General features: G+C 39.3%; 2 protein-coding genes across 2 annotated transcripts; both read left to right on the top strand.

Annotated features, from left to right (window-relative positions):
- Positions 1–31,470: 31,470 nt before the first annotated feature.
- Positions 31,471–41,701, top strand: LOC149844928 (cell division cycle protein 48 homolog). Its single transcript, XM_089986539.1, has 9 exons — positions 31,471–31,499; positions 32,210–32,381; positions 34,196–34,424; positions 35,358–36,127; positions 37,157–37,378; positions 38,211–38,282; positions 38,937–39,218; positions 39,364–39,723; positions 41,405–41,701. Exons 1-9 carry the CDS (start codon positions 31,471–31,473, stop codon positions 41,699–41,701), a joined length of 2,433 nt encoding a protein of 810 aa, XP_089842665.1.
- Positions 41,702–69,750: 28,049 nt separating this feature from the next.
- LOC149844927 (uncharacterized) lies at positions 69,751–139,740 on the top strand. Its single transcript, XM_089986538.1, has 3 exons — positions 69,751–69,848; positions 130,667–134,806; positions 136,294–139,740. Exons 2-3 carry the CDS (start codon positions 132,001–132,003, stop codon positions 139,650–139,652), a joined length of 6,165 nt encoding a protein of 2,054 aa, XP_089842664.1. The 5' UTR covers positions 69,751–69,848; positions 130,667–132,000; the 3' UTR covers positions 139,653–139,740.
- Positions 139,741–144,179: the final 4,439 nt, after the last annotated feature.

Below are 144,179 nucleotides of genomic sequence, written 5' to 3'. Positions count from 1 at the left end.
ATTATAAAACCTCATCGAGTACACGTGGGCATAACATGAAACAGTCCAGACCACTCGGGTGTTTATTATGATATGTATTTTAATTCTACCTTAATGACTGACTAAGTTGAATCCATCAAAAGTGATCCTAGACTGATAGAGACTCTCCTAGTTGGCTGTGACCTCAAAAAACGATTGATCATATACTTCTGCAGAAGGTTGGACATACCGCCTAGGACTTAAGATTGGTAGTCCAGGCCCCCTAACTGCCCTGGTCCTGAAGACCAATTGAGTTATTGCCACTCGCATCATATTTGACAAATTCACGGTTCCAAAAAGTTTATATTGTTCACCTTTTTTAAAGTAAACATAGGTCTTCTAGTTCAGCATACCCAAAATTCAAAAAAGGTTATCTTTATTAGGCTATGGGTCAATGCAGCTATTACACATGAATAACCCATTATATTAATTTCATCTTGGTTCTCATTTGAAACCTCAAGTCATGTGTGCAATATAATATGCATGCATAACCCTATATTCATCTCATACACACATTGCATGCCATCCAGTTATATGCATCATGGCATTGCATACACATCATAAACATGCTATTTATCATAAATACATGCAGTATAACATAATATATGCTAAACATTAAATAAGTATGCATGCATAATCACGTGTAATATAACATCGTCACATGCTAAACAATATAACATAAAAGCATGCATAATCTTCACATTGCAGTACATAAATATTATTAAAATCACACAATGATCTCTAATAATTAATGTGTTCAGTGTGTTCACTGAAACCAAACTATGATCCATTAGTCAACTTTCAGAACCAGGACACTAAAATCACAAGAGTTTCAACTCAAAACAACAAAAATTAAATTTTATCAGTCGGTATAAATTTTATCCCAATCAGATTATAGTGAGAAAAAATATAAAAATGTAATAGTAGATGTAGGATGTGTTAGTTAAACATAGCCATAAACCTTGCCTCGTTCGGAGTTCGAAACAGGGAAAAATAAATATTTTACCAAAATTGTTTTTTCTATTCTATGACTAATTTGTTTGATTTATTCTCTTTGAAGAAGCATCAATTTAGTAACTTTACATAATGAAAAAAATATATATAATTTATTATAGATAGATGAACATGTCTAGAACAATCTAAGAGATCAGGTCCAAACTTCATCCAAGCTATGGACAAAAATTTGCGGACTGCATTCTGTTCAACTTTTTAGACAAGCAGTACTCTAAAATTTTTTAGGTTTTGGAGATAACTTACGTGATTTTTAACTTATAAACCATAATGAATTTGTGCATCAAATTTTTGCTAGAGGTTCATCAATATGTAAGCTAACATATATAAAATTTTCAATCATAAACATGAAATAGAATAAGAGAAATAAAATCTATAAGACAATGCAGTCAAATACAAAATTTCTATCATGATAGAAATTCTATTTTGACTTTTAGAGGTCATATTTTCTCATCTGAACCTTAAACAAAGCCTAAATTTTTTCTAAAACTTTCTCAATAAGTTTGGAACGTTTATCTAAAAGTTAATTTTTTTTGGCTAAACTGTTTGGGTGTATAATAAAGTTCTTGAAAAGTGTTCAAGATGGTAAACTCATGACAATATGCTATTTTTATTGACAACAATATATATTTCATATTTTCATAAAATAAACTACATAAACATTATTTTCATGATTAGATTAATCATAATATGATCAATATCAATTTAAACATGCATCAATATAATTTTATACTGCATACAGAATAATTCTACATATGAACTCAAATATGAAACATACAAGAAATAGTTTATTTCCAAAGTAGGTACTCGTATACCAAAATATGTATTGAAAAAAAGAAATTAAGTCTGAATCAAATATGAATCGTGCACATGTATAGCAAATCTATCATAATAAACAAAACATAGGCTGATCATGAGTTAATCAAATATAAATCACAAATAAACTCATATAGAACATATTTTTTTTAAAATGCTCCCATAAATCCTAATTGGTACGATCTACATGTACAACCCATACATAAAATCATGCATATAACATGAATATCATTAAGATCATACAATACATAAATCATAATAGAAACACAATGACAAACAACCCTTAACACCCGATTTTCTAAAAAAGAAACCCTAAATCCACAAAACAATGTTGCAACACCACTGAATGTTCAGTCACACTAGCTACAAACCTCCAAGCTCTTTTAATAGAGGTCTGAACCTATGAAAACTTAAGGTAGGAAGAGGCAAAAGCTAGATTATCAAATTCATTTGATCAGAGGGGTCTTCTTCCTTCTATTTATAATGTTTATAAAAGAATATTGTTTCATATAGGTCTTGTCCGTCACCCCAAACTTTATCTTTTCAGCTTCATGGGTTTTTCAATTAGATATACACGATACCTTATAATTAAGTATTTAATTAATAAAATAAAAGAAGAGTGTCACTTGATATCCTCACATGAAGTCCTACGTAGGGTTTGGTGACTAGGTGACCTTCTGAGAAGCCTACAGATAAGAAGACTCAATTGAATTTGATGTTTAAAAGGTCAATTCAATATCAATTGAAATGTAGATCATCGTGATGGTCTTAGATTTAATCGTAAGTGCACAGATCAATAAAAAAAATAGATGTTGTAAAATGCTAATTTTTGGTCTATAATTAGGCATGAACTTCGATCGATGATAAAATGCTCAAATCAACACCAATTTGGGCATGTAGATAGTCAGTTTTGATGCTCTTAAAATGAGAAACGTCAAGGTCAACTCTGATTTAATCGATAATTCACCACTTAGCCCAAATGTTTACTATTATAGTAATGATGATGTTCAGAGTGTCTCATACTTGGGTCCCTATAGGGTTCAAATACCATATTAGACCCAATTAAGTTCCAGATGAGTATTTAATCTTAAATTAAAATTAAATACCTAATATAATTTTAAATCATTATTAAGATCAAATTTTATTTTTATTTATTTAACAATCATGGAAAATTCATAAAAAAATCTTGAGTATTACATGTTTAGGTCAGATGACTTTAAGCAGGAGAGGCCAGTGACTACTTCACGTATCTCATATAGTTGGAAGTGGTAATCCAACATAGAGGCTTGTATCAAGTCGAGTCGATGATAATTGAGGTTTGAGATGGACCCTTCCTATGAGGTGGGCAAAGTGAACAAGTAGTTAAAACACATGGAGATAGCTGTCAGCATGTGATCCCCTCTATGATTTTATTCTCAATCTGAATGGATTCATGGTGATTCAATCGCCTCTGGTCATACACATACTGTAAAAGAGACATGAGTTTGTCACCTTCCTTGAGCCATATTACACGTGATTGTTGACACCACTTTAGCTATTCTTTGTTGATTCATCATTCTTTATACAGGTATTGAGTTCCTTGGTCTGGTCTAAAACTGAAGACAAATTTGATACAACACCATGGCTCTCGCTCATCATAGAGATGGTAGACCACAAAGATTTTAGCTCATCTTCCTAGGCATCAATCAAATGCAATCTTGTGGGAATGCACCCACTATTTTATGTTGCCCCTAAGACAAGAGAACTTCTAGTGCAGATGATTGGTGGCCCATGTCCCTTGCAGCAGCGTGAGCCACGAGCGGCTTAAGAATGCGAGGAATCATGGTTCTCGCATACAACATCTCTCAAAACAAAAGTGGCTCTCATGCATGAAACCGATCCCCCAAGAAAAGGTTAGGTGCCCATGGTTTGAGATAGATCTTGAATGAATGCTTTCCTTAAAATCGTGAATCTGCTCAAGGATCCCACTAGGGAGGAGAACAAGGTCAAGTTACAAAGACATGAGGTTAGACCTCTTATTTGACCATGAAAAATGTCACCTTCGAGAGGAAGGTTGACAAGGGCATTTCTATCGATGAAGGTTCTGAAGGTGATTACACCTCTTTTGTCGACCGACTTGTTCAAATCAGACTAGTAAAGCATCAAGTTGAAGTCACAGACGAGGATGCATGGGGTTGATGAGGTTCAAATAGTCTCCTCTAATTCTAACTAAAACATTGCTTTTTGGGCGCTGGTAACAAAGCCAAAAACAACCATGAATACTCCTAATCTCCTAAGAAGTTTTGGAAAGAGCATTGCAATATGAGAATTACCTCCAAACAAGATTGTGGATTGACCCATTTTTTGCCACATGACAAGAATCTCGCCTGACCTCCCATTGGATGGCAGGAAGTGAAATCCTTTGTTGGCACATCATAAACTGTGAACCTGCTGTAAGACAACTTGTTGTTTTTTTTACAATACCAAGTAAATCAAAATCCCCTTCCCTGATCAAATTTACTAGAAACAACTATTTTTTGTGCCCATTGAGGCCACAAATATTCCAAATAAGAGTTTTCATTCTTGCTTGAAAACATACCTAGTCTGCCTGGAAGAGTGCCTTAGATCAATATGGGACGCGGATGCGGCTGCCAAGGATGAACCCATGGAGCGAAGAATTTGTTTGACTTGCCTAAGAGAAGATGGCATGGAGGAAGCCTTCTAGTGATTAAAATTTTTTCATCTGGTCTTGGGGAAGTCTGCACTTAAGAGAGGAGATGATATGTTTTAGGGGTGAGTCCAAGAAGCTGATGACGGGGTCGACAAGGCAGACATTAAAGAGGTCACAATTGGGTCCATGTTAGGGGAAGTAGGGGAAGAGAAACATGGGAGTGTAGGACCTAGGGAGGTTATGGATAAAATTTGGGAGGAGGCACAACATAGGAGGAGGAAAAGATGACATGCAAACACTAAAAGAAACCTGTGGATTAGTGACGACCTAAATCTGTAGCTAATCCAATGCTAATCCATCGCTAAACAGTTTAGCAATGGATTAGCGTCAGATTAGAGATGGATAACTTTCATCACGAATTTTTTGACGCTAAGTAGTGACAGAACTTATCCGTCGCTACTTTTGTCATGAATTTGTGACAGATTAGCGACGAACATGATCCATCGCGAGTCATTTGCTATTTTAAATTAGCGATGAATAATATCTGTCGCTAATCCGTTGTTAAATTTAAAAAAAAAAATTTGCTCTCTGTCGATGCATTCTTCGGCAGAGAGCAATTTTTTTTGCACAGAACCGGTGCGTTCTTCGGCGTGTTCTTTTGCACAGAACTGACACGTTCTTCGACGTGGTCTTTTGCACAAAATCGATGCATTCCGGCGTCGGGACACTCTTCCGCAGCGAGCCAGTCATGGCGGGAGAAGGGACGCGGGCAGCCGCAGGTGGCCTTTAGCGGTGGCCGATCGGGAGGGAGAACGACTTTCCCTGGAAGGAGACTAACAAGCTTTGTGTCGACGGCCAGAGGACCTCCGGCGCCCGCTTCACAGAATAATTTGTCGGCGAAGGAGTGGACGCGCGGGAGGGGGTAGAGGAGCGGCGTCGATCGACCGACTGTGACCTTTTCGGGGTTGTAGTGGAGACGGGATCCGGCGAGGGAGAGCCGGGACAGGCGGTGGAGACTGGCGAGGGGAACCACCGGGAGGAGGAGGACGGCGCGGGGCACCACCGGGAGGAGGAGGACGGTGCGGGGGAGAGGTAGCGGGAGTTGATCTCGTGAGCCTTTGGCCTCCGGGGGCCGACGCCATTGTCGCGTTCGAAGGGTGCGAGAGTTGGCTGCTGCGCATCGTCAGAAGAAGGATGGGGCTTTTGGCGTCCTGAGAAGCGCGTGGTGGTGGTGGGGACCGCAACCACCATTATCAGCAAATCATGGTCGTAGAGATCTCCATGACCAATAAAACCTGCAATTCCACCAATAAAAATGGAGGGAGGAAAATTTTTGAACTGGGGGAGGGAAAATTTCGCACCTCAGGTGGGACGGTTTAAATAAAAAATTAGCGATGAAAAAATTCCCTCGCTAATTAGCATTTTTTTGTAATGTTTTGGCGACAAAAAAAATGTTGTCGCTAAATTCGTCGCTAATTAGCGACAGATTTAGCGAGGAAGATATTTTCGTCGATAATTTTGCAAATATTTTAAATGTTAGCGTCAAATAGTTTTCTCTCGCTAATCCGTCGCAAATTTGCGACGGAAAAAATTCATCGCAAATTTTCGTCCCTAATTAGCATTTTTCTTGTAGTGAAAGTCAGATAGGCATCAGGGGAGGAGGCAGTGGCTGAAAGAGGATAGCAGGCTCAAAAAGAGGTCGACCTAATAAATTTGTGTCTCATTCACCAAATGAGAATCAATTTGCCCAATCATCCCCAAATTATCAAATCAAGTTTAAAATCAAGCAACTAATGCTAGAGGAAAACATAGCCTTATTGGTAGGCTTAAATTATTTTTTTCTTATAACAAACAAAAGCCACCGTTATCGTTCAAACATTTCATTATGGGTCGAAAGATGCCACTTTGATTGTGACCTTGTTTCGATGTCCTCTGTTGGGACCTATATGTTGGAATGCAAAACTGCAATGGGATTAGGATGTCATTGTTACGCTTGAAATCGCCAGGGAGTCCAAACTCTCAACTTGTTCACAAGACCGAATGCCTTTATAACTGTAATTGTTCTTCTATGATTTCTATATTTTCTCATACACTTTGAATCATACCCTTTTCACTACATTTATAGTTGTGAGGAGTTCTAGTTTTGGGACACACCCCTGAGAGAAATCCCTTCATCCCCTCAAGAGACACGTATCTTGAAATTGAACAGTGTAATTGTTGGAAAGGCCCTCCAACAATCACCTTATGGCCACATGGCCTTACATCCTCGATGTCAAACTCCACGAGTACTTCCTCTTGCTCATTTTGCATTCGACCTTGCTATAAAAGATGTGCACTTTGGGTGTCACACATGCAACGACATTCAACTTGAACACCTTAAGCAGATTCACTTGGGCTTTGTTTGGGAGCCTGTTTCGAAAGTGGAGACAGGGATTTTTGCCTCGTTTCCGCTGGTTATTTTGGTGTAGTTGGGAGAGGAGAGGAGTTCGGATGCTCCACTCATTATTTTTGTTGGAATTCGAGGATGATGTTGTCAACTCCGCCGAGGCAACTCCATTCCCATCTCCCTCTCAACTCCGACATCCAAACAGAGCCTTAACCAAATGTGCAAAGCTCTTGCGGGCTGGTAGGCCTGGCTTTCGATTGCATCACAACATTGACATGGATTTTGAGATCTAAAGGCCATTGGCTAAAATCTAAAGGAACTAAGGTCATTATGATGTATCACAATTAGGCTGGCTTGCGTTTGTAGACTTAGTGTGGCATGCTATTTGGTAACTTGGCATTGTGCAATGAAGAAGTTGCTTAGACCTACGAGAAAAGAAGTAAAGATGTTAAATTAATAACTAGTTGAATAATTGCTGTTCTTTTGAGCTGAGTTAAGGGAATAATTGACTTTGTATTTTATATGGGTCTGCCCAAGTACATATTATTTAATATTCATGCCTCTTGATCAGTGTAACCACAATGTTTATTTAATAAATTTTTTTTTTATTATTATTATTTTTGAAAAGGTTGGCATTATGTTCTGTGAAACACCAATTCTTGCGGTGGGAGCACATTTGTCAACTAAGATAGTCAAAAAGTTGTGCCACTGCTGTGCTTAGTGTCAAGCTCATTTGTGATCCGTAATAATGAAGTATTGAATGCTTTGTCCCTCCCACGTGTGTTGGAGAGATAAGAGCTGACAGGGTTGAAGGGGGGTTGTTAGTGTTGCGTCACATCACATTTCAAAGGAGTCGAGTGGCTGTTGCCACACGTGAGGGCAATTGAGTGCACCGCAGACCACTCTCACGTGCGGTCAAATAAATCTGCAAGTGAAAGATTACTCCATCAAAAGGCTCTCCCTGAATTTAGAGCAGTTCCTATATATATATATATATATATATATATATATATATATATATATATATAGTGATTGGTATCTGTTCATACATAAGGTGTATAATGAACTCTTTAAATGGGTTTTTTATTTTTTATTTTTTAAAATTCTGCCTGTACAGATGTGATCTATGTACTTGATTTTATGAGGATAAGTTCTGAAGAGTTCTATTCTGAGACATGGGTAGGTTTTTATAAGGTTCAAAAAATCAACTGTCCAGAATTTTTGTAAATTTTTTAAGCTCTAAATATCATTTTTTTCATAGAAAACACATGATCCAGGTGTAGATTCATTGTAAATCGATCATGCCTCACACATTCACGAGGTTGAAACTGCAAAAAAAAATAAAAAAATACCAAAAAGGCAGAAAAACTCATTTAGCACCTATGATTTCGCACCCAACTTGGATTAGATTTTCGAGTATGGTATCAAGTTTGAACTCAAGTCTAATCAAGTCCACTATAAAAAAACTATACCCGAACCCGATAAAAACTATATGAATCAAACTCGAACCATACTCGATAAATCATATTTTTTAGCATTTTTACATTGAAAAATTGGTCTTAATCAGAACTCGGGTTGAGTGTAAGTCACAAACTATACTCGGGTCTATAGGACCTTCAAATCCAGATTCGGGTCTTAATCAGGTTGGGTCAAGTCTGAGTAAACCAGACTTGTTGACACCCCTAGTATCGGTAGAAAATCGATATATATGAGATTGACATGAATCATGAATCAGTTATTTTTTAATAAATATAAAAAACATTTAAAAGTATTTTAATAGTTTTAACATATGTTACTTCTTATTACCATGAAATATTTTTTTTTATTTTTTAACCTATTGAAGACTATTTGCTCAAGAATCGGTATCGGCCGATCCACCTGAATCGTTGGGCAAAGGCCCATACTGACAACATTGCTCATATTGGTAAATGGCAAAGTGGGAAACTGCCGTTCCCCAATAACTTGTGGAAAGTTTGAGTCTGTCTGAACACTTCCCACACGTGTGAACCTGTCAGAACGCGCGTGCTTGTACGCATGCATGTCAGTGTCTTCAATTTTTGACACTGGAGTTGGGAAGGCTCACACAGGAAGTGTGTTGTTGCTCAAGTGTCCTTGTTCAGATATTAGCAGGATGACCTATTTAGCATAGCCCTAGTACTCTACATGTTAACCTTTTGTTTTCTTTTCTTATTACACTCTTTAAAGGGGAAGGGTAGGTCCCCTCCTAAGAGAGGGGTAGGCCCCCTCCTAAGAGAGGGATAGGCACCAGTGTGACAAATATCACGAGATTTATGAAAATCTTGTTATAATATCGCGAGAAATTGCCTGAGTTTAAAACGGCAATTTCTTGCAAGATTTACAAAATATCGCGAGATTTATGAAAAAACATAAATAACGTGATTTAAACACGATATTTACTTTTTAAACGGCTATTTATCACAAAAAAAATCATGTATTTTTATTTTTAAATAATTTTTATTAATATTTTCTTATAAAAAATATTTCATGGTTTTAATGTATAATTCTTATCAAATGATAATTTTTATAAAGAATCATTATTTTTAAATCATAATATCAACAATCATGTATAGTTTATATAGCTTAGTGATTGATGTCATGTGCTAAATTTGATGACGGAGTTTGAATTTTACCATGTCTTAACCCTAAAAAAGCCATGCCTTAACTAGTCCGAATTACTGAGTCAACCCACTGAGTCACTAGTTTGCCAACTATGCTTTAATATAAAGGTTTATCCTTCCATATGATTATGCCCCTATAGTTAGGGGAGAGGTAACATTTTACACGAGGCAAGTTCCAACTAAGATCCATAATTTTTCAATGTAAAAAGGATAAAAATTATTATTTGACCCGGTCTGGTTCATGTAATCCTTATGGAATTCGGGTATGGTTTCTATAAAGGTGAGACTGATTACACCCGGGTATGGATCTGATACCACTATCTCAAATCAGCTATGGGTCTGGTTTCACCTGGATCCAAACCAAACCCAACCCCTTGACACCCCTAATTGTAGCTATAAAAAGGAATGGAGAAACAATACCCACAAGGATGTGAATATGTGATACATGATGCTGCAGCCAACTATTTGAATCAATGTTCCACTATAGCACATAATCTGGTGGATTATCTTCTGTGTATCTTTAAAGAATGTTCCATTGTAGATCAACCCGGCAATGACTGTCTTAGTCCCTTAATGATGTTTCTTTGAGAAGGATGAAAGCAATTAATTAGTCATAGGCCATAAATTGCATGTTGATGTGGTTCACCCTAGGCTTTACTTGGCAGCCTTGAAGTAGGGGTAAATCATAGTTTCTTCAACTTCTATGTTTGGGAACAGTGTGTTGCAGTTTTTCTAACATCTTTTAGGCCCTATTTGGGAGTCTTGAATCGGAGATGTGTTGTGATTTTCTCAATCATTCTCTTTGTTCTTTGACAACATCGATGTGGGCAAAACACCGCATTGGGAATGTCCAATACCAAATTTCAACAGTATTCATAAGAGAATGTTTTTGGCAACTCCATCCTCAATACAACAATTTGGCGAAACTATATTTTGGCAACACATGAAATGGTGTTTCTATTTCAATGCAAGACTCTCAAAACAGAGCCTTATTGTTTGGAAGCAATGGTGCTGCGAAAGCACTGAGCTGAGAATGGAGTTGGCAACTCCAACACCACATTTCAACACTATTAGCAATTTTGCAGCTCGATTTTTCAATGCCATATTTTGTCAACACCATATTTTGGTAACAATACATTTTGTCAAAACCATATTTTGGCAACACACTGAAATGATGTATCCATTCAAATGCAAGGGTACCAAACAACGGCTGTCAGTATCGGTATCGTCCCTGAATCGTTGGGCTGCCTATTCATGCTGTATCAGCACATACCGATACTAAGCTGAATCGTTCTGTATGGGCCCAAAAAATAATAATAAATTATTATGTGTCAATCATTATGCGACACGTGTTAAAACTATTAAAATAATTTTTGGTATTTTTTACATTTATTAAAATTAGCCGTATCGGCTCTGCAGTGTATCGAAATTCTGCCAATACGAAGCGTATTGACCGGCCCGATACTCACCAATACTGATAACATTGGTACCAAACAAAGCCTAAATTACTTTTCACCTGCTAATGAATAATTGAGCATTAAAAGGAACAAAGAAATCATTTCACAAGCCCATATCTATTTTCAACTTCATAGTGAGAATGCACATTTGTCACTTTTGTAGGTCCACCCAAATAGGGGGCTTGCAGTGGAGCTTTCTCCACCTAGGAAATGAGCAAGTCCCTTGTTATGTAGTGACTTAATTTGTGAGTTAGGGTCTCTTAGGAAAAGGGAATGGTCCTTGTAGATATTTAAGGACACATTGCATAGGCCCCAAGCAACTACCTTTACATAGTCACCTAATGTGATATATGGTAAAATATTCAGCTTGGGTTTATGGGGCCCGATCATCATCAATGCCATAAGCAAATATCAAAACAACCAATCACATGGCAGCATTTCATGGACCCCACTGTACCTAAACGCGAGATCCTCTCAAATCAAGGCCACATGAATGGTGCTAGCTATGACTTAGTACAATGCTCATGTTCGAATCCTAACTCCAACTTCTTGTGTGGAGCAAGTAAACCATAATATTTTTCAAAAAAGTAGCACTTAATTATAGTGTTATATGTGAACAATGGACAAAGATTAAATTAAAAAAAAGTGGCCTATTATTTGGAGAAAGTGGATTTTTCGTTCCTGGTGGTATACTTAGTTAAAAATGAATGCTAGATTCTTTGACAAATGTAGTGGAAATGCAAATATTTGCAGGTTACAAAGAGAGTTGCAGAGATGAAATTTTTCATGGTTAGGGAACCAAAGAATTTGTTTATCTTGAGATGTTGGAATCTTTTAGACTCTTCTTATGTGATATAATGGTGGTGCAGACTTAAGAATTTTAATCTTGTGCTGTTTTTTTATTTTGCAATTTTATCATTTTACTTAATAGCGGGTGGTATGAGAAAAGTAGCTAAGGAGGTATTGGGTGAGTCTAAAGGCGGTGCACCACTAGGTAAGGATACATCATGGTGGAACGAGGATGTCAAATTAGCTATTAAGGTTAAAAGAGAGTGTTATAGAAATCTAAGTAAGAGTCGTGATAATGAGAATTTGGAGAACTATATGATAGCAAAGAAGGAAGCTAAAAAAGTTGTTCGAAACGCGAGGGCTAAGGTATATAAGGAGGTTTATGACAAGTTGGATACCAAAGAAGGCGAGAAGGATATTTATAGGCTTGCAAAGATGAGAGATAGGAAATCGAAGGATTTGGGTATGGTTAGATGTATCAAAGATGAAACGCAAAGGGTTTTAGTCAAAGATGAGGAGATTAAGGAGAGATGGAAAGATTATTTTGATAAGCTATTTAATGATAGTCATGCTCAAGATCTTGGAGACTTCTCCATTCCTTTTCATGAGATAAATCGTGACTTCATGCGCAAGATTCAAAAGAAAGAAATTGCAGAGGCTTTGAAGAAAATGAAATCAAGAAGGGCAGTTGGCCCAGATGGTATACCTATCGAGGCTTGGAAATGCTTGGGAGAGAAAGGTTTAGAATGGTTGACAAATCTTTTTAACTTGATTTGGCGAACAAATAAGATGCCTAATGAGTGGAGGAAGAGTACTTTGGTGCCTTTATATAAGAATAAGGGTGATACAAGATTGCACAAACTATCGTGGTATAAAACTCATGAGTCATACTATGAAACTTTGGGAGAGGGTGATTGAGTCTAGGTTGAGGAAGGTTGTCATGATATCAGAGAATCAATTTGGTTTTATGCCTGGAAGATCAACTATGGAAGCTATACATCTTCTTAGACAACTTATTGAAAGATATAGAGAGAGGAACAAAGATTTGCATATGGTTTTTATTGATTTAGAGAAGGCATACGATAGAGTACCTAGGGACGTTCTCTGGTGGACAATGATGAAGAAAGGTGTTTCTCTCAAGTACATTAGTATAATTAAAGATATGTATGAAGGAGTAGTAACCAATGTCCGCACTTGTGGAGGGGTGACAACCAATTTCCCGATAACGGTTGGGTTACATCAAGGATCTGCTTTAAGCCCTTTCCTATTTGCGATAGTGATGGATGAGCTTACGAGATCAATTCAAGAAAATGTACCGTGGTGTATGTTGTTTGCTGATGATATTGTTTTGATTGATGAGTCTAGAGCTGGGGTTAATGCTAAGTTAGAATTATGGAGACAAACATTGGAAGCTAGAGGTTTTAAGTTGAGTAAGAGTAAGACTGAATATATGGAATGTCGGTTTAGTAAGCAACGAAGTAGTGATGGGAGTGTAGTGAAGCTTGGTGAGCAAGATATACCGGTGAATGATTATTTCAAATATTTGGGATCCATCATTCAAAAGTATGGAGAAATTGATGGAGATGTAAATCATAGGATAAAGGTTGGGTGGATGAAATGGAAAAGTGCTACTGGAGTGTTGTGCGATCGTAGAATGCCATTGCGGTTGAAGGGAAAGTTTTATAGGACGACTATTAGACCCGCTTTACTATATGGTACGGAATGTTGGGCTGCCAAGAGACATCATATTCAAAAAATGAGTGTAGCTGAGATGCGGATGCTTAGATGGATGTGTGGAAATACAATAAAGGATAAGATTCAGAACGAAGAGATACGTAAGAAGGTAGGTGTCGCACCCATTGAAAATAAGATGCGAGAGAATCGTTTACGGTGGTTTGGACATATTCGGCGAAGGCCTAATGATGCTCCAGTTAGAAGGTTGGAGAAATGGGAGAATATATTAGTTAAAAGAGGTCGGGGTAGGCCTAAGAAGACTTGGATGGAGATGATAGGAAAGGATATGAATGCTTTGAACCTCACTGAGGACATGACGTTGGATAGAAATGATTGGAGGAAAAGGATTCATGTGGAAGACCCAAAATGAATTTCTTTTTTGGTTCATATCGCTGACCCCAATTGTTTTGGGATGAAGGCGTAGTTGTTGTATCATTTTACTTAATAACATGATTCTTTGTTCTTACCAAAAAGAAAAAAAGGTCTTGCATGTCTCAAGTTTTCCTTTTCATTTAGCTTTTGATAGACAAGCACTGTCTCCCATGTACAAGGGCCCTTCAATGTGGTGTTGAAGCAATGTGGTTGAACAGTCATATGTCCTACACAACTTTTGTTAGCTTTTACAAAGTAAAATTAAGTAGGTAAATGGCATGTTCACTTGGTGGATACAATAGGGTCCAACCTGTGCCCTAGATCATGCACTAAGTTTGAATGGGTGTAAATCAAGCTCTTACCTAAATGGACAGAATTTCAAAAATCCTTCCTTGGAGAAGCTAAGACAAAGTTTATTTAATGCGACCTTGCTTTGCAGGGGAGAGGGTGGATGCCAGCTATATCTTGGAGCCTCTGGTCATGCGTTGAAAAAATTTAAAGGTGCCAAAATTTAACTCTCTCTCTCTCATTTAACTCTCTCTCTATCATATGTGAAGTTGCCCGCACACACACAAGTTTCATACATATATGAGAGTATGTGTATGTGCATCAAACTTGGATACCATTATAATTAAAGATCGTTGAAATAACTATTTCTTTTAAATGTAAGATGTTGAATGTGCCAACATAATAAAGGAAACCAAACACTTGGTAAGAAAAAAAATGAAGTGAAGTTCAAATTGTCCACATATATATCAAATCGGTCCTGCTCATCCCCTATGTCATCCCTATTGTCATACCCATCGTTGGGATTTCATTGATGCAAATTGTTTTTATTGAATTGGATTCCATAGATGTGATCTAGGTCGTTCATTTAGTGAAGATCGGCATTTAAATTGCCGAAATTTGAACTGTGTGTGGGGTTTTTGGTAATTAAAAGATCAATGGTTGACAAAACACAAAATTTCGTGATTTAAAAATTATTTTTTGTCATAAAAATTTGATCCGGGAGTCGATTCTGATTAAGTAGATCATGCTGATTTGATCAAAATAACTTGCATCATAAGATTTATGAGGGTCATGAAGATAGGGGATGACATAGGGGAGGTGCGGAACCAGACTCCATACATAACTCTCAGAACCATTTCCAAAGGGAGTGCCTCTTGAAACTTGAAAGGTTAGGTAAGTACTGCAGGGAATGATTTGCAAAGGGATGGGTTGTTTGAAACTTGAAAGTTTATGCATGTATGGAAGTTCTACGGGTACGCATCTTTTTGAAGGTGTAACCAATGCATATTTGTTGGGAACCCACGAATGGTTCATGTTTTTTTATATGAAAAAAATGATTTTTGAGCATTGAAAATTTACAAACATTTTAGGCTGTTGATTTTTCAAACCTTAAAACCAAACCACTTGCCCAAATTGGATGATCCAAGAGCTAATTCTTATGAAATCAAAACCCCCATTTGACATGTTTCATTTTCTAAGTACCCATGTGTGTGTGCGTGCGCGCACATGTGCACGTGTTCATGTAAACACACAGGTTCACACATGGATGCACATGTGCACAGCAGCTAGGTTTCCCTTTTGTGTTACAATATATTGGACCAAAACCAAGCTCTCTCAAGTTAGATTCGTCCCAAGGCACAGGTTAGTACATACTAACGGCAATATGACAGAGCAGGACTACTTGAGGCAAAATTCAGTTCTGCTTGTTTGGTTGGAAGCTGTTAGGGGGTGTTTGTGTGTCATGGAAAATTAGAGTTTTCCGTAGAAACACATTGATGGGCATGCGTTAACGCGTAGCCCACAATGCCAAAACAAACATGGTATCGCGGATTTGCATTGATGGGTGTGCCATTTTATGCGATGGACCCCCTTTTTTCTGCAGAAACAGTTTCCATATGGGGTCCGATTTTGTTTCTGCGGCAGTGGAAACCACAGAAGGGGGTGCCGCAGCATCCCATTCCATGACAAGCAAACGCCCCCTTTAGTGTACGTCACCATGTGTTGGGACGTTGCAAGTTCAAAACCCAATGGTATGTTGTGGAACTGGTTGGGGTCTGCCCAGAGCCGTACCTGTGTTTTATGGGGCCTGAGGCGGAGGGAAAAAATGGGCCCCCTATTAATAGTAGGAGTTCGGTGGCAGTGCCTCCGAATTTTTTTTAAAGAATCAAAATATCAATAAAATTTGCATTCACATTAAACAAATATAATATTTCAAATATTTATATTATATTAAATAAAAATGTATAAAATATTTATATAAACTACCCAAACAATGGGCCCCTAAAATCTTTTTGGGCCCAGGGGCCCTGAGGCCCAAGCCTCATTGGCCTCTTTACAGGTCCGGCTCTGGGTCTGCCTAACCCTAGCTTGCCTTTCAAAAAAATAAATCAGTTTGATGTACAAATTGGTCTGATATTTGGTAATGCTAACTATTGCACATAGCTGCATCCAGCTGAAAAGCAAGGTCTGCTCCATCGAAATCTAAAGTATGTGGCTATAGTAGATTAGCTTTTTCTTTGCCTGACGTGAAAAACTTTACTTGGTTGTCATGTGAACCACATTTCTTATCTTCTCTTTTCTTATATTTTGCAGACATGCATTCTCAATAATGTGATCAATTAATAAGTTCGGGAAATAGCACAAAGGCCCCCACTCTGGTAACACCTGCACCAGTCTTGATTGAGGCTGTGTTTGGAAACTGCCTTTTTATGGATGTAAAAGTGGATTCCATAATGATAATGATAATGGATTTAGCAAATCCTTTAGGTGGTTTGAGAGCACTTTTTAAAATCTATTTAGGATTCTTCACTTTCATGGTTTGGGATGCAGTTTTTACCCTCATAAATGAACTAAGAAAGACACCAAAAGGTCACTGATGTGACCATCGAAAGTGTCGCTGTTGTAGCATTTGGTAATTATCACATCACCCTGGTGGTAGCTGAAACGAGGAATTGGAACTGACAAAGGTCATGACGCTTCCTACTTTTTCCCTTTTTTCATGGCTTCCAAACAGTTTTGAAAATGGGGACTTCACACTTACCGGTGACCACCAACGGTCACTTTCCAAACAGGGCTTTAGTTACAAGAATATTTTCATTATCATTATCTTTTCAATGACGAGGAATCCTCACCTACAACTGGATCACTTAATGGGATCTCTCTCTCTCTCTCTCTCTCTCTCTCTCTCTCTTTAAAATTTACTTAATTGCCTTGTTCATCATAATTATTGTTTTTTGAACATAGTTCGTCATGTATCGTTCTTTGGAACCTTAATCAATGTCATGCATCTCTTCTCCATCAAATTTGTGTGGCTTGCATATGTTATCTAAATGGCAACTTCTAAAGCTCATAAATTATAATTTGAAAAGTTTCTTGATACATCCTAATCATAATAATTAATAAGTGATGATAGTGCCCTCTTCAGAAATGCTATAAAGTCAAAATGTGTAATTGATGCATATGGTTCAAAAGTAATAGACATGCAATTTTTTCCATCTATATATATATATATATATATATATATATATATATATATATATATGTCATAAAAAAGATATAGGTACGACCCGACATGTAAGTTTGAATTTAAAAGAAAAAATAAGATAGGACTGTAAAGAGGGCTCAAACGTTTGGAATAATAAACATGCATGCACATAAATATAGATTTAACATGGTTTGGTCAATGCGACCTACGTCCACAAATAAGCACTCTCTATTCTTAATTCAGAGGAGTGCAACTCCCTTTATTATAAACCCTTTCATGTATGAGTTATATTTAAACAAGAAAACTCTATTATTTTCAATCTCGTTAAAGTCTTTACACATATGAGAGTTTAAAGTATGAGTCCTACTTAGCTCATGTTTCTTCTTCTCACAAACATCTTCAACTGTAAGCTTTTTGGAAGGACTCTTGTGTAGAGGCATATATAGACTCTTGAACGTCCCATCTTAAGGAAGATTTCTGAGCATCTCCTTGAGATCTGTATCGGATCCTAAATCTAGATCTGATCTTGGATCCATTATCTTAACACACTCCCTCAAGCCAATCTCTGTGAGGTTGAGCTTATTCCTAAAGTAAAGAAACTTTAGCCAAGCCAATGACTTGGTCAAGATGTCTACAAGCTAATCCTAGAAAGCAATAAAATGAACTTCAATTTTCTTTTTAGAAACCTTTTCTTGCATAAATTGATAATAAAATTTTCTGTGTTTGGTCTACGCATAAAATATAGGATTTGCAATCATATACATAGCACCTAGATTATCACACCATATAACTGAATTTTCACAGGAAAAAATATCTAGTTTTGTCATTAGTTGTTTGATCCAAACAAGTTCAGACATAATACCTGCATTTGCTTTATATTTCGCTTATGTACTAGACGTTGCAACTGTATGTTGTGCGGTAGAATTGCAAGGCAATAAATTGGTTCTCATATAGGTCAAATAACCACATGTAAATTTGTGACCATTTAGCATCATGCCCAATCAACATCAGAAAACACACATAGCTACAAGGAAGAAGACTTCTTGATTTGTAGACCAAAATTATTGATTCCTTTGAGATAACACACAATACTTTTAACATGAGCCCATGATCCTGATTTGGTTCATGCATAAACTGGCAGGCTTTCAAACCACATCATGGGAAATTGTTTTAAGCCATAGATAGCATGTTTAAGCTTACGCACAAAGTTTGAATAATTGTTATTTTCAAAGCTAAGAGGTTGACTCATATAGACCTCTTCTTGTAGAATACCATGAAAGAACACATTATTTACATCTAAATGATAGATTAGCCACCCTAAATTAACAGTAATAGAGAGAACCAATCTGACTGGTGTAGGTTTAATTACTAGGTTGAATGTTTCAAAATAATCAATTCCATTTTGTTGACTGGATCCTTTAGCAACAATACGAGCTTTATATCTGGCTATGGTTTCATCGGCATGCCTTTTATTCTCATAAACTCATTTGCATCCAACTAGATTAGTGATTAGTAGCCTTTTTTGGAGAGACAAAAGTCCAAGTTTGATTTTGATATAGGGTCTTAACTTCTTTCATGGCCTGATGTCACTTAGGTTTAGTGAGAACCTAGGTGAATGTGTATGGTTATTAATCTTCTTGACTCACCTCACTTAAGAGCGCAATAGGATATTTTTTTCTAAAGAAAAACCTGGGTTTAATAGTTATATCCTAGGTTCTGATAATCATGTGATAAGTTTTGGATGAAGCTTGATAGAAGATGTCAATTATAAGGTTTAGACATGAAGATGAGGTCATGGACCATAGCCTTTGTTTATTGGATCCACTTAGTTGACCAAACTGGACAGACTGGGAGATTTCAGGTTTAGATTTAAGGATAGGAGTCTCGGGAGGAGTCAACATAGGCATGAGACTAAAGTGGCCTTGATATTTAATTAGGTAGATTGGTGGACACTTCAGTATTCTGGTTAGGAATAATAGTTTCATAATAATTTATTGGATTAGGCAAAAGAATTGGAACTAAAGGCTGACTTTATATAGGACTTTTAGGAGAACTGTCTTTTCGATTTTAAATCAAAGTTGACACTTCTTGATATGTGAAAGGCTCTTTCTTTTCAATATAGATAAATTTATTATCATCAAAGATAACATATCTTTAGACAAAGGTTTTTTCAGCCATTGAATCATAACACATATAACCTTTATAGCTATAACCATATCCTAAGAAAACACAAAGCTTAGATCTTAGAATAAGTTTGAATTTAGCATATGAGACCAAATATGAATAACACGTGCACCCAAAACTTTTCAAATGCTCATACCTAGGGGCAGATTTGAGGAGTTCATATGGGAAGTTTTGGTCAAGATTAGGTTCAGGCAGCTTGTTAATAACAAAATATGCAGTTTTAAAGGCATCTACTCAAAATTTGTTATCAAAGGATGTATGAAACATCAATATCAAGCATGTTTCAACAACATAATCATGTTTTCTTTCTACTATACCGTTATGGGAACAAGACAACCAAATAAAAATTTTGTAAAACTATCACTAATAAATTTTCTACCACCATCATTGTGGAATGTCTTTAATTGACTTTCAATTTGTTTCTCAACAATATTTTTAAAATTTATAAAACATGTTAATGCATCTGATTTCTTGACAAGTAGGAACAACTATAAAAAATAAAAAAAATCATCAATAAGCAATAGATAAAACTTATACCTTTCACAGGACTTTATTGGTGCAGGACCCCGGAGGTCCGCATGAATTAATTCTAAAAGAGCTTTAGCAAAAATTTAGCTTTACTGAATGGCAACTTACGAATTTTGGTGATAGCACATGACAAACATAATTTAGTCTTATTATTATGACTAAAATAGACTCACCTTTTTCAAGATTTTTTAGAACCTTAAACCAGGATGACCTAGTCTACGGTGTCAAACTTCATTAAAAAATTTAAACTGGCAAAGTTAACAATATAAGACTGATTCTCTTTTTCATGTTGCCTAGCTGGCCATGAGTAAAGTTCTTAATCGGTCATTTTAGGAGAGTAGACTCTGAGAATCCTTCACACAAAATCCATTTGCATCAAATTGAAACAAATAATGATTACCACTTTTAAACCTAGCTACTGCCAAGAGATTTCTCTTAATACAAGGCACATGAAGAATATTCTTTAACATGAACTTTTAATTTTCAAACCGCAATAAAATGTTGCCATAGGTAGGTGCATCTCACACTACAAGAAAAACTCTAATTAACGACCGAAATTTGTGACAATTTTTTTTCATCGCAAATTTGCGACAGATTAGCTAGAGAAAACTATCCATCGCTAGCATTCAAATTATTTGTAGAATTAGTGATGAAATTTTTTTGTCGTGAATCCGTTGCTAATTAGCGATGGATTCACGATGAAAAATTCTGTCTCAAACTCTATCGCAACTTAGCGATGGATCAACGACAAAAATTTTCTGTCGCTGCTTGGTGACAGATTCGCGATGGAATTTTTTTCGTCGCTAATTTCCTCAGTAAAACCCTAATGTGAGCCCTTTTCTTTCCATTTCTGTTTCACCCCTTTTCTGTCGCCCATCATCGGTCGTCCATTGTCGATTGCCCACTGCCCGTCGACCTCCCCCTTCAACTCAGTCCCCCTCTCACCTCCGCTCCCCTCTCTTTCACTCTCATCATTTTTTTGATCAACGAGCCCCGTCCGGCAACCCCCTTTCGACCTCACCCCATCTCCCTCTCCCGACTCCGGTCTCTCTCGTCTACCGACACCAACGCCAGCTCCTTTCAGGTAACCCCCGACTCCCCTCTCTTTTTCCTTTTTCGTCGGCCGGTGAGCCCCTTTCTTTCCCTCTGTTTCCTTTTTTGCCAGGGAGGGGCTGAGCCCCCTCCCTGTCTCTCGATCTTACAGGATGCGAGGGAGGCGCTCGCCCCCCTCCCTGTTCTTTTTTTTGCCAGGGAGGTGCCGAGCCCCCTCCCTGTCTCTCTGTCTTACAGGATGCGAGGGAGGGGCTCGACCCCTCCCTGTTCTTTTTTCGCCAGGGAGGGACCGAGACCCCTCCCTGTCTCCCTGTCTTACGGGATGCAAGGGAGGGGCTCGCCCCCTTCCCTGTTCTTTTTTTAGCCAGGGAGGGGCCGAGCCCCCTCCCTATCTTACGGGATGCAAGGGACGGGCTCGACCGCCTCCCTATTCTTTTTTCGCCAGGGAGGGGTCGGGCCCCCTCCCTGTCTCTCTCTCGCTAGTAGATTGTTTTGTATTATATTATTTTGTATATTTGTGCTTTGCAGCTACATAGCTGAGCTAATTGTGCTATGCTTAGTGCTAAGCATCGCATGAGGTTAAAAATGTAATGCAAAAAAAAATAAGAAAAAAATGCAAAGGCAAAAGCAATGCAAATCGGGTAAATACTCGCGGTGAGTAAGTGATGCAAGCGCATCACAGGTTATTTAATTTCTTAGATGCAACACATCTGTTCATACACTCACTTAGTTGTGGATATCTAGGACTGCTTTGATGAATTCAGAGATCTTGCTGAGCATGATTTTAATGTATGAAAATAGAAGTATTTTTATTTTTGGAGTTCAGATTTCATGCTAGTCATGGTAGTAGTTAGCGGGATATTGGAGTGTGTTTGTTGTAGGTACATGTTTGACATTATTTTGATATGAATGGTTTGAATGTATTGCAATATTTGATGTGACTATATCTATGCTTTCATGAAGTTATTTTCAATTTGATTATGTCGTCCATGTGAAATTGTATCATGAAAACATGCTTCAAATGAATGTATCATGTTATGAATGAGTTTGCACATGAAAATGAATGATAAGTTATCAATGCTTCAAATGAATGATTTTGCACATGAAAATATTAAGTTATCAATGCATGCATCATAGTTCTTGTGATTGAATGACATCATATATATATATATATATATATATATATATATGTGTGTGTGTGTGTGTGTGTGTGTGTGTGATATATATCAAATCATTAGATCCAACATGAATGCATGATAAATTAGATATTTTCTTCATCATAGCATTCTTATGATTCTCTTTTAACTGGTTAGGATAATATCTGTAACGTCATAGGACATTAATGTGATATGAATGATTTGAATGTATTGCCATGTTTGATGTGACTGTATCCATACTTGCATGAAGTTATTTTCGATTTGAATATATATCTATAGAATTGCATATCGTGTAACTGATCCAAATAACATTTTTTTTATTAGAATATGGTTCATGGAGGTAACAACGGTCGAGGACCAAGTGGAGGTCGTGGGACATCATTAGGTAGATGTCATTGTATTATATTTAAATATAGGCATTCATTATGTTATTGCTTATATGTTGATATAAAAATTGTTACTTGTTAATCATCTTTATAGGATTCCAGCTCAGTGATAGTCAGTCTTAGCCTTCATCTTCACGTAATGCTTCGATAGGTATATCATTTAAATAATTGTATACTTGATTAGTTTAAATATGCATTGTATAAATTTCTAACTCATTGTTCTATAGGTGGTGTTTCACTTACATATGACTCACCTACACCAGCTAGTCATACACATCACGAGACAACGTCGGATGCAAGGTCTTCTCAGTCTGACACACGATGAATCATTCAAATAGTCGACCGTAAGTATTTCATTATCACTTGTCAAAATCTTATCTTATAAATAGTGTATATCGACAGTCGATTGTTAATGTGTATCAATTCATGTGCAGCGCATGGTTCGAGCTACAAGAAGTAATACGAGAAATTAGGAAGTCACTACATCAGCATCTTCGAGGATCGATCGCTCAATAGAAAGAGTACCCGAAGGAGGTGTTAGACAGATTATTGTCCTCATTCATGGTATGCAATCGTTTATCATAACTAATGTATTTCACATTGAATTTTTTGTTATAGTCATGTGTGCTAAGTTTTTGAAAGTATTTGTAGGCTTTGCATCGCTTCGCGACTGCAAACGAGGAGAAAGATGCAAGGGTAGTGTGGCAGAAGGTGACTGTCAATCGATTTGTCGACATGTTGCACAATATGAAGACTGCAGCAATAAAAGTAGCTGGTGGGATAGATGATTCACTGCAGTGGAAGGGTCATGACCCTTCTATTATCAGAAGAGACTATTGGGAGAGAATGTGTGACAAGTGGGCGAGTAATGAATTTTGAAACTGTTCAGCAAAGACTGCACAAAATCGAGTGAAGATGCTTGATGCCCATCTACACACAGATGGATCTAAGACTTTTAGGAGCCACCAGAAGAAAATGATAACTCATCAATATATATATATATATATATATATATATATATATATATATATATATATATATATATATATTGTCAAATTTATAAGTATTGTTGCATACTTTTTAATTGATTTTTTTATTATTTAACCTCACAGAAAATAAAAAAAGAGGCATTGTGTCTTACAAGGATGTGTTTGTTGAAACACATAAACGTAAGAGCATGAGAGAATTTGTATTAGAGAAGGAGAGAACGACAACGGTATATATTTATTGTATTAATAAATATTGTAATAGACAAGTTACCATGAACATTGTAATTATTAATTATTAATCCATATTATAATAATTACTTTGTAGGAGTCATACGAGCAGTAGATGGTAAAGCGATATGACGATGACTCCACTCAGCATTCGCCTTTTGATCCTGCAGCATGGGTGACTGCAACTGGTGAACCCAAAAAGGGTCATGTGTTCGTGTTTGGGAGTAACATGAGCACCACACCAATCGTTGCCTCCTACAGTCAGGGCTCTCAGAGTTCTCCCACCAACATCAACTCCCACCATCTGATTGACCTTGCTATATCTTGGGATGGTGTCTATCAGCGTCTTGAGGACAAAATGCATGACTTTTTACATGAAGTCATTTCCAACCTTGTCCATAATGAGTTATGCAACTTTTTTCGGGATATGAGAACTTTGTCTGCATTCAGCATGAGCTCCGGTGTTCGTTAGGTATAAAGATTCATGTAATTTGTTTCATGTCGTTAGATTTCAAGCTAGTATATGCATGATTGAATACATATATACATGATTGAATCACTTTATAACACATATATGCATGATTGAATCACTATACAATTTTTATAACACCCTTATAACACATATACACATGATTGAATCACTATGAAAGTTTTTTGACAACCTTACATCACATATAAGCATGATTTCATCTCTATAAAATTTTTTGACTGGCTTATAACACATATATGCATGATTGAATCACTATAAAATTTTTTTGACAGCCTTAGAACACATAAAAGCATTCTTTCATCACTATGACAACCTTAAAACACATATGTGCATGATATTAGCATATATGAAAGTTTTTTGACTGCCTTATAAGACATATATGCATGATTGAATCAATATGAAAGTTTTTTGACAATCTTAGAACACATATATGCATGATTGAATCACTATGAAAGTTTTTTTACTGCCTTAGAACATATATATGCATGATTGAATCACTATGAAAGTTTTTTGACAACCCTAGAATACATATGAGTATGATATTAGCATATATGAAAGTTTTTTGACTGACTTATAATACATATATGCATGATTGAATCAATATGATTTTTTTTTTTGACAACCTTAGAACACATATATGCATGATTGAATCACTATAAAAGTTTTTTGACAATCTTATAACACATATAAGCATGATTTTATCACTATGAAATTGTTTTACTGCCTTATATATGCATGATTGAATCACTATAACTTTTTTTGATTGCCTTAGAACACATATATGCATGATTGAATCACTATAAATTTTTTTTGACAACCTTAGAACACATATAAGCATGATTTCATCACTATGAAAGTTTTTTTACAACCTTAGAACACATATATGCATGATTGTGATACATAACACATTTATTTGACAGCCTTATAAACCATATATGCATGTGTGAATCACTGTGACATTTTTTTACAACCTTAGATGATCAGCGTAAAGGAGCTGATGGAGGCATGGATGGAGGGGCAGATCGAGAAAATGAAGAGAATGATGCCCCGAATCTTGGCGAGAATTAGCTTTATGTGTTTAATTTGTTTCATGTACTTGTAACTAATTAGAACTTTGCAAGGAGTGTACTGGGTTGTTAAATTTGTTTCACTTATAACTTGTGTTAAATTTGTTTCACCTGCTTTGTATATGTATTTTTTGTGTACTTTATTTTGTATACACAGGTTATATAAATTGTATAACAAGAAACTTTTCTCGATATTCATATTTTTATATATATTTTTTAAATTATGACAGATTAGCGTCGGATATTATTTATCGCTAATATCTGTCGTCAATTTAAATCAGTCGATGTTTTACGACAAAATTGAATCCATCACTAATCTCTCGCTAAATTGGCGACGAACATTAGCGACAGATACATATTCGTCGTTAAAGTTTAGCGACGGATTACATTTCATCGCAAAACCAAATCAGTCCTTATTTAGCGACGGATTAGCGATGACCATGATCCATCATGAATTTGTCGCTAATTAGCGACATATTAGTTTTGCCGCTTTTTAGTGACCAGGATTATGTGATGGATCCTTTTCGTCGCTAAACATGTTTGCGATGGATTCACGATGGATAACGTATGTCGTTAATCCACATTTTTCTTGTAGTGACACTCTTAATTATGATGTCATTTGAGCCTTGATATTCGCTCTTACAAGTCATGCCTTGGTCTTCAGAGGTGACATGATGTGTGACCTCTGATACCACGTTGAATTCTTCATATTATTCAGGGTCATGGGAGCAAATGATTTTGAAATATCATATGTGCAAGTAGTATGATTATGGCGACCACAAAATTGACAGACTACATGTCCTTCTCTCTATTGGGATCAGCTAGATTGACACTAACGTTCTTGATTGTTTTCAAAATTTCTAAAAGATTGTCCAACTTCTTTAAAATGACCTTGCTTCTATCAAAGGAATCACATCTTCCATGACCTCTACGAGAAAAGAAGGTCATGGTAGATGACTCTTCTTACAAAGAATGCTTGTTTAACATTTGTAAAATCTTCTCTTGTTTTAACAAGAGTTCATAAATTTCTATAAAATGGAGTAACGAACTATGAGTGAAAATTGAAGTAACAAAACTTTCATAGTCTCTCTCGAGACTATTCAATGTATTGTAAAGCAAATTTTCATCAGATGTAGGTTCATAGACAAAACATATCGAGTCTGCAAAAAAATTAATAAGGTTCAAATACTCTACCATATTCTTTTATTCTTTCTAAGCATTCTAGAGATCTTTCTTCAGTTGCAGGATGCATATGCTAGACTAAGGGACGTAGGATCGCTCCAACGTGGTTTAAGTCTCATGAGTGGATGAAATAAATATAATTTGTCCCAAGACAAGCTCTGTGATAGTAGCGTGAATCCATCTAAGGGTCATTTGATTTGCCTGTTTTCACACCATAAACTTTGGATTAAGTTTCACTTTTCTATAACAAACTGGTTGAGCACAAGTTAGGATGAGAAAACATAACTGACTCAATTTGTGATCTCTATAGGAGATAGTTGTGATTGATTGACCCTAAAAAAAATCGACGATCACCATCCATTTAAACTTCTCCATCATCTTTCGTCGATGAGACGTAGGGATGAAGATCCAACGCCCATTATCTCAAGTCAACTTCAATCAAACAAAAATTATTGTCTTCTTCCATCATCCATGACTGCGTAATGATTTGGGCTCATGATTTCACCGTAGAGATACCATCTTCCAACGAGGATGACTCAAAACCAGGGTTGCAAGAGGCATCAAGGGGGTTTCACTCCCTAAGGAGGCTTTTCGTCTATAGAAATACTCGGAGAACCAAGGTTCGGCCATGGAGGCACGAGGTTAGGTCACGCAGAGGCGCAATAGTTGGGGTAAGGGCACAGGCCACTCTCAGAGGTCCTCATCACGTTTTTTAGTGTGCCATAGAGTGAGGATGATTGAAGTGTTTGCTTTGCAAGCAATAACGAGTTCAAGTGCTTACAAGCTTGAAGTAATTATTTATTTTGTAAATAAGCCAATTTGAGCTTGGCTTAGTAGGTTTAAGATCCAAATTCTATTATTTTTAACTGTGAAAAGCATACATTTTTTAAAATGAGCTAGTTCATGATCAGCTTGTTTAGCTCGAGCTTTCTTGAGCTCGAGCTCGACAAAAAAATGAGCCGAGCTTGAACAATCTCTGTTCAGTTTGTTCGGCTCATTTACATTTACCAGCACTAGCCTCATTATGTGTTATGTAACCTGATCTGTCTCACTCAATGTCAGTATCGGAATCGGACTTGTATCATTTGGCCAATGATTCAGGTGAATCGGCCCCATATGGATTCTCAAGTGAATCGTTTTGAATTAGCAAAAAATAATTAAAATTATTATGTGTCAATCAGAACGTGATGCGTGTTAAAGCTATTAAATTAATATTTAAAATTAATTTTAAAGTTATTTTTTATATTTATTAAAAAATAACCGATTCAGGTCAGTATATCGGCTGATTCAGGCCGATAAGCACCGAAAATGACAACACTGGTCTCGCTTATTTATACATGTAAACACATTTAATAGCTCCCGACAAATATGCACATGTTTATACATGAGCTCGCAGATACACACGCATACAAATATCTGGGTTCAAGTGGTTTACGGTTTTGACCCAGGTCCAAAAAAGATCCAGCCTATATTATCAAATGCAGGTACTCATACCTAAATTTGTGTCATACCCGAAAGCATATTTATAAGGTTCCAGACTCAACTGAATAGGCACGTGACTGGATCCAAGTCAAAATTCTGTCTAAATTGACCTATTATACTTGTTTATTTAATAAAAACAACAGAGGGTTTAGATAGTTTTTGGATCCAGAACTTATTATGAGATCCGTGACAGATTGGATTTAGAACTGGTCCCAATTTGCCCAAAATGGATAGCGTTAGGTCCCAGATTATGTCTGGCCCGTTTTCAAGCCTACGCACATGCTTCTATTACATGTAAGGGTGTCAACGGGTCAGGTTTGGTTCTGACCCAGATGAAACCAGACTTGGCCTCGATTTTTGGGTTTCATATCGGGTCTGGACCTGAGTCTAATAGGACCCACTATAAAAGGAACCATACCTGGACCTGATAAGAACTACATGAACCAGACCCGAATCACTCGGTAAAACAATATTTTTTATTATTTTTTCATTGAAAATTTGTGTGTCACTCAGTTCAGGCTGGGTCTGGTATAAAATTTCACAAACCATACCTGGGTCCATGTATTAATCGGACCTTGGGGTCCAGACCCAGGTTTTAATTGGGTATTCTTATTTATCACTATACCCAAACCCTATAGGCTTGGCTCAGGTCGTCCGGGTAAACCCGACGCGTTGACACCCCTAATTACATGAGCTCTTCAACAACAACAAAAAAAATGCATGCATGGTCATATGAGGGCGGATCAGGTGCAATCACATTGCACACTTTGAGTGTGCTGCTGCAGCTGACTGCCCTCTATCTCTAGGGTATAGTCTGTCAGCGGTCGGAGCTCGACAGAAGATGGAGGGCAGACCAGGTGCAGCGGCACACTAAAGTATGCAATGTTTTTTTTTTTATTGCACTTGATCTGCCGTCTGGTGATGTAGCAATCTTTAGCAAAAAAAAAAAATTATTCATTAAATATTCATCTTTGATATTTTCTTTTCATTTTGAAAACTTTTATGTTTTATTAACTAAGAAATTGGATATTCTTTTATTTGATAGGCAGTAAAGTTCCAACAAAAAAAGAACATATTCTTTCGTCCTATAGAGAAGTAAAGGTAAGAATGCAATAAATTATTCTTCCTTAAAAGAGAAACTAACAAAAAGCAATTGCACTGTTTCGGACCGCCATGTTTTCACCTTTTTGATACGTCGCCGTCGCCGGGGCCTGCGCTTCTAAGTCGCCGGGGCCTTCGCTTCTAAGCCCTAATACCATGAAAGAGTTAATATCTTTGTAAACCATAACTTTTTTTTTTAAGATAAAAGGATAATTAACAAGAAATACATTCAAATGCACAGATTCTGTTTTCTAACGTATGACCAAAAGTATTTCTAGATTTATCTAAAACAAGTCCACCATTGTATTGGATAATGCAAAGGTAAAACGAAACAATTTTTTAAAGCAATGTTGTCAGTATCGGAATCGGACATTGGCCAAAGATTCGCTCGGTGTATCAGCCCGATACCGATACTCAAGTGTATCGTTCTGAATCAGCCAAAATATAATTAAAAATATTAAATGTCAATCAGTGACACGTGTTAAAACTATTAAAATAATATTAAAATTTAAATTTTAGCTATTTTTATATTTATTAAAAAATAGCCGATTCAGGTCAGTTTCGAAAAGATTTTTTGGCAATACGATAATTCTTGTTCCGAGTTGCAAAATAGTCCTTGTTTTATTGTAAATTTTCAAAAGCATGCGTATCTTATGAATTTTTTGCAAATTGGTCCCCGACTTTTGCACCGTTAATGCAAAATAGCCTTCAGTTAGGTTGGCATCAAGCTAACCACGGTTAGGTATTGACCATGGTTACGTATTGATGAAAATGACCATTACACCTTCTAAGTTCTCTTTTTTTTTTTTCAAATCAGTTCCTTCTTTATTTGTTTTTTACAAAATGGTCCTCAATAAGGCAGAACAATCATTTTCACGCACTTTTTGTAAATTATCCGTCTGATTTACTTTTCTTACAAAATGGTCCTCTGTTGAGGGCAGAAGAGTCAATTTGCTTTCTCTTAAAACGACTGTTAACCTCCGGAATTAATTTGCAAGGGTTAAATGAAATGGTGGGAACCAATTTGTAAAATCTCATAAGGAGAGACCACTGTTTTGCAAATCGCTAATAATGTGGGGACTATTTTGCAAGAAACCTTTTCACGTAATGTAAGATTTTTATGGTCTCAAAAGATTATACTGTGCGTGCATAATTGGCATCTAATAAAAAGCTCAAATACATATATTTAAAAACCTACTCAATATAAAACCTCCCAAACCTACCCAATAAGAAACATTTATTGGATTTTCGGTATTTTTTCGAAATTCTGACCTATGCACTTGTTTTTATAAGAATCAGTTCTTGGAGCATTTGATTCTGATGCATAGATATGTTTTTATAAGGTTTCAAAAATCAATGACATACAATTCCATAATTTTTTTAGGCTCCAATTACCATTTTTTCTATCTAAAATGCATGATCCAAGTCTCGATTTCTAGTAAATCAATCATATTGAACACATCTGTAAGGTCAGAGTTTCAAAAAAACACAGAAAATCTGATAAATGTTTCTTGTTTGGGAGGTTTTCTACTGAGTAGGTTTTCATTTTCCATGTATAACATATGAAGCAAATGTTATCTAATAACTTTAGTATCCGTTTAAATGTTTTAACAATGCATTTAGCCACCATCAAATGATAATCAATTCATAGATGATTTCCCCTTCTATCAAACACATTGTTATGTAATAAAAAATTAGGAATCCTTAAAAATAGAAAAACTGAAGAGGTATGATTATATTTTACGTTTATAAATTTTTTATCAATAACTTGAAGTTTGTAAAGCGATGCATTGCTTATTTATGTAGGGACATTCTCATTTTTTGGAATTATGTAGACTCAAAGATATTAAAAACTTATCAACTAGACCTTTTTCTTTTTTGGAAAAGTACAACTTAGCTTATTATCCTTGTTTGGCATGACATCTAAATTCATTAATCCTGCTCACTCCTTAAAATTTTAAAATAATAACAATAATTGAAAATTAAAATTATTGTGATAGTTGTGGGAGTATAGCAGTAGTAGTAAAAGAAAAACAATAATATAATTGTAACATAAAAGCAGAAAAGAAAAGAAAAATAAAATAAAATAAATAAACCTTTCTTCGCACACAAGAGATATATAAGAATTGGAATCCTTTTTCAACTACAAATACTCCCTTCTCAACCACAAACACCTCAACAGGCTTTCCTCCACCACATCATTAGTTCCTCTCATTTTCCCTCTCTATAGCTTTGCCATCCACAACAAATAAACCAGCATGGCCCACCAACCAGAACTCTCCAATATGTGAGTATTTCAGCATATGAATAAAACAGTTCATTTTTTTTTTTTGCATTTTTCTCTCCCCTCTTAATTATCATGAAAATTCAAAATGCTGGGGAGCAGATCCAATGATCGGGTCCGAGTACTTAGCAATGTACTCAGACCCCCAAAGTGCAACATGTGCCCCCGTGATGCCCTCTGAGAAACTGCCCCATGCGCAGAGACCTAGCCGTGCTGGCTCAGCCTGCCGTGCTTATGGTCACTGTCTTATCAACATAAAACTCTGAGGGCTTACCCCTTGACCCCAGGGAGGGAGTCGCCAAGCTTTGGCTTATATGCAGGTGGGTCATGACGCCCATAGGATTTGAACCTAGGCTGTCTTTCAAGCAGCCTATGCCCCATCCCACTACACCAAACCCCTTGGGTCTTAATAGTTAGAACATACTGTCCATTTTTTTCAAATCATTGGTATGTTTAGAGATTTTATGGCCGATATGCTTAGAGATTTCCAGGAGACAATCAATATTATGTTTCGCGATATGAATGATTTTCAAAAATCATTTTTCTGTTTCGCAATTTTTGAGAAAAAATCACTATTAATTTTTAGCGTCTATGGCATGCAAAGGCAATGGAGGGAGAAAAATCACTATTAATTCCTGTATGTACCAATGACTGGATCATGCCTCCAAATGCTGAGAACTGGTGTTGCTGTTTATTTTTTCTTTCTTTAATAGAAAGGGTGGCAATTACAAGAGGGATTATAGCACGGCCATACTGGAGAGGAAGAAGGCTCCAAACAGGTTGGTGGTGGACGAGGCCATTCTTGACGACAACTCAATGATCTCACTTCACCCAGACACCATGCACAAGCTTCAAATCTACCGTGGAGACACCATTCGCATCAGGGTAATTAAATCTACCACATATATATATATATATATATATATATATATATATATATATATATATATATGTGTGTGTGTGTGTGTGTGTGTGTGTGTGTGAACAATTTAGTTGGGATCTCATGATGCAGGTCATTTTGAGTCAATCTAACCACATGGATGTTTTCGGCATGGTTGATTTAGGCCAAATTGACCCTTGGATCATGTTTTTTCAACCAAAAAAAAAATTAGTGAAAAAAAAAGCAGTGCATTTTACAACGGTCAATTTTTTATCTGTGAAAAAGACTGCACACAGGTCGAATTCTGATTATTCAAAAGTCAATTTCCACTAAAAACAACATATAGATCACATCAGGGAGGTTGTTTGGACAAAAAAATGGAGTTTGTATATATATAATTAAGGATGTCAACGGGTAGGGTTTGGTTCGGATCTAAGTGGAACCAAATCCAGGCTTGATTTGAGATTATGGTACTGGGTCTGGACTTGGGTCCAATCTAATCCACCACAAGAGAAACCATGCCCGGATTCTATAAGTATTACATGAACCAGACCTCGACCATATATACCCGATAAAATAATAGTTTTTATCATTTTTACGTTGAAAATTTGTGCATCTTAGTCGGAACTTGGGTCAGGCCCGAGTTTGGTATGAAATTTTACAAACCATAACTAGCTCCATATATTAATCGGGTCTGACCCAGATTCTAATGGAACCTTCTTATTTATCACCAAACCTGACCCTATAGGGTTTGGTAAGGGTCAAGTCCATGTCAAACACGACCCATTGACACCCAGACAACATGAGCATGCAGTGATTTGTCTGGCAGCCATCTATTTTGGCAATTCTCGAGATTGGTGTAGTGCATGTCCATCTCGAGAAATGTTGAGATGGATGGTCAGCAGTAATGGAGCTGCGTGCTAAGCATGCAATGCCACTGCATAAAAAATTACCTATATACATGACAATGTTTGCAGCTCTCATGGGTGAAGAACCCTCTTGTTAAGCATTTTTTTTTTCTGCACATCTAACCCTTCTGATTTGATTTACATATTTGGGTTGGGTTATCAGAAAGTAGAAACTGGCCCTTTGATCATCTTTTCCACATGTATATGTCAGATTTTCTGAAGGTTGAAAAATCAATATCCACAGTGTACTCAATTTTCAACCTTCAAAAAATCATATTTTTACATTAGAAAGATACAATCCAAGGTAGGGATGGCAGTGGACGGGGGCGGGAGACAAGTTCTCCACCGCTGTCATGTCTCAAAATCCTGCCTCCATCCCTGGGTTTTGAATTTCACCTCCATCCCTGTTTCATGTCCTCCATCACCTGTCCAAACGGGGCGAGGTGGGGCGGGCTCCGTTTCTCCCAGGTCTACTGTCATCTCTAAAGGTATTTTAGTTATTTTATTAACGAGGATCGAGGATGGGGTGGGAGAAAGCGTAAGTCCATCCCCGCCTCCATCCCTGCACAGGTTTTGATTTTAACCTCCATCCCCGCCTCCATCCCCGGTCCAAATGGGGCGGGGCCCCAAGTCCACTGCCATCCCTAATCCAAGGGTTGATTCTTTCTATTTTAACCATGCTGAGCACATCCACGAGGCCAGATTTTGTTAACAGCTTTGGTTGGCTTCTTAAACCTGAGAAGCTTATAAAATGGGTTCATTGAGCTAAACATGAACCAATTTCTTGAATCCAAACTCCAAATTAACTGATTAGAGAGCCAAACCGAGATGAGTAGCCATACTTTGTTCATTACTATATATCTCAAATTGCAAGCTTAAGTTTCATGGAATTTGCCTTTGATTTTCTCCAGGGAAAAAAGCGAAAAGACACGATTTGCATTGCGTTGGCCGATGAGGCATGCGATGAGCACAAGATCCGAATGAACAAGGTTGTTAGGTCAAATTTGAGGGTTAGGCTCGGTGATGTGGTCTCAGTGCACCCATGCCCATATGTCGGGTACGGGAAGCGTGTTCACATCTTGCCTATCGATGACACGGTTGAAGGCGTCACCGGCAACTTGTTGGATGCATATCTCAAACGTAATTTTCCGAGCTTGGATGGGAATTTGTTTTCTTATCTTTTTTATTCATTCCAATATGCTTCCTTTGTTATTGTTTTTCTGTATATGTTCATACGTGATTATGTTCTAATAGGGAACCTTTAGAAGGAAGGATTCATTTTCACACGGGCTTGAGAATCCCACATGAAAATGAATCATGTTACGAATCCTAATTGTAAGTTTCATATGTTTGTTTTTCATTTTTTGGAACAAGACATGATTCGGTTTTTCTTTTTTTTGTAGTATGAAGTATTAAATACAAACCTTCTATTGATTAGATTTAATGTTACAACCAAACCAACTAGGTTGTATATCCCAATGTATTCTATCTAGATCCTAATGTATTTAGATGTGTCCTCCTGAAACTTAAAAAAAAAATGCGTTATTTTGGGAAAAAAGTTTATAACCAAATGTTTATATTTACAAAAAGTAATTTTCAGAAAATCTCAATTTTGGATCTAATTGGATCGGATCATGGGTTCCGTATCTTCTGTTTGCCAATTCGTTTGCAACTCATTTTTTTTGTGCCGTTTTTTCAGTTGTATTTTTTAATGTGAATCCTTTCAAAACATAGTTATTGAATATATATTTTTTTTTGCCGTTTCACGTATTGGTAATTATGGAGTACCTTGAAACTAAGGTACTCAAGCTCGATCACTAGATTTGCTCTCGTATCCAGTCAATCCACACCACAACCACACATCTCACTCAAGAAGCATGCAGCTCTCTTGAGAACTGTGGCAGTGGGGCCCATGCGTATCCTCATCATGTGAGATGTAGGGCAAGAGTGAAGATCAGGTGCAAGCAGCACGCTCAAAGTGTGCATTGTGATTGCACCTGATCCTCTGTATTTCACAAGATGCTTCATCCCTCATCTTCCTCGGTACTATTGGCCTGCATGTAACTTATGCAGCCTACTTTTGCGATGCGTACCGTCCCGTGCGGAAGGGGGACCTGTTCCTGGTGCGGGGAGGCATGCGGAGCGTCGAGTTCAAGGTCATGGAGACCGACCCCGCCGAGCACTGCATCGTCTCTCCTTACACCAACATCTTCTGCAGCGGAGCCCCCGTCAAGAGGGAGGACGAGAGCAGCCGGCTGGACGAAGTCGGCTACGACGACGTCGGCGGCGTGAGGAAGCAAATGGCGCAGATCAGGGAGCTTGTAGAGCTTCCATTGAGACACCCGCAGCTCTTCAGATCCATCGGCGTGAAGCCACCCAAGGGGATCTTGTTGTACGGTCCGCCGGCCTCCGGCAAGACCCTGATCGCGAGGGCGGTCGCGAACGAGACGGGGGCCTTCTTCCTCTGCATAAACGGGCCGGAGATCATGTCGAAGCTCTCAGGCGAGAGCGAGAGCAACCTGAGGAAGGCGTTCCAGGAGGCGGAGAAGAACGCGCCGGCGATCGTCTTTATCGATGAGATCGACTCCATCGCGCCGAAGCGGGAGAAGACGCATGGGGAGGTGGAGAGGAGGATCGTGTCACAGCTGCTGACGCTCATGGACGGGCTCAAGTCGAGGGAGCATGTCATCGTGATCGGGGCAACCAACAGGCCCAACAGCATTGACCCCGCGCTGAGGAGGTTCGGGAGGTTCGATAGGGAGATCGATATTGGGGTCCCGGATGAAGTCGGTAGGCTGGAGGTCCTCAGGATCCACACCAAGAACATGAAGCTCTCGGATGATGTACTCTCTCTCTCTCTCTCTCTCTCTCTCTCTCTCTCTCTCTCTCTCTCTCTCTCTCTCTCTCTAGAATTTGGCTCGAAACAAGCTGAGCCGCTCATGGCTTGGCTCCTAAATCACTCGTTCAAACTCATAAAATAAGCTCGACAAGCTGAACATGAAGAATTGGTACTTGGCTCACCTGTACAAGCTTATTAAGTAGCAAAAATATTATATATATATATATATATATATATATATATATATATATATATATATATATATATATATATATATATATATATATATATATATATATATATATATATATAAGAAAAGAAAAGCTGGGGTTAGGCAAACCCCATCCATTATCATTCACCTTACCACTGGGGTTTGAAACTGCAACGTCCCATTACAAGGAGAAGTGCACTGATAGCTCCTACTAACCACGCGGAGCCCCACCTCCATTACTAAATATATTTTACATCATACAGTATATGTAAAATATATTATTGAGCTATTTGTTTTGCAAAAAATAAGTTTAGTGATAAAATCTTATCACTTCTAGCTCTTAATTCTTTTCCATAAAGAAAGTCAGCGCAAACTTGGTTTGTTTAACTGGGACTCATTATGAGTTTGAACTCGGCTTAGCTTGCCACTAGAATGTGCCAAGCTTGAACACTTGAAGCTTATGGAAAGGATATCAGTGTATCATGTTTGGGTCATGTATCAGAGCAATTTTGAATCCGACTAGTCTGATTGGGTAAAGCAAGTAAAATCCGATTCAGATTCTGTATGCCCAAATCCAAGTATGAATCTGATGGACAATCAAAACCCGATTATGCCTAAAGTATAGCTGATTAGCTAATTTGATTCAGATATGGCAGCACTTTTTGCCCATCTGACTCCACACCCAAAACTGAATCCAATCAAGTCCGACCCAGTAATGCCTAGCTAGATGGGAACCAAATTCAACTCGTTTACTTCCTTAATCTTTGGAGTCAATGCCACAAATCTTGTTCTTGTTCATTGTTTGGCAATTGTCAAGTGCAGGTTCGTTTGGAGAGGGTTGCAAAGAACACACATGGGTACGTTGGTGCAGATCTTGCAGCACTGTGCACGGAGGCTGCCCTTCAGTGCATCAGAGAGAAGATGGATGTGATTGACGTTGAGGACGAGTCCATAGACGCTGAAATCCTCAATTCCATGGCTGTCACTAACGAGCACTTCATTACAGCCCTAGGAACAAGCAACCCATCTGCCTTGCGTGAGACGGTAAAAAGCTTGACATTTTTTTTTTCTGTTTTTTGGGTAAATTTTCTAAATGGCACCTAATTTTTTAGCATAAGCCTGATGGTTTGAAATTTTTCAAAGAAGCACCAAAGTTTTGTTTATGTAGATCAAAACAACCATTTTAAAATTAACTACAATTTTTTTTTTATAACCTGAAGAAATTAACCGCGCCCGGCACGAAGACCTGATCACACTATTTCAGCCTGCCATACCTACAGTCGTCATGCCGGCAGTATAAAACTCCAAGGCTAGAACCCCTGCCCCCAGAGCCTATAATAGGCATTGGCTTGCTGAGAGGGGCGACCCCATAAGAATCGAACCTTGACTGCCTGTCTAGCAGCCAAGGCCCCACCCTACTACGCCAACACCCCTTGGGACTATTAACTACAGTTACTCCTAAACTTATCTTGGGGTCAGTGTAGGAGTGTAACAGGTTGGTTTTAACCTGTATTGGATCATATAGGATTTGGGTTTGATAATAATTGGAGGTCCGATTAAGAGTTCAGGTCAGACACATAGAATCTATGGTCTATGAAATTTCATATCAGTCCCAGGTCTGACTTGAATTTCGAGTAAGATCTGCAAATTTTCAATGTTAAAAACATAAAAAATATCCTTTTAATGGATATGGACTGGGTCTCAGGTCGTGCAAGTATACCCGCCCAGTTGTACCCCAAATTCTTAGGTACCATTTTGAAAACTAACCTTTTTCTATAGTAGGAAGGAGAACCATATTAATATTAATCCTTCAAAAACACAGCAGTTACAAGTTCATGAATTCATATTTATTCCAACTTTTTGATTTATTGAACAGGTTGTTGAAGTGCCCAATGTCAGCTGGGATGATATTGGTGGGCTGGAAAATGTCAAGCGTGAGCTTCAAGAGGTGATATAAACAAGTGCACATATATATATACAAGGGTAGCTGCCTAACACTTTTTGAACTTACCGCCAACCTACTAGGCTTTGGAAGAATTTTTTCTATGATCTGACCATACGTGATCTACATGCTTGATTTTTTAGGAAAAAAATATTCAATGCTTAAAAAATCATCTTTTTCATAAAAAAAAAAACATGATCCAAGTGTTACTTGCTAGTAAATCTACTGTGCCAAACACATTTGCAGGGTGCAAAAAACGACTCAAAACCCCCCTCTTAACAGGTGGTACGCTGGTTGTAGGTTTAAAAAGTGTGAGGTAGCTATCACTTTTCTTATATATATTATACTTTTTTATCTTTCTATGTGATTTTTTTTTTCAAGAAGAATGGAAAAGCTACCCTCGGGATCAGAAATCTAATCGCCCTTACTGCTGCACTTAAGTTTATTTAACTCATGGTTCAGCCCTTGCTTTCAAGAATCGCCAAGCATAAGCTGAGCAAGGGCTTATCTCTGTGATTTTTTTTGGATTAAACCTTATCCTGCAAGGCACGAAGACCTGGTAGCGCTGGCTCAACCTGCCATAAGGCTAGGACCCCTGCTCCCGGGGCTTATCTATGTGACTTGAAAATGAAAACATTTTAACATAACTCTGCCTTTTAGACTGTTCAATACCCTGTGGAGCACCCGGAGATGTTCGAGAAGTTTGGGATGTCCCCCTCAAAGGGAGTTCTTCTTTATGGCCCACCTGGTTGTGGTAAAACTCTGCTGGCCAAGGCCATTGCTAATGAGTGCCATGCCAACTTCATCAGCGTCAAGGGTCCAGAGTTGCTGACCATGTGGTTCGGTGAGAGTGAAGCGAATGTGAGGAACATTTTTGACAAGGCCCGTCAGTCCTCGCCCTGCGTTCTCTTCTTTGATGAGCTTGATTCCATTGCTGCTCAGGTTTGGCTTTCCTTTTCCGACTTTTGGGGACATGTGGTATCCTTCCTTTTAACCGTTGGCTGCTTCTATTTCGTAACTAGTTATTTAGGAAGCCAATATATATCCTCAATTGTGAGCACATTTTATTATTATTTTCCATATGCAGAGAGGGAGAAGTAATGGAGACGCAGGTGGTGCAGCTGACAGGGTTCTAAACCAGCTACTGACTGAGATGGATGGGATTTCTGCAAAGAAGACTGTTTTCATAATTGGTGCTACCAACAGGCCAGACATAATCGATCCTGCATTGCTTAGGCCTGGGCGCCTTGATCAGTTGATCTACATTCCCCTACCAGATGAGCCCTCTCGCTTCCAAATCTTTAAGGCATGCTTGAGGAAGTCTCCTATCTCAAAAGATGTTGATCTCAGGGCACTTGCCAAGTACACTCAGGGCTTTAGTGGTGCAGATGTTACAGAGATATGCCAACGTGCTTGCAAGTATGCCATTCGAGAAAGCATTGAGAAAGTAGGATTTTTCTTGACCTTGTAGTAATTAGGCCATTTATCTCAAATTGAGATCTGGTTTTGATGTGATTGCACACTTTAAGTGTGCTGCTGCACCTCATCACCCACCATCTGCTGTTGGGCCCCACAGATGACAGGCCATATCCCAAAGATGGTGGGTGATCAGGTGCAGCAGCAGGCTAAATGTGTGCAATATCACATTGCACCTGATCCTCCCTCATTTATCTATGTCATGCTCACTTTAACCTTTCAGTAAGATAGTTTAGTAGTAGTTGCGTGCGTCTGTGTGATAATGCACACGAGTAGTAATAGCTAATTCTTTCTTCATGCATATTTCTTTTGTTCCTGCCTTGAAGTGCGTTTCTGTTCAAGAGAATACAAAATCCACTTTCTTAATAATATGGTTGTGCAGCTAACTTCTTTGAATTAAATCCCCTAAAAATGTGCTGAAGCGCAACAGTTTGACAGGAAGCATTGTTTTGATGGGGGCTACGCAAATTAAGTGATATGCCAAATCACTGAATTTTCATGTTATGAGGCCGTCGCCCTACGATCAAATAGATCAGTGGCTGCTAGTGGAGTCGCGGATGATGATGCCATATGGGCCATTAGGCGTGGGTGCCCATATGACATGTTGGCAGATCAAGCGACCTGCCCTTTGAGAGATGCACAGCAAAAATGTAAAATGCAGCTGGTTGTTTCCAACCCTGTGACCGCAAGTTGGTTGTGTGGTCAATATGGCATATGACCAAGATCTAGTCCCGTGCCATACATCCTGAGCTTCTTTTAACTTTCTTGTGATCTGCATTTGATGGTCCATTGCTATTTTGCTTTTTCATGGTTTGTGGAGTTAGAAATGGTCAATCAATGTACACACAGATTGGTTCCACTCGTCCCCTATGTCATCCTCCATCTTCGTGCACCTCTGATGCAAGTTGTTTCAATCAAATCTGACCTCATAGATGGATTCAGCATGATTGATTTAATAGGAATCTATCCTTGGATCGTATTATTTTATGAAAAAAGTATGATTTTTTAAATCACAAAATTTTGTGTTTTGTTAGCCGTTGAGTTTGAATTACTAAAAAATCCTGCAAACAAGTCGATTCAAAGTATTGATCTTCACTAAATGGAGTATGTAGATCACATCTGTGTAGTGCTATTTCATCAAAATAACTTGCATCAATGAAGTCCCAAAGAAGGGTATGAAGATAAGGATGACTTGGGAGATGAGTCGATCCGGACTCACATACACGTCGAACAAATTAGAAACTTTAATCGTGCGTGCATCTTGCTTGTGTCTTGTATAGTTTCGTTTGTTTTTCAAGCAGTTCTTTTTCTTAGTATGATATGATTAGCTCAAATTCATGAAGAAATGCTCTGTTCTGCATTGTTTCTTTGAGATTCAAGCATGATCAGCTTGTTTTCTGAATGTTATGCAAAGCAGATTATTCTTGGAAATAGTTTCTTATGCCGTGCATGTAGTTTTGCTTGTACTGCCTCTATCAACCTCTTGGCGTATTTTCTTGCTATTACTCAGAGGGTCTATAAATGATGATTAATATTTTGAGCTTTTCTATAGCTACTTTTCTTCCTCTGTAATAATTATTTTCAAACAACTATTCTCCAAAAAATTTAATTATTCAGTGGTGAGAAAACAATGTTTCTTTTCACTGTTGTAGGAAATTCAAAGGAAGAAGAGAAGAGCCGAAAACTCTATGGAAGAAAATGAAACAGAGGCAGTAGAGGAGATCAAAGCAAGCCATTTTGAGGAGTCCATGAAGTCTGCTCGTCGGAGTGTGAGTGACGCTGATATCAGAAAGTATCAGGCTTTTGCACAGACATTGCAGCAGTCAAGAGGCTTCGGAAACAAGTTCGTGTTTGCTGCTAACAGGCCGGAAGCCTGGGCTAGAGTTGCGGTCGATGACCGATACTCAGCTGGTTCTGGTTCACCATATGATATTGACTTGTACAGTTAAGCTTGCCTATGATCCCATATACATTCCCATATACATAGCAAGTTTCAGATTAAAGCGTTCCATTATGTATTATGTCTATTGCTTGTTCAAAAGATCCACTGAATAACTATTTATAGAACATTGTTGGTATTGTTTAGTGCCTAATCTGATGCCTTTAGTGACAATCGTGATGTTTAAGATGAAGTTCTTCATTCACCTTCAAGGGCCATCACTTTGTCATTATTTTATTTGAGTAAAACCGAGGGATTGAGATTCTGAGTGTTAGAATTATGTGTTCTTGATTATGGGGACCAACATTGGGCATCCTATTCTAGCCTTAGGCTTTGTGACCTAGGCTTGCACCCTTTACAAGGTCAGGTACTTTTATGCCTGCCCATAAACATTCGATGATTTTCTTGTCCACAAGGGCACTGTACACCTAGCTATGTGGGTTGGCTTAAGGTTTTCAAGCTGAAGAATGTAAAGAGTTTGATATGCAGGGTGTGCGTCTCTTGCCACAAGACCAAAGTAGCTTGCTCCCCCATCATCTCACTATGGAGTGGCCAGGTTTTATTTCCTGGGAACGAAAACGTTGTTGGTCAACTAGATAGGGTGGGTCAAAATGCTTTAAAAAGAAAATTAAAGAAAAATACCAATCAGATTGATTTCTAACCTAGTTCCAAATAAGTTGGGACATGATAAGTTGGGTTCCTTTCCCATGAATTAACAAAAAATAAATAAAAAAATATGATGTGCAAATTTGGGGGACAAGTAGGGCCGGTAAACAAGCTGAACGAATCAAACAAAGTTCAAACTTGGCTTGTTCCTTGTGTCAAGCTGGACCAAGCTTGAGCTCATAAAAATTTTGAGCTAAACGAGCTGAGCATGAACAAGCTCATGTACAAAAAAAATATTTATTTTAAGTGTGAAACAATAGAATTTGCACCTTAAACCTATTAAGCTAAGTTCAAACTAGCTCATTTACAAAATAAATAATGGTTTAAAACTTGTAAGCAATAGGATTTGAACTCTAAACTGATAAAAAAAATGACCGTATTGTATGGGCAACTTGACACATTTCCTGAAATACTTCAAAAAATTTGTTATTCTTTTCATGTCCAAAATTGTAAATACCCAACTTTGTTAGGTCCTTTTTACCCTTCGCATGCGCAAAAAGACAGAGTTTTGCAGTATATCGCTTTGCTCGTCGGCTACTGCAAACTCCCACTTAAATGTACAATCGTACGTTTTCTTATGCATACCTCACGAAGCTTGTATAAATTTATATGCAAACATCCGATTAAACTGAAACCTCAAACATCGCAAATATCCTACCTAAGTCACATATATAATATAAACATCGCATAAATTTATTTATGGTTAGACTGAAACCTCCAACATCACAAATATCCTAATCAGTCCACGTATATCTCACAAAGTTTGCATAAAAATATGTGCGAACCTCCAGTTAAATAGAACATTGCAACCTCGCAAATATCCTACTTAAATATTTGTGAAATGATGACATATATGTATTTATCTCTATATATATGTGGATTTTCTAACAAATATGTCAAAGCATTGCGTATGTTTGAGATATATTTATGCAAAATTCATTATTTGTTGTGGAGTTCATATAATAAATGCAGTTGTTTGATACTATAAAAATTGATTGTCTCCACCCCAGGGTTATTTTCATTGTATGGGCAGGTTCAACATGTATGAGCATGTTGAGTTTGAATAAATGAACGCTAATTTGGAATGAATGAATGTACATATGAGCAGGTTTTTATTGGAATGAGAAAGTCCGCATAAAATAACTGTGAAAAATGACAAATATTTATTGGAATGAAAAAGTTTGCATAAAATAACTATGAAAAATGACATATTTATTGGAATGAGAAATTTTGCATAAAATAACTGCAAAAAATGACAAATATTTATAAGGATGAGGAAGTTCGCATAAAATAATTATGAAAATTAACAAATATTTATCAATTTTTGCAAATATTTATCACAAATATGGATGCAGAATATCTCATCATTATAAATATTTGTTAATTTTTGTAATTATTTTATGCAGAATGTCTCATTATTGCAAATATTTATCCATTTTCGCAATTATTTTATACAGACTTTCTTATTCTAATAAATATATAATTTTCCGCAGTTATTTTATGTGGGCTTTCTCATTCTAATAAATATTTATCATTTTTCGTAGTTATTTTATGTGGACTTCCTTGTTCCAATAAAAACTTATTCATACGTGCATTCATTCATTTCAAATCAACATTCATTTATTCAAACTGAACTTGTTCATACATGTTGAACATGCTCATATATTAATTAATTCATTCATTTATTCATACATGCTCATATATTCATTCATTCTAAATAAACTTGCTCATATATTATTTCATTCATTCATTCATACATGCTCATAAATGTTCATATATTCATTCATAAATTTGCATCTTTAATATTTGACGTTTATAATACAACCTCCTTCTCATTGGCTTTAGTACCCTCTGAAACCCTCTTCTTCATGTGTTTATAGAAGTTGAACATACAATTCCATATATTTGTAACATCTTTCTAAAAAAAGTTATTAGCAAACAACTAACTATAACGAACTTTCCAAAAAATTGAACAAAACATGACATCTAAACACTTACTTGCAAGAAGTTTAATTCTCAGTTTCTGCCCAAGTATTGCATATACATTAGGATAAGTATTTGACAAAGAATTTTTTCAAGAAATTTGGTTCACAACCCAATGCACTTTAGTGGAGTGCAACTCAAGCAACCATAAGAGAACAATGCACTTATTTTCTTAAAAAAATTAGAAGCAAAATGAAGTCGCAATACAATTATGTTGCCACTAACGTGCAACTGAAATATTGGGCTAACAGTCACTTTTCAATAAAAAGATATGGATATTTAACATCTAATACAATAAAGAGCTTCAATTCATAGATTCTCACTATACGTGATAAGCCCTTAATTTCTATTATTAAAAAGTTGTCTTATGCTGATAAAACTTTTTGAGAAAAGAAAGAATACTGGATAACATATAATAAGTGTTGTTGTGCTGAAGGTAAAAAAAAACTAGAGAAACTGAAGAAAAAGCCACAACAAATACGTGTGCAAGTAGTGCATTGCTTCTGATATCGGTATGAAGTCTGCGATCGATTTCACGGTTACAGTGTTGATCTTCAGAAGCACTTGTGTTCTTGTGAATAGTGGCAGGTTAGCATGATTCCTAGTGAATACGTCATCTCATGTATTTTGTATGAAGGCAACCTACCAAAGGATTACTGCGATAAGTTCTTTACAGTTGAATCATATTGAACTGTATATAATGAATATTCATTCTTCCTCATGGAGGATAATGTCTCACATATCGCTCCAGCTATTCTTATACATGTATATCCACCAAAAGTAGTTCATAAAGCAGGACAACATAAGGTGAATAGATGAAGAACAAATATGAGGATGTTGTGTCATACAAGTGCAGTGTATCTGGTGAGGTTAGCCATAACAGGCAGAAGCATGAATAACAGTATGTTAGAGTACGTATGCTTTACAAAATGTAGGATTTGTTAAGAGTTGTTTAATGAATTGCTTCTTTGTGTGTATATCTGTAATACCCGTAAATTTTTTGATAACTATTAAATCAATAAAGATGAATTTTATGACTCAATTATAGTTTAATTTTAATTTTAATGTTTATCTAAATTAGAATTTAATGTGAATGTTAATTTAAATTTGAATCTCAAGTTAATTTGGAGTTCAATTTGATTTGCATTTTATTTGAGATTTAAAGTGAATTTGAATTTGGAAATTTATTTGGATTTAGATTTAATTCAAAGTGAATTTGAATTTAGAATTTAATTTAATTTAAATGTGAATTTGATTTAGTGTTGATTTAGATTTAGATATGGACTTAAATTAAATAATTGGATCTAATTTGGGTATGGATTCAATTTAGAAATTGAATTGGATATTAAATTAAGAATTTAATATGGGATTTAAAATTTAATAATTAATTAAGTTAAAATGAGCAAGTATGATCCCAAGGGTGTGATGCCCCCCTTATGTGGGCCCATCCTACTTGGCTAAAGTCCCCTACTTTCTTAATTTTTAATTGCCTAGGATTCTACCTTAAGTAAAGTCAAGATATTTAGTTAGTTTCCTAAATTGAAAATTAGGCTATTTAGTTAGGAGATCTAATATGTTTTTAGTAATTAAGGTTTTTTGGTGGGACACCCCTTAGGTGGGCCTTCCCATATAGTAGGGAATTCATAGCGAATGGACTCAACCTATTCAATTTTCAAAGGGGTGGGACATCTCCATCTACCTTAATAGAATTAATCAAAGTCAAAGAAAATTAAATATGGTTTTCATAAAAGATGATAAACCTAGTTGGCTTGGACTTTTCCAAGTCAATTAAGAGTCTATTTAGAAGTTTAGGAAGGAGCCATCTAGGATTAGAAAACCCATGTGGACAAGCCTATATAAAGTCTCATTCACCCCCCCCCCCCCCCCCCAATTCTATCCCTTTTATTTCATTAAGCTCTCTCTCTCTCTCTCTCTCTCTCTCTCTCTCTCTCCCCCTTCTCTCTCTTCTTCTCCTCATTTTATGCCCCCCCACCACCACCACACACACACCCACCCTCATTGGAGGACCTTGGAGTCATGGTGTTGGTGTGGCTATACCTCCATTACTGGTGCAGTTTAGATAAGGAGGTGGTCATCAAGGAAGAAGAATTCCTACTATTTTTGTTTTTTTTCGGTTTTTGACTTTTGATGTAGGTAGATTCTAACTATGGGTGTATGTATGACACTAAGGAGAATTAGCATATTGATGCTTAAAATAACTATGATTGATGTAGGGACTGATTTGGTTCATTCTATGGAGCTAATCAATCTCCGAAATCATTTTCAAGGAAATTATTTTGGATATAATAACATGAACCAGACTGATTTTTAGGAAAATCATTTTATATGATTTATGTTCCATGTTGTGTGTTGAATTTACTTGTGAATGTTATGTATTAAGTTAGGCTCATGTAGATCTGATATTAATTGGTTCATGACTAATTCAAAAATCTAAAATTTGATCCATTTATATAAAACCGATTTCTTTTGAGAAAATCAGATTTTCTTGTTTAATTACAATGGATCTTGCATGTGTTTCATATTATAAAATTGATCTCTGTGATTACAATATGCTAGGATGTGCACATGCATGTTTATGACATTTATATTGAATCTAAATCATGAAATGCATTCTTATGGTGTTTTTTATTTTGAAAAGCATGTAATTAATTTGGTATTAGTTGAAATTGTGTTTTATTCTATGATTTCTATTTTGACCATTATGAAAGAAATTTTTGGTTCTCCCAAATGATGAATCCAAAAGTTTATCAACAACTATAAATGCTACTGAAAATATCTCACCACAAGGATCAATATGATGAGCCGACAATAATATCGACATATTTTTGTTTAGGAAAGTGACATCTACCATAAGAACTGGAGGGAATCATTTTCAAAAACCCATCAATGCTTAGACAGAAGGATACAAACATGTATTGAAATCGATCTTTCTTATCAGTCTGAATATACCCCAGCGATCCTCGGTTAGCCTTCATCAGATCCCATATAGTGCCTCCTTCGTATGTTTCCATCCATGCCATACTTGTTTGTAAATAACCTCCACACCTTCCTTTTGACTGATGTTATTCATGATTTCTCTTCGAGCTATCTTCAAGTTATCGTGTATGTGTTTATGAATAACACCTAAAATCTACTTGAAAGTCATTTTTTCTACTATAAGTTTGCCTAATGATCCACCAAATGTATGCTTGTTTTGATACTTCTTCACTTGAAAGAATCATGCTTTGCGCAATGGATCTTCCAGGGGCAATCAACCATAGTTTGCGGGTTCTTCCTCATGTATACGATAGTGATTCTGTTATTGTAGCTTTTTAGGAATTTCGTTGTATAATTATTCATGATTACATGATCTTTCAAAAACTGCGATAGTGTTGAAGATCATTAAACCTTTTGTCAAAGGTAATTTCTTGATTGTTAAGCATGTTGTTAGCCACTGGATTTATTCACAATTATTAAGTTGTTTGCTACGCAACTTGTCATACAAACGAGATGCCTTTTCTTCAATGATTTGTGCTTGCTCTTGATTGTATGACAATCCATTGAATGAGAACATATTCAACCATTTTCTTCATTAGTAAAAATATTAAACAATTATACTGTTCAACAAATGTTCATATAACTTATACAACATACCAAGGGTTCGACTTCCCAAATGTCATTTGTGCATACCTTTCACCTGCCATTATTTGTCTCATGTCATCGTTGTTTTTATCCTCTCTCATTGATATGGTATAATTATCATCATAGATATCATATGATTCTTCACTGTCAACGTGATTGCTGCTACCACTAATTGATTGTTCGATTGCTCAAACTAAATCAAAATTCATTATATCTATCACTTCTTTTGCTTTCATGCATTCAACGTTCTTGTATTTTCAACATTCAAGATTAACCATAAAAAGTTCACGTCCATTATTGCACGTATATCTCAAGCATAAATTATAAAGTCTAACAACTTATACCTAGTTTTGTCATCTACTCAAAGAGGTTGAATGCCATTCAAATTACTGTGATGAAGATCGTTGTCATTGGTTTGCCTACATGGTTTCATATCCTCTGCAATGATCCTTTGATCATGTAAAACATCAATATCATTCATTGTTTGGGATAATTGGATGATTGACAAATGACTAAGCTCGATAGATGGTACCTGAGATAGATGCATATTCTCCATAGGATTTGAATCATTCCATTAATCAATTGCTTCTTGTATATCATTTTTAACAACTTCTTGTTTAATTGTTCCTTGATTAACTTTGCTAACATCCAAGTAAACATCACCACTAAATAACATTGATTCTTCACCATCATCGTCTCAAACATCTTTCTATATTTTTTGGCTATTTACATTTGAAGAATAACTATACCAATGGCTCAATAAGTCGTTCGCATATCTTATTTTATGAGATATCAAAGGCATAAATTCTTTAAAGCTATTATTTTTGTAGACCGCTATAGATCTCCAAATAGAGTAATCAGACCTACTATAGTGTACTTTAGCTCTTTCAGATGACATCATTAACTGCCTACAATAATTACATAGATCTTCAAAAACTATTATGTGAGAAAAGGTCATCCATATGCACTTCATACATTCAACTAACAAAACTACCTACAACAAACACTTTGAAAACCAATTGTGCCTTATTCAAAGTATAATCAAATTTATAAACAGAGTTAATTTTTAATCAAAGTATAATCAAATTAAGAATATTAAATTGTATGAGAAAATCAAAGTATATATATATATATATATATATATATATATATATATATATATATATGCATTACCATCTTGTTACTCCTCTCAGTGTTGGAATTGCTTAGCAACAACTGATTATGAGCAACTACGTTCTCCTATTAGACACATACCATGAATAGTATTTGATGTCATCACAGTTGTTGAGCCAATTTTCAAGTTTGATCAAGAACAAGGTGGGGCAATTGTTTGACCGATCATTCAAACAACATAAGATGCTTCTGCTGACACAGAGACAATGATGGGTTATGGTTAAGCATATTCAAACTACCGAACCACTTGGTAAAATATCCTTCACGAGCTCCATGGCATAGACAATCACATTTTCTTCAACATCTAAATCTTTTTTATAGGGACACCATGTTACCTATAGAATGAAGCTTCATTCATAGTCAGAGTCCTATATTATATTATTTATAAAATATAACCACTTTTTCATATATACTTATATATGCTTCAGTCAACACACAAAATTTGGTAGTACAAAAGGCTCTTCTCATCCCACTTTCATCATTCTCCTCTTCCTCTAAATCTTTGCCTAAGTTTTCTTCTTTGTGTGACCTACTCCATATTACAATACTTGAAAACCTAGGGATTTGGTCACATCTAAGGGGCCTTCCAATGGATATGTACTCTCATATCCAAACCTGCAAGGATCAATATACATATTAATACATAGAGTAGTATATAAAGATAACAAAATCATGCTTTCATATGAATCAAATCAAATCAATGAATCTATATTTGTATCTCCAACAAAACTAACATGCCGACAAAGTTTTTTCTTTCATTCTTCACTTGACTCAAACTTGTATATAAGTGTTCAAGTGAAGTTGCTTCTCATACATATTCATCAACACGGTCTAAGTCTTGCACCAGTTGCATATATAATGAATGGATCGACTTCTCATCAGTGTCGATGAATATACATGTGCCAAAGAAGTAAAGTAAGAATACCCTCAACTCCTTATCTACCCTAGGACCGACCTTCCTATAACATAGGGTATCTTCCTTTTTATTCTCTTCGTCTTGTTGTTGTCATATGTCTTTCTCAACTATGACAACTTCAATCTTTCACCTTTGAATGCATCCTTGGATGCTCTCAATAAAACTTCACATTGGTACTTGAAATCTTCAAACCGAGGTGTATTCATTGACTCCTCATAGCACTTTAATCTTGTGATGTGTATCGCGTCTTCCAAGGCGATAGTCATCCCAAAAAATGGAGAACTGAAACATGTTCATTACTGGATTCTAAAACTGCACCATAGAATTTATGAGATTATGAGCAATGTTGTAATACTTGTGATTTTTCCCTAATATTAAATAAATAAAGAGGCATTTTTATGTTCAAAATATGTTATTTTTTAATTTAATTATATGTAGATCCTAAATAATTTTAATAATGGATTTTAGATATGTTAAAATATGGATCTAAATCATAGTATTTGGATCCAATGTGGGTTTCAAATGAATTTATGGATTTAGATTCTTAATTGGGAGTTTGAACTGGGTTAAATCAATGCTAATTGGATCCAATCTCATTTGGATTGGACCCTAAGTGAGATGTCACCTATGTGGGACTCACTTAAGGTAATTAGAGCCCATCTGGGTAGGGCTCTAATCAAATGTGATTAGTTTAAGATGGTGGGACGTCCCCACCTCTCCCTCTTAATTAATAGAAATTAAAATCAATGACTCCTGAGGTAGTAGGAGTCACAGGGACTTGAGAAATGCTAATTAACAAACATTTTAGAAAAGTCAAAGATAAATGGACTCTCTCTCCCTTTATCTATACAATTTTGGAGAGAGAGAGAGAGAGACCTCTCTTAGATGAATTAGGGGATGACAGGGTCTATAAATCTACCCCCTCGCATGGGTCTCCCCCCTCTCATGTCTTATTTCTCTCTCACTTTCTCTTCTCTCTCTTCTCATATTTTATGTGTTTTCTCCTTCTTTCTATCCTTCTTTCTCACCCACGACCCTAGGAGAGAAACCCCCATCGTAAAGGTGTGACAGCCATTAGAGTTGCATCTCGATGGGGTGGAGGTGAAGCAACCTGAAATCTAATGATTTTCATATTCTATGTGATTTTTAGGTCGGATTTCATTGACTTGTATACATACATAACACCAAGGGTGCATATGAATGCCAAATTAAATTTTAGATGATATCAGTCCTACATACATGTTTGGGTTGATATCCCATGATTTCAAAGGGCTACAGGTCTTAGAAGAGGTTAAAATGATCCTTTTGAAGCTGAACATTTGCGATTTTATACACAAGGTGGATTTTTAAAAATTATGTGGTTTTCGAGAAACATGTTATTTTTATCGTATGTTCATTTTTCGTATATAAATTACCCTTTTTCTAATGAACCACAAACTTTTGCCCCCTTTATGCATACAAGCCCATTTTTCTACCACCTTGATTTTTTTTAATATTGATTGTTAACTTAAAATGGCTAAGTTACCCCAATAGAAGTATATGTACTAGCTTTCTTGATAATACAAGTTTTGCTTTTTCTACCCTTTAAGACACACCAAGTTCTCTTTATTCTCAAGTGTTCAAAATTGCTAGAGCAAGACAATTCATCGGTTCTATTAGTGGATTTTATGGTATGAGATAAAGAAGTGGACTAGTTTTTTTTTTTTTGGGGGGGGGGGGGGGGGGGGGGGAAGTGGGACGAGTTAAAATGCCAGAACTATAATAGGACTTGGTTATTTTTGTACCGTTAAACGGGTTATTTAAATTATAATAATGGTAGTTACTTTAAGGCGTTATTTGGTCAACCAAGTTAAAAGTTTGAGGGGTACTTTAAAAAAACAAAAAAAACTTTGTTGAATGAATTAATTAAGACTAGATGTTTGACAGTCATCTGAAAATATATCTTTTGTCACGCTGACCTAATGAAAAATATATTTGGGGTCACATAAGTTAACTGGGTGGTTGGGTCAGACAATCATAACCGAACGGTCTTGGGTTCGAATCCCATGGGTGCTATCCCCTTGTTTGCCCACAAGAAGAAAGAGCACCTATCAAGCCAGAGCGACATCTGACAGGTTATCATCAAATGACACTTGGATGCCTTTCATCCATGCTATGAACGGCATCTAAAACGCTATGATTAGACTCAGCAGCTGGTTGATGGACCCCACATTTTTTTTTTCAAAGCTGTTGATGCCTTAGATGCAGGCCATCTATAGCTTCCAAAATGAACGGCTGAAAACACTGTGCCAACCATGGTGTTTTAGATGCCGTTCATCGCATGGATGAATCGCATCCAGGTGACCTGCATCAGATGCTGCTCTGACCTGACATGGACTCGAAAAGAAAATCCCAAAATAAAGTGTTCTTAGTTTGTGTGTGGTGGCCAGATTTTCTTGAACACGATTTTTATTTTTTATTTTTTTCAATAACAAGGTTGCCTCCCTCGCCAAGAATCTATATTTAAAGATTATATTTTAAGTTTCTTGAGAAATTTATGGAAAACATTGCCTTGCCTGCACTCACAGTCAGGTCCATGATTTCCCACCACGCATATGCACACACACACACATGAAAGCATGCACCCACGGACACACACAAACCATATAGTTTATATATACTTTTGCATACACTTGGATAACACATTTGACCTTATATTGTTTCATTGTAAGAATGATATACAAATGGAGCAAAAAGATGAGCGTTTCAATTAATAGCATAATCCGGTGCAACACCACACACCCCTACAAAGTAGAACTTCTAAGTTTAGCCTCCTCCAAAGGCAGGCTGCATACCTCATATCCATGATCATTCTTCTCACTCCCTCGGTTCTGTGTCTTTCTTGGAATCACAAACCAAGAAACTCAAAGGGTGAGAGTTTACATATCGACTTGGCGCCGAGGGTGGTGGCCGGAATCCCTTGGGCAAGCAGTTCATGAGTTCGGGCCCCCGGGAAAATTGCTTGTTCTTGTTGGTTCTGGGTGTTTGGTTAGCGAGGTCTCCGGATTGTACGACGACGAACGTTTGCATCCCATCCGGCACTAGTTTCCGGTGGGCAGCACCAACTTCCGGAGACAAGAGAAGTATCAGGGCAATGAAGGCCATGGCAAAGTTGTGAGGGGTTGGAGACATTTTAAGTTCAAAGACAGTGTGTGTTGGCTCTTAATGGTGAATAGAGATGTATGTTATATAAATGGGCAAGAAAAGGGGTAGCTCTAATAAATGAGCTCGTGACTACAGCAAGGCATATGGGTGGAGAAAGTGGCTTGCTAGAGTCCAGCTCACCCTGACTAGAAAACGTGGAATTGGCGTGAACCTGGCCATGACATTAGGGGCCTTTTGACCACATTGTGGGGATGCTCGTGCACCTTCATTTACTTCTTGTAGGGTCAAACCCACCAAAACTTGAGGGCATCCCTGACTGACTTTGGTGCTACACAAGTGCCTCACACTTGCATCATCTTTCCTTCACAATGGCTCAACTTGCATTGCAAGTACAAGGGCCTTTCACTATTACAGGGTGATCACATGCTACATGTTATAGAATCTGCATTTTGTGGCCCGGACAGACTGATCAAAGTGCGTCTCAGTGGGCTCGAACGAGCTTTTGGTCGTTGGTTTCGAACAATTTGTTTTGTCGACGTCGACCGACGGAGAAACCACAGTTGCCAATCTTTTGTTTATAGGGAACTGTGAGGCACAAGTGCTCATGCAACTTGGATGAACTCATGATCTTTTTTTTTATTTATAACCCGAAGAATCTGTAGCCGGCACGAAGATCTGGTCGCGCTGGCTCAGCCAGACATACTTAGGGTGATCGTGCCAGCAGCGTAAAACTCTGAGGTTAGGACCCCTGCCCCCGGGGCTTATGTTATGTGTTGGCTTGCGCAGAAGGACGACGCCCAAGAAAATTGAGCCTTGACTGCCCGTCTAGTAGCCAAGGCCCCACCCCACTATGCCACCCCCATTTGAGCGATGAACTCGTGATCTTGATTGTTGGATCTGTTAAACTGAATGGACTGAACTTAATTCCCATCATTTTTTGAGTCAGTTTATAGAAATGATGTTTGTCCAACATGAGCAAACGAAAAACTCTGATTTTTGCTTTGGAAAATGACATGGGACAAAGCCTCACAGCTATGTGATGTCATCTGTAAAGTCATCGACTTCTCTCCAAAATCTCCTTCACCTTTCTGTTAACTCCAAATGTACCCCAAGTCCCTTGCACTCGCAATTCCAGTAGAATGGGCAGTTTGTTTTAAAAGTACTGATTCGGATGAAATGGAAGGCCAACACAGAGTTTCAACGGACACCCTTTCCACTTAGGTTCAGTTTGAGCTCATCTCATTTAGACCCAGTCCGGGCTCGTCTGAGAGAATAAATGAGCTGACCCTGAGCACCAAGCCCAGGCTTATCATTATAAAAGAGTTGAGCTTGAGAATAAGTGAGCTGATCCCGATCTTCATCATTATAAACGATTCGAGCTTGATCAGGTAATGGAGCTCAATTAAGCTTGAGGTATAGTATATAGATAGATTTGGATGCATGAAAAATAAGAAAGAGACCCATAATGAGTATAGTGTAATTTATTTATGCTAAGTCCACGGGTTTGAATCCTCCCCCCTTCAAAAACTTCAACAAAAATGCTTTTTGTTTAAATAAAACCATGGGCTTGAGCTTGATCCACGCCTAGCTCGAATGAGGCTCTTCAAGCTCAGACTGAACTTGAGCTTTTGATTTTTTAGACGAAATGAGCTTGCCCGCAGGCCCAGGTTTGGTTCGAGCTCGGCCCTTGTGCAACCCTGTTTCCACCAAAATTATAGAATAATTTATTTCAGAAGATTTGGGGTGCGTTTGAACATTTTTAGATGAATAAAATATGCAAATCAGCCAGTATGTATACTGTTAACATAGATCATTCCTACTTACATATTCTCTTTCCTTCACTTGCTTCAAATGTTTCATGAAATTGTTGAAAGATAAGTGTCCGGTATGCACGTCCATTCAGTGTCAATGAGAAAACTTTTTTTTTCTTTTTTTGAAAGGCAAGCTGGGGTTAGGCAGAACCCCCACCAGTTAGTATTCAAAGTACCATTAGGGTTTTGAACCTGCGACGTCCCACCACAGGGAGACGTGCACTGACAGATCCTACCAACCACCCTCAGATGTGCTGTAGAGAAGTTAACTAGTTTCCCACCTGCCTTGGTTTGACTTCAAATACAACTTAGGTGGTCCAATTACACTGTGCCACCTTTCTCATTTGAACCAACCTGCAATGTATTGTCGGTAGCTGCGCATCTGCCCCCACCTAAACAGGTTATTTTGTCTGACTATTTATGATATACTTGGCAGCATTTTATTGGATAGCTATCTGGTCACCCCCTCTTTCACATGCTGCCACGTAGCATAAATACTGTTTAGAACCTTGATAATGCCCCCTCTTCCAACCACTTACCACCTTTCTGTAGGCTGAAAGGGATGCTGGTTTTTCAAGATATGCATGAAAATATAGCAGACGTGTGATGATGGAGGTTAAGGAAATTAGAGATCCTCTATAAGGGAAAATACTCAAAGGAAACCCTAAGTTTGATCATTCAACATTTCATCCCTTTATGATCGTCATACTTGTGAAGTTTTAGGGCCGTCTGCTGGACACTTTAAGGCTAATGGAGTGTGAAAAAGGTAGATCTGACTTTGCAATCCAATGTGCATGTCAGAAAAGAAAGGTGTGTGGCTAATGAACTCGATCATTGTGTTTATGTTTGAAAAAAGTGAGAGCAAGTTTTATATCTTGCCAAAAAAGAAAGGTGTTGAAAGGTTGCAAGTTCAAATCTCAATGGTATTGTTGTATAACTGGTAGGAGTCTGCCTAACCACAGCTTGCCTTTAAAAAAAAAAATTGTTATCTTGTCACATTATGTGAATGACATCCTTATGACTGAAAACAAGAATGAAATAATGTCAAAACCAAGTTATAATTAGGTTCACAGTTTGTTTCATATGAAGGACATGGCGGAGGCATCCTATGCTTTTGGAATAAAGATTATATAGAAGAGGAAGTCTAGACTTTCATGTCTAATTTAAAAAAGATACGTTGATTATATACTCAAAAAATTTTGTATGAATGATTGTAGACCAGTGAGTACTTTTGTGGTTAAAGTGGCGAAGATAAGTGAAAACAATTGTCTGAGTAAAAGACATGAGAGATTAAATGTCCCTTATGCTCAAGCTGTAAAAAGCTTAATGTATGTCATATTGTGTATGACACCATATATCAATTTTGTTGTGGTCTTGTTAGTTGTTGTCATAGTAATCCCAGCTAGTCGCATGGGCAAGTAGTCAAAAGAATTTTTAGATATTTGATAGAGAGTAAAAGTTTAAAGTTGTGCTATCAAGTAGATGAATTATAAATAACTGGATACTTTGATGTTGATTTTTTGCGAGAAGTATGGACAGTAGCAAATTCATTTTCGGATATGTTTTTCTTTTTCGTGGACACTACAAGGATGTAGGTCAATAGCGGCAACATATCTCACATCTATTAAACTATTTTCTTCGCTATAGACCTATAATGGCGAGAATAATCGTCGATAAGTTGCCGAAAAGAATTGGTCTTTGTTGAGTAATAGCGATAACATTTATAATTGATCGTTAAAGGGTGAACCAACACCAATGAAGAATCTCACTGGAACTGAAAACACCAATAATGGTGTCACAATCTTTAACAACGATGTTGTTTTAATAGCGAGATACTCTCATTTTTATACCCTATAATGGCGAGATCTGTAGCTCACCGTTATAGGCTATAAGGCGAATTAACTCACCATTATAGGCTATAATGAGACAAATTTACTTGTTGTTATAGGTTAGTAAAACAAGAATCTTGCCTATAGCAGTGAGACAGAGATCTCACAATTATAGGCTATAAACATGCAAGCAAAAAATAGAGAATTAGTTTCTATTTTTTTTTTATATTTAACAAAAACAAATAAACAAAGAGAGTTTAGAAACACACTTTAAATACAAACCCGCTACACCCCCTATATCATCTCCAAGCCTACAACAAACATATACACTTCTAATATTCACATAAACAAGTAAATAAAGAGAGTTTAGAAATTATATCTTGTTCAAGCCTGCAACAAACACACTTCAAATACAAACCCTCTACATCTTCTCCAAGCCTGCAACAAACATATACACTTTCAATATTCACGTAAACAAAGAGAGTTTAAAAAGTGTATCTTCTCTAAACCTTCAACAAATATACTTCAAACCCCCTACATCCTCTCCAAGTCTACAACAAACACATACATCGAATATTCATATAAACAAGTAAATAAAAAGAGTTTAAAAATTATATCTTCTACAAGCCTGCAACAAACATATATACTTCTAATATTCACATAAATAAGTAAACAAAAAGAGTTTAGAAATTGTATCCTCTCTAAGCTTGCAATAAACACACTTCAAATACAAACCCCCTACATCCTCTCAAAACCTGCAATAAATATATACACTTCTAATATTCACATAAATAAGGTATGACTTACAAAGATATTTTTTGCTTCGCTACAGATGAATGTCTCATGATCTGAATGGGTGTGTGTCTCTTTATAGAATACACTCGTCATCGGTTCTTGTTCATCTATTTCAGTATGTAAATAACAAATTAAGAATTTATTAGATTAACATTATACTATATAAAAAAATAGACTTATGAAACAAGAAACTTATCCTCATATGATACCTCTGGTGGTACAAAGATGATCTATTGGTATGTAGAATGAAGACATGTTTGCTTTATTCACCAAATTTTTCTTATAAATATATGTCCAATATTAACCAAAAAAGATCAACTAGTAGACAAAAATAAAAAAATTTAAATATTTATTTACTTATAAATATATGTCCAATATTTACCATCCAATAGTCTTCGATGGAAAACTTGGTGTAACGGCATCCTCTGAATCGTTTCAAAATATTAACTATCAAAACCCTTTCAATCATCTTCTGAATCATCTGAGTGTAATGGCATGGGATCTTCGTCGATAGTGTGGTAAAGTAATGAATCAACTCCTCTGTAATCAACCTCCTAATACACATCGTTATTCTATTCTTTATTTCGTTCAGCTAAAGATGTTAGAATTTCGTACACATTTCTTGGTATTATCTTTTGTGCTATATGCATTTTTCTATTTGTGGGATCTCTAATATAAAATATTTGCATAGCTTGAGAGGCTAAAATAAAAGAATCTGCTTGGTATGATCAGTGAGACATATTGACACATGTAAATTATTCATCTTTGCGCATGTGCCTATTATCAAACCAATCATATCTAAACATATACACCCAATTTTGCCTTATATATTTAAATTCAATAATATTTTTTAGAACATTGTAATAGTCTACATTAGGCTTCCCAACATCGCCTACACATGTAACCATTACCCCACTATTCTGAGCACTACGGTCTCAACCTCGAGATTGTATATAAAACCTGATTTCATTCACATCACAAGTTTGATAGGACTATGATTCATGCTTAGGTCTTCTTGCGTGACTTCATAATTCTGGAGAAGCATCCTCGCGAGCCTGTAGAAACAAACTTGTGAACTTCTGGTCATGTCATATTATAGCTTTCTGAACATTGTTGCATAAGTTATGAATTATCTGCTTGTATTCCCTTAGATACTGCTCAAATTCAATGCAGTTGTTCATCACATATCAATAAACTCTTGCATGTTCCAAATATAAAAGTACAGTTGGTAAATTGCCTCCAAATTTCATGAGAATGTCATGTGAGAATAAAGGCAAATCGGGTGACCTTGTTGTGCTAGGCCTATCATCATGCTGATCTTGATGGTTAAATATAGTATCAATATCACTAAGATACATTGAGTAAAAGGTTACACATATTGTTGAAATATTTGTCTCGGTAATAAAAACTTTTGGTCATGCTATGTTTCTCACAATTTACTCTAATCTACCAATAAATCTCTTGATTGGATACATCCAACAATATTGTGCTGGTCTAGCAAGTTTGGCCTTACGTCATAGATGAATGGCTAGGTGCACTATGATGGTAAAAATGCGGCTAAAAATATCTTTTCTAAAGTGCATAAGATTACTGAAATATTTTCTTTCATTTGCATTAAAGCATCTCTTCTTAACATCCTTGCACACAATAGTCTAAACATATCACTCGGACGGATTAAAAGCATGTTGATTATCTTCTTTAGATATCCATGAGCTGTAATAAGAAATAGGCAATGGAAGAAAACATGGTTATTATGACTCTTTATTTTCAAAAATTTAGCATCATTTATGTTTACGCATTACCCAATGTTTTAGATGCATAGTCATAAAAAACTTTACAACTTTCAACCAATAAAAAAACTCTTTATACTTACTCAAAAATGTGTATTGTGCGTGTAGTTTCTTCAGTGTTGCATCACTTTTATTTAAGTGCAGGTGATGATGTATCTTTCTGAGTCTTAAATCTTTTCATGCATTTTTGTTGTTCTTTATTTTTTTCTTGACATCAAGCAGTATATATAATATATTGTTACATATGTTTTTCTCAACTCTTGAGTAATTTCTTAGTCCTGCAAGAAACAAGGCTATATAGCTTAGCATAAAGAGGAAGTGGAGTATGTTGTTATTACCTTTGTTGTATGGATAAACCACTTCATTAAGGATTTGAAGATGGACATAAAAGACAACCAAATTTATTGTGATAATTCGATTGCTATTAGCCTAATAAAGAGTAGAGTTGATAGTTTCAAAAGCATACACATAATGGTCAAATACCATTATGTTCATGATTGAAAAGAATGAAATTACATCTAGTTACCTACCTATGATTGAGACATATATGAGAAATTATTTTCTAAACATGTATTAGATGTGTCTAAGTTAATATGATCTAGTTGAGATGACCAAACCTCATGAATAGAGTTGATACAATTGCAGAAGCCTGGATAGTAAGAATAAGCCATTGTATCATGATTCAGCCCACTTGGCTAAGCGAGAAATTGTTAACCTTATAGATAAGGTTGGTGGTCAAGTAGACCTCACCTCAGGTTCCATGCAGTTAGTGGAGCCTAATCAACTCCACTAATTGTTCGGTTTTTACAAAACTAATACTTCCACTACACATTTGTTTTATAAAAGATGTTTTATCAAAGTTAAAAGTTAGTTTGAGGTAAAACCGCACACACCATTCTCATCGGGTGGGCCATTTTTGTATTCTTCTTAAAATTTGAAGTTAACCTCCTAAATTTAATAGTCAAATCACAAAACTTTGACCCAGATTATCATTTCCTTGACTGTTGGAACTTGCTACGTGTTGTCTTAAATTATTAGGACAGACCATCAACTTTGAATAATTGCAAAAGCATGTTGTTAGTTTCCTCATCTTAGTCTCTTTACTACTTGATAGTTATAGTTGATCCAGTTTATATTCTATTGCTCGAATATGGCTAGCATGGTGAATGTTGTATCAGAATGTTCCTTTACATGTCAATATTATTTTAATTGGTAGATTGATTCATGTCTTGGAAGTCATATTTGAAATAACAAAAATAAAATTACTGAAATGATTGAATATAAACTTGTTTAACACCTAATAAACATGGGAAATGTTGTTTTTTGTGATGTTATGGGTATCATAATCTGTAAGGTGAACACTTAACACACTATCATACTATTTACTGATGTTTTCTACGTGTCATCAATAAAATGTAATTTGGTGTCCATATCTGGCTTACTTAAAAAAAGGTTGAGGTTTGGTTCTAACCTGGTAAATCAACAATAGCACACAATTGAATTTTGTTCGAGGGATCTCTTGATCAGGATCATGGACTATTTAAACTTGAGATAGTGCCTTCTTATATTAGTTGTGTTGATTATGCATTAGCGATTTATATAAATACTTGGTTGTAAATGTGAGGTCATATCGGCCTTGTTAAAATGAAGAAACTTATAAACTTAGAACTATTACGTAAGTTTGATAAAAGACCTTTTCATAGGCGTGAGTCTTGTCTATTGGGTAAGATGAGAACAAAACCTTTTTCAGGTGGAGAGAGATCCTATGAAGCTTTTAGGAATAGTCCATTAACACATCTGTGGTCCATTTAGGGTTAAGACCCATAAAGAAATAATGTATTTTATTACATTCATTAATGCTTTTTCAAGGTATATCACAAAAATCAGAGGCAAAATTTTTTTTTAAGTGTCATTGAGAGAAAAAATCATTTAGGACGTAGCATCAAGATCCTTAGAACAAATAGAGGTGGAGAATATACTTTGAGTGAGTTTCATGCATACTATAAAGAGCATGGTATTGTTCTCAATAAAACAATGCTAGTAACAATTGAACATAATGGTATTATTGAAAGGTATAACAAGATTCTTGAATATGACCTTATCTATGATGATTCATGCATATCTATCTAAAGTATTTTGGAGAAAAGCTATTAGTATAATTGTTTATATACTTAATAGAGTTCATTGTAAGGCAGTTGTCTCTACACCATATGAGCTATGGAATGGTAGAAAAACAAACCCCAACCACCTTCAAAGGTGGGTATCCCTTGCACGTGTTAAAATCCTTGATCAGTTTAGAGATAAACTAAATAACGTGAGATACACTTTTATCGGATAGCCGAAATGATCCAAGGGTTATAGATTTATCATCTCAAACCGGAGTTGATTGAATGCAGGGATGTTATATTTCTAACAAAGCAAAATATGGATATTGAAGTTCCCAAAGATGATAGTGACAACTCATATGATCTTATTTATGAATTCATTTAAGTAGTCAATAGTCAGGTAATGATGAATTGACTGGTTTTGAACAATTCCCTTCTCGTTGGACTATTGGCCATAAGTGGCCTACAACTCCTCCATCATATTTAAATAATTATTATATTTATTTTGTTGAAGAGCTATGCTTTTTAGTAAATCTTGATGATATATATGGTATATAATTTGATCTATCATAAAGCGATTGACTCACATGAATCAATAGATTAGTGAAAACTATGGACAAGAAAATTGAGTCTATTGAAAAAAAAAACATGTCAAAGAACTGTTTGATATACCTGAGAGAAGAGAACCCATTAATTATAAATGGGTGTTGAGACATAAACATAAATATGATTGCAGTAATGATAATTTTAATGTCAAATTAGTGGCTAAGAAATTTTCTTAAAAGGAATGAATAGATTATATTGATACCTACTCACTGATTGCAAATTTTGCACATACAAGAATAATTTTAGCTATAGTTGTACATTATGATTTGGACTTATATTAAATAGATGTTCGGAATGTATTTTTGAATGGTGACCTTAAAGAAACCATATTTATGGAACAACTAGAAGGCTATGTGATTAAAAGTCACAAAAATAAAGTGTATATGTTACCGTCTCAAGCAGTCACTATGATAGTAGTATTTGAAGTTTTACAAAGCCATTATTGTAATCGAATATGTGGCTAATGAACTGGACGACTGTGTTTGTTTGGAAATGTGAGAGTAGGTTTGCCAACTTGTCCCCTTTTGTGGATGACATCATGTTGACTGAAAACAACAATGAGATATTGTCAAAACCAGGTTATGTTCATAGTTTGAGATGAAAGACATAGGAGAAGCATCTTATGTTCTTGAAATTAAAATTACATAAGAGAGGAAGTCTAGACTTTTATGTCTAAGTCTGGGAAAATACATTTACTCAAAAAATTTATATGAATGATTGTAGACAAGTAAGTACTCGTGTAGATAAAGGGATCAAGTTAAGTAAGAATGATAGTTCAGGTAAAAGACATGAGAGACTAAATGTCCCTTATGCTTAAGCTATAGGAAGTTTGATGTATATCATGTTGTATACGAGACCAGATATAAGCTTTATTGTGGGTCTCTTTAATCATTACCAGAGTAATCTTGGTTGGTCACATTGGTAAGCAATTAAAAGAAGTTTTTGATATTTGAAAAGGAATAAAAACATAAAGTTATGCTATCAGACTGATGAATTGGAAATAATTGGATACATCGACATTAATTTTGCAGAAAGTAAGAATGATAGCAAATCCACTTCCATTCAGATATGTTTTTCTTTGTCGTGGAGAAGTAGTTTCTTAGTCTCATAAAAAATAACATTGTGTAGCTCAACATGCACATGAAGCAGAGTATGTTGCCTATAATGTTTCTACTACCTTTGTTGTCTGAATAAACCACTTCATTAAGGATTTAAAGGTGAATATAGTTGACGGCTTTATACAAATTTATTGTGATAATGAGGTTGCTATTAGCATAATGAAGAGAAGAGTTGATAGTCGTAGTAGACATATGATGGTGAAATATCATTATATTCATGACATGATTGAAAAGAATGAATTACAGCCTACTATTGATATGATAGTCGACTCTTTGACAAAAGGCATATTTGAGGAATTATTTTCTAGACATGTACCATTCAAGAGTTTACGATATGTCTAAGTTGATATGATCTTGTTGAGATTACTAAACCTCATAACTAGAGTTAATACAATTGGAAAATCCCTGGATAGTGTGAGTAAGCCAATGCATTATAATTTCACCCACTTGGCCAAGTGAGAGATTGTTAGCCTTATAGATAAGGTTGGTGGCCAAGTAGGCCTCACCCAGGTTCCACACAAATAATGGAGCTTGATCAACTTCCCTGACTGTGTAGGATGGAGCTTTTATTGTTTAAGTATGGTTTTTACCAAACTAATCTTTATTACATATTTGTTTTATAAAAGATGTTTTACCAAAGTTAAAAGTTAGTTTGAGGTAAAACCGCACACACCACTCACAACGGGTGGGCCATTTCTGCAAGTTTATGGCTCTTAAGGGTGGACTGTCTCATATTAATAAGTAGTGAAATTAAGTCACTAGGGATCCACTTGTTTGGTAGGAGCAGCTAGTGCACATCACCTTGTGTTGGGACGTTGCAGGTTCAAAACACAATGGTATAGTTGTATAACTGGTAGGAGTCCGCCTAACAACCCCAGCTTGCCTTTCAAAAAAAATAGTGAAAGCCTATGGGAGATACAAGAACGTAGAGAAATATATGATAAGACCCTTTTATCAGTGTCGACCTTGTCGATTCCCAGCTGAGAAGCATCCTTGCTCACCGATCTTTGTGACCTACCCTGTTGCTAGCTTCCACTGCTCTCGATCCAACAATTTTAGGGTCGTCTGCTGGACACTCCAAAGCTAATGGAGTGCGAAAAGCCAGGTAAACCTGACTTTGCAATCCAATGTGCATGTTAAAAAAGAAAGGTGTGGGTTGTGGTTTCACGGGAAAATCCTAAGCATTATCAATTCTTGTTAAAAAGTTTCCTTACACAAATCTCTTTAGATTTTTTTTTTGACAAAGGAAAAACCTCATGGAGAACCAGCTAATGTCAATTTTTTTATGCTTACCCCCTTCCCTTTCAGGATCAGTCCTGGTCTTACAAACTCTACCGATGGTATGGACGAATCCGCTTCATCTAAATGTATAAAAGATCATAGCCGCACTTAAAAGCCGAGTACTCTACCGTTGAGTTAGCGACCCAGATAAGGATAAATATGATGTGTAGATACGATCGGATCTCTCTCTCTCTCTCTCTCTCTCAATGCATTAAACAATTTGGTTTCAGGTTCACCTTTAATTAAAACCTAGAAATTCTTCAAGCATCCCATTATTTTGGATGTTCCATTTGGTTCATGCCTAGGTGGAAAGAACATCCATGTTGTATTTGTGCAATCGCACCAGAAAAATGATTTGCTGATAAAAAATAGTGAAGTCCCAATTAGAGATGCACATGAGCCGAGCCTGAGCTGTTCAAACTCGGCTTGGTTCAAAATGCCTCTGTCCAAACTCGGCTCGAGCTCGGAGCTGAACTTGAATGACATTGTCCAGACAGCGCAGTGCAGTTCTGAGCTCGAGCCGAGATTGAATGACATTCCAAAAAAGTTGCTGTCTTGTGAAAAAAAAAATTAGAATGTGGGATTCAATCCCCAACCTCTCCTATTGTTTCACAAGTGACCCACACTAAGCCAGATCATGTACTTTGTTTATTGTAACGGAAAAAAAACATATACGCACTAAAAATCTTCTAGATTAACATACAACCAAAATAGTAAAAGGCAAGATTCAAACTCAGCACCTATTAAGGAAAAGACTAACACCCTACCCATTATGGTAATAATGACTTTTTATTTTTTTCAAATATTATATATATATATATATATATATATATATATATATATATATATATAATTTTATCCAAGCCTTATCGATAGGTCAATCAAGCTCGACTCGTTTGCTTGTCCGAGCCTCGTAGCCATGTATAAGCTTGACTCATTTAAAGCTCAAATGAGCTTTGGGCCGAGCAGAGCTCCAGCCGGCTAGGTTTGTTGTTCATCCCTAATCCCAACTAAGTAAATACCAAGTGGTCGTGAGGCCCCAGCTGGGGGTTTTCTCACTTCAGCGAGGTTCCTTGTCATAAAAAAAAAATACCAAAGCCATCTTATTTACCATTATGTAATCCATAAAGACATTTTTTTTATCTGTGTGAGTGACAGCATGAATGATTTTTAGGTTGTTTTACAAAAGCATACTCAGTTTATTTTTATAATACAAATTCATGCTTAATAAAAAAGCTTGTAATTCAAATGCACTCTTGGGTTTATGTTTAGTTATTCAAATGCATACCTAGGGTAACTGCCCTCCTTTTAACCATATAGTTAATAGTCAGTAAATTTTAAAACATATTAATTTTATCTTCATTATTTTTTTTTACTCAGAGAGACCACTCCAGGCGCAGAGACCTAGCCGTGCTTGCTCAGCCTAGTGTACTGTAGTTGCTGTCCATGTCAGCATAAAACTTCAAGGGCTTACCCTTCGACCTCAGGGAGTCGCCAAACTTCGGCTTACACAGGAGGGTGATGCCCATGGGATTTGAACCTAGACTGCCGGTCAATCAGTATAGGCCCCATCCCACTATGTCAAACCCCTTGGGTAATATTTTTACTTTGCGCTCTCTCTCCAAACACTATTTTCAAGGGGTGATTGCCCAACCTGCGAAAAAATTACAGGTTTTCCCCTATTTTCTCTCTTTTACATCCACTTTCAATTAGATCTGAAATCCACCTCCACCAAAACCATCCAAACACCTGATTCGAGAAGTGACATGGAGGTTCAAAGCGATCCAATCACACATGGGGGAAGAACACTTGATTAGAGGAGACTCATGTATGTATGAACGGAGAAGATGGGCAAACATGACATAAGTGTGAAGCAAAAAAAAAGGGAGATTGGATAAAAAAAAAGCATACCTGAAAACGTCATAGAGTGTGTGTGCGGGTGTTCGACGTTCTCCTCATCCGATCGACGCCTACGATGAGCCCAGGCCTTAGGTCGACGGTGAGCAGAACCCTATACCACGTAAATTGAATGTGGAATTTGGATAGACTTGCAGCGAAACTCTTATCATTTTCATGGCAGTCTACCCCTTTATATAATGGGAAAGAGGTAGTTACGTACGTGTAACTCCCACCCACTATCTCTCCATTATGTGGCCCACTAATGGTGTCAAACTGGGTCACCTGAATGGGTTGGACCCAGATCCGTTATGTCCAACATTCCTTTCATCCCAAAATCATCTCTATCTTCATATCCCTCCTTGGGATTTCACTAACAAATCAGACTCAGTAGATGTGATCTACATCATTTATTGCGAAGATCAACATTTAAATCGCTGGAATACAACTTGTGTGCATGATTTTTTGGTTATTCAAAAATCAATAATTGACAAAACACAAAATTTTGTGTTTTAAAATATCATATTTTTTCATCCAAAAAGTATGATTCAATGACTGAGTTTTATTAAATCAACCATGTTGAATCCAATTATGGGTTCGGATTTGATCAAAACAATTGCGTTGGGTACGAAGATGGGGATGAATGGAACCTAACTGAGTTGCAGATGGTAAAGCTGATTTTTTTAACTATAAAATAAATGATGTATTTAAATTACCAATTTTTTTGGGTATATATGAATCTGAGTTATGAAAGAAAATAAGGTATGCTTTTGTAAATAACCCATGTTTTTCTTATGTTTGGAGGTGCAAACTATGGACCTTAAAATAAGATCCAGATATATATTGAGATGACATTCTGACATTATCAAAGTCGTCGAGTTCAGGTCTGTGTTTCTCATTAAACATTTGTCAAGGACCGGTTTAATCCAATTTGATCATGCTTTTTACATTTAAACTCCTCTTTCCAAACTACTTTTACCAAAATCTAGTTTTTTTCTTTGATAACGAAAAAGGATTTGATAATTGGGATTCATAGTCACTATAATAACTAGATGATCGGCCCAACCATTATCAATATTAAAACTAAAAATAACAAGAACCATAAATATATTTATAATTTTAAATATTACAAAATAATTTCATTTTATGGCTATTAAGGAAGAGAGGCATTTTGGAGAGAGAGAACGCTAGTTTCCTCATTTTATGCTTATTAAGAAAAGGTAAGAGAGACATTTTGGAGAGAGAGAGAGAGCACAGTTATAAATAATAGCTCATTAATTTTTACATTGCAACCCACATGACATGAATGTCAAATAAGCAAAAGTTACAAAGCTTGCAATTTTTTTTCACCTGATAGCCTTCCTTCTGCTTTTATAATATTTAGGATTTAAGAAATGCTATCCTCACAATTAGGCTATTTCTCTGAAATTTGATAAAAAGAGGATTCGTATTAACAGCTAATATTTTGTAATTTGATAAGTTTGAAATATGACTGATGGAAAAGACCTAGAAAATGAAGAAGAATTCCCCTAAATGTGGGTTTGGCACCAAAAAGTTGGTGGTTGTTTCTTTTGTTGGTGATAAATGCAATAAAAACTGCCAACAATTAGATAATTCATTTATCACCTTAGAAAGGGTAATATTTATTACAATCAGTAGTACCTATAATCTATTTTGGGATCCCACGATGCCCCTTTCATTCTGGGGTGATCTAGTAGTTCTTGGTAGATGAAGATGTGTGGTCAGGTGCTCCATTTTTTTTCATTAAGGCTGAGACTAAACCAATGCTTGAGAGATAGCCGTCCATACACTGAAAAGGAATATATGGATTCTCAATAAGAGAGGAGTCGTGACGGCCGCCTCGGACTGCCTAGATCCCATGTGTGAACTGAAAGTTGGATCTCACCTGAATCGCTTCATCTATCCTCTTGAGGAGAAGTTTGGTTTCAAGTTGTTTTGACTCAATCTAACCTGGTAGACGTGTTGTGCATGGATGATTTAGTGGGGAACAACTCCTAGACGATCGATGTTTTTAGATGATAAACATATTTTTGTGAGAAAACATTTTGATGTATTTAAAACTGTCATATTATGCATCATCAACAAAAACATGTACACAACGTATTTTGGCAATTTAAAAGCCTACTCCTACTAAATGGAGCATGTAAATCACATCTATGAGGTTAGATTTACCATAAAAAAAGAAAAAAAAACAATAATGGGTTCTGCTAAGGCCATTGTAGCAAACATTAACTCCATAAAATTTGAAAAATGATTGTACTGTGCCTAAAAAATGATGTGTTTTTTTAAATTCTCTACAACTTTTGAAATATGCTTGATGTCCAAATTCGCAAATTTTCATCTATAAAAGAACCTTTTTAACCTTCACACAAGAAATTCTTTCAAACATGCGCCTCCCAAATATTTAAATATGTGAATTTTTTCCTACATATACAAATTTCTTCTTAAATATATGAATTTTCTCTCACACATTTGTGAATGTCCTTCTGTTTGTATCCGTGTGATTTTATTAAAATGAGGCTCGCATATTTTTTAATTAAATATTTTCGTATTTATGAATGTTCTGACCTTCGCACATGAATGTCTTCACACATTTGCAAACGTCCTTCCGCCTGTGTGCGATTTTAGTAAAAGGAGTTTGCACATTTTGAGGACCTTTACAACTCATGATTGTGAATGTCGTACTGTATTTGCGAATGTTAGGACATGTCAAGCAAATAATCTCATGCCTGGTATTTGCAAAAGTATCGTTAAAGGTAAAAAAACCTTTAGACGTGCTTCAAAAGTACCACTAAAGTCTTTAAAAGGAAATTCACATATTTAAGAAAAAATCTTTATATTTGAGAGAAAATTTGCATATTCTCATAATTGAGAGAAAATTCGCATATGTGAGAAAATTCACATATTTAAATATTTGGGAGGAAGTTCACATATAGGGAGAAAATTCGATTATGCGAAAGATAAAAAGGTTATTCTATAATAAAAAATTTATGAATTTAGATATCGGGCAGATTTCAAAAATTGTAAGGCATTTTAAAAAAATGCAACATTTTTTGTGTACAGTGCGGTCATTTTTTTATAAAATTTCTTATCCAAATTCAACTGTTATGTTGAATCTGACTTCGGATCCGGACTTATTACTGTAATTCGGACTACAATCCAATCTATCACGATCCGGCCCGTGTACGACATAGCCGACCGTTGTCCGACCAAAGGGGGATAAGGTTGGGTTCATTCATCATCCATATATACTAAAGGCCATTCCAATCGGAGCCTGAGGGCGCCCCTCTCATCTCCCTTTTCTCCTTTCCACATTTAATCGAAAGGGCAAAATGCTGCAGCTCGCGGCTTCTCCTCAATCCATACCCTTCATCTTCAAAGGTACCAAAGGAGCCTCTCTCTCTCTCGGGATGTCTTTGGGATTCATATTCTGTGGTTTCTCTTTGATTTTGAATTTGTTGGTGACAACATATTCGTGTCTTTGATTATTTAGATCACGAAACTTTAGAAAATGCGAAGTCATGTTCCATTTCCATAATGAAAAGAAAAAAAATCATTGTGAGGAACTTTCATGGATGGGTTAGTAATTTTGATGGGCTAATGTGTATGACAGGAACTAGCGTTTTATGGAAGTGGGTATCAATAATATTCCTTGTTGCCCACATTCCTCGGTTTTTGGTTTTGTTCCTTGTTGGTCCTTTTATTGCCTTTTTCGTGCATGGTTTGTGGACCGGAGAAATGACAAGTATCATGAACACATAAAATTTTAACCTTTTTTTTATGGTGAATTGCTGTATTTCGTTCTTGGTTTACTGTAGAGTGAACTTTAAATTGTATGAATATAATATACTGTAAGTGCCAGTTTGTTATTCTAGAGTTAACCAGTCATTGTAAAGCTAATTATATTGCATGTTTTATAAGAACATGAGAAAACTGTCATCCATGCCTTTCATTCATTATGTTTCTAGGAAAGCTAATTATGTCGAGGCTTATATTCATAGTATGCTGCCTGAGAAATGCCTTATTCTTCTTTGTGATTTTACCATCGTTCCGAAGAATATAGACCATGACATATTTTTAATGCCTAAAACATCCAAGGCCCTGCCGTGTCCAATAAATTGTAGCATGGTGCTGATGGACTAAAAAAGAGAGCTCCAACTCCTTTAGAAAAGCAATGAGGAACATGTATGAACTGGAAGAAAAAGTTGGTGATTGGATAGGGAAGTTTCTGATTTGAGCAAATTGATATGGTTAGATGTTCGGCAGTTTGGCCCATTGATGATTCAAAGCGATGGTGAAGTAGTGTGAACCTGGGCCAGTTCGTCCTCCATGAGTAAATTGCTCAAAACAGTGTAAGTCTGTAACTTGGGTTACTTGGACAAGGACCTCTGGTGGTCATGTGAATTTCAGACTTGGTATTGAACAGATCCCAATGTACAAGAAAGGTGGGATAAGAAGTTGAATACTCAGAGGTTTCTATCATTATATGAGGGGAGGATTGTTTATCTCCTTTGCTGCCAAAGGATCATGAATTAGCCAATGAAAAAGCCCTTCAAATTCTAGTTGCTTGACAGCACCAATTGGTGTCTTAGGGGTGTCTAAACTAGTTCACTCTTATGAACTCTTTAGAGGGAAACATTGAGGTTCCATCATTCACTAATCACCATGGATGCATTTGTAACTTCCTTTGGAATCAAACTCCATTGGCTTTCTGTTTTGATCAACCAGTCTGTGAGCAGATGATAAAGTCTGTTTGGTGTTGAAATGGACCAAACCTGAACGTGGTTGTGCCTATAGTGGTTCAGAGTCATTCCTGGTTTTCAGCAAAATTGCTCACATTTATGCAGACTATTTGATCTCCTATACTTTTAGCTTAATTGGGGTTTCATACAAAATAAACAGTGTCCAAAAAGTTTCATAGGGGTCTATTGGCTACTGAGTTCAGTAAGTTCCAACAGCTTCATGAAATGGTAAAAGTGCAACATGTAGTTTCATTCCCTTGAATTACCTAAATACTCCTAAAATTGCAGAGTATATACATCAACATAAGAACAGAAAGGGTGAAAGGCAGAAATACTTCAAGCATCATAAGATAGATAAAATAAATAATCAAATAGTGAAAATTCGAGAAATATAATACCTGAAAACCTATTTAGGAATTATGTATGTACACTTTCACACAGACCCTCAATCTCAAAGGGAGATCAGCTAGGGCGCCATAAATGTATCGGCTATTTACAATGTTGCTAATGATATATGATATAGTAATAAGGCCACCCAAAAGCTTATCTCTAATAATGTGGTAGTCAATAGCAACATGTTCCATGTGATCACTTGGCTTGTAATGTATATAGCACTCTTAGTGGCATAATGGAGTCATGATGACTCTAAGATTAGCAAGCAAATGCCACAACTAAATAGCTTCAATAACTAATATAAGTTGTATGTCTAGACTCAGTAGATAAGCAAAAAGTGGCATCTTGCTTATTGCACCACATGAAATTAAGACCATCTCCTAGGAAGCAAAACCCAGTTGTACATTTCAGATCTGAGAAAGTACTCTTCTTTCTTTTTTTATTGCTTGATACTCTTATGCATCATTTTATAGGATTCTTGCCAAAAACAAGAGTAAACCAAGCCCTAAGGAAGTTTCTCAGTGCTTCTAAAGATTTCATGCCACAATTAATAAAAATAATTCAACGTTGAACGGATTTTATGTCATAAATTCTAAAACTACTGCCAGCAAAAGGGTTTCTGTAATGAAACAAGGAGTCTTCACACACTTCACTCAAGAGGCACAAATCACACCCACAAATGGTCCAAAGCACAAAAACCACTAAGGGCTTATGAAGAACGCAATTACAAAGTGCACATGCACAAATCCACTATGGGACAATCCAAAAAGCACTAAGGCTTGCACAAGCACAAGAGTGAAATGAAATGGGGATCTTCGAAACACGAGCTTAGATTAAGAAGAGCAAGTGTCAAGAATGACACTAAAGCATAACCCTTAAAAAGGGTATAACTGGAAACAAAATAAAAATAAAAATGTATTCTTTATTGATATGAAAAACCAATTGCTTAAGAAGCATTGGAGTAAAATACAAGAGGGGCTGCACCCCTTTATATACACAGCTGAAAGAGGACTCAATAGAGCTGTTGGGCACAGTCCAACAGCTCTATTAAGAGCTGTTGGACAGTGTCAGTCCAACAGCTCTATTGCTAGTCAAGTCTGGACAGGACTTGACTAGCAACAGTCATTCTAGTTCAAACTGAACTAGATGACATAAAGACAAAAAATAAAAATAAAGGAAAAAAATTACAGAAAAGAAAGAAATGAAAAATGTATTTATATATATATATATAATAATATAATATTATTATATATACATATATGTACAGTTTTACATTTTAACACTCCCCCTCAAACTTACGGTACAATGAGCGAAAGTTTGTCTAAGAGAAAGTGAAATCGGGGAGCAGCGAGAGGCTTTGTAAAGAAGTCTGCTAACTGATATTCTGAAGTGACATATGGCAGATCAATTATCCCGTGTAGATATTCCTCTCTGACGTAGTGACAATCCATTTCGATGTGTTTGGTGCGTTCGTGGAATGTTCTGTTACTGGCAATGTAGATCGCACTTTTGTTGTCACAACACATTTGTGAAGCCTTTGTTGCTTCAACTCCCATGTCAGCAAGCAGTCGTCGGAGCCAAACTACTTTCATGGTCATGGTTGCCATGGCTCTGTATTCAGCTTCGGTGGATGAGAGAGATACCTTCTGCTGCTTTTTACACCTCCACGAGATTAATGATTCCCCTAAAAAGACACAAAAGCCAGTGGTTGAGTGTCTGTTATTGGGATCACCTCCCCAATCAGCATCAGTATATGCAATTAAATCAAGAGAAGAGGAGGAAGATAAGAAAAGTCCTCGTGAAAGAGAGGACTTGATGTATCTGATAATACGCATGACTGCTCCCATATGAACAGAAGTAGGAGCATGTTGAAATTGACTTGCTGTATGAACAACATGTGCTATATCTGGTCTGGTAATGGATAGATAGGAAAGTGCCCCGACAAGCTGTCTGTAAGGAGTAGGGTCTGCAAGAAGTTCTCCATCATCAATCTTCATTTTAACATTAACAACTTCTGGAGTGTCGACTTTCTTATCATCAGTAATACCAGACCTGAAAACAATATCAAAAGCAAATTTAGTTTGAGATAATAAATATCCTCTAGGAGAATAAGCAACTTCAATGCCTAAAAAATATCTCAACAAACCCAAATCAGTCATTTCAAAATGAGATTTAAGAAGTGTTTTGATTGTTTCAACTCCCTGTTTATCGCTTCCGGTGATGATCATATCATCCACATAGAGAAGAAGCACAATGATCCCTGCATCAGAATTCTTAATAAACAAAACAGTGTCAGTTAAACAGAATTGAAAGCCAATATCAATCATAACACGACTAAACCTATCATACCAAACTTTTGGTGCTTGTTTAAGTCCATAAAGAGCTTTTTCTAAGCGAAGGACTTTACCTTAGGAATACTTAGACCAGGAGGGGGTTCCATATATACTTCTTCAACTAGCTTTCCATTTAAAAAAGCATTTTTGACATCCATTTGAAAAATAGACCATTTTTTGATAGAAGCTAAGACAATTAAGGTTCGGACAATAGTCATACGAGCCACCGGAGCAAAGGTTTCTTCATAATCAATCCCATATTCTTGGGCATAACCTTTGGCTACTAAACGGGCTTTATATCTTTCAAGAGTACCATCACTCTTGGTTTTAATTTTATAAACCCATCGACATCCTATAGTTTTCTTCCCTGGAGGAAGATCTTGAATATTCCATGTAGAAGCCTTTTCAAGTGCATCTAATTCAGCTTTCATGGCTTCTATCCATTTGATATCATTTTTTGCTTGAAAATATGTGGATGGTTCTTCATATGAGTGAATTAATGCAATAACTGCCCTATATGTGGGTGAGAAAGACTCGTATGATACAAACTTTCCTGGAGGCCTCGAGATTCGGGTTGATTGTCTAGTTGGAATGTTAGAATATTTCTCAAGTGCACATGGAGGATTAGACTCTTGTCGCCTGGAATATTGAATACTAGTATCTCTATGAACTTCATTTTCAACATTAAGATCAATAATTCTTTGATCATCATCAAAGTTACAGTCAAGGTCATATTCATCAGATGTTGATGTTAGATCTAGCAAAAAGGAGTACTCAGTGACGTCTTTTAATTTTCTAAAATCAAAGAAGCTCTCCTTTTCAAGAAAGGAAACATTTCTAGACACATATAGTTTATTATTTTTGAAGTCAAAACATCTATAACCTTTCTGGTTTTCAGCATATCCTAAAAAGGCACAGGGAATCGCACGAGGGGAAAGTTTATCATTTTTGTCAGTAAATATGAAACATTTGCACCCAAATATTCTTAGTCTAGAGTAGTCTGGAAAAATGTTCATAAGTTTTTCAATGGGAGTGATATTTTGTAACGAAGAAGATGGCATCCTATTAATGAGATAGGTGGCAGTTAAGGCAACTTCTGCCCAAAAGTCTTTCGGGACTTGATTTGCTATTAATAAAGTCCTAGTGGTTTCTATAATATGGCGATGTTTTCGTTCTGCCAGTCCATTTTGTTGAGGTGTATAAGGACAAGATCTTTGATGTGTGATGCCATGCAATTTAAGATAATTTTGAAAATCTGTGGATAAAAACTCTCCCCCTGAATCTGTGCGAAAAATAGTAATATCATTTTGAAACTTGTTTTTAACCATATTATGAAAAGTTTGAAAGTATGAAAATACTTCAGACTTATGTTTAAGAAAGTACATCCACGTATGTCGGGAGAAATCATCGACAAAAATAACATAGTAAACAAATCCTCCTTTAGAAATTACTGGTGCAGGACCCCAAACATCCGAGTGTATTAATTCAAGTGGTCTTGAAGAGAAAAAGGTTCTGTTCTGAAATGGTAATCTTTTCATTTTGCCGAGAATACAATCTTTACAATCAAATGATTCAGAGTTACAAAATTTTCCTAGATTTGGAAAATGTTGGATTTTGGCTATATGTGGGTGACCAAGTCTCTTATGCCACAGTTCCAACTCTATTTTTTGAATATTATAACAAAAAACTTTCTTCGGCATTTCTAAAAAATCCATGTAATAGAGTCCTCCTTCTCTATGGCCTTCCCCAATCAGCTTGCCTGACTGGCGATCCTGTACCCAACAACCATGAGAAGAAAAAGAAATATTACACCCATAATCAGAAATTTGAGATACAGATAAAAGATTTAAATTTAATTTGGGAACATGTCTAATTTCTGGAATAATTTTTTTTTTGTTTTATAAATTTTTTCAAAATTTCCTATTCCTTCTATTTCAAGAGAAGTCCCATCAGCAGTAAAGACCTTTGACACACTTGTTTTATTTTTAACACATTTGGATATACTTTGATTATTTGGGGTCATATGAAAAGATGCACCAGAGTCAAGAAGCCAAGAAATTTTACCTAGATCAGAAAAAGATGAGGTTGCTGCGCCGGTTGAAGCTTCAGATGAGGAAGAGACACCTTTGATGAGAAGCTGAAGAATCTCCATTAGTTGGGCCAGGGAAACTGGTGCATCCTGATCTTTAGGCTCCGATCCAGCAATTGCAGCTTTTTTTTCTCTCAGCTCCTTAAGTTTGGGACATTGTGGCCTGTAGTGTCCCGGTTCATGACAGTGATGACAAATAACTTTCTTCTTATCATAGTCACCATTTTGTCGGTTAAAGTGAGGAGGCCTATATGATCGAACATGATTCCCTGGTCTAGACACGGCTAAAACGGAATCATCTTCAATTTTTAAAGAACCTTTCCGGAGACAATTTTCTTCCATTGTTAACTCTTCAATAGTTTCAACAATAGATGGAATTTTTCCCCGGTGAAGTAGGGCCGATTTAGTGGTTTCAAATTCCGGCCTTAATCCAGTGATAAACTGGTAAAAATGTTCAGCATCGAGTTGTTTCTGACGAAGCTCGATGTCTTTGGCACAATGCCACTTTGGTTCTAAAAGGGAAAGTTCTTCCCAAAGTTCGGACAACCCATTGTAATATTCACGAATAGTTTTGTCTCCTTGTGTCATCATTCAAACTTTTTCTTGGAGGTTGCACACGTGTGCAATATCTTTAAGGGAATACATATTCTTAAGGTATTCCCTTGCCTTATCGGCATGATCAAATTTGGCAAGACTTGAGCATTTTTTAATGTCAACGCTATTGATAAGTCATGACATTATCTTCGCATGAGATATTCTCCATTCTTTCCATTTCTTCTCGTATGAGGCAATAGCCTTGATTTTCTCTTCTTCCGATAGAGAGACCTCTTTATCTCCCTCCTTTTTAGTAAGAGATAGCTTAGGTTCCGAATCAGAACCATCCACAATCCCCCATAAGCCTTTTTCCCATATATGGTGTTTCATGATTGAAGCCCATGTTACATAGTTCGTATCGCTTAGTTTCATAGGCATGATGGTGACTTTATCATTGTCATCCATCGATTACAAGGAGAGAAAGAATAGGGATAGAAGAGAAACACGAAGGAAAATGAAAAAGAAAAAAAAAAAACAATACAACAAGATGCGAAATCTTCTCCAATGAAGTGATAAAACACTTCTCTTCAAGTGGCGAACACTTTTGCAAAGGGGCACGGAAACCGAGGCAGCTTTTCCTCAAGATTTAGTACTTCCGCGGCTTTGATACCATGAAATGAAATGGGGATCTTCGAAACACGAGCTTAGATTAACAAGAGCAAGTGTCAAGAATGACACTAAAGCATAACCCTTAAAAAGGGTATAACTGGAAACAAAATAAAAATAAAAATGTATTCTTTATTGATATGAAAAACCAATTGCTTAAGAAGCATTGGAGTAAAATACAAGAGGGGCTGCACCCCTTTATATACACAGCTGAAAGAGGACTCAATAGAGCTGTTGGGCACAGTCCAACAGCTCTATTTAGAGCTGTTGGACAGTGTCAGTCCAACAGCTCTATTAAGAGCGGTTGGACAGTGTCAGTCCAAGAGCTCTATTGCTAGTCAAGTCTGGACAGGACTTGACTAGCAACAGTCATTCTAGTTCAAACTGAACTAGATGACATAAAGACAAAAAATAAAAATAAAGGAAAAAATTACAGAAAAGAAAGAAATGAAAAATGTATTTATATATATATATATATAATAATAATATAATATTATTATATATACATATATGTACAGTTTTACATTTTAACAAAGACTGCATACAATATCAAAAGAGAGACAACAGTTAAAAATAATAAATTTATTCATCAAGAAGCTTCAAAGAAGCTTTTAATACAAGGGGCCTTAAGCCCTTATTTATAGACAAGAGGAGCCCAAGAGGGAGTCTCCAAAATAGACATTAGGAGGCTCCCAACAACTATGTGGAGGCATATACAACAATGCCTTTACATAAAGAAATAAAAAATGCAAAAATTAAAAAGAAGAATAAATAAAAACCTATTTTCTTGCTTGTACAAAATAACAAAAATACCCCTGGTGGGCAACCCAAATTACATTATTCATTATAGTTACATATATCTTGAATATGTATAACTATATATGAAGTTATACATATAACTTAACACACCCCCTCAAACTTATGGTTTGCAAATATACAAGAACCCATGTCTTTAAAAGTCTTCATAGTCTTCATTATGTTTCTTCATTAGTTCCTTCTATTGAAGGGTGTACAGAGTCTCCAATATTGCTATCAATCATTTGCTCTAATTGGCTCTTCAATACTTGGGAACCTGTAAATAGAACTAGCCAAATATCTCAACTATACAAAAGAACATATGTATCACAAAAACAAAGAATCATAAAACATATTGATATTATGGAAGAAGGCATGCTTATAAATCATAAACATTTATGCAAATATGCATAATACCCCAATACCTCTAAATGAGAAAGTAAAACCTACTACTAGGAAAACTTCACAATCATGAAAACTCAAGAAACAACCAACAAATAGAAGAAAGTTAACTTTAGGTTAATCAACACATATATTTATCAAGAAAAAACACATTAATGCATGCAAGACATGAAATAGGATTTGTCGAGTAACATTAATACCATGAATAAATGATTCACTTTAAATAAACAAATGATAGTTCATAATTCATAATAGAACATAATTGCATATTATCAAAAAGAGAAATGCATGCACAAAATATCTTAAAGATAAGCTCATAACTCACTAATTATTTTAAACATTCATGAAAACATGCATTATTCAATACACACATGGATTTATCACATTAATACATAATAGACCTAAAATATGAAAATTTCAAACAATCATTAATACTATGAAAAAATAACTCACAAAAGAGTTTAAATCCCAAAATATTTTTATACTATGGTAGGCACAAGAAATTATTTTCATCACTTAATTAAGAGAAGTCAAATGCATAAAAGATCAATTACATCTTTAGAAGCAATATCTATCATACAACTAAAGAAGTCACTTATGGACCAATTTTAAGAGATAATAATAAAAAACTTTCAAGAGCACATGCTTAGAAACAAGTTGAAATACAAAAAATGGATCCCAATGAGATTCCACACAAATACAAAAGGAGTGCATAAGCACCAATTTACCAATAGGTAATACACAGTGAGAACAATAAGAGGAATCAAATGCACACAATAGCCACTATAAGCATGTACATAAGAATTTTTACTAAGAAAATGCATAAAATTATGCAAATTATGCAAGACAACTAATCATTGAGTACTCATGCAACTAAAACATATATAATGCAAAATGCATGAAAATATTTCAAATTTTCAACAACCATTTCTCATAAAAGAACAAATGAGATTAGAAAAATTATGAAAAATCTCATACATCATAATGAATGAATTTTACAAATCAAAACGCTAATTTGACCACCATAAGCAAATCACCTCACTAGACCTTCAAACCTCAAAATTTAAGTGTATCAGTTACTAGAACAAGAGCACAATTATAAATGTCAGCAACAATCATCTCTCTAACCATTCCCAGACAATACAGGGCTCTCTGACAATATAAATTAAGATATCAATCACAAATGTCGGCAACAATCATCTTTGTGACCATGCACAAACAATATAGGGCACCTTGACAATACAAAACAGTTACAATCCTGAAGAAGTGCACATAACTTACCTTATAAATGATTGTAAAACTGTAAACAACATCAGTTTCAACGGGTGCACATAACTCACCACACTAATAATCCAAAACCTCTTATAAACAACATCAGTTTCAACGGGTGCACATACCTCACCAAACTAATAAACAACGTCTCTTGTCTACATAAAATGACACTTAAATAAAAGGCATAGAAAAAGAGAGGACACACGAAGTAAGAGACTTTGTAATGGAAACAAACTAATGTCACTAATAAGAATATCAATTTTAATAATCTTTTGAAACACCATGGTTTCAAAAATAGATAGCCATCACAAATAAATATAATTATAAGCATCTATAATAATAACAATGGTCAATCAACAAATGAATGAAGCAGTACACTCACAAATTTAGAGATCAATCAACCGTTAGTTAGAGTCAAACCACAAGTTGACAATCTACACTGACATAAAATGAGGTGCACACAACCCACCCTAACAAACATCTCTGAATAAATAACAAGGCCAAGAGAATGATGCATTATATAAAATTCTGTGATGGACAATCCAAATGCCATAAAAGGCAATTCGTACTCACATAATTCAATTTTCAAATAGGAGAGTTCATATCAAATATCCTATTTGAAAAAACAAGTTTCAAATAAAGTCCAATAATGTTAAGTAAAAACCTTATAAAGATTTGTGCAATCATATGCACACAAAATATTAATTTATAATTTTTCATAAACCTTTTAAGTAAAGACAATCAAGGTTACATCAATAACAATGAAGAATGAGTATAACCAATATAAACAAGCTATATAGAGAGATAACTCAATCTAGTCTATTATGAAACAACAATGATATACAACATAAAAGGGGCCAAAACTTACAATGATTCTCAACGAACCAGCCACAAGACCAAGAGCATATCCAAGCACAATCAATCATGGATACTCGCAAAGAGATTAAAATTCATGCATATGCAATAATCTAATAACTTTAAGGCTACATAAAATCCACTATAATATTTAATATTTTATAAATGATAAGAACTCTTAATCAAGAAAATTAGTGTCCATTAGGGCACACCAACGAAGCCCATAAAAGGGCATCCATAAAAGGCTCAAAATAAGAATTTTATTTGTTCAACAAGAAAGGAAGAGGTATAGAAAATATATAATCATAGTAATTAGAGTTCTTAAGAAACCACATACTTACTTTAGAATATAATTTTTAATATATTATAGGAATATGCACAAATAATCATAAAGACACTAATATACCCAAAATAAACTTTGAATAATATGCAAGAAAATGAAAGTCTTCAAAGATGTTCACCAATCAACAAAGTGGACACTCAAAGAGTTCCACCAAAGCACCACAAGCCACAAAATGGGCTCACATACCAAATTCACCCAAGGTGGTTAACACAATAATATTCTATTGATGATAAAATAATGCAAGAAGGGGTCGAACACCTTCAAACACCGACAAATCTTTTACCACCAAATGCAATATGCATGAAATTACCAAGATTTCAAAGAACATGCCTTGACATATGCATGAAATTACCAATAATCATAAAAGTATTTAAATTTTTTCAAATAAATGTATGTACTTTGAATGAACATGTACACAAATTTATTAATGAATATACACGAGAACATAGAAAATATATATTTGTAGAAAAATAAAAATGAAGGATTTATCATAAAGAGCTCAACAATATGCTACTTATGAGTTAATGTCAAAACACAAACTCTAGTTTCAATTTAATTTTTAAAGAAAACACATTTTACATGTAATGACCCCAAACTGATCCTTGAAAAATGCAAAAAAAAAAATTTAAAAACAATTGTGAAAAACCTCCCAAGGACTAGGGGCACATTACAAATTTAATGTTCACAACCCATCAACCATTTCAAACATAGAATCAACTTAAACTATGAACTGAAATTTTATTTACTAAATTAAATAATGTCAATAAGTTCTAAATAAATTCATAAATGAACTTTAGTCAATCCCATGTACGCTTGTAATGCTTGTGAATTTTATCACATAAATAAACCTAAATTTTATCGTTGGAATGTTATATAGGGGTATTTTTACTTTTGAATTGGATTTTTTATTAGATCTTGGATATCTTATTAGGATCTTCGATATCAGATCCTAGATATCTTATTCAGATCTTTGATGTCGGATCTTGGATATCTTATTGGGATACCTGATATTAGATTTCGGATAATTTATTCGGATCTTCAAAGTCGGATCCTGGATATCTTATTTGAATATCTAATATTAGATCCTGGATCATCTCGTACGTTTCTCGACCAGTTGAGGAAGGCAAAGGCGTTCTCCAAGATCGATCTTCGTTTTGGGTACCATCAGTTGCGGATCAAGACAGAGGATGTTTTGAAGACTACGTTGAGATCCAGATATGGGCACTACGAGTTCATGGTGATGTCTTTTGGACTCACCAATGCCCCTGTAGTGTTTATGAATCTAATGAATCGGGTCTTCAGTTTGTAACTGGATTCGTTTGTCATTGTGTTTATCGATGACATTCTGATATATTCAAAGAGCGTGGAGAAGCATCGAGAATATCTACGGATTGTGTTGTAGACACTGAGAGAACATAAGATGTATGCTAAGTTCTCAAAGTGTAGTTTTGGCTTGACAAAGTGATGTTTATCGGCTACGTGATCTCAGAGAAGGGTGTGGAGGTTGATCCAGCCAAGGTAGAGGCAGTGTTGTCTTGAGAGCAGTCGAAGACAGTTACAGAGATTAGGAGTTTCTTAGGATTGGAAGGCTACTGTCGTCGATTCATACAGGATTTCTCTCGTATAACTGTTTCGATGGTTCGGCTTTTGCAGAAGGGGGTGAAGTTTGTTTGGTCACCTCGATGCGAGAAGAGCTTCTAAGAGCTAAAGAAGAGGTTGACCTCAGTCTTAGTTTTGTCTTTGCCTTCTGGGACGGGCGATTTTGTAGTGTATAGCGATGTTTTAGGAATAAGACTAGGTTGTATCTTGATGCAACATGGGAAGGTCATCTTGTACGCTTCTCGGCAGCTGAAGGTGCATAAGAAGAACTACCCCACGTATGACTTAGAGTTATCAGCTATTGTCTTCGCGTTAAGATCTGGCATCACTACCTATATGGGAAATAGTTCGAGGTTCTTTCTGATCACAAGAGCCTTAAGTACATTTTCATGCAGCATGATTTAAATTTGAGGCAACGCAGGTGGTTAGAGTTCTTGAAGGACTATTAGTTCTTCATCGGCTATCACCCTGGTAAGGCGAATGTAGTGGCAGATGCGCTGCTTAGTAGGAAGACTTTTGTCATGGCAGCTAGTTTGATCCGGCGCAGTTGGGACTTAATCGAGAAGTTTGTCAGATGACAGCCATTTGCAGATGATTCTGGACGCATCCTTTATGCTGGGATGCCGACACAGCCTGAGATTATAGACCGTATCGAGGAACTTTAGTCAGCCGATTCGGACTTTGTGAGGTTGTGCTTGAGTGCCCAGAAGCTTGATGCGCAGTTTAGTCGTAGGGAGGACGGGATCATCATGTTTGGAGACAGATGGTGGGTTCTGAAAGCACTGCAGGAGGAGCTGATGAGTGAGGTCCACAGGTCGTAGTATTTCGTTCACCTTGGTTCCACCAAGATGTTTAAGGATCTTAAGTGGCGTATTGGTGGAATGGGATAAAGCGGGACGTAGCAGAGTTTATGTATCGGTGTCTCACCTGCCAGCAGGTGAAGATCGAGCATCAGAGACCTAGTGGACTTCTTTAGCTACTAGACATGCCAGAGTAGAAGTGGGACGACATCTCAATGGACTTCATCGTAGGGTTGCCGAGGACTCGTCGTCAGCACGATGCCATCTAGGTGATAGTGGACAGATTAATGAAGAGTACTCATTTTTTGCCGATCAAGATCAGTCAAAGCTTGGAGAGTCTAGCAGACCTTTATGTGGATGAGATTGTTCGACTTCACGGGGTGCCACGTTCGATAGTGTCAGATCGAGACCTTTATTTTACGTCTTAATTTTGGCATCAATTGCAGAAGGCTCTTAGTACCATGTTGAAGTTCAACATGACTTTTCACCCACAGACTGACGGGCAGACAGAGTGCACGATATAGACGTTAGAGGAAATGCTTAGAGCGTGCACGCTGGACTGGGCAGGGGAGTGAGATAGGCATGCAAAGTTTGCAGAGTTCTCGTACAACAACTGTTACCATGCCAGTATTGGTATGGCCCCGTACGAATCTCTATATGGCAGACCATGCAGATCTTTGGTGTGTTGGGATGAGGTTGGAGTAAGAGCAATGGAGTCTCTAAAGGTCATCCAGCACTACTCGCACTAGGTGCAGTTAATCCGGCAGAGGTTGGTTGCAGCACAAAGTAGGCAGAAGAGTTATGTCGATCAGCGACGCAGAGAGCTCGGTTTTGATGTGGGTGATCATGTGTTTGTTTGGATCTTTCCTACGAAGAGTGTGTTCCAGTTCGGGAAGAAGGGAAAGTTGAGCCCTCGGTATATTGGACCTTTCGAGATCCTTGAGTGTGTTGGTGAGTTAGCGTACCGGGTGGCGCTTCCTCCTCAATTTTTTTAGATTCATGACGTTTTCCACATCTCGATGTTGAGGAAGTATATGCTTAACCCCTCACACGTGATTCACTACGAGGTGATCGAGGTACAGTCTAACTTGACGATAGAGGAGGGGTCGGTGGAGATTGTGGATCACTAGGAGCGAACACTACGTAGTAGGACAATCCCATTCGTGAAGGTGCATTGACAGCAACACGAACTGGACGAGTGCACCTGGGAGCCCGAGTCTGATATGCATGAACACTACCCACATCTATTCGGTACGTTCTAATTTTGTAGATGAAATTCTTTTAAGCAGGTAGGGATGTAAGGCCCCGAAATTTTAAACCAGATTTATGTGGATTTTTTTTTTAATAACAGCGGAAAAAATAACCAACATAGGGTTAAGCATTTCGGAACATTACTTTGGATAGAAAACTCAACACATGTATTTTATTTCCTTATGATATGAACATTTAACTTACCATAAACCCAAGGAATCACTAGAACAGTAAATCAACAATCGCGATCCAATGCCTCATCCCGCAACCGCTCGTAAGTCTACTCGTTTACCTGAAAATGGTAAAAATTATAGGAATTAGACTACCACGTCTAAGTAGGAAAATTGTAACTCTTAATATAGGTATGTCATGAATCTAGCATGTGATGTGGGTATCAAAGGTGAATCTCAACATATGTCTAAACAAGTAAGCAGTTTATGCAAACTAAGCTAACATTCATATACATGAATATGTAAACAGTTATACAACAATCATAACTGAGCAAGTAAGTATAGTGTGCAACATTAATAAGCAAAATAAGTATGGTATGCAACAGTCATAATAATAATTGAGTGTAACATTAATCAGCAAGTGAGATGTGTATTGCAACAATCATAGCATTACCCTGTACAACTCTTATATAGTTGTTCAACTACCGCATATCTACACATTTCACAATTTTATATCGTCATAAGCTCAGAATATAAAGCATGTTAAAGAACATAAACGCATACCTCCGGTATTTTCACTCACTGTGATACCTAACTGCTCTAAAATTATGTTTAAATTATCTTACCCCGCGGGTACACACAGGCACAGGTGATCATCTCAGAAGAAAACGTTCGGGGGTATATTATTCAAGAGTATTTTATTAACCCGAACATTCTAACTGAGACTGAAACCCCAAGGGAGCGACCAATAGCCGAGAGAATCTCCCAAGGGATCAACTCAAGACAAGATGCATCTCTAACTTCTGCAAAAGATATGGAACTACCACCTAGGACACATAGGTAGTCCTGGTCCCTAACTCCGAGAACGGGGACCAACGAGCCGCTTCACGCTCGAAACACAACACAAGTCCTCGAAGTTTTGTACCACCTACCCTCTCCAAGGTAAGCCTCAGAAACTTGTTTCATTGTTTAGTTATTGTTCTGAAGTTCAGGGCATTTCCCCACTCTCTCTTACTACCTTAGCAGTTGATCACAACCTTAGTAATTTTACCAATGTTCATAAAACAGTCTCAATCATTTATAGTATTCATTTCATAAACCCACTTAAAATGTTGTAGTGCTTTTAAACCAATCAAGCACCCAATATTTACACTTAAGTTTTCATCATTTGATTGCCATAGCATAAGCTAATAGTCTAAGTACCCGCATCGGGTAATCCATTCATATTGCCCCTTTTTGGCAACGCACATTTCTATATGTCACTAAGTGCACCTTCATATATTTGAAACTAACATAACCTTCTCATTCCTCAAACACATATAACGTGTTGTATATGGCCAACTCACATCACAAATTGTCTGACAAAAAGCAGTGTAAGAATTTATGAGGAAGAAGCTTATTAAACTGATATTGATTTTTCACAATATCATGCATACAACTTGTATAAGATTATACATGATTACATGTGTTCAGATTTGATATCATTTGTTAAACCAACATTGAAACAGATTTGATATAGGCAGTAAAATGACATAGTTATCTTGGATATCAGTCAACCTAATAATATAGAAATCCAATTTAATGACAAAACTCTAGATATCGTATAATCACATCTAATCACCGTCAACCAACTAACAGGAAAACAGATTTGATACAATCCACGAAATTATCATATTACTCAAGTATTTAAACTGTCCACAGACCATCATACAAACCATAAGTTTCCATTGTTTTTATGTTTGTGGCATTTGCCATATTTAAAGCTCCCAAGTCAGATATGTATCCTCATTTAGGAGTTTTCCCCTGGTCATCTACTTAGTGGGGTGTGCAAACTTCACGGCCATATTGTCCATAATGGACCAGACTCAACTTGCTAACATAAGCCAGTTTAAAATTTTCAAAATGAATAGACCCATTCAGCTAACAAAAATTCACCTAAAACATGGTAAGTTTTACTAAATGAGTCACACCCAGATTAGGCTAACAAGAGGTTACATAAACATGCTATGTACTACTAAATGAAACATACACAAAAGATCTACTAACAGATGTTAAAATGAACATACATGATGCCGATGCACAATAGGCTAACAGCAGACCCATTTGGCTAACAGAGATTTACTTAACATAGTAGGATTGGCTAAATGAAACATACATAGGGTTAAATCCAGAATTTAAGTAAACATGCTAATGTACTGTTAAAGGAAGCAGATATAAAAAATTCGAGAACATGATTTCATATAGGCATACTGCGTTTCTCAGCATAAATCAAACACGAATCTGCTAACATCAAGTATTCAACAGTAACCCCAACACAGGGCAATCAGACAGGTACCTTTGATTCCAAGATTTCTGAACATCTGCCCCTAAGAGAAAAATCAAAATGCTCTCATTTGGAAGTTCGAGAAAATACCAACACTCATTAATTGAATACAGTTGCAGGTCCTCCAAAAATCCCCAAACTTAACAAGATCGGTTGTGGTTTCTTTCCACAACCCCAGAAATCCCCAATTTGTAAGATCGATTGGGGTTTCTTTCCATAACACCAGAAATCCCCAAATTAGCAGATGGATTCGGGGTTTCTCAGATATCCAACATAGTATGCAAACCTAAACCCCACAAATCAAGAAATACTTTCATGATTCTTACGGCTCGGATCTTGTAGCTACCGAAACCCTCAACTCAGATTTGAGGTTCTCCGACAGCCAAGAATCGAGTCAAACACTCGGTTCCTTTTTCCGTGACAGACTCATTCACAAACCAATGTCATTCGATACCTACAGAAAAAGCACAGGATCCTACCTTTTTCCAATGACGGAAGGAGGTTGCTGCAGCGAGAGGAGGTTTTCCGGCGTCAGTTCCTCGTTGTGAGAAGGAGATCGCCGGCAATAGCAGTTGCAGGTGGTCGGCTTCCTCCGACGCCAGTGCTTCTGCAGGCAAGTGCAAGATCGTTGCCAGCGAGAATGCTCCAGCGAGGTGGAAGGAAAAAGCCGAGAGAAAGGCGAGAGAGGTCGGTTAGGCGAGGTCCTCTCCTACCATTTATCGAACTGAACCCCAGCAAGAAACTTGCAGTAACCCTCCCCTTCTTCTTTCTTGTTTTAATTTTCACAAGAATCGTGCCAGGCACAATTCCTATATACAGTGTTTATAACTAGCGAACCGGGTCTGGGTACGGGTCCTGCGACCCGCGGTGCCGTTGTACCGGATCCACTCTAACGTGGATCCGGGTCGATTCTCGGATGCTGGATCCACAAGAAACGTGGATCCGGGTCTGAAGTGGATGGTGGATCCACAGGTTGGATCTATTTGTGTCCAACGTGGGTCCAAACCCAACTCATCCATATCTCTTTAATTATAATCTTTTGGATCCGGGTAACGGATCTCGAACCCAAAATGCATAAAATTTTGGGTTATTACAAGGGATGTAATATTGTGTGTTTTTATACTATATTAAATGCTAGGATTTAGAAAAATTTGGCTAAATATTGTAACATCGGTAAAATACTCTATATTAGGTGGTGTCAATTGAATCTGGGTTCGACCCAAGTCTCATTAACAAGACCTAAACTGTAAAACCCACGTCTTTAAAAAAAAAAAATTTTATTTTATCGGACCCGGGCCGGGCCGGGTCCGGACCCGACCCGGGCCCGCCTGCGATAGGGTTTTAATAACCCGACTCAGGAAGAGGATTTTAAATCCTCTTCCCGAGCGCCGCCCCCCTTCCACCTTCGTTTTCGGAAGATTAGGGAAACCCATCGGGGTTTCCCCATTCGTCGCCTCCCTGAGGCTTTTAAAAGCACTGTAGGGGGCGGGGGAAGGCACACAGCCCTTCGGCCCCCCTGTGCGTCTCCTCCTTCCCTGCGCACGCCGTCGATCGCCAGCCACCTCGCCTCCCAGGTACGCCCTCTATCTCAGTCTCCTCCTCCCTCTTCTCCCCCTCCCATCTCCCTCTCTGACACCTCGTCGGGATGCCGACAGGCGGCGCACGGCCCCTGCCGCGCCCTCCCACCTTCCTCCTTGCCTTTGGAGACCCGACAGGGGGCCTACAGGGCCCCTGTCGTCCCCTTCCCTCTTTTGGGGGTTCGCCGGAGTGCCGGCAGGGGGCCAAGGGCCCCTGCGACACCCCTTCGCCCCGATCTCTCTCTCTCTCTCTCTCTCTCTTCGGCAGGGGTTTGTTCCCCTGCCATTGTCCTTTCGCCGGACGGCAGGGGCTCGGCCCCTGCCGATTCGCTGTCGTCGGCAGGGGTGCGACCCCCTGCCATCTCTGTGTTGTCGGCAGGGGAGCGACCCCTGCCGATTCGTGGCTGTCGGCAGGGGCTAGCCCCCTGCCGATTCGCAGTCGTCGGCAGGGGTGCGACCCCCTGCCGTTTCAGTGTGGTCGGCAGGGGAGCGACCCCTGCCGATTCATTTCTGTCAGCAGGGGCTAGCCCCCTGCCGATTCGCAGTCGTCGGCAGGGGTGCGACCCCCTGCCGTTTCAGTGTGGTCGGCAGGGGAGCGACCCCTGCCGATTCGTTGCTGTCGGCAGGGGTGCGACCCCCTGCCGTTTCAGTGTTGTCGGCAGGGGCTAGCCCCCTGCCGATTCGCTGTCGTCGGCAGGGGTGCGACCCCCTGCCGTTTCAGTGTGGTCGGCAGGGGAGCGACCCCTGCCGATTCGTTGCTGTCGGCAGGGGTGCGACCCCTGCCGCTTTAGTATGGTCGGTAGGGGCTAGCCCCCTGCCGATTCGTTGTTGTCGGCAGTGGCTAGCCCCTGCCACTTCGCTGCTGTCGGCAAGGGTGCGACCCCTGCCACTTCAGTGCTGTCTGCAGGGGCTGACCCCCTGCCGCCTTGCTGTTTTTTACAGTGGCTCATTCCCTGTCGCTCCGTTGTCGTCGGTGCCGCCATTGCCTAATTCTACCCTTGCCCCGTTGCACCATTAATTATATTAACATAATTGAATATTTAACACTCTTGCCTATTTACGCAACAGGTCCCGATCGTGCTCCACAGCTCAACCCTCGTATTATCCTCTCGCGTAGGCGTACGCAGCTGCACGACATCCCAAGGTAGGGTAAAGTCGCATAAGGGGCAATAAGATCTAATTAAGTTGAAATAATTAAAATGTCTATGCTAGTTGTACTTAGATTTATACTGCTGTTGCGTGACTTATTGTTCTTGTCTCCATGTTTATGAGTCGAGGTACGGTTTTACTCTTCGAGTATTAATTTGTGTATTTGCTTACGTGTTGAAGGTGGTTTCGCACTTTTTGCAATACTTATGCCCTAAATTGCTTGCATGTATACTTGCCTGTACCTTTCTATGGGTGGATGTACAATTTCATTATTCGATTATTATTTTGCGGAGTGTTTATGAATTTGAGGTGTGGTTTCGTATTTCTTGAAATACATATGCCCTTGTTTGATTGCATCCATTTTTGCCTGCACGTTTCATTTGAGTGAGGTACGACCTTGTGTCTCGTGTATTACTTATGACCTTATGTGTTTGCCTGTCTAAGTGGTCAATGTATGGTTTTGGTACCTCATGTATTACTTATGTGCTTTTCCCTCGATGTACGGCATCGCAAGTCGAGAGTTGTTTGTTGACATGTTATAGCCTGCATATGCTCACACTCATGGTAAATATGTACTTACATAAATGTAGTCTTGTGCCTATCCTGTTATCACCTGTTTTCAAAACACTAGAAGTTGCACTTGTGCACTATAGTTCTTTTAAAGAGGATTTCCTTCTGCAAACCCAGGGCTCTTCAAAATGCACAACTTTTGCAAAGTATGATTAAGTCTTGCAGGATTGCGAAGTCACATTTGGCCCCTCCCAAGTCCACACACTTGGGAGAAATGTTTTATAACCTTGACTCAAGTTGCGGCTCATTTTGAATAACCCTGATCAGGGGCATGAGCATATGAATGAGTGGGGTTCTGTTGAAGGACCCATTCTTTATGTATCAATCTAGTGTAACATGTCGATACTAAGATAAATTTTGGATGTAAGATTGATAGTGTTGTGTCTTGTGTGAATGACTTAATGTGGCATTATGGCTTTTAAGGATGAATCGTGCCAAATGAGCACTCCTATATTCTTTGAGTTGTTATGAAGTTGTGTGTTGGGTATTCCTTTTGAGAAGCCCACAGACCTCCCTGGTTCAGTATAGCGTACTTTTAGACATGCACAACATGTTAAGTACTTTGTTGATCGGACGAGAGATCCGAGATGACCTTGCATCATGAAATATGAAAAATGTTCTTGAAGTGAATTCAAGATTTATCTTGTCAGGTTGTGTTGTATTAATTCTTTTGCAGATAACATCTGTTGGGGTTTCTTTTGTGGAACCATATCCCTTTCATCGTAGTCGTACTTATGACATGTACGATCGTACTTTTTGACAAGTACGTCTTCTTACGTTGCGATGATTGGATGAGTAGGTTGTGCCAACCTCGATGAGCGCAAATAACAAAATGTTGTGATCACCTAAATAAGTGATGTTTTCGCCTTCACCGGCAAAATACTCGAGTGGGTCGAAAGACCAGAGTATGTAGAATGAGTCTTCAGTTAACTACCCCTGATGTACTCATTCGAATCGCTGACTCCTGTCAGGAGAGAGGACAGAAAGGTACAAAACTTCGATGGACAGGCCATTAATGGCAGTTACGAGCAAAAGACTCGGCTTCCCCAGTCATCGGATTTAGGGGAATGGGACTACCATAATTATCCTAGGTGGTAGCTCTCCATGTTTGGGATGCATCCATTGTTTATGCTGCTTTGGAGATTTCTCTCTTGGTCACCGACCGTCCCCTTAGGTGCAGACTCAGTCAGCTATCCGGGTTATCATAAAATACATAGCATAATAAACCCCCGGATCAGTCTAGGCTGTTTCTAGAGTCGTGCCTTGTGCGTACCCGCTTGGCCAGTTAATATCGAAACATAATTTAAATCCGATCACACAATGTGTTCAGTTATGCACGTATGAAAGTTATAGGGTACAACAGGTTCAATACTTATGGAATTGTGTGTGTGGTTGATGAAGCATTGTATTTTGCTAGTTAACTTTCTTGTGCAGTGCTTTGCTTGTAATAGTTAGCCTACTTGTGCCAGTAAAATGCTTGTAATAATTTTAACATTGTGTTCATGATAGTTGCTCTGTGAATCTGTTGAAATTAAATTGCTATATAATTGTCTGTCTACTTGACATATTAAATTATTCTGCTTAATTATGTTCAATATTGTCATGTCTGTGCACCTACCAGTTTTTAGTGAAACTGACCCATTTTATGGGCAGGTTTTGGATAGGTAATACAGTCTGCGATGGCACGATGGCGTGATGAGGTCAAGATAGAGCTCTTTCCCTGACGTTTCGCTCCTGAGGACATGTTGGTGAATTTGGTATAAAGTGTGTTTCAAAATTTATCTTTTATTAAACCGTGAATTAATAAAACTGTTTTAGTAAGCTTCTTTTTTGTTTCAACAAACGAATTCTCAATTATTGAAACTCTGTTTCTAAACCATTTGATTTCAATGGTTATGCGGGATTTGACAAAAGGAAAGTTTACGCTGTAATGCGCTCAAGGTCCATTGACTTGTGGTTTTAAAAATATCATTTTCCGCTGAAGTATTATTTAAACTCTGATTATTGTATGATTTCAAAGCTTCCTAAACTATTCTAAAAAGTTACAAGTCCTGGATTTTTGGGGCGTTACATAAACGAGTCAAACAAGATATGATAAAAACTTTTATTTTTGACCTTTAAATTCAGGCAAAAATTCAGGAAATATATCATTAGATGTGCCTTAAAATTCTGAAAACAATGATATTTTACTTTTTTAAATTCGAGCTACGGTTGGTCCGAAAATCGCTTTTTTCAAAAAAGGCCCGCCTCGATAATACTGAGTCAGGATTAAATCGGATCGAATCAGATCCATATGATCCAAATTAGTATGGATCTAGACCCAGTCCAAGGCCCATATTAATTAGGATCTGGTTTAGTTCAAGATCCATATGGATTTGGATTTTGGATCCAGATCCGGATCCAAAATCAAGGTTCAACAAAATTAAAGCTTTAAATTCAATATAATGGTTTAATTTAAGGAAAGTTAAAGTTAAAAAGACTCATAAAGGGGTAAGATATCCTCTGGAACTTCTGGACATTTATTAATTGATAAATAAATAAATAAATAAATAAATATGAATAATTATTTAATTCCGAAATTTATTTTAGATATGGTAGTTACCAAATAAGTAGGGTTTCCAAATGAGGGTGTCACCCTCTGGAAGAGCCCAATTTGTTAAAAGAACAAAAAGGTAAGTAAAGAAAAAAAAAGAAAGCAAGAAAAGTCAACAACTTTTTGAGAAGAATAGGAAAGAAGTTGGAGATAAAATCCCATGTGAGGGAGGACTCTCTCTCTCCCAGCTCAAATGGGAAACCTAGAGGGGTGTCACCCTCTAGAGGATCCCATCCTCTATAAAAACTAAAAAAAAAATGAGAGAAAGAAAGAAAGAGGAAAAGAGAGAGAGAGTTGTGGGGGAGGAGAAAGAAAGGGAAAAGAGAAGGAGGAAGGGACCCTCTTCCTCTCCGATCATTTGATGTATCTCCGGTTCTTTTTCGTTTCTCAACAAAGTACAGGTTCCTCTAACGATTTGAATGGGGAAAACGGCCTAAGTCGAATTTATGTGAAGTTTTTGGTGGAAGGAAGGGAAGAAACCTGAATTTTTATATGAGTATATATATATATAAGTGCCGATTTGCATATATGAAGGACAATTTTTCCCTATGCATCGAACATGTAGCGGTTTCGGTTTTTATGTACATATTTGATGTGTAACGATTTTTTTCCAGTATATGCATAAAAAAAGGGGCAAAAAGGATATTATGTATATGTTCTTAAGTACATACCTGTCTGCTTTTGCGCATGGACAAATCTAGACAGATCTGTGATATCTACCTACGTGCAAATCTGGTCCAGATCCGTAGATATTTTTATTGATTTGAATTAAGTGTAAAGCTGCCATTGATATATATATATATATATATATATATATATATATATATATATATATATATATATATATATATATATATATATATATATATATAATACACGATTACACATGAGTGTTCATGCTTTATAAAAGTGTCATCAAATATATATATATATATATATTCATGTGATTGTACACGCTTTATAAAGAGTCACTGAATTACATGTTTTTATGTGACTATACATGCTTTATAAAGTGTTACCGAAATACATATTTATGTGATTGTACATGCTTTATAAAGTGTCACCAAAATACATATTTATATAATTGTACATGCTTTATAAAGTGTCACCAAAATACATGTTTATATATGATTGTTCATGCTTTATAGAGAGTTACCGAAATACATATTTTTATGTGATTGTTCATGCTTTGTAAAGTGTTACCAAAATATATGTTTATATATGACTGCATTTCATGTTCATTTGATTTTTCATTTGACTGCTTATTAGACGATTCATATGACTACGGTATATGTTCATTTAACTGTTCATATGACTGTGCATTTGAAGGTTCACATGACTGCAGTACATGTTCATTTGACTTTTCATTTAACTGTTCATATGACTGCAGTACATGTTTATGTGTTGTTCATGTCTTATAAAGTGTCACCGAGTACATGTCTGTTTTACTGCTTATGCTACATAAAGTGTCATCACATACATGTACAGTTTGTGCAGAAATATATCTGTTTTAGTGTGGTAATGAGTCATCTCATACATTATTATTATGTGTAGAAATTTAGGGTTGTTAGCCAATCATTTCTTAAAATAATTAAGACTGCGTATGATCATCGGCTAGGGCTGTGATTGTTTTGTCTAAGCCCAGCCGATGCCATTGATGAGTTGTGTTTAGCTTTTTTTTTAAGTCCAGCTGACTGTCAATAGTTGGGGTTCATAGTTGTTGCTATGTACCTCGATGACTTGACTCGCAGGTTGGTATTCAAGAAGAGAAATTTCCTGTTGTCCAACACTATTTGGCTGCATGTTTATACATGAGAAACATGCTATCCCGAGCATGCCCAAATTGGCAAAAATGTTGTTTACATATGCTCATGAAATTTAATTTTATGTTGGATAAATATTCATATGTTGCATTAACATGATCATGTGCGTGCTTGTATATTATGTATGAGATGAAACATGAAGACAAAAATGTATGTTGCAAGCATGTGTTCATATGCATATATAAATTGTTTTACATGTAAATTCGTATTGTGTGTAAATGAATGTGCATTTGTGGGCATGTGAAATTATTATGTGGTTACATGTTCACCGTGGGTTTTGCATGAGATGTATCAGTGGTCCGATGTGAACCACTATAGGCCACGAGCAGGTGTTGCTCTAACTCTTATTTTATGTATTGCAAAATCCATTCTAGATTTATTGAATTTTTTAATTAATTGCACTGTTAAGTTTTGTAACAGGCCAAGGTCTCGTGTTGTGTTTTGCATGTTGATTTACAAAACGAAGCTTTTGTAAAGAATTTGTCTTTTGATAAAAAGATAAAAAAGATAAAATAGTATAATTAATATTGTTATTCCTAGATGTCCCTTCCAAAGTGTGGGAATCTTGGATGACAGTTTTGGGGAACCGTGAGGATACTAAAATTCCGTGTGCAATTGTGCCTCTGAACCCGATATGGTGGTTCACCTCTCGGCCACTGTTTTAGGGAGTTTTTGGCCACTTTGCATGGGGGTAGTGTTGTAAACACAACTGTTGTTATTGGTATACCAAGAAAGTGGCATCAGTGGATGTTGATTTCCTTGGTGTCTCGACATTATATATTGATTTCTAATGTTCCGATGGATAGTGTTAATTCTTGATATCGGTCGAGGAACAAAAGTGGAACCCAGTAATAAAATATAAATTGTGTGTTAAGCTACAACTGAAAACCTGTCTTGAACTTCGAGAATTTGTTGTTCCCGTTTTGAGTATCCGCAAGTTTTAATAAAAAGTGAAACTAAACTTTTGTGCATTTAATAGGAACATGCATGCAAAAGAAAACTTTGATAATAATTTAATCATGCATGTATGTTGGAATCATGCATATTTACTGTTCTGCATTAGTTCATGCATCCTTACCTATTTTTTTATGTGAAATGTTTTTGTTGCATGATAATTGTTGTTAATGCATGAATGGTTAATGAAATTGTAAGATTGTTGTAGTTTATTTTCTCTGAAAACTTGCATGAGTTTGATTTACGTTGCTTTTTGCCTATTTGGATTTTTAGAGGAATTCATAAAAGGATTTTTTATTATTATCAAGTACTATTTATGTTTTTTATAGGACCTGATACCCAGTGATGAGGACGTCTGCCATATAAAGCTTACGAGACTGTGTGACTACTTCTGATATTATTTTTGGGGTAGTGTGGCTCTATGATTTTGGACATTAATTTATTTTTATTCGTAAACTTTGATTAATAAAGTTAGTTAGTTGATTGTTAGTTCAATGTAAGATCTCTTGTGGTTTGGAATGTGTTAAGTCTATGAGGCCCCGAGATCCTTGGGTTTTGGTTTCTGCAATTGTTTTTAAAAAAATACACTTTTCAACGGGGATGAGTTGAGGTCGTTACACATGCAATGCTCAGTTTTACGTGGTTCGACTCAGGATGAGTCTACGTCCACGACCTCATAGATTTTCTCTCTCTATCTCTCTCTACTTTTCCTGAGAGATGAGAGGTTCCTTTTAATATGAAAATTTTGTTACAATTTGTTTGATTGTTTATGTAAAATCCCATTAAAAAAAAAAAAATCTGTTTGGACCCGGGCCGGGTCGGGTCCGGACCCGACCCGACCCGGTCCCCTTTTTATTTAGGGTTTTAAGAAACCCGAGCGTTCGGGCGCCGCAACTCCCCTCCCCTTCTCCCCCTTCTCTTGCGGGAGGATTTGGGAAACCCACCAGGGGTTTCCCCTTCCGGTGCCCCCTTCGCCTTTAAGAGAGAGGTCGGAGGGCGAGGGGAGTCTCGCCTCCCTCTCGCAGCCCTCTCGAGCTTCCTCCCCTGCGTCGGTCTCCTTCCCTGCTGCGCCCGCCGCCGACGCCGAAATCCACCCCCCCCCCCCCCAGGTACGCCGTTCTTCTCTTCTCCTCCCTCTTTTCTTCCTCACCCCCCTCCTTGTCACCTCGCCGGGAGGCTGGCAGGCTCGCAGCCGCTGCCGCAGGCCTCCCACTGCCTCCCTGTACCATCGGGGCCCCGATAGGTGGCTTACGCAGCCCCTGTCGTCCCCTTCTCTCGATGGGGATCGCCGGAGTGCCGGCAGGGGACCGGTGGCCCCTGCGGCACCCCTTTTTGCTGCCACATCATGCTGTTGGCAGGGGTTGGCCCCTGCCGACCTGTGTTTTCGGCAGGGGCTGGGCCCCCTGCCGTCTGGTGCTGTCGGCAGGGGTGGCCCTTGCCGACCTGTATTGTCGGCAGGGGCTCAGCCCCTGCCACTTCGTGCTGTCGGCAGGGGTTGGCCCCTGCCGACCTGTGCCTTCGGCAGGGGCTGGGCCCCCTGCCGTCTGGTGCTGTCGGCAGGGCTGGCCCTTGCCGACCTGGGTTTTCGGCAGGGGGCTCAGCCCCTGCCACTTCGTGCTGACGGCAGGGGTTGGCCCCTGCCGACCTGTGCTTTCGGCAGGGGGCTGGCCCCCTGCCATCCATGTGCTTCTGGCAGGGGTTGGCCCCCTGCCATCCTTATGCTTCCGGCAGGGGCTGGCCCCCTGCCATCCTTTGCTGTCGGCAGGGGCTCAGCCCCTGCCACTGTGTGCCGTTGGCAGGGGCTCAGCCCCTGCCACTTGGTGGCTGTCGGCAGGGGTTGGCCCCTGCCGCTACGCTATGTTTAGGCAGGGGCTTGTTCCCCCGCCGCTTGTCTGTTTTCGGCTAGCAGGGGCACACCTCTGCTGCCTCTCTTTTCCCTAGACAGGATTGTCCTTCTTTTGCTCCGCATTATTATTAACATAGCACTGTTGCAGACCTCGCATCGGACCCTCGCTCTGGCTCCGCGGCCCGAGCCTCGTATCATCTACACGCGTAGACGCACGCAGCTGCAAGACATCCCGAGGTAGGGGAAAGTCGCACGAATAGTGTGTATGAACTAAATAAAATAAGATTTCTGAGATAGAATAATTATTTTTGCATATTTGCGTATCTGAAGAAGTATGTGTTGATCCATGTTTTACTCTGTGTGATTCTTTTGAAATTGCATAATGTAAATTCTTTGGGTAGACTCATTCTAGAAAAAAAAATCAAGTAGTTTACTTGGCATGCCTGTTTACGTGTACAATTACTTAACTCATAATTGTCTATTATGCATGCTTGTCCCTTTGAAACTGCATACTTAAGATAGATTTTGTGAAGAGACTCAAAACCACTGCAATTGCCATTATAACCAAACCTTAAGGCAGGTACGGTATGAATTTTATGTAAGATCATGGAGGGTATTGAAGGGTGAAATCTATACTTTACTGATTTTGATATGGTAATATCGGCCTCCACAGGCCAATTGCTCAGAAAAGCAAAACATGTCATATAGGAACCAAAAGAATCATATACCATTATGTTGCCCTTTCATCGTAGTTGTACCTCTAGGAAGGTACGATCGTACTTTTGGACAAGTACGTCCCATGTGGGTTACGATGGTGGGATGATGAGGTTGTGGCAACCTCGATGAATGCTATTAGCAAAATGCTGAGATCACATAAAATGGTGACCTTTTCGCCTTCACAGGCAAGATGCTCGAGTGGGTCTAATGGACCAGAGCATATAGGATGGGACGACGGTTAAGAAACCCCCGTCGTACCCATCCGATCTTCACGGTTCATCAAGGGAGAGGATGGATGGTACAAAGACTCCGATGGACAGGTTGTTAACAACCACCCCACGAGCAAAAGACTCGGTTTTCCCCAGTCATCGGAGTTAGGGGAATTGGGATTACCATAAATTATCCTAGGTGGTAACTCCCAGGCACTTCTGCAGAAGTTGGATGCATCCTTGGGCCACGAATGCCTTTGGGGATTTACTCTCTTGGTCACTGACCGTCCCCTTAGGAGCGGACTCAGTCAGCCATCCGGGTTAATGAAAACACCTGACATAATAAACCCCCGGATTGGTCTCGGCTGTTTCTACGTTTCGCGTCTGTGCGTACCCACAGGCCAGTTAATATCAGAACTTAAATAATATATTCATGAATAGATATAGATGACTGAGACTTACACTGCTTCTCTTTGCACTTATTACATTTGCTAGAATAGACTACAACTGCTTTAATTGCTTAAATATCATAATTGCTTATCTCATGAATGTCCTGTTTTATTTTCATTCTACTTATCTGTTCGTGCACCTACTAGTTTGTTATGAAACTGACCCATTTCATGGGCAGGTGAGGAGTAAGACTTCACTGGCGGCCGATGGCGTGGTGCAACGTGGATCAAGATTCATTTTCTTTCTGCTGGCGGCTTGGCTCTGGGACTTTTTGGAGTTTTTCTTAGATTTATTGAACTTTGGAATAAAAGACCCATTTTGTAATAAACTGCAGATTTTAATCGATTGCCTTATTTCTTAAATTCCTTTAAGATGTTGTACATGTGAATGATGGTTTTTCAGCTAACGTACCCAGGATTGTTGACTTGTGTCCCTTTCTAAATGTCTTCCGCTGTTGTTTTTAAATATTAAACTTCAAATCTTTGAAAGGTTTTTCGATAAGGTTTTCGAAATCACAAGTCGAAATTTTGGGGCGTTACAACTTGGTATCAGAGCCAGGTTAGAAAGAAGTGAATCTTGACTATTGAGCATCCCATCGCGCTGTAAGTAAGTCTTTGATATTTCATAGCATGTTTAGACTAAATTATATTCTTGTTTTATTCGTAGTACCGTTGGATATATGGATCCGGTTACTGGTTCTAATGGTATTCGCGGTAGGAGCACGCGTAGTGTACGTGGTCGTTCCGTAAGGGGGAGGGGCGGACGTGAGATGTTCGGGGCTGGTTACTGGGCTAACCGCCCTCCTCTACCCATTTTTACGGATGAGCAAGGCTTCTCACTACCGATCGCCTACCAGATACCCTTGGCAGCAGCATGGGCTGAAGTGCATGCTCGAGAAGGTGGTTTCGTGCCTTCACACATTCGGGTGCACCGTCAGACACCACAAGAGTCATCGGGAGATTTTGTTCCCCCTGAGTTAGCAGAGGAGTGTGGTTTCTGCGGAGAAACAGGCCACACCATGGATGCTTGCTTCCACAAGGCTGAGCATGACGACAAGATCGCAATTTCGACTGCCGGCGAGCAACCGCCACCTCCGGCAGACCCAGTGGGCGGTGTATCACCCACATATACACCTGCGACGGATTCTTCAGATTATAGTCTTGGCTCACCGGAATATACTCCGGCGACGCCTCTTTACGGGCAGGAGCCCTCCTACGATGAGCCACTTCCCTTCACCCCTAAGCGCAGATTCAGGCGCACAGGCAATAGAAGGGAATATCTTAAGAAGTATTCTAGTCGTCCCTAAGGGGAGGTAGCACGCACCCAGTTTTGTTGGAGTCTGTGAACTCATTTATAACTGCGGAATATAACTTTTGCTTATGTACCAGCACAGCTGGATTCTAAATATTTGACTCTCGGAATAAAGATTTATGTTATTGCCTTTGTTTCTATACTTATGCCTACTGGTACGTCTTCAGTATTTTTGACTTTAATCTTGGTTGCTTCTTAAGGATGGCGGGAAACTCAAGCCACAGCATGGCCGATGAGTTGCGTGAACAGAGGGGATTCATGATGGATACCCTCAACTCCTTAGCTGAGGCGATTCGTAACCAAGGTCGCCCCCATCAGGATCCGGGTTCCCTTGCTGGGAATGCACCAACCGCCACATATGAAAATTTTCTGAAGCTAGACCCTCCTACTTTCTCGGGCAAGGTTGATCCTGACTTGGCGGAGAGTTGGGTTAAAGAGGTGGAACGGGTGTTCCAAGTGTTGTCCGTTCCTGATGATAAGAAGACAATGTTCGGGTCCTTTCGTTTGAAGGACGACGCTCGCGAATGGTGGGACACTACGCGGGAGGTGCAGTTTTCGGGTGCTGAGGTGATTCCGTGGGAGGCCTTCCGAAAGGTTTTTCTCGGAAACTATTTCCCTCCTCATGCGAGGGAAAAGAAGAAGGTGGAATTTCTGGAGCTGTGCCAAGGAAGCTTAAGTTTGAACGAATATATCGCCAAATTTCAACGGTTGGAGCGCTATTGTCCTCACCTATTCGAGGATGATCATGAGCGGGCCGAGAAGTTTATTCGCGGACTGAGGGAAGGACTCAGGCATAGGGTTCTCACCAGTATGCCCGCAACTTTTTCTGCGGCAGTAGCGGCAGCCACCCTACTGAACGAGGATTGGGAGCGTTCAAAAAGTGTGCAAGCCAAGAAGTCAACCGCGTCAGGTGGTGAGCAGAAGAAGACATTTTCCGGCGGCCCAGGGCAACGACCACCTTTTCCAGAGAAGACTGAAGCAGGGAAGAAACAGTTTCCTCCAGCAAAACGCCAGCGACAACAGGGCCCTCCACCACCCAGGCAACCGTCGAGTGATAACTGCCCCAGGTGCAAGAGGCCTCATGTGGGACAATCTTGTCCGCGGGACACTGGCGGATGCCTGTACTGTGGCAAGATGGGCCATTTCATACGCGACTGCCGGAAGAAAGCAGCAGATGACCTCAAGCGAACCGGCAACGTATCTCAGCCTCCTCGACCACCTCATCAGCAACAACAGCGAGCACAACCAAGCAGTGGCAGAGAGCCGGGTCGAGTTTATGCAGCCACGGTCGATCAATTGACCAAAGGGGATCTCGTTCAAGGTACCATTCTTGTTGCTGATCAAGCAGCTTTTGCACTCTTTGATTGTGGTGCCACACATTCGTTTGTTTCAGAAAAATTCGTAAAACAATTGCATATAACGGTAAAAACGCTTGATAATGCATTAGACGTGTATAACCCCGTTGGGAAGAACACGGTTTGCACCACTTTCATACCTGAATTGGACATAGTTGTGGCAGAGCGGCACTTGCCTGCTTGTGCTATCCTGCTGGAGATGACTGAATTTGACGTCATCCTAGGCATGGATTGGTTGCACAAGTATCATGCCAAGATCTTTTGCCGTGATGGCAAGATCGTTTTATCACCTCCAGGCTCTTCGAGAGTAGAATTCAGAATTCCCAGACCTGTTCGAGCAAGCCGGAAGATCTCGGCACTTAAGGCACAGAACTTCTTGCGGAAGGGATGCACTGCCTTTTTGGTTAGTGTCATCCAGTCAGATCCAATACCCATTCCCATCAGTGAGCTTGATATTGTTCGCGATTACCCCGACGTTTTTCCTAAAGAGCTGTCGGGACTTTCACCGTCTCGTGAGGTAGAATTCAGTATTGAATTGCTACCAGTTACGACACCAATCTCCAAAGCACCCTACAGAATGGCGCCAGCTGAGCTTGAGGAGCTGAAGAAGCAGTTGCAGGAGTTGTTGGATCAAGGATTCATTCGCCCCAGCGTTTCTCCTTGGGGAGCTCCTGTGCTCTTCGTGAAGAAGAAGGACGGGACTTTGCGATTGTGCATCGACTATCGAATGCTCAACCAGGCCACAATAAAAAACAAGTACCCATTGCCGCGTATCGAAGACTTGTTCGATCAGTTGCAGAAGGCCAAGGTTTTCTCGAAAATCGATCTTCGGTCCGGATACCATCAACTCAGAATTAGGAATGAGGATATTCCTAAGACGGCCTTTCGGACGAGATACGGACATTACGAGTTCACAGTCATGCCGTTCGGACTGACCAATGCCCCCGCAACTTTCATGGACTTGATGAATAGGGTGTTCAAGCCATTTTTGGACACCTTCGTGATCGTGTTCATCGACGACATCTTGGTGTACTCAGAAAGTCGAGAGCAACATCGAGAGCACCTAACAGTTGTGTTGGAGACCTTGCGAAAGGAACGTTTGTATGCCAAGTTCTCTAAATGTGAATTCTGGCTCGAGGAAGTCATGTTTTTGGGACACGTTATTTCTAAGGAAGGAGTGTCCGTGGACCCTGCAAAGGTGGAGGCTGTACTTGGTTGGCAGCAACCAAAGAACGCGCGTGATATCAGGAGTTTCCTTGGACTAGCGGGTTACTACAGAAGATTCATTCAGGATTTTTCTAAAATTGCGTTACCCCTGACAAAGTTACTGAAGAAAGAGACTAAATTCTTATGGGACGAGAAGTGCGAGGCGAGTTTCCAGTTGTTGAAGGAGCGACTTACCAGTGCTCCTATTTTGACCTTACCTTCTGGTAAGGGCGGATTCGTGATTTATACTGATGCCTCTGGGTCAGGCCTAGGGGCCGTGCTGATGCAGAATGGGAAGGTGATCGCTTACGCTTCTCGACAACTTAAAATTCACGAGAAGAACTACCCAACTCACGATTTAGAGTTAGCTGCGGTGGTGTTCGCACTAAAGATATGGAGGCATTACCTGTATGGAGAGCAATTTGAGGCGTTCACCGATCATAAGAGCCTTAAATACCTATTTTCGCAGAAAGAATTGAACATGAGACAACGACGTTGGCTTGAATTCCTCAAGGATTACGACTTCACCCTCTCCTACCACCCAGGAAAGGCGAACGTTGTGGCTGACGCTCTCAGCCGCAAAGCACCGGAAATCTCGATAAATGCTTTATTTGCTGGATGGAGGTTGGTCGAAGACCTAGCCTCATGGGAACCTTTCGCGGTCACTCAAGGTTTAATCGACTTATCTCACCTTGTTGCTCAACCTGAGCTGCTTGCGAGGATCATCAATGGGCAGAAGACTGATGCGCGCTACGAGAAGTTGAAGATCCCATAAAAAAAAAAAAATCTGTTTGGACCCGGGCCGGGTCGGGTCCGGACCCGACATGGGGCCCCTTTTTATATTCGGGCGCCGCTACCCACCCCCCTTCTCCCCCTTCTCTTGCGGGAGGATTTGGGAAACCCACCAGGGGTTTCCCCTTCCGGTGCCCCCTTCGCCTTTAAGAGAGAGGTCGGAGGGCGAGGGGAGTCTCGCCTCCCTCTCGCAGCCCTCTCGAGCTTCCTCCCCCGCGCCGGTCTCCTTCCCTGCTGCGCCCGCCGCCGACGCCGGGAACCACCCCCCCCCAGGTACGCCGTTCTTCTCTTCTCCTCCCTCTTTTCTTCCTCACCCCCCTCCTTGTCACCTCGCCGGGAGGCCGGCAGGCTCGCAGCCGCTGCCGCAGGCCTCCCACTGCCTCCCTGTACCATCGGGGCTCCGATAGGTGGCTTACGCAGCCCCTGTCGTCCCCTTCTCTCAAGAATGACACTAAAGCATAACCCTTAAAAAGGGTATAACTGGAAACAAAATAAAAATAAAAATGTATTCTTTATTGATATGAAAAACCAATTGCTTAAGAAGCATTGGAGTAAAATACAAGAGGGGCTGCACCCCTTTATATACACAGCTGAAAGAGGACTCAATAGAGCTGTTGGGCACAGTCCAACAGCTCTATTAAGAGCTGTTGGACAGTGTCAGTCCAACAGCTCTATTGCTAGTCAAGTCTGGACAGGACTTGACTAGCAACAGTCATTCTAGTTCAAACTGAACTAGATGACATAAAGACAAAAAATAAAAATAAAGGAAAAAAATTACAGAAAAGAAAGAAATGAAAAATGTATTTATATATATATATATAATAATATAATATTATTATATATACATATATGTACAGTTTTACATTTTAACACTCCCCCTCAAACTTACGGTACAATGAGCGAAAGTTTGTCTAAGAGAAAGTGAAATCGGGGAGCAGCGAGAGGCTTTGTAAAGAAGTCTGCTAACTGATATTCTGAAGTGACATATGGCAGATCAATTATCCCGTGTAGATATTCCTCTCTGACGTAGTGACAATCCATTTCGATGTGTTTGGTGCGTTCGTGGAATGTTCTGTTACTGGCAATGTAGATCGCACTTTTGTTGTCACAACACATTTGTGAAGCCTTTGTTGCTTCAACTCCCATGTCAGCAAGCAGTCGTCGGAGCCAAACTACTTTCATGGTCATGGTTGCCATGGCTCTGTATTCAGCTTCGGTGGATGAGAGAGATACCTTCTGCTGCTTTTTACACCTCCACGAGATTAATGATTCCCCTAAAAAGACACAAAAGCCAGTGGTTGAGTGTCTGTTATTGGGATCACCTCCCCAATCAGCATCAGTATATGCAATTAAATCAAGAGAAGAGGAGGAAGATAAGAAAAGTCCTCGTGAAAGAGAGGACTTGATGTATCTGATAATACGCATGACTGCTCCCATATGAACAGAAGTAGGAGCATGTTGAAATTGACTTGCTGTATGAACAACATGTGCTATATCTGGTCTGGTAATGGATAGATAGGAAAGTGCCCCGACAAGCTGTCTGTAAGGAGTAGGGTCTGCAAGAAGTTCTCCATCATCAATCTTCATTTTAACATTAACAACTTCTGGAGTGTCGACTTTCTTATCATCAGTAATACCAGACCTGAAAACAATATCAAAAGCAAATTTAGTTTGAGATAATAAATATCCTCTAGGAGAATAAGCAACTTCAATGCCTAAAAAATATCTCAACAAACCCAAATCAGTCATTTCAAAATGAGATTTAAGAAGTGTTTTGATTGTTTCAACTCCCTGTTTATCGCTTCCGGTGATGATCATATCATCCACATAGAGAAGAAGCACAATGATCCCTGCATCAGAATTCTTAATAAACAAAACAGTGTCAGTTAAACAGAATTGAAAGCCAATATCAATCATAACACGACTAAACCTATCATACCAAACTTTTGGTGCTTGTTTAAGTCCATAAAGAGCTTTTTCTAAGCGAAGGACTTTACCTTAGGAATACTTAGACCAGGAGGGGGTTCCATATATACTTCTTCAACTAGCTTTCCATTTAAAAAAGCATTTTTGACATCCATTTGAAAAATAGACCATTTTTTGATAGAAGCTAAGACAATTAAGGTTCGGACAATAGTCATACGAGCCACCGGAGCAAAGGTTTCTTCATAATCAATCCCATATTCTTGGGCATAACCTTTGGCTACTAAACGGGCTTTATATCTTTCAAGAGTACCATCACTCTTGGTTTTAATTTTATAAACCCATCGACATCCTATAGTTTTCTTCCCTGGAGGAAGATCTTGAATATTCCATGTAGAAGCCTTTTCAAGTGCATCTAATTCAGCTTTCATGGCTTCTATCCATTTGATATCATTTTTTGCTTGAAAATATGTGGATGGTTCTTCATATGAGTGAATTAATGCAATAACTGCCCTATATGTGGGTGAGAAAGACTCGTATGATACAAACTTTCCTGGAGGCCTCGAGATTCGGGTTGATTGTCTAGTTGGAATGTTAGAATATTTCTCAAGTGCACATGGAGGATTAGACTCTTGTCGCCTGGAATATTGAATACTAGTATCTCTATGAACTTCATTTTCAACATTAAGATCAATAATTCTTTGATCATCATCAAAGTTACAGTCAAGGTCATATTCATCAGATGTTGATGTTAGATCTAGCAAAAAGGAGTACTCAGTGACGTCTTTTAATTTTCTAAAATCAAAGAAGCTCTCCTTTTCAAGAAAGGAAACATTTCTAGACACATATAGTTTATTATTTTTGAAGTCAAAACATCTATAACCTTTCTGGTTTTCAGCATATCCTAAAAAGGCACAGGGAATCGCACGAGGGGAAAGTTTATCATTTTTGTCAGTAAATATGAAACATTTGCACCCAAATATTCTTAGTCTAGAGTAGTCTGGAAAAATGTTCATAAGTTTTTCAATGGGAGTGATATTTTGTAACGAAGAAGATGGCATCCTATTAATGAGATAGGTGGCAGTTAAGGCAACTTCTGCCCAAAAGTCTTTCGGGACTTGATTTGCTATTAATAAAGTCCTAGTGGTTTCTATAATATGGCGATGTTTTCGTTCTGCCAGTCCATTTTGTTGAGGTGTATAAGGACAAGATCTTTGATGTGTGATGCCATGCAATTTAAGATAATTTTGAAAATCTGTGGATAAAAACTCTCCCCCTGAATCTGTGCGAAAAATAGTAATATCATTTTGAAACTTGTTTTTAACCATATTATGAAAAGTTTGAAAGTATGAAAATACTTCAGACTTATGTTTGAGAAAGTACATCCACGTATGTCGGGAGAAATCATCGACAAAAATAACATAGTAAACAAATCCTCCTTTAGAAATTACTGGTGCAGGACCCCAAACATCCGAGTGTATTAATTCAAGTGGTCTTGAAGAGAAAAAGGTTCTGTTCTGAAATGGTAATCTTTTCATTTTGCCGAGAATACAATCTTTACAATCAAATGATTCAGAGTTACAAAATTTTCCTAGATTTGGAAAATGTTGGATTTTGGCTATATGTGGGTGACCAAGTCTCTTATGCCACAGTTCCAACTCTATTTTTTGAATATTATAACAAAAAACTTTCTTCGGCATTTCTAAAAAATCCATGTAATAGAGTCCTCCTTCTCTATGGCCTTCCCCAATCAGCTTGCCTGACTGGCGATCCTGTACCCAACAACCATGAGAAGAAAAAGAAATATTACACCCATAATCAGAAATTTGAGATACAGATAAAAGATTTAAATTTAATTTGGGAACATGTCTAATTTCTGGAATAATTTTTTTTTTGTTTTATAAATTTTTTCAAAATTTCCTATTCCTTCTATTTCAAGAGAAGTCCCATCAGCAGTAAAGACCTTTGACACACTTGTTTTATTTTTAACACATTTGGATATACTTTGATTATTTGGGGTCATATGAAAAGATGCACCAGAGTCAAGAAGCCAAGAAATTTTACCTAGATCAGAAAAAGATGAGGTTGCTGCGCCGGTTGAAGCTTCAGATGAGGAAGAGACACCTTTGATGAGAAGCTGAAGAATCTCCATTAGTTGGGCCAGGGAAACTGGTGCATCCTGATCTTTAGGCTCCGATCCAGCAATTGCAGCTTTTTTTTCTCTCAGCTCCTTAAGTTTGGGACATTGTGGCCTGTAGTGTCCCGGTTCATGACAGTGATGACAAATAACTTTCTTCTTATCATAGTCACCATTTTGTCGGTTAAAGTGAGGAGGCCTATATGATCGAACATGATTCCCTGGTCTAGACACGGCTAAAACGGAATCATCTTCAATTTTTAAAGAACCTTTCCGGAGACAATTTTCTTCCATTGTTAACTCTTCAATAGTTTCAACAATAGATGGAATTTTTCCCCGGTGAAGTAGGGCCGATTTAGTGGTTTCAAATTCCGGCCTTAATCCAGTGATAAACTGGTAAAAATGTTCAGCATCGAGTTGTTTCTGACGAAGCTCGATGTCTTTGGCACAATGCCACTTTGGTTCTAAAAGGGAAAGTTCTTCCCAAAGTTCGGACAACCCATTGTAATATTCACGAATAGTTTTGTCTCCTTGTGTCATCATTCAAACTTTTTCTTGGAGGTTGCACACGTGTGCAATATCTTTAAGGGAATACATATTCTTAAGGTATTCCCTTGCCTTATCGGCATGATCAAATTTGGCAAGACTTGAGCATTTTTTAATGTCAACGCTATTGATAAGTCATGACATTATCTTCGCATGAGATATTCTCCATTCTTTCCATTTCTTCTCGTATGAGGCAATAGCCTTGATTTTCTCTTCTTCCGATAGAGAGACCTCTTTATCTCCCTCCTTTTTAGTAAGAGATAGCTTAGGTTCCGAATCAGAACCATCCACAATCCCCCATAAGCCTTTTTCCCATATATGGTGTTTCATGATTGAAGCCCATGTTACATAGTTCGTATCGCTTAGTTTCATAGGCATGATGGTGACTTTATCATTGTCATCCATCGATTACAAGGAGAGAAAGAATAGGGATAGAAGAGAAACACGAAGGAAAATGAAAAAGAAAAAAAAAAAACAATACAACAAGATGCGAAATCTTCTCCAATGAAGTGATAAAACACTTCTCTTCAAGTGGCGAACACTTTTGCAAAGGGGCACGGAAACCGAGGCAGCTTTTCCTCAAGATTTAGTACTTCCGCGGCTTTGATACCATGAAATGAAATGGGGATCTTCGAAACACGAGCTTAGATTAACAAGAGCAAGTGTCAAGAATGACACTAAAGCATAACCCTTAAAAAGGGTATAACTGGAAACAAAATAAAAATAAAAATGTATTCTTTATTGATATGAAAAACCAATTGCTTAAGAAGCATTGGAGTAAAATACAAGAGGGGCTGCACCCCTTTATATACACAGCTGAAAGAGGACTCAATAGAGCTGTTGGGCACAGTCCAACAGCTCTATTTAGAGCTGTTGGACAGTGTCAGTCCAACAGCTCTATTAAGAGCGGTTGGACAGTGTCAGTCCAAGAGCTCTATTGCTAGTCAAGTCTGGACAGGACTTGACTAGCAACAGTCATTCTAGTTCAAACTGAACTAGATGACATAAAGACAAAAAATAAAAATAAAGGAAAAAATTACAGAAAAGAAAGAAATGAAAAATGTATTTATATATATATATATATAATAATAATATAATATTATTATATATACATATATGTACAGTTTTACATTTTAACAAAGACTGCATACAATATCAAAAGAGAGACAACAGTTAAAAATAATAAATTTATTCATCAAGAAGCTTCAAAGAAGCTTTTAATACAAGGGGCCTTAAGCCCTTATTTATAGACAAGAGGAGCCCAAGAGGGAGTCTCCAAAATAGACATTAGGAGGCTCCCAACAACTATGTGGAGGCATATACAACAATGCCTTTACATAAAGAAATAAAAAATGCAAAAATTAAAAAGAAGAATAAATAAAAACCTATTTTCTTGCTTGTACAAAATAACAAAAATACCCCTGGTGGGCAACCCAAATTACATTATTCATTATAGTTACATATATCTTGAATATGTATAACTATATATGAAGTTATACATATAACTTAACACACCCCCTCAAACTTATGGTTTGCAAATATACAAGAACCCATGTCTTTAAAAGTCTTCATAGTCTTCATTATGTTTCTTCATTAGTTCCTTCTATTGAAGGGTGTACAGAGTCTCCAATATTGCTATCAATCATTTGCTCTAATTGGCTCTTCAATACTTGGGAACCTGTAAATAGAACTAGCCAAATATCTCAACTATACAAAAGAACATATGTATCACAAAAACAAAGAATCATAAAACATATTGATATTATGGAAGAAGGCATGCTTATAAATCATAAACATTTATGCAAATATGCATAATACCCCAATACCTCTAAATGAGAAAGTAAAACCTACTACTAGGAAAACTTCACAATCATGAAAACTCAAGAAACAACCAACAAATAGAAGAAAGTTAACTTTAGGTTAATCAACACATATATTTATCAAGAAAAAACACATTAATGCATGCAAGACATGAAATAGGATTTGTCGAGTAACATTAATACCATGAATAAATGATTCACTTTAAATAAACAAATGATAGTTCATAATTCATAATAGAACATAATTGCATATTATCAAAAAGAGAAATGCATGCACAAAATATCTTAAAGATAAGCTCATAACTCACTAATTATTTTAAACATTCATGAAAACATGCATTATTCAATACACACATGGATTTATCACATTAATACATAATAGACCTAAAATATGAAAATTTCAAACAATCATTAATACTATGAAAAAATAACTCACAAAAGAGTTTAAATCCCAAAATATTTTTATACTATGGTAGGCACAAGAAATTATTTTCATCACTTAATTAAGAGAAGTCAAATGCATAAAAGATCAATTACATCTTTAGAAGCAATATCTATCATACAACTAAAGAAGTCACTTATGGACCAATTTTAAGAGATAATAATAAAAAACTTTCAAGAGCACATGCTTAGAAACAAGTTGAAATACAAAAAATGGATCCCAATGAGATTCCACACAAATACAAAAGGAGTGCATAAGCACCAATTTACCAATAGGTAATACACAGTGAGAACAATAAGAGGAATCAAATGCACACAATAGCCACTATAAGCATGTACATAAGAATTTTTACTAAGAAAATGCATAAAATTATGCAAATTATGCAAGACAACTAATCATTGAGTACTCATGCAACTAAAACATATATAATGCAAAATGCATGAAAATATTTCAAATTTTCAACAACCATTTCTCATAAAAGAACAAATGAGATTAGAAAAATTATGAAAAATCTCATACATCATAATGAATGAATTTTACAAATCAAAACGCTAATTTGACCACCATAAGCAAATCACCTCACTAGACCTTCAAACCTCAAAATTTAAGTGTATCAGTTACTAGAACAAGAGCACAATTATAAATGTCAGCAACAATCATCTCTCTAACCATTCCCAGACAATACAGGGCTCTCTGACAATATAAATTAAGATATCAATCACAAATGTCGGCAACAATCATCTTTGTGACCATGCACAAACAATATAGGGCACCTTGACAATACAAAACAGTTACAATCCTGAAGAAGTGCACATAACTTACCTTATAAATGATTGTAAAACTGTAAACAACATCAGTTTCAACGGGTGCACATAACTCACCACACTAATAATCCAAAACCTCTTATAAACAACATCAGTTTCAACGGGTGCACATACCTCACCAAACTAATAAACAACGTCTCTTGTCTACATAAAATGACACTTAAATAAAAGGCATAGAAAAAGAGAGGACACACGAAGTAAGAGACTTTGTAATGGAAACAAACTAATGTCACTAATAAGAATATCAATTTTAATAATCTTTTGAAACACCATGGTTTCAAAAATAGATAGCCATCACAAATAAATATAATTATAAGCATCTATAATAATAACAATGGTCAATCAACAAATGAATGAAGCAGTACACTCACAAATTTAGAGATCAATCAACCGTTAGTTAGAGTCAAACCACAAGTTGACAATCTACACTGACATAAAATGAGGTGCACACAACCCACCCTAACAAACATCTCTGAATAAATAACAAGGCCAAGAGAATGATGCATTATATAAAATTCTGTGATGGACAATCCAAATGCCATAAAAGGCAATTCGTACTCACATAATTCAATTTTCAAATAGGAGAGTTCATATCAAATATCCTATTTGAAAAAACAAGTTTCAAATAAAGTCCAATAATGTTAAGTAAAAACCTTATAAAGATTTGTGCAATCATATGCACACAAAATATTAATTTATAATTTTTCATAAACCTTTTAAGTAAAGACAATCAAGGTTACATCAATAACAATGAAGAATGAGTATAACCAATATAAACAAGCTATATAGAGAGATAACTCAATCTAGTCTATTATGAAACAACAATGATATACAACATAAAAGGGGCCAAAACTTACAATGATTCTCAACGAACCAGCCACAAGACCAAGAGCATATCCAAGCACAATCAATCATGGATACTCGCAAAGAGATTAAAATTCATGCATATGCAATAATCTAATAACTTTAAGGCTACATAAAATCCACTATAATATTTAATATTTTATAAATGATAAGAACTCTTAATCAAGAAAATTAGTGTCCATTAGGGCACACCAACGAAGCCCATAAAAGGGCATCCATAAAAGGCTCAAAATAAGAATTTTATTTGTTCAACAAGAAAGGAAGAGGTATAGAAAATATATAATCATAGTAATTAGAGTTCTTAAGAAACCACATACTTACTTTAGAATATAATTTTTAATATATTATAGGAATATGCACAAATAATCATAAAGACACTAATATACCCAAAATAAACTTTGAATAATATGCAAGAAAATGAAAGTCTTCAAAGATGTTCACCAATCAACAAAGTGGACACTCAAAGAGTTCCACCAAAGCACCACAAGCCACAAAATGGGCTCACATACCAAATTCACCCAAGGTGGTTAACACAATAATATTCTATTGATGATAAAATAATGCAAGAAGGGGTCGAACACCTTCAAACACCGACAAATCTTTTACCACCAAATGCAATATGCATGAAATTACCAAGATTTCAAAGAACATGCCTTGACATATGCATGAAATTACCAATAATCATAAAAGTATTTAAATTTTTTCAAATAAATGTATGTACTTTGAATGAACATGTACACAAATTTATTAATGAATATACACGAGAACATAGAAAATATATATTTGTAGAAAAATAAAAATGAAGGATTTATCATAAAGAGCTCAACAATATGCTACTTATGAGTTAATGTCAAAACACAAACTCTAGTTTCAATTTAATTTTTAAAGAAAACACATTTTACATGTAATGACCCCAAACTGATCCTTGAAAAATGCAAAAAAAAAAATTTAAAAACAATTGTGAAAAACCTCCCAAGGACTAGGGGCACATTACAAATTTAATGTTCACAACCCATCAACCATTTCAAACATAGAATCAACTTAAACTATGAACTGAAATTTTATTTACTAAATTAAATAATGTCAATAAGTTCTAAATAAATTCATAAATGAACTTTAGTCAATCCCATGTACGCTTGTAATGCTTGTGAATTTTATCACATAAATAAACCTAAATTTTATCGTTGGAATGTTATATAGGGGTATTTTTACTTTTGAATTGGATTTTTTATTAGATCTTGGATATCTTATTAGGATCTTCGATATCAGATCCTAGATATCTTATTCAGATCTTTGATGTCGGATCTTGGATATCTTATTGGGATACCTGATATTAGATTTCGGATAATTTATTCGGATCTTCAAAGTCGGATCCTGGATATCTTATTTGAATATCTAATATTAGATCCTGGATCATCTCGTACGTTTCTCGACCAGTTGAGGAAGGCAAAGGCGTTCTCCAAGATCGATCTTCGTTTTGGGTACCATCAGTTGCGGATCAAGACAGAGGATGTTTTGAAGACTACGTTGAGATCCAGATATGGGCACTACGAGTTCATGGTGATGTCTTTTGGACTCACCAATGCCCCTGTAGTGTTTATGAATCTAATGAATCGGGTCTTCAGTTTGTAACTGGATTCGTTTGTCATTGTGTTTATCGATGACATTCTGATATATTCAAAGAGCGTGGAGAAGCATCGAGAATATCTACGGATTGTGTTGTAGACACTGAGAGAACATAAGATGTATGCTAAGTTCTCAAAGTGTAGTTTTGGCTTGACAAAGTGATGTTTATCGGCTACGTGATCTCAGAGAAGGGTGTGGAGGTTGATCCAGCCAAGGTAGAGGCAGTGTTGTCTTGAGAGCAGTCGAAGACAGTTACAGAGATTAGGAGTTTCTTAGGATTGGAAGGCTACTGTCGTCGATTCATACAGGATTTCTCTCGTATAACTGTTTCGATGGTTCGGCTTTTGCAGAAGGGGGTGAAGTTTGTTTGGTCACCTCGATGCGAGAAGAGCTTCTAAGAGCTAAAGAAGAGGTTGACCTCAGTCTTAGTTTTGTCTTTGCCTTCTGGGACGGGCGATTTTGTAGTGTATAGCGATGTTTTAGGAATAAGACTAGGTTGTATCTTGATGCAACATGGGAAGGTCATCTTGTACGCTTCTCGGCAGCTGAAGGTGCATAAGAAGAACTACCCCACGTATGACTTAGAGTTATCAGCTATTGTCTTCGCGTTAAGATCTGGCATCACTACCTATATGGGAAATAGTTCGAGGTTCTTTCTGATCACAAGAGCCTTAAGTACATTTTCATGCAGCATGATTTAAATTTGAGGCAACGCAGGTGGTTAGAGTTCTTGAAGGACTATTAGTTCTTCATCGGCTATCACCCTGGTAAGGCGAATGTAGTGGCAGATGCGCTGCTTAGTAGGAAGACTTTTGTCATGGCAGCTAGTTTGATCCGGCGCAGTTGGGACTTAATCGAGAAGTTTGTCAGATGACAGCCATTTGCAGATGATTCTGGACGCATCCTTTATGCTGGGATGCCGACACAGCCTGAGATTATAGACCGTATCGAGGAACTTTAGTCAGCCGATTCGGACTTTGTGAGGTTGTGCTTGAGTGCCCAGAAGCTTGATGCGCAGTTTAGTCGTAGGGAGGACGGGATCATCATGTTTGGAGACAGATGGTGGGTTCTGAAAGCACTGCAGGAGGAGCTGATGAGTGAGGTCCACAGGTCGTAGTATTTCGTTCACCTTGGTTCCACCAAGATGTTTAAGGATCTTAAGTGGCGTATTGGTGGAATGGGATAAAGCGGGACGTAGCAGAGTTTATGTATCGGTGTCTCACCTGCCAGCAGGTGAAGATCGAGCATCAGAGACCTAGTGGACTTCTTTAGCTACTAGACATGCCAGAGTAGAAGTGGGACGACATCTCAATGGACTTCATCGTAGGGTTGCCGAGGACTCGTCGTCAGCACGATGCCATCTAGGTGATAGTGGACAGATTAATGAAGAGTACTCATTTTTTGCCGATCAAGATCAGTCAAAGCTTGGAGAGTCTAGCAGACCTTTATGTGGATGAGATTGTTCGACTTCACGGGGTGCCACGTTCGATAGTGTCAGATCGAGACCTTTATTTTACGTCTTAATTTTGGCATCAATTGCAGAAGGCTCTTAGTACCATGTTGAAGTTCAACATGACTTTTCACCCACAGACTGACGGGCAGACAGAGTGCACGATATAGACGTTAGAGGAAATGCTTAGAGCGTGCACGCTGGACTGGGCAGGGGAGTGAGATAGGCATGCAAAGTTTGCAGAGTTCTCGTACAACAACTGTTACCATGCCAGTATTGGTATGGCCCCGTACGAATCTCTATATGGCAGACCATGCAGATCTTTGGTGTGTTGGGATGAGGTTGGAGTAAGAGCAATGGAGTCTCTAAAGGTCATCCAGCACTACTCGCACTAGGTGCAGTTAATCCGGCAGAGGTTGGTTGCAGCACAAAGTAGGCAGAAGAGTTATGTCGATCAGCGACGCAGAGAGCTCGGTTTTGATGTGGGTGATCATGTGTTTGTTTGGATCTTTCCTACGAAGAGTGTGTTCCAGTTCGGGAAGAAGGGAAAGTTGAGCCCTCGGTATATTGGACCTTTCGAGATCCTTGAGTGTGTTGGTGAGTTAGCGTACCGGGTGGCGCTTCCTCAATTTTTTTAGATTCATGACGTTTTCCACATCTCGATGTTGAGGAAGTATATGCTTAACCCCTCACACGTGATTCACTACGAGGTGATCGAGGTACAGTCTAACTTGACGATAGAGGAGGGGTCGGTGGAGATTGTGGATCACTAGGAGCGAACACTACGTAGTAGGACAATCCCATTCGTGAAGGTGCATTGACAGCAACACGAACTGGACGAGTGCACCTGGGAGCCCGAGTCTGATATGCATGAACACTACCCACATCTATTCGGTACGTTCTAATTTTGTAGATGAAATTCTTTTAAGCAGGTAGGGATGTAAGGCCCCGAAATTTTAAACCAGATTTATGTGGATTTTTTTTTTAATAACAGCGGAAAAAATAACCAACATAGGGTTAAGCATTTCGGAACATTACTTTGGATAGAAAACTCAACACATGTATTTTATTTCCTTATGATATGAACATTTAACTTACCATAAACCCAAGGAATCACTAGAACAGTAAATCAACAATCGCGATCCAATGCCTCATCCCGCAACCGCTCGTAAGTCTACTCGTTTACCTGAAAATGGTAAAAATTATAGGAATTAGACTACCACGTCTAAGTAGGAAAATTGTAACTCTTAATATAGGTATGTCATGAATCTAGCATGTGATGTGGGTATCAAAGGTGAATCTCAACATATGTCTAAACAAGTAAGCAGTTTATGCAAACTAAGCTAACATTCATATACATGAATATGTAAACAGTTATACAACAATCATAACTGAGCAAGTAAGTATAGTGTGCAACATTAATAAGCAAAATAAGTATGGTATGCAACAGTCATAATAATAATTGAGTGTAACATTAATCAGCAAGTGAGATGTGTATTGCAACAATCATAGCATTACCCTGTACAACTCTTATATAGTTGTTCAACTACCGCATATCTACACATTTCACAATTTTATATCGTCATAAGCTCAGAATATAAAGCATGTTAAAGAACATAAACGCATACCTCCGGTATTTTCACTCACTGTGATACCTAACTGCTCTAAAATTATGTTTAAATTATCTTACCCCGCGGGTACACACAGGCACAGGTGATCATCTCAGAAGAAAACGTTCGGGGGTATATTATTCAAGAGTATTTTATTAACCCGAACATTCTAACTGAGACTGAAACCCCAAGGGAGCGACCAATAGCCGAGAGAATCTCCCAAGGGATCAACTCAAGACAAGATGCATCTCTAACTTCTGCAAAAGATATGGAACTACCACCTAGGACACATAGGTAGTCCTGGTCCCTAACTCCGAGAACGGGGACCAACGAGCCGCTTCACGCTCGAAACACAACACAAGTCCTCGAAGTTTTGTACCACCTACCCTCTCCAAGGTAAGCCTCAGAAACTTGTTTCATTGTTTAGTTATTGTTCTGAAGTTCAGGGCATTTCCCCACTCTCTCTTACTACCTTAGCAGTTGATCACAACCTTAGTAATTTTACCAATGTTCATAAAACAGTCTCAATCATTTATAGTATTCATTTCATAAACCCACTTAAAATGTTGTAGTGCTTTTAAACCAATCAAGCACCCAATATTTACACTTAAGTTTTCATCATTTGATTGCCATAGCATAAGCTAATAGTCTAAGTACCCGCATCGGGTAATCCATTCATATTGCCCCTTTTTGGCAACGCACATTTCTATATGTCACTAAGTGCACCTTCATATATTTGAAACTAACATAACCTTCTCATTCCTCAAACACATATAACGTGTTGTATATGGCCAACTCACATCACAAATTGTCTGACAAAAAGCAGTGTAAGAATTTATGAGGAAGAAGCTTATTAAACTGATATTGATTTTTCACAATATCATGCATACAACTTGTATAAGATTATACATGATTACATGTGTTCAGATTTGATATCATTTGTTAAACCAACATTGAAACAGATTTGATATAGGCAGTAAAATGACATAGTTATCTTGGATATCAGTCAACCTAATAATATAGAAATCCAATTTAATGACAAAACTCTAGATATCGTATAATCACATCTAATCACCGTCAACCAACTAACAGGAAAACAGATTTGATACAATCCACGAAATTATCATATTACTCAAGTATTTAAACTGTCCACAGACCATCATACAAACCATAAGTTTCCATTGTTTTTATGTTTGTGGCATTTGCCATATTTAAAGCTCCCAAGTCAGATATGTATCCTCATTTAGGAGTTTTCCCCTGGTCATCTACTTAGTGGGGTGTGCAAACTTCACGGCCATATTGTCCATAATGGACCAGACTCAACTTGCTAACATAAGCCAGTTTAAAATTTTCAAAATGAATAGACCCATTCAGCTAACAAAAATTCACCTAAAACATGGTAAGTTTTACTAAATGAGTCACACCCAGATTAGGCTAACAAGAGGTTACATAAACATGCTATGTACTACTAAATGAAACATACACAAAAGATCTACTAACAGATGTTAAAATGAACATACATGATGCCGATGCACAATAGGCTAACAGCAGACCCATTTGGCTAACAGAGATTTACTTAACATAGTAGGATTGGCTAAATGAAACATACATAGGGTTAAATCCAGAATTTAAGTAAACATGCTAATGTACTGTTAAAGGAAGCAGATATAAAAAATTCGAGAACATGATTTCATATAGGCATACTGCGTTTCTCAGCATAAATCAAACACGAATCTGCTAACATCAAGTATTCAACAGTAACCCCAACACAGGGCAATCAGACAGGTACCTTTGATTCCAAGATTTCTGAACATCTGCCCCTAAGAGAAAAATCAAAATGCTCTCATTTGGAAGTTCGAGAAAATACCAACACTCATTAATTGAATACAGTTGCAGGTCCTCCAAAAATCCCCAAACTTAACAAGATCGGTTGTGGTTTCTTTCCACAACCCCAGAAATCCCCAATTTGTAAGATCGATTGGGGTTTCTTTCCATAACACCAGAAATCCCCAAATTAGCAGATGGATTCGGGGTTTCTCAGATATCCAACATAGTATGCAAACCTAAACCCCACAAATCAAGAAATACTTTCATGATTCTTACGGCTCGGATCTTGTAGCTACCGAAACCCTCAACTCAGATTTGAGGTTCTCCGACAGCCAAGAATCGAGTCAAACACTCGGTTCCTTTTTCCGTGACAGACTCATTCACAAACCAATGTCATTCGATACCTACAGAAAAAGCACAGGATCCTACCTTTTTCCAATGACGGAAGGAGGTTGCTGCAGCGAGAGGAGGTTTTCCGGCGTCAGTTCCTCGTTGTGAGAAGGAGATCGCCGGCAATAGCAGTTGCAGGTGGTCGGCTTCCTCCGACGCCAGTGCTTCTGCAGGCAAGTGCAAGATCGTTGCCAGCGAGAATGCTCCAGCGAGGTGGAAGGAAAAAGCCGAGAGAAAGGCGAGAGAGGTCGGTTAGGCGAGGTCCTCTCCTACCATTTATCGAACTGAACCCCAGCAAGAAACTTGCAGTAACCCTCCCCTTCTTCTTTCTTGTTTTAATTTTCACAAGAATCGTGCCAGGCACAATTCCTATATACAGTGTTTATAACTAGCGAATCGGGTCTGGGTACGGGTCCTGCGACCCGCGGTGCCGTTGTACCGGATCCACTCTAACGTGGATCCGGGTCGATTCTCGGATGCTGGATCCACAAGAAACGTGGATCCGGGTCTGAAGTGGATGGTGGATCCACAGGTTGGATCTATTTGTGTCCAACGTGGGTCCAAACCCAACTCATCCATATCTCTTTAATTATAATCTTTTGGATCCGGGTAACGGATCTCGAACCCAAAATGCATAAAATTTTGGGTTATTACAAGGGATGTAATATTGTGTGTTTTTATACTATATTAAATGCTAGGATTTAGAAAAATTTGGCTAAATATTGTAACATCGGTAAAATACTCTATATTAGGTGGTGTCAATTGAATCTGGGTTCGACCCAAGTCTCATTAACAAGACCTAAACTGTAAAACCCACGTCTTTAAAAAAAAAAAATTTTATTTTATCGGACCCGGGCCGGGCCGGGTCCGGACCCGACCCGGGCCCGCCTGCGATAGGGTTTTAATAACCCGACTCAGGAAGAGGATTTTAAATCCTCTTCCCGAGCGCCGCCCCCCTTCCACCTTCGTTTTCGGAAGATTAGGGAAACCCATCGGGGTTTCCCCATTCGTCGCCTCCCTGAGGCTTTTAAAAGCACTGTAGGGGGCGGGGGAAGGCACACAGCCCTTCGGCCCCCCTGTGCGTCTCCTCCTTCCCTGCGCACGCCGTCGATCGCCAGCCACCTCGCCTCCCAGGTACGCCCTCTATCTCAGTCTCCTCCTCCCTCTTCTCCCCCTCCCATCTCCCTCTCTGACACCTCGTCGGGATGCCGACAGGCGGCGCACGGCCCCTGCCGCGCCCTCCCACCTTCCTCCTTGCCTTTGGAGACCCGACAGGGGGCCTACAGGGCCCCTGTCGTCCCCTTCCCTCTTTTGGGGGTTCGCCGGAGTGCCGGCAGGGGGCCAAGGGCCCCTGCGACACCCCTTCGCCCCGATCTCTCTCTCTCTCTCTTCGGCAGGGGTTTGTTCCCCTGCCATTGTCCTTTCGCCGGACGGCAGGGGCTCGGCCCCTGCCGATTCGCTGTCGTCGGCAGGGGTGCGACCCCCTGCCATCTCTGTGTTGTCGGCAGGGGAGCGACCCCTGCCGATTCGTGGCTGTCGGCAGGGGCTAGCCCCCTGCCGATTCGCAGTCGTCGGCAGGGGTGCGACCCCCTGCCGTTTCAGTGTGGTCGGCAGGGGAGCGACCCCTGCCGATTCATTTCTGTCAGCAGGGGCTAGCCCCCTGCCGATTCGCAGTCGTCGGCAGGGGTGCGACCCCCTGCCGTTTCAGTGTGGTCGGCAGGGGAGCGACCCCTGCCGATTCGTTGCTGTCGGCAGGGGTGCGACCCCCTGCCGTTTCAGTGTTGTCGGCAGGGGCTAGCCCCCTGCCGATTCGCTGTCGTCGGCAGGGGTGCGACCCCCTGCCGTTTCAGTGTGGTCGGCAGGGGAGCGACCCCTGCCGATTCGTTGCTGTCGGCAGGGGTGCGACCCCTGCCGCTTTAGTATGGTCGGTAGGGGCTAGCCCCCTGCCGATTCGTTGTTGTCGGCAGTGGCTAGCCCCTGCCACTTCGCTGCTGTCGGCAAGGGTGCGACCCCTGCCACTTCAGTGCTGTCTGCAGGGGCTGACCCCCTGCCGCCTTGCTGTTTTTTACAGTGGCTCATTCACTGTCGCTCCGTTGTCGTCGGTGCCGCCATTGCCTAATTCTACCCTTGCCCCGTTGCACCATTAATTATATTAACATAATTGAATATTTAACACTCTTGCCTATTTACGCAACAGGTCCCGATCGTGCTCCACAGCTCAACCCTCGTATTATCCTCTCGCGTAGGCGTACGCAGCTGCACGACATCCCAAGGTAGGGTAAAGTCGCATAAGGGGCAATAAGATCTAATTAAGTTGAAATAATTAAAATGTCTATGCTAGTTGTACTTAGATTTATACTGCTGTTGCGTGACTTATTGTTCTTGTCTCCATGTTTATGAGTCGAGGTACGGTTTTACTCTTCGAGTATTAATTTGTGTATTTGCTTACGTGTTGAAGGTGGTTTCGCACTTTTTGCAATACTTATGCCCTAAATTGCTTGCATGTATACTTGCCTGTACCTTTCTATGGGTGGATGTACAATTTCATTATTCGATTATTATTTTGCGGAGTGTTTATGAATTTGAGGTGTGGTTTCGTATTTCTTGAAATACATATGCCCTTGTTTGATTGCATCCATTTTTGCCTGCACGTTTCATTTGAGTGAGGTACGACCTTGTGTCTCGTGTATTACTTATGACCTTATGTGTTTGCCTGTCTAAGTGGTCAATGTATGGTTTTGGTACCTCATGTATTACTTATGTGCTTTTCCCTCGATGTACGGCATCGCAAGTCGAGAGTTGTTTGTTGACATGTTATAGCCTGCATATGCTCACACTCATGGTAAATATGTACTTACATAAATGTAGTCTTGTGCCTATCCTGTTATCACCTGTTTTCAAAACACTAGAAGTTGCACTTGTGCACTATAGTTCTTTTAAAGAGGATTTCCTTCTGCAAACCCAGGGCTCTTCAAAATGCACAACTTTTGCAAAGTATGATTAAGTCTTGCAGGATTGCGAAGTCACATTTGGCCCCTCCCAAGTCCACACACTTGGGAGAAATGTTTTATAACCTTGACTCAAGTTGCGGCTCATTTTGAATAACCCTGATCAGGGGCATGAGCATATGAATGAGTGGGGTTCTGTTGAAGGACCCATTCTTTATGTATCAATCTAGTGTAACATGTCGATACTAAGATAAATTTTGGATGTAAGATTGATAGTGTTGTGTCTTGTGTGAATGACTTAATGTGGCATTATGGCTTTTAAGGATGAATCGTGCCAAATGAGCACTCCTATATTCTTTGAGTTGTTATGAAGTTGTGTGTTGGGTATTCCTTTTGAGAAGCCCACAGACCTCCCTGGTTCAGTATAGCGTACTTTTAGACATGCACAACATGTTAAGTACTTTGTTGATCGGACGAGAGATCCGAGATGACCTTGCATCATGAAATATGAAAAATGTTCTTGAAGTGAATTCAAGATTTATCTTGTCAGGTTGTGTTGTATTAATTCTTTTGCAGATAACATCTGTTGGGGTTTCTTTTGTGGAACCATATCCCTTTCATCGTAGTCGTACTTATGACATGTACGATCGTACTTTTTGACAAGTACGTCTTCTTACGTTGCGATGATTGGATGAGTAGGTTGTGCCAACCTCGATGAGCGCAAATAACAAAATGTTGTGATCACCTAAATAAGTGATGTTTTCGCCTTCACCGGCAAAATACTCGAGTGGGTCGAAAGACCAGAGTATGTAGAATGAGTCTTCAGTTAACTACCCCTGATGTACTCATTCGAATCGCTGACTCCTGTCAGGAGAGAGGACAGAAAGGTACAAAACTTCGATGGACAGGCCATTAATGGCAGTTACGAGCAAAAGACTCGGCTTCCCCAGTCATCGGATTTAGGGGAATGGGACTACCATAATTATCCTAGGTGGTAGCTCTCCATGTTTGGGATGCATCCATTGTTTATGCTGCTTTGGAGATTTCTCTCTTGGTCACCGACCGTCCCCTTAGGTGCAGACTCAGTCAGCTATCCGGGTTATCATAAAATACATAGCATAATAAACCCCCGGATCAGTCTAGGCTGTTTCTAGAGTCGTGCCTTGTGCGTACCCGCTTGGCCAGTTAATATCGAAACATAATTTAAATCCGATCACACAATGTGTTCAGTTATGCACGTATGAAAGTTATAGGGTACAACAGGTTCAATACTTATGGAATTGTGTGTGTGGTTGATGAAGCATTGTATTTTGCTAGTTAACTTTCTTGTGCAGTGCTTTGCTTGTAATAGTTAGCCTACTTGTGCCAGTAAAATGCTTGTAATAATTTTAACATTGTGTTCATGATAGTTGCTCTGTGAATCTGTTGAAATTAAATTGCTATATAATTGTCTGTCTACTTGACATATTAAATTATTCTGCTTAATTATGTTCAATATTGTCATGTCTGTGCACCTACCAGTTTTTAGTGAAACTGACCCATTTTATGGGCAGGTTTTGGATAGGTAATACAGTCTGCGATGGCACGATGGCGTGATGAGGTCAAGATAGAGCTCTTTCCCTGACGTTTCGCTCCTGAGGACATGTTGGTGAATTTGGTATAAAGTGTGTTTCAAAATTTATCTTTTATTAAACCGTGAATTAATAAAACTGTTTTAGTAAGCTTCTTTTTTGTTTCAACAAACGAATTCTCAATTATTGAAACTCTGTTTCTAAACCATTTGATTTCAATGGTTATGCGGGATTTGACAAAAGGAAAGTTTACGCTGTAATGCGCTCAAGGTCCATTGACTTGTGGTTTTAAAAATATCATTTTCCGCTGAAGTATTATTTAAACTCTGATTATTGTATGATTTCAAAGCTTCCTAAACTATTCTAAAAAGTTACAAGTCCTGGATTTTTGGGGCGTTACATAAACGAGTCAAACAAGATATGATAAAAACTTTTATTTTTGACCTTTAAATTCAGGCAAAAATTCAGGAAATATATCATTAGATGTGCCTTAAAATTCTGAAAACAATGATATTTTACTTTTTTAAATTCGAGCTACGGTTGGTCCGAAAATCGCTTTTTTCAAAAAAGGCCCGCCTCGATAATACTGAGTCAGGATTAAATCGGATCGAATCAGATCCATATGATCCAAATTAGTATGGATCTAGACCCAGTCCAAGGCCCATATTAATTAGGATCTGGTTTAGTTCAAGATCCATATGGATTTGGATTTTGGATCCAGATCCGGATCCAAAATCAAGGTTCAACAAAATTAAAGCTTTAAATTCAATATAATGGTTTAATTTAAGGAAAGTTAAAGTTAAAAAGACTCATAAAGGGGTAAGATATCCTCTGGAACTTCTGGACATTTATTAATTGATAAATAAATAAATAAATAAATAAATATGAATAATTATTTAATTCCGAAATTTATTTTAGATATGGTAGTTACCAAATAAGTAGGGTTTCCAAATGAGGGTGTCACCCTCTGGAAGAGCCCAATTTGTTAAAAGAACAAAAAGGTAAGTAAAGAAAAAAAAAGAAAGCAAGAAAAGTCAACAACTTTTTGAGAAGAATAGGAAAGAAGTTGGAGATAAAATCCCATGTGAGGGAGGACTCTCTCTCTCCCAGCTCAAATGGGAAACCTAGAGGGGTGTCACCCTCTAGAGGATCCCATCCTCTATAAAAACTAAAAAAAAAATGAGAGAAAGAAAGAAAGAGGAAAAGAGAGAGAGAGTTGTGGGGGAGGAGAAAGAAAGGGAAAAGAGAAGGAGGAAGGGACCCTCTTCCTCTCCGATCATTTGATGTATCTCCGGTTCTTTTTCGTTTCTCAACAAAGTACAGGTTCCTCTAACGATTTGAATGGGGAAAACGGCCTAAGTCGAATTTATGTGAAGTTTTTGGTGGAAGGAAGGGAAGAAACCTGAATTTTTATATGAGTATATATATATATAAGTGCCGATTTGCATATATGAAGGACAATTTTTCCCTATGCATCGAACATGTAGCGGTTTCGGTTTTTATGTACATATTTGATGTGTAACGATTTTTTTCCAGTATATGCATAAAAAAAGGGGCAAAAAGGATATTATGTATATGTTCTTAAGTACATACCTGTCTGCTTTTGCGCATGGACAAATCTAGACAGATCTGTGATATCTACCTACGTGCAAATCTGGTCCAGATCCGTAGATATTTTTATTGATTTGAATTAAGTGTAAAGCTGCCATTGATATATATATATATATATATATATATATATATATATATATATATATATATATATATATATATATATATATATATATATATATAATACACGATTACACATGAGTGTTCATGCTTTATAAAAGTGTCATCAAATATATATATATATATATATATATTCATGTGATTGTACACGCTTTATAAAGAGTCACTGAATTACATGTTTTTATGTGACTATACATGCTTTATAAAGTGTTACCGAAATACATATTTATGTGATTGTACATGCTTTATAAAGTGTCACCAAAATACATATTTATATAATTGTACATGCTTTATAAAGTGTCACCAAAATACATGTTTATATATGATTGTTCATGCTTTATAGAGAGTTACCGAAATACATATTTTTATGTGATTGTTCATGCTTTGTAAAGTGTTACCAAAATATATGTTTATATATGACTGCATTTCATGTTCATTTGATTTTTCATTTGACTGCTTATTAGACGATTCATATGACTACGGTATATGTTCATTTAACTGTTCATATGACTGTGCATTTGAAGGTTCACATGACTGCAGTACATGTTCATTTGACTTTTCATTTAACTGTTCATATGACTGCAGTACATGTTTATGTGTTGTTCATGTCTTATAAAGTGTCACCGAGTACATGTCTGTTTTACTGCTTATGCTACATAAAGTGTCATCACATACATGTACAGTTTGTGCAGAAATATATCTGTTTTAGTGTGGTAATGAGTCATCTCATACATTATTATTATGTGTAGAAATTTAGGGTTGTTAGCCAATCATTTCTTAAAATAATTAAGACTGCGTATGATCATCGGCTAGGGCTGTGATTGTTTTGTCTAAGCCCAGCCGATGCCATTGATGAGTTGTGTTTAGCTTTTTTTTTAAGTCCAGCTGACTGTCAATAGTTGGGGTTCATAGTTGTTGCTATGTACCTCGATGACTTGACTCGCAGGTTGGTATTCAAGAAGAGAAATTTCCTGTTGTCCAACACTATTTGGCTGCATGTTTATACATGAGAAACATGCTATCCCGAGCATGCCCAAATTGGCAAAAATGTTGTTTACATATGCTCATGAAATTTAATTTTATGTTGGATAAATATTCATATGTTGCATTAACATGATCATGTGCGTGCTTGTATATTATGTATGAGATGAAACATGAAGACAAAAATGTATGTTGCAAGCATGTGTTCATATGCATATATAAATTGTTTTACATGTAAATTCGTATTGTGTGTAAATGAATGTGCATTTGTGGGCATGTGAAATTATTATGTGGTTACATGTTCACCGTGGGTTTTGCATGAGATGTATCAGTGGTCCGATGTGAACCACTATAGGCCACGAGCAGGTGTTGCTCTAACTCTTATTTTATGTATTGCAAAATCCATTCTAGATTTATTGAATTTTTTAATTAATTGCACTGTTAAGTTTTGTAACAGGCCAAGGTCTCGTGTTGTGTTTTGCATGTTGATTTACAAAACGAAGCTTTTGTAAAGAATTTGTCTTTTGATAAAAAGATAAAAAAGATAAAATAGTATAATTAATATTGTTATTCCTAGATGTCCCTTCCAAAGTGTGGGAATCTTGGATGACAGTTTTGGGGAACCGTGAGGATACTAAAATTCCGTGTGCAATTGTGCCTCTGAACCCGATATGGTGGTTCACCTCTCGGCCACTGTTTTAGGGAGTTTTTGGCCACTTTGCATGGGGGTAGTGTTGTAAACACAACTGTTGTTATTGGTATACCAAGAAAGTGGCATCAGTGGATGTTGATTTCCTTGGTGTCTCGACATTATATATTGATTTCTAATGTTCCGATGGATAGTGTTAATTCTTGATATCGGTCGAGGAACAAAAGTGGAACCCAGTAATAAAATATAAATTGTGTGTTAAGCTACAACTGAAAACCTGTCTTGAACTTCGAGAATTTGTTGTTCCCGTTTTGAGTATCCGCAAGTTTTAATAAAAAGTGAAACTAAACTTTTGTGCATTTAATAGGAACATGCATGCAAAAGAAAACTTTGATAATAATTTAATCATGCATGTATGTTGGAATCATGCATATTTACTGTTCTGCATTAGTTCATGCATCCTTACCTATTTTTTTATGTGAAATGTTTTTGTTGCATGATAATTGTTGTTAATGCATGAATGGTTAATGAAATTGTAAGATTGTTGTAGTTTATTTTCTCTGAAAACTTGCATGAGTTTGATTTACGTTGCTTTTTGCCTATTTGGATTTTTAGAGGAATTCATAAAAGGATTTTTTATTATTATCAAGTACTATTTATGTTTTTTATAGGACCTGATACCCAGTGATGAGGACGTCTGCCATATAAAGCTTACGAGACTGTGTGACTACTTCTGATATTATTTTTGGGGTAGTGTGGCTCTATGATTTTGGACATTAATTTATTTTTATTCGTAAACTTTGATTAATAAAGTTAGTTAGTTGATTGTTAGTTCAATGTAAGATCTCTTGTGGTTTGGAATGTGTTAAGTCTATGAGGCCCCGAGATCCTTGGGTTTTGGTTTCTGCAATTGTTTTTAAAAAAATACACTTTTCAACGGGGATGAGTTGAGGTCGTTACACATGCAATGCTCAGTTTTACGTGGTTCGACTCAGGATGAGTCTACGTCCACGACCTCATAGATTTTCTCTCTCTATCTCTCTCTACTTTTCCTGAGAGATGAGAGGTTCCTTTTAATATGAAAATTTTGTTACAATTTGTTTGATTGTTTATGTAAAATCCCATTAAAAAAAAAAAAATCTGTTTGGACCCGGGCCGGGTCGGGTCCGGACCCGACCCGACCCGGTCCCCTTTTTATTTAGGGTTTTAAGAAACCCGAGCGTTCGGGCGCCGCAACTCCCCTCCCCTTCTCCCCCTTCTCTTGCGGGAGGATTTGGGAAACCCACCAGGGGTTTCCCCTTCCGGTGCCCCCTTCGCCTTTAAGAGAGAGGTCGGAGGGCGAGGGGAGTCTCGCCTCCCTCTCGCAGCCCTCTCGAGCTTCCTCCCCTGCGCCGGTCTCCTTCCCTGCTGCGCCCGCCGCCGACGCCGAAATCCACCCCCCCCCCCCCAGGTACGCCGTTCTTCTCTTCTCCTCCCTCTTTTCTTCCTCACCCCCCTCCTTGTCACCTCGCCGGGAGGCTGGCAGGCTCGCAGCCGCTGCCGCAGGCCTCCCACTGCCTCCCTGTACCATCGGGGCCCCGATAGGTGGCTTACGCAGCCCCTGTCGTCCCCTTCTCTCGATGGGGATCGCCGGAGTGCCGGCAGGGGACCGGTGGCCCCTGCGGCACCCCTTTTTGCTGCCACATCATGCTGTTGGCAGGGGTTGGCCCCTGCCGACCTGTGTTTTCGGCAGGGGCTGGGCCCCCTGCCGTCTGGTGCTGTCGGCAGGGGTGGCCCTTGCCGACCTGTATTGTCGGCAGGGGCTCAGCCCCTGCCACTTCGTGCTGTCGGCAGGGGTTGGCCCCTGCCGACCTGTGCCTTCGGCAGGGGCTGGGCCCCCTGCCGTCTGGTGCTGTCGGCAGGGCTGGCCCTTGCCGACCTGGGTTTTCGGCAGGGGGCTCAGCCCCTGCCACTTCGTGCTGACGGCAGGGGTTGGCCCCTGCCGACCTGTGCTTTCGGCAGGGGGCTGGCCCCCTGCCATCCATGTGCTTCTGGCAGGGGTTGGCCCCCTGCCATCCTTATGCTTCCGGCAGGGGCTGGCCCCCTGCCATCCTTTGCTGTCGGCAGGGGCTCAGCCCCTGCCACTGTGTGCCGTTGGCAGGGGCTCAGCCCCTGCCACTTGGTGGCTGTCGGCAGGGGTTGGCCCCTGCCGCTACGCTATGTTTAGGCAGGGGCTTGTTCCCCCGCCGCTTGTCTGTTTTCGGCTAGCAGGGGCACACCTCTGCTGCCTCTCTTTTCCCTAGACAGGATTGTCCTTCTTTTGCTCCGCATTATTATTAACATAGCACTGTTGCAGACCTCGCATCGGACCCTCGCTCTGGCTCCGCGGCCCGAGCCTCGTATCATCTACACGCGTAGACGCACGCAGCTGCAAGACATCCCGAGGTAGGGGAAAGTCGCACGAATAGTGTGTATGAACTAAATAAAATAAGATTTCTGAGATAGAATAATTATTTTTGCATATTTGCGTATCTGAAGAAGTATGTGTTGATCCATGTTTTACTCTGTGTGATTCTTTTGAAATTGCATAATGTAAATTCTTTGGGTAGACTCATTCTAGAAAAAAAAATCAAGTAGTTTACTTGGCATGCCTGTTTACGTGTACAATTACTTAACTCATAATTGTCTATTATGCATGCTTGTCCCTTTGAAACTGCATACTTAAGATAGATTTTGTGAAGAGACTCAAAACCACTGCAATTGCCATTATAACCAAACCTTAAGGCAGGTACGGTATGAATTTTATGTAAGATCATGGAGGGTATTGAAGGGTGAAATCTATACTTTACTGATTTTGATATGGTAATATCGGCCTCCACAGGCCAATTGCTCAGAAAAGCAAAACATGTCATATAGGAACCAAAAGAATCATATACCATTATGTTGCCCTTTCATCGTAGTTGTACCTCTAGGAAGGTACGATCGTACTTTTGGACAAGTACGTCCCATGTGGGTTACGATGGTGGGATGATGAGGTTGTGGCAACCTCGATGAATGCTATTAGCAAAATGCTGAGATCACATAAAATGGTGACCTTTTCGCCTTCACAGGCAAGATGCTCGAGTGGGTCTAATGGACCAGAGCATATAGGATGGGACGACGGTTAAGAAACCCCCGTCGTACCCATCCGATCTTCACGGTTCATCAAGGGAGAGGATGGATGGTACAAAGACTCCGATGGACAGGTTGTTAACAACCACCCCACGAGCAAAAGACTCGGTTTTCCCCAGTCATCGGAGTTAGGGGAATTGGGATTACCATAAATTATCCTAGGTGGTAACTCCCAGGCACTTCTGCAGAAGTTGGATGCATCCTTGGGCCACGAATGCCTTTGGGGATTTACTCTCTTGGTCACTGACCGTCCCCTTAGGAGCGGACTCAGTCAGCCATCCGGGTTAATGAAAACACCTGACATAATAAACCCCCGGATTGGTCTCGGCTGTTTCTACGTTTCGCGTCTGTGCGTACCCACAGGCCAGTTAATATCAGAACTTAAATAATATATTCATGAATAGATATAGATGACTGAGACTTACACTGCTTCTCTTTGCACTTATTACATTTGCTAGAATAGACTACAACTGCTTTAATTGCTTAAATATCATAATTGCTTATCTCATGAATGTCCTGTTTTATTTTCATTCTACTTATCTGTTCGTGCACCTACTAGTTTGTTATGAAACTGACCCATTTCATGGGCAGGTGAGGAGTAGGACTTCACTGGCGGCCGATGGCGTGGTGCAACGTGGATCAAGATTCATTTTCTTTCTGCTGGCGGCTTGGCTCTGGGACTTTTTGGAGTTTTTCTTAGATTTATTGAACTTTGGAATAAAAGACCCATTTTGTAATAAACTGCAGATTTTAATCGATTGCCTTATTTCTTAAATTCCTTTAAGATGTTGTACATGTGAATGATGGTTTTTCAGCTAACGTACCCAGGATTGTTGACTTGTGTCCCTTTCTAAATGTCTTCCGCTGTTGTTTTTAAATATTAAACTTCAAATCTTTGAAAGGTTTTTCGATAAGGTTTTCGAAATCACAAGTCGAAATTTTGGGGCGTTACAACTTGGTATCAGAGCCAGGTTAGAAAGAAGTGAATCTTGACTATTGAGCATCCCATCGCGCTGTAAGTAAGTCTTTGATATTTCATAGCATGTTTAGACTAAATTATATTCTTGTTTTATTCGTAGTACCGTTGGATATATGGATCCGGTTACTGGTTCTAATGGTATTCGCGGTAGGAGCACGCGTAGTGTACGTGGTCGTTCCGTAAGGGGGAGGGGCGGACGTGAGATGTTCGGGGCTGGTTACTGGGCTAACCGCCCTCCTCTACCCATTTTTACGGATGAGCAAGGCTTCTCACTACCGATCGCCTACCAGATACCCTTGGCAGCAGCATGGGCTGAAGTGCATGCTCGAGAAGGTGGTTTCGTGCCTTCACACATTCGGGTGCACCGTCAGACACCACAAGAGTCATCGGGAGATTTTGTTCCCCCTGAGTTAGCAGAGGAGTGTGGTTTCTGCGGAGAAACAGGCCACACCATGGATGCTTGCTTCCACAAGGCTGAGCATGACGACAAGATCGCAATTTCGACTGCCGGCGAGCAACCGCCACCTCCGGCAGACCCAGTGGGCGGTGTATCACCCACATATACACCTGCGACGGATTCTTCAGATTATAGTCTTGGCTCACCGGAATATACTCCGGCGACGCCTCTTTACGGGCAGGAGCCCTCCTACGATGAGCCACTTCCCTTCACCCCTAAGCGCAGATTCAGGCGCACAGGCAATAGAAGGGAATATCTTAAGAAGTATTCTAGTCGTCCCTAAGGGGAGGTAGCACGCACCCAGTTTTGTTGGAGTCTGTGAACTCATTTATAACTGCGGAATATAACTTTTGCTTATGTACCAGCACAGCTGGATTCTAAATATTTGACTCTCGGAATAAAGATTTATGTTATTGCCTTTGTTTCTATACTTATGCCTACTGGTACGTCTTCAGTATTTTTGACTTTAATCTTGGTTGCTTCTTAAGGATGGCGGGAAACTCAAGCCACAGCATGGCCGATGAGTTGCGTGAACAGAGGGGATTCATGATGGATACCCTCAACTCCTTAGCTGAGGCGATTCGTAACCAAGGTCGCCCCCATCAGGATCCGGGTTCCCTTGCTGGGAATGCACCAACCGCCACATATGAAAATTTTCTGAAGCTAGACCCTCCTACTTTCTCGGGCAAGGTTGATCCTGACTTGGCGGAGAGTTGGGTTAAAGAGGTGGAACGGGTGTTCCAAGTGTTGTCCGTTCCTGATGATAAGAAGACAATGTTCGGGTCCTTTCGTTTGAAGGACGACGCTCGCGAATGGTGGGACACTACGCGGGAGGTGCAGTTTTCGGGTGCTGAGGTGATTCCGTGGGAGGCCTTCCGAAAGGTTTTTCTCGGAAACTATTTCCCTCCTCATGCGAGGGAAAAGAAGAAGGTGGAATTTCTGGAGCTGTGCCAAGGAAGCTTAAGTTTGAACGAATATATCGCCAAATTTCAACGGTTGGAGCGCTATTGTCCTCACCTATTCGAGGATGATCATGAGCGGGCCGGGAAGTTTATTCGCGGACTGAGGGAAGGACTCAGGCATAGGGTTCTCACCAGTATGCCCGCAACTTTTTCTGCGGCAGTAGCGGCAGCCACCCTACTGAACGAAGATTGGGAGCGTTCAAAAAGTGTGCAAGCCAAGAAGTCAACCGCGTCAGGTGGTGAGCAGAAGAAGACATTTTCCGGCGGCCCAGGGCAACGACCACCTTTTCCAGAGAAGACTGAAGCAGGGAAGAAACAGTTTCCTCCAGCAAAACGCCAGCGACAACAGGGCCCTCCACCACCCAGGCAACCGTCGAGTGATAACTGCCCCAGGTGCAAGAGGCCTCATGTGGGACAATCTTGTCCGCGGGACACTGGCGGATGCCTGTACTGTGGCAAGATGGGCCATTTCATACGCGACTGCCGGAAGAAAGCAGCAGATGACCTCAAGCGAACCGGCAACGTATCTCAGCCTCCTCGACCACCTCATCAGCAACAACAGCGAGCACAACCAAGCAGTGGCAGAGAGCCGGGTCGAGTTTATGCAGCCACGGTCGATCAATTGACCAAAGGGGATCTCGTTCAAGGTACCATTCTTGTTGCTGATCAAGCAGCTTTTGCACTCTTTGATTGTGGTGCCACACATTCGTTTGTTTCAGAAAAATTCGTAAAACAATTGCATATAACGGTAAAAACGCTTGATAATGCATTAGACGTGTATAACCCCGTTGGGAAGAACACGGTTTGCACCACTTTCATACCTGAATTGGACATAGTTGTGGCAGAGCGGCACTTGCCTGCTTGTGCTATCCTGCTGGAGATGACTGAATTTGACGTCATCCTAGGCATGGATTGGTTGCACAAGTATCATGCCAAGATCTTTTGCCGTGATGGCAAGATCGTTTTATCACCTCCAGGCTCTTCGAGAGTAGAATTCAGAATTCCCAGACCTGTTCGAGCAAGCCGGAAGATCTCGGCACTTAAGGCACAGAACTTCTTGCGGAAGGGATGCACTGCCTTTTTGGTTAGTGTCATCCAGTCAGATCCAATACCCATTCCCATCAGTGAGCTTGATATTGTTCGCGATTACCCCGACGTTTTTCCTAAAGAGCTGTCGGGACTTTCACCGTCTCGTGAGGTAGAATTCAGTATTGAATTGCTACCAGTTACGACACCAATCTCCAAAGCACCCTACAGAATGGCGCCAGCTGAGCTTGAGGAGCTGAAGAAGCAGTTGCAGGAGTTGTTGGATCAAGGATTCATTCGCCCCAGCGTTTCTCCTTGGGGAGCTCCTGTGCTCTTCGTGAAGAAGAAGGACGGGACTTTGCGATTGTGCATCGACTATCGAATGCTCAACCAGGCCACAATAAAAAACAAGTACCCATTGCCGCGTATCGAAGACTTGTTCGATCAGTTGCAGAAGGCCAAGGTTTTCTCGAAAATCGATCTTCGGTCCGGATACCATCAACTCAGAATTAGGAATGAGGATATTCCTAAGACGGCCTTTCGGACGAGATACGGACATTACGAGTTCACAGTCATGCCGTTCGGACTGACCAATGCCCCCGCAACTTTCATGGACTTGATGAATAGGGTGTTCAAGCCATTTTTGGACACCTTCGTGATCGTGTTCATCGACGACATCTTGGTGTACTCAGAAAGTCGAGAGCAACATCGAGAGCACCTAACAGTTGTGTTGGAGACCTTGCGAAAGGAACGTTTGTATGCCAAGTTCTCTAAATGTGAATTCTGGCTCGAGGAAGTCATGTTTTTGGGACACGTTATTTCTAAGGAAGGAGTGTCCGTGGACCCTGCAAAGGTGGAGGCTGTACTTGGTTGGCAGCAACCAAAGAACGCGCGTGATATCAGGAGTTTCCTTGGACTAGCGGGTTACTACAGAAGATTCATTCAGGATTTTTCTAAAATTGCGTTACCCCTGACAAAGTTACTGAAGAAAGAGACTAAATTCTTATGGGACGAGAAGTGCGAGGCGAGTTTCCAGTTGTTGAAGGAGCGACTTACCAGTGCTCCTATTTTGACCTTACCTTCTGGTAAGGGCGGATTCGTGATTTATACTGATGCCTCTGGGTCAGGCCTAGGGGCCGTGCTGATGCAGAATGGGAAGGTGATCGCTTACGCTTCTCGACAACTTAAAATTCACGAGAAGAACTACCCAACTCACGATTTAGAGTTAGCTGCGGTGGTGTTCGCACTAAAGATATGGAGGCATTACCTGTATGGAGAGCAATTTAAGGCGTTCACCGATCATAAGAGCCTTAAATACCTATTTTCGCAGAAAGAATTGAACATGAGACAACGACGTTGGCTTGAATTCCTCAAGGATTACGACTTCACCCTCTCCTACCACCCAGGAAAGGCGAACGTTGTGGCTGACGCTCTCAGCCGCAAAGCACCGGAAATCTCGATAAATGCTTTATTTGCTGGATGGAGGTTGGTCGAAGACCTAGCCTCATGGGAACCTTTCGCGGTCACTCAAGGTTTAATCGACTTATCTCACCTTGTTGCTCAACCTGAGCTGCTTGCGAGGATCATCAATGGGCAGAAGACTGATGCGCGCTACGAGAAGTTGAAGATCCCATAAAAAAAAAAAATCTGTTTGGACCCGGGCCGGGTCGGGTCCGGACCCGACATGGGGCCCCTTTTTATATTCGGGCGCCGCTACCCACCCCCCTTCTCCCCCTTCTCTTGCGGGAGGATTTGGGAAACCCACCAGGGGTTTCCCCTTCCGGTGCCCCCTTCGCCTTTAAGAGAGAGGTCGGAGGGCGAGGGGAGTCTCGCCTCCCTCTCGCAGCCCTCTCGAGCTTCCTCCCCCGCGCCGGTCTCCTTCCCTGCTGCGCCCGCCGCCGACGCCGGGAACCACCCCCCCCCAGGTACGCCGTTCTTCTCTTCTCCTCCCTCTTTTCTTCCTCACCCCCCTCCTTGTCACCTCGCCGGGAGGCCGGCAGGCTCGCAGCCGCTGCCGCAGGCCTCCCACTGCCTCCCTGTACCATCGGGGCTCCGATAGGTGGCTTACGCAGCCCCTGTCGTCCCCTTCTCTCGATGGGGATCGCCGGCAGGGGACCTGAGGCCCCTGCGACCCCCCTCCCTGTCACCTCGCCGGGAGGCCGGCAGGTGGCTCACAGCCACTGCCGCGGCCTCCCACCGCCTCTCTGGGTCGCCATGGCCCCGACAGGTGGCCTACGCGGCCCCTGTCATCCCCGTCTCCCTCTGCGAATCGCCGGAGTGCCGGCAGGGGACCGGTGGCCCCTGCGGCACCCCTTTTTGCTGCCACATCGTGCTGTCGGCAGGGGTTGGCCCCTGCCGACCTGTGTTTTCGGCAGGGGCTGGGCCCCATGTCGTCTGGTGCTGTCGGCAGGGGTGGCCCTTGCCGACCTGTATTGTCGGCAGCCTCCAGCAAAACGCCAGCGACATCAGGGCCCTCCACCACCCAGGCAACCGTCGAGTGATAACTGCCCCAGGTGCAAGAGGCCTCATGTGGGACAATCTTGTCCGCGGGACACTGGCGGATGCCTATACTGTGGCAAGATGGGCCATTTCATACGCGACTGCCGGAAGAAAGCAGCAGATGACCTCAAGCGAACCGGCAACGTATCTCAGCCTCCTCGACCACCTCATCAGCAACAACAGCGAACACAACCAAGCAGTGGCAGAGAGCCGGGTCGAGTTTATGCAGCCACGGTCGATCAATTGACCAAAGGGGATCTCGTTCAAGGTACCATTCTTGTTGCTGATCAAGCAGCTTTTGCACTCTTTGATTGTGGTGCCACACATTCGTTTGTTTCAGTAAAATTCGTAAAACAATTGCATATAACGGTAAAAACGCTTGATAATGCATTAGACGTGTATAACCCCGTTGGGAAGAACACGGTTTGCACCACTTTCATACCTGAATTGGACGTAGTTGTGGCAGAGCGGCACTTGCCTGCTTGTGCTATCCTGCTGGAGATGACTGAATTTGACGTCATCCTAGGCATGGATTGGTTGCACAAGTATCATGCCAAGATCTTTTGCCGTGATGGCAAGATCGTTTTATCACCTCCAGGCTCATCGAGAGTAGAATTCAGAATTCCCAGACCTGTTCGAGCAAGCCGGATGATCTCGGCACTTAAGGCACAGAACTTCTTGCGGAAGGGATGCACTGCCTTTTTGGTTAGTGTTATCCAGTCAGATCCAATGCTCATTCCCATCAGTGAGCTTGATATTGTTCGCGATTACCCCGACATTTTTCCTAAAGAGCTGTCGGGACTTCCACCGTCTCGTGAGGTAGAATTCAGTATTGAATTGCTACCAGGTACGACACCAATCTCCAAAGCACCCTACAGAATGGCGCCAGCTGAGCTTGAGGAGCTCAAGAAGCAGTTGCAGGAGTTGTTGGATCAAGGATTCATTCGCCCCAGCGTTTCTCCTTGGGGAGCTCCTGTGCTCTTCGTGAAGAAGAAGGACGGGACTTTGCGATTGTGCATCGACTATCGAATGCTCAACCAGGCCACAATTAAAAACAAGTACCCATTGCCGCGTATCGAAGACTTGTTCGATCAGTTGCAGAAGGCTAAGGTTTTCTCGAAAATCGATCTTAGGTCTGGATATCATCAGCTCAGGATTAGGAATGAGGATATTCCTAAGACGGCCTTTCGGACGAGATACGGACATTACGAGTTCACAGTCATGCCGTTCGGACTGACCAATGCCCCCGCAGCTTTCATGGACTTGATGAATAGGGTGTTCAAGCCATTTTTGGACACCTTCGTGATAGTGTTCATCGACGACATCTTGGTGTACTCAGAAAGTCGAGAGCAACATCGAGAGCACCTAACCGTTGTGTTAGAAACCTTGCGAAAGGAACAGTTGTATGCCAAGTTCTCTAAATGTGAATTCTGGCTCGGGGAAGTCATGTTTTTGGGACACGTTATTTCTAAGGAAGGAGTGTCCGTGGACCCTGCAAAGGTGGAGGCTGTACTTGGTTGGCAGCAACCAAAGAACGCGCGTGATATCAGGAGTTTCCTTGGACTAGCGGGTTACTACAGAAGATTCATTCAGGATTTTTCTAAAATTGCGTTACCCCTGACAAAGTTACTGAAGAAAGAGACTAAATTCTTATGGGACGAGAAGTGCGAGGCGAGTTTTCAGTTGTTGAAGGAACGACTTACCAGTGCTCCTATTTTGACCTTACCTTCTGGTAAGGGCGGGTTCGTGATTTATACCGATGCCTCTGGGTCAGGCCTAGGGGCCGTGCTGATGCAGAATGGGAAGGTGATCGCTTACGCTTCTCGACAACTTAAAATTCACGAGAAGAACTACCCAACTCACGATTTAGAGTTAGCTGCGGTGGTGTTCGCACTGAAGATATGGCGACATTACTTGTATGGGGAGCAGTTTGAAGCATTCACCGATCATAAGAGCCTTAAGTACCTATTTTCACAGAAGGAATTGAATATGAGACAACGGCGTTGGCTTGAATTCCTCAAGGATTACGACTTCACCCTCTCCTACCACCCAGGAAAGGCGAACGTTGTGGCTGACGCTCTCAGCCGCAAAGCACCGGAAATCTCGATAAATGCTTTATTTGCTGGATGGAGGTTGGTCGAAGACCTAGCCTCATGGGAACCTTTCGCGGTCACTCAAGGTTTAATCGACTTATCTCACCTTGGTGCTCAACCTGAGCTGCTTGCGAGGATCATCAATGGGCAGAAGACTGATGCGCGCTACGAGAAGTTGAAGGCTCAAGCGATATTGGCAGATACACCTTTTCGTCTGAAGGAGGATGGAAGTATATGGTTGAGGGAGCGCCTTTGGGTTCCTGATGACCCGGTTCTTCGAGATGAAGTTCTTGCGGAAGCCCACAAGTCTAGGTACACAATTCACCCGGGTAGCACGAAGATGTTCAAGGACCTGCAACGCAGTTATTGGTGGAACGGTATGAAGCGAGACGTGGCTGAGTATGTCTCGAGGTGTTTAACGTGTCAGCAAATCAAGATCGAGCACCAGAGACCCGGTGGGGTCATGCAGCAGATAGAGATCCCTCTATGGAAGTGGGAAGATGTTACCATGGACTTTATAGTCGGTCTTCCGAGGACGCGGAGGAAGCATGACGCGATTTGGGTGATCGTAGATAGACTCACCAAGACGGCTCACTTTCTACCTATCCGTCTCAACCAATCGTTAGATAGTCTTGCTGATCTCTATGTTAGAGAGATTGTGAGATTGCACGGTGTTCCAGTCTCGATTATCTCCGATCGTGATCCTAGATTCACTTCAAGGTTTTGGGGACAACTTCAGTTGGCGTTGGGCACAAAATTAAAGTTTAGTACTGCATTTCACCCTCAGACGGACGGGCAGTCGGAGCGTACGATTCAAACCTTGGAAGACATGCTTCGAGCCTGTATGATGGACTGGAAGGGAGAGTGGGATTCCCACATCAGTTTGGCGGAGTTCGCGTATAACAACAGCTATCATGCGAGCATCGGGATGGCCCCATACGAGGCTTTGTATGGGAGGCCATGTCGATCACCTGTTTACTGGGACGAGGTTGGCGAGCGAAAATTGGAGGCACCTATAGTCTTGCAACACTATACTCAACAAGTGCAGATGATTCGGGAACGACTCCGTACCGCTCAGAGTCGGCAGAAGAGCTATGCAGATAGACGCCGACGAGAGCTTACCTTCGATATTGGTGAGATGGTTTTTGTTAAGGTCTCTCCGACGAAGAGCGTATTTCGGTTCGGGAAGAAGGGAAAACTGAGTCCTACATACGTCGGACCGTTCGAAATCCTGGAGCGAATTGGAGAAGCAGCTTATCGCGTGGCGTTACCTCCGCAGTATGCTCAGATCCATAATGTTTTTCACGTATCCATGTTGAGGAAGTATGTTCACGATCCATCGCATATCATTCATTATGATGATGTGGACATTAGAGGGGACTTGACTTTCGAAGAAAGACCAGTGGAGATCATCGACCGTCGTGACCAAGTGCTTAGATCAAAGACCATATCATTTGTAAAGGTTCGGTGGCAACATCATGGGATTGACGAATGCACTTGGGAACCTGAGAACGATATCAGGGAAAAATATCCTGACCTGTATTTTGATTCTTCAAGGTAATAGATATTTCGCGGACGAAATTCTTTTAAGAGGGGTAGGATGTAAAATCCCATAAAAAAAAAATCTGTTTGGACCCGGGCCGGGTCGGGTCCGGACCCGACCCGGGCCCCTTTTTATGTTAGGGTTTTAAGAAAAACCCGAGCATTCGGGCGCCGCTACCCACCCCCCTTCTCCCCCTTCTCTTGCGGGAGGATTTGGGAAACCCACCAGGGTTTCCCCTTCCGGTGCCCCCTTCGCCTTTAAGAGAGAGGTCGGAGGGCGAGGGGAGTCTCGCCTCCCTCTCGCAGCCCTCTCGAGCTTCCTCCCCCGCGCCGGTCTCCTTCCCTGCTGCGCCCGCCGCCGACGCCGGGAACCACCCCCCCCAGGTACGCCGTTCTTCTCTTCTCCTCCCTCTTTTCTTCCTCACCCCCCTCCTTGTCACCTCGCCGGGAGGCCGGCAGGCTCGCAGCCGCTGCCGCAGGCCTCCCACTGCCTCCCTGTACCATCGGGGCCCCGATAGGTGGCTTACGCAGCCCCTGTCGTCCCCTTCTCTCGATGGGGATCGCCGGCAGGGGACCTGAGGCCCCTGCGACCCCCCTCCCTGTCACCTCGCCGGGAGGCCGGCAGGTGGCTCACAGCCACTGCCGCGGCCTCCCACCGCCTCTCTGGGTCGCCATGGCCCTGACAGGTGGCCTACGCGGCCCCTGTCATCCCCGTCTCCCTCTGCGAATCGCCGGAGTGCCGGCAGGGGACCGGTGGCCCCTGCGGCACCCCTTTTTGCTGCCACATCGTGCTGTCGGCAGGGGTTGGCCCCTGCCGACCTGTGTTTTCGGCAGGGGCTGGGCCCCCTGCCGTCTGGTGCTGTCGGCAGGGGTGGCCCTTGCCGACCTGTATTGTCGGCAGGGGCTCAGCCCCTGCCACTTCGTGCTGTCGGCAGGGGTTGGCCCCTGCCGACCTGTGCCTTCGGCAGGGGCTGGGCCCCCTGCCGTCTGGTGCTGTCGGCAGGGGTGGCCCTTGCCGACCTGTATTGTCGGCAGGGGCTCAGCCCCTGCCACTTCGTGCTGTCGGCAGGGGTTGGCCCCTGCCGACCTGTGCCTTCGGCAGGGGCTGGGCCCCCTGCCGTCTGGTGCTGTCGGCAGGGCTGGCCCTTGCGACCTGGGTTGTCGGCAGGGGGCTCAGCCCCTGCCACTTCGTGCTGACGGCAGGGGTTGGCCCCTGCCGACCTGTGCTTTCGGCAGGGGGCTGGCCCCCTGCCATCCATGTGCTTCTGGCAGGGGTTGGCCCCCTGCCATCCTTATGCTTCCGGCAGGGGCTGGCCCCCTGCCATCCTTTGCTGTCGGCAGGGGCTCAGCCCCTGCCACTGTGTGCCGTTGGCAGGGGCTCAGCCCCTGCCACTTGGTGGCTGTCGGCAGGGGTTGGCCCCTGCCGCTACGCTATGTTTAGGCAGGGGCTTGTTCCCCCGCCGCTTGTCTGTTTTCGGCCAGCAGGGGCACACCTCTGCTGCCTCTCTTTTCCCTAGGCAGGTTTGTCTTTCTTTTGCTCCGCATTATTATTAACATAGCACTGTTGCAGACCTCGCATCGGACCCTCGCTCTGGCTCCGCGGCCCGAGCCTCGTATCATCTACACGCGTAGACGCACGCAGCTGCAAGACATCCCGAGGTAAGGGAAAGTCGCACGAATAGTGTATATGAACTAAATAAAATAAGACTTCTGAGATAGAATGATTATTTTTGCATATTTGCGTATCTGAAGAAGTATGTGTTGATCCATGTTTTACTCTGTGTGATTCTTTTGAAATGGCATAATGTAAATTCTTTGGGTAGACTCATTCTAGAAAAAAATCAAGTAGTTTACTTGGCATGCCTGTTTACGTCTAACAATTACTTAACTCATAATTGTCTTTTATGCATGCTTGTTCCTTTGAAACTGCATACTTAAGATAGATTTTGTGAAGAGACTCAAAACCACTGCAATTGCCATTATAACCAAACCTTAAGGCAGGTACGGTATGAATTTTATGTAAGATCATGGAGGGTAATTGAAGGGTGAAATCTATACTTTACTGATTTTTGATATGGTAATATCGGCCTCCACAGGCCAATTGCTCAGAAAAGCAAAACATGTCATATACGAACCAAAAGAATCATATACCATTATGTTGCCCTTCCATCGTAGTTGTACCTCTAGGAAGGTACAATCGTACTTTTGGACAAGTGCGTCCCATGTGGGTTACGATGGTGGGATGATGAGGTTGTGGCAACCTCGATGAATGCTATTAGCAAAATGCTGAGATCACATAAAATGGTGACCTTTTCGCCTTCACAGGCAAGATGCTCGAGTGGGTCTAATGGACCAGAGCATATAGGATGGGACGACGGTTAAGAAACCCCCGTCGTACCCATCCGATCTTCACGGTTCATCAAGGGAGAGGATGGATGGTACAAAGACTCCGATGGACAGGTTGTTAACAACCACCCCACGAGCAAAAGACTCGGTTTTCCCCAGTCATCGGAGTTAGGGGAATTGGGATTACCATAAATTATCCTAGGTGGTAACTCCCAGGCACTTCTGCAGAAGTTGGATGCATCCTTGGGCCACGAATGCCTTTGGGGATTTACTCTCTTGGTCACTGACCGTCCCCTTAGGAGCGGACTCAGTCAGCCATCCGGGTTAATGAAAACACCTGACATAATAAACCCCCGGATTGGTCTCGGCTGTTTCTACGTTTCGCGTCTGTGCGTACCCACAGGCTAGTTAATATCAGAACTTAAATAATATATTCATGAATAGATATAGATGACTGAGACTTACACTGCTTCTCTTTGCACTTATTACATTTGCTAGAATAGACTACAACTGCTTTAATTGCTTAAATATCATAATTGCTTATCTTATGAATGTCCTATTTTATTTTCATTCTACTCGTGCACCTACTAGTTTGTTATGAAACTGACCCATTTCATGGGCAGGTGAGGAGTAGGACTTCACTGGCGGCCGATGGCGTGGTGCAACGTGGATCAAGATTCATTTTCTTTCTGCTGGCGGCTTGGCTCTGGGACTTTTTGGAGTTTTTCTTAGATTTATTGAACTTTGGAATAAAAGACCCATTTTGTAATAAACTGCAGATTTTAATCGATTGCCTTATTTCTTAAATTCCTTTAAGATGTTGTACATGTGAATGATGGTTTTTCAGCTAACGTACCCAGGATTGTTGACTTGTGTCCCTTTCTAAATGTCTTCCGCTGTTGTTTTTAAATATTAAACTTTAAATCTTTGAAAGGTTTTTCGATAAGGTTTTCGAAATCACAAGTCGAAATTTTGGGGCGTTACAGTTCGCACTAAAGATATGGAGGCATTACCTGTATGGAGAGCAATTTGAGGCGTTCACCGATCATAAGAGCCTTAAATACCTATTTTCGCAGAAAGAATTGAACATGAGACAACGACGTTGGCTTGAATTCCTCAAGGATTACGACTTCACCCTCTCCTACCACCCAGGAAAGGCGAACGTTGTGGCTGACGCTCTCAGCCGCAAAGCACCGGAAATCTCGATAAATGCTTTATTTGCTGGATGGAGGTTGGTCGAAGACCTAGCCTCATGGGAACCTTTCGCGGTCACTCAAGGTTTAATCGACTTATCTCACCTTGGTGCTCAACCTGAGCTGCTTGCGAGGATCATCAATGGGCAGAAGACTGATGCGCGCTACGAGAAGTTGAAGGCTCAAGCGATATTGGCAGATACACCTTTTCGTCTGAAGGAGGATGGAAGTATATGGTTGAGGGAGCGCCTTTGGGTTCCTGATGACCCGGTTCTTCGAGATGAAGTTCTTGCGGAAGCCCACAAGTCTAGGTACACAATTCACCCGGGTAGCACGAAGATGTTCAAGGACCTGCAACGCAGTTATTGGTGGAACGGTATGAAGCGAGACGTGGCTGAGTATGTCTCGAGGTGTTTAACGTGTCAGCAAATCAAGATCGAGCACCAGAGACCCGGTGGGGTCATGCAGCAGATAGAGATCCCTCTATGGAAGTGGGAAGATGTTACCATGGACTTTATAGTCGGTCTTCCGAGGACGCGGAGAAAGCATGGCGCGATTTGGGTGATCGTCGATAGACTCACCAAGTCGGCTCACTTTCTACCTATCCGTCTCAACCAATCGTTAGATAGTCTTGCTGATCTCTATGTTAGAGAGATTGTGAGATTGCACGGTGTTCCAGTCTCGATTATCTCCGATCGTGATCCTAGATTCACTTCAAGGTTTTGGGGACAACTTCAGTTGGCGTTGGGCACAAAGTTAAAGTTTAGTACTGCATTTCACCCTCAGACGGACGGGCAGTCGGAGCGTACGATTCAAACCTTGGAAGACATGCTTCGAGCCTGTATGATGGAGTAGAAGGGAGAGTGGGATTCCCACATCAGTTTGGCGGAGTTCGCGTATAACAACAGCTATCATGCGAGCATCGGGATGGCCCCATACGAAGCTTTGTATGGGAGGCCATGTCGATCACCTGTTTACTGGGACGAGGTTGGCGAGCGAAGATTGGA

Source organism: Nuphar pumila, chromosome 2 (assembly GCF_984573655.1).
Source record: "Nuphar pumila chromosome 2, dmNupPumi1.hap1.1, whole genome shotgun sequence".
In the NCBI taxonomy this organism is placed as follows: Eukaryota; Viridiplantae; Streptophyta; class Magnoliopsida; order Nymphaeales; family Nymphaeaceae; genus Nuphar; species Nuphar pumila.
This window is presented reverse-complemented; position numbering and strand designations above follow the sequence as displayed.

Bases quoted from the DNA above. Each gene is read 5' to 3' on its own strand.
- LOC149844928 (XM_089986539.1), top strand. From the start codon at position 31,471: ATGGCCCACCAACCAGAACTCTCCAATAT. The intron at 36,128-37,156 runs GTACTCTCTCTC...TGTCAAGTGCAG, and splicing joins ACATGAAGCTCTCGGATGAT to GTTCGTTTGGAGAGGGTTGC. The intron at 38,283-38,936 runs GTGATATAAACA...TCTGCCTTTTAG, and splicing joins TCAAGCGTGAGCTTCAAGAG to ACTGTTCAATACCCTGTGGA.
- LOC149844927 (XM_089986538.1), top strand. From the start codon at position 132,001: ATGGCGGGAAACTCAAGCCACAGCATGGCCGATGAGTTGCGTGAACAG. The intron at 134,807-136,293 runs GCCTTAAATACC...CTGATCAAGCAG, and splicing joins GGCGTTCACCGATCATAAGA to CTTTTGCACTCTTTGATTGT.